The sequence below is a fragment of the Lissotriton vulgaris genome, chromosome 2_1 (assembly GCF_964263255.1).
Source record: "Lissotriton vulgaris chromosome 2_1, aLisVul1.2, whole genome shotgun sequence".
NCBI lineage: Eukaryota > Metazoa > Chordata > Amphibia > Caudata > Salamandridae > Lissotriton > Lissotriton vulgaris.
The window spans coordinates 267,330,708-267,474,886 of record NC_141687.1 but is presented as its reverse complement, the minus strand read 5'-3'; the positions used below and the strand labels follow the sequence as shown (position 1 = coordinate 267,474,886).

The window sequence follows — 144,179 nt, the reverse complement described above, 5'->3', positions numbered from 1 at the left end:
GCTCCATTATTTCTTTTATAGCTCATTTTAGGTGAACTGTAAATGATGACCACAGGTTCACAGGACCACAGGTTCAGAACCAATGCTCTAAATGATGCTCTAGTCTCTAGAAAAGACAGGTTTAACAATACTGAGTTATGCTGTATCTTAGTTGCCAGCCATCTACAGTACCCTGTGTTAACCCCTCTCTGCCTGCTATCACTATCTTTAGCCAGTAAAGTGTGTAAAGGAAGTGTTAGACTTGACATCATTGGCATGAGTCTCCCTTCCATTTTTGACGGATTGCCTCCTCTGTTTTGATATGTTTTTGCTGGATTTATGCTTTGGGTACTGTGCCACTGCTAATCAGTGCCACAGTGCAAGTGCTCCCTATGTTAAATTGATGTACTGATTGGATTCCATGATTGGGTTATTTGATTTATCTGTCAGCCCCTAGTACAGTGCACCATGTGTGCCCAGGGCTTGTAAATCAAATGCTGCTGGTGGGCTTGCAGCACTGGTTGTGCCACCCACAGAAGCAGCTTGTAAAGTGTGTCTCAGGCCTGCCATTGCAAGGCCTGTGAGCAGTCTAGCACTGCCATGTCGACTTGGCCAAGTGCACCCACTTGCCAGTCCCCAAACCATCCCTTTGCTTCATTTTAGACACCCCTAGGTAGGCCCAAGGGCAGGCTGCATTGTAAGTATAAGGTGCGACATGCTCTGATGTGTGTAGCATGCTCTAATAGTGAATTACAGCCATTTTCCTATTTCACTATTGAATGCTACCTGTTCTCATAGGCCAGAATGGGCAGTTAAGGTTATTACATTCTTATAATCCTAACTGACTCAATGAACACTGTAGAAATTCGAGTTTAGTATGCCTGAACTCAGAATAATAAAATACATATTTTAGTAAAGTTTATTTTAATATTCTGTGTTTGCAAATACCACTCTTAGAAAGTAGGTATTTGCTTGCCTAACCATTTGAGACTGCCGCTGCTGGGTTGTGTATTCCTTGTCTGGGTTTGTGGGTGACAGGGCTGGGGGATTCCAGGAGACAGGCTGGGGCAGCCCGGTGGTGAATAGAGAGATCTGCATCTAGATGGGAGGGAGGAGTTGCACCTGGGACCTGAATAGGGATGCGCCTTCCCTCTATACAGCTGGCTCCACCCCCTGTGGCTTGTCTGATGTCTCTGCCCTGCACTGTGAAAGGAGAGGAGGAATCATGTCAACAAAGTGCTCCAGAGCTGTATCTTCCCTCCCCTGTGCTGGCTCCACCTCCTGTGGGGTGGCTGATGTCTCTGCCTTGCATAGTGAAAGGAAGAAGAGAGTCATGTCAACATAGTGCTCAGGAACTGGTTTGAACTAGGCAGAGGCCTCTCTGCCTTCAGAGAACAAAGGATTTTGGAGTATAAATATTGGGACCCTGGTCACAAGAAATTTGATGACTTCTGGAACAAGAAACCTTTCTGACAAGGAGACGAACCAAGGAAGCTGCAGGAGTTTGTCTGCCCCTCTGCCAGTATGCTGTTTGCTGGGTTGGCGTGCAGTGGTTGCTTCATTGCCAAGGGAAAGGAGAAGGAACCTTGTAAGGACTTTCATCTACAGAATATTCTCCAAGGGCTTGAACTGTGCTTGCCTCCTGCTGAAGTCTCAGGGACCTCCTGAATTTCCTTTTCGGGAATTCTGACTCCAGTCACTTGAGTGCCGCTGGAAGCACGATGCATCGAGAGGCAGCGTGTCGCCACTGCAGCTGAAATCATCGCAACGCCGGAGAAGCGAGCCTTCGCCGCATCTCCTTGGAAGCTTGTGTTCATCGAAGCTGCCTGCTGTCGCATCACCGGAGAAGCGTGACGCCATCAAGAGAGTCGCCATGGCATCACCGGAGAAGCGTGTCGCATGGGCTGTCGCGGCTCCAAAGTACAGAGTCGTCGCAAGGTTGCCAAGGCATCATTGCATTGTCATCGCATCGCCGCATCAAGGGCGCCATCATCTCGCATCGCAACCAGATCATCACATCGCATCAAGGTGCCATCTTGCGCAAAGTAGGGGGCCCGCAGGCTGAGAATCTACGCATCACCTCCGCACCGGTAAGGCTCACGACGAGTCCCCTACTCTGCGCAAGCATTGAGGAAGGACGCAACCGTTCCCCCAGGTCACGGAACCGAGGCGCCTCCCCTTCTGCGAGCCTTTTGTTCACTTTGCGTTATGCATCCAGGTACTTTGTTGAGAACTTTGTCGCATTTACCAACAACTTGAATGAAGAGACTTTAATCATCTTTTAAGCAATCTAAAGTGTAGTATTGTGGCTTTTTGTCGTTTGTGGTCTTGTGTTAAGTCTATATAAAGAATACTAATTTTTATAAAACCTTTGTTGTGTCCATCTGTAGTGTTATCACTGTATTACTGTGTATATTCACACATGCTTAACACACTGCCTCTGAGATAAGCCTGTCTGCTCGTGCCAAGCTACCAAGGGGGTGAGCAGGGGTTATCAAGGAGTGGAATCCCCTTATCCTGACTTAGAAGTAAGGGTCCCTATTTGGACAAAGGTGATAACCATTGCCAACTAGAGACCCCCAGATTGGTGGTCAGCGGTGAGGATTTGGACTTTGCATTTGTGTTTCATATTCAGTGATTGGTGTACACCAGCGTTTCCCAAACTGTGGTCCGCAGACCCCCAGGGGGCCGTGAAACATTCCCAGGGGGTCCGCAGGACTTGAGTGCCCACCTTCTTAGTAAAAAACAAAATGCCTATATGCCCTCACAGCAGATAAGAGGTGTGAATGTTGGCGCCGGGCGGCAGGCAAGACTATAACACAGACTGGCCCAGACAGTTGTGTGTCGAGATTGCAGAGCATCGGAGCACCTTGACCGGGCAGCAGGGCTCTTCTCCATCTGGAACTGCATGTTTAATTGTTGCATTTACAGTAAAAGTGCGCGCATGCTTTACAAACGTGTTTCCTTTCATCAGCGCCTCGTGTAACATAGCTGCCATAGCTGCCAAGATTCCAGACTGCTGTGTGACATTTTCATAATTTAAAGTAATTATGAGTGAGTCATTTCAACAACCATGAGTGATACTTTCTCCAGAGTAACATGAAGCAATGGGTAACACAGAGACTGTAATAATTATTTCATAAAGACTTTTAGCTCACACTGATAAAATTCTTTAATAGCTGAGCAGCCTACCGCCCAGGGTCCGTCGTGCTGCCCGCTACTTGCAAGTTTATTTTGCCACATCAGAGGCGCTAAGTCACCCCGGCCAAACAAATTAATGCGCTAATCATAATGCACAAAAAAAGACTGCACAGTTCTCGGTAACACGGCCCCAGGCAGCACTGGATGACCCCAGTGCGCCTTTAAAGGCATAACAAGTTAACTACAACTAGGAGAATCAGCCATAGTCGAGCCAGTGCCAGGGCAACAGGCCAGCCCACAGTCATGGACTCTCACTCCCGCTGCAACCAACGCCAGGCCTCATAATTCTGGCAGGTACACGCATTGAACTGGTGACTGCTCTGGGCTGAGGACAACCACTCCAGCGACCGCCGCGGTCCGTGGTTCTCTTTCAGCCTGGCGGCCGGTGTCAGGTGGGGTCGAGTCAATCGGTCACAGTGGGGTCAATTTAATTAACAATTACCACCGCTGTGCGAGCGACTCTTCCAACATGTTGCCAGTAGGAGGTACTTTTACGAGTCTGCCGCTGGTAGTAAGATCGGGTCCAGTCGCGGATCATAACTGCCCTGGTGCCATGATTGCTCCTCACTGCAGTGCAAATTTCATAACATGCCGCCCATTTGCGCTGCAGCCGATTATTTTTTCTCAAAAACACAGTGGCTGGGAATGAATGTATGCATAGATAGGTATCAATTGAGATGAATATAGACACAATGGAACTATATTAATTGGCGTGATTTGTCCAGCCGGACAGTGATCACAAAAATCTTTTACTATTAAGAAAATTCAACAGAAAAAATATCTTACATTCACAAAGAGTGAGACACAAGCCTGTGCCCTCACGCTTACAAATTGGCAAGATAGAGGGATGGGGAAAGGCAAAGAAAAAGAAAAATATTTAGGCAGAAAGTGAGCGATTTCTGAGAGATGAAGAGATAACAGAAATTCAGTTACACCATTAATTGCATATCTCATTCGGTATACATTTACATATATGGTGTGACAGTAGGTCGACGGCGTTTCGATTCCATAACCAAAATACACGGAATCATCATCAGGACAAAAGTATTGTGCCTAAAAAGTACATTACACAATAGCCTAAAGAGGAAAGAAAAATGGAATATATCAGTAAGAGAATATCAGAACAAAACGTATTGGTGACATCAAGTGAATTTAAGTGAGTGAAAATTCCTTAAGGGAACAGCTAATTACAGCATGCGTGATCTCAGGAGTGGCGGGCCATTTAGAGATACGGCGAGTGTCCAGAGAAGTGATCTTTCATTAATGTGATTTAAAACAGGGAGCCAGTTGTGACCTCAATGATATTAGCGCAGAGGAAAAGGGATTGAATAAAAGTTGGTGGAGCGTCCGCAAACCGGTGATCACGGTGGGTACCCCCGAGAGTGAGGTGGCAGGTGATCCCAGCGAGTGTCTGGGAGAGTGATCATCCGCTGGCGCGTGCATTATAAAGTGAGGTGATAAGGCAAGGAACCAAAGGGTTCACATCATAGGGGCCATGGGGCTACCTGTTAATCAGAGATTGAGTGAGCCTGGCTCGCTATGCTGGAGCGGCACCTGAAGAGGTAATAGTATGGATAGTAGCACTGTGGAGGGAAAGGAGATTCGGTCGGTACTGTCCAACCAGAATTTACCGAGACAAGGAGTCATAATGATGAACTCAGCAGGGGAGTGCCTGGATAGGGCACTAAGAAGAATAATAGACTCGCTCACTAGGATTACGAGTGAGTATTCGCATTTGGAGTAATTTCACAGAGAAGCTCCAGGGCGGAGATGTCCACCAGGCATGTGGGCTCCCTCGTTTAGGAAGTCTGTGTGCCGTGTGGAGAGCCTAAAGAAAAGGGGGGACAGGAATTATAGTTGTGCACAGGGGGGCTAAATTGCGAGACAAGGAAACAGCTAAAATAAAGCTGAACTTACCGAGGAAGGTCAATTATAAACCTCAGTTCGAATACGAGTTGAAAACGAGTAGTGTTACCCACAATGGGGGAAGATACAACATAAACGCCAAAGATAAGGCGCGGGAGAGCAAGCCTGTGAACGAGTAAAAAGCAGTGATCAGGATATTATACCGGGGTCAGGGTGAACGAGACATGTCCACGGGAACCAGTACTTACCCAGGGCTGCGCGTTAACGGCAGTACTCCAATGCAGCAATCCTGCAGTGTCCCGGTACAACGGAGAACTGGATAGTTAAGCCGGGCGGGTGGAAGCTGATTGGCAAGCGATCCGGCCTCCAGGGGCATAAAGGTCAAAAACGGACTGGCGGCGGCGGCCATCTTAGGTGAGGTGAGGGATCAGGAAGTGAGAAATAGAGAAGGGATTAGGCCAGGGAATCGTGGCGGCCATCTTGAGTGAGTGAGTGAGAGCATGCATCAAAACAGTATAATGCAGAGTGATTAAGACCAGATATTGTTATAGACACATTTACATGTACTACAGAAATGTCAACACTTATGACCCAGTTACAGTAAGCTGGTCCAGTCCTCCTGTAGATTCAGACCTGTATTAAGACTGTCAGTTCTCAGTATTCATTTCAATTCTTCTTTGTTTAGCATCCTTGATAAATCACCTCCTCTAGGTGGTATCGTAATCTGGCTGATTACAGTCCATTTCATCTGGTTCTCTGAGTGTCCTTTTTCCAAAAAATGTTCGACGAATGGAGCATTGGTAGTTTTGCACCTGATTCTGCTTCGATGCTGCGATATCCTGAGTTTGATCTTTTGCTTCGTTTGGCCCACATCATGTTGCAAGGGCACAGAATCGCATAAATCAGGTTGCAGCTGTTGCAGTTGGTGAAGGTCTTAAGTACATTTTTAACATCTTTAAACACAAACTCCTTGCTCTCAACACAAAAGTCACACACCACACCACTTTAAACGACCTTTGGTCTCTTCCCCCCTTGAGGGGCCACTCCAAATGCGGTACGTGTGTGGTGTGTGACTTTTGTATTGAGAGCAGGGAGTTTGTGTTTAAAGATGTTAAAAATGTACTTAAGACCTTCACCAACTGCAACAGCTGCAACCTGATTTATGCGATTCTGTGCCCTTGCAACATGATCTATGTGGGCCAAACGAAACAAAAGATCAAACTCAGGATATCGCAGCATCGAAGCAGAATCAGGTACAAAACTACCAATGCTCCACTCGTCGAACATTTTTGGGAAAAAGGACACTCAGAGAACCAGATGAAATGGACTGTAATCAGCCAGATTACGATACCACCTAGAGGAGGTGATTTATCAGGGATGCTAAACAAAGAAGAATTGAAATGGATACTGAGAACTGACAGTCTTTTTTTTTTTTTTTTTTTTTAAACTTTATTTTTGGTGCAGACAATAATAGCATATAACATTTGCGCCAGCAGTCCCAAGTGAGCAACGACATTAGCAAATATCACACGTCTGTATACACGGCCCATCAGCCCACAACCCGAAGGCCGGGCGGCGGTAGCTGGTAGCATGCAAGCCAGGCTATGAGCCTAGCCCTGTGACTGCACGGCAGGATGTTCTGGTCCGCTTTTTTGTTTTTCTTTAATACAGGTTACCCCCCAACTCCCCATAGGAACCCCACCCCCCAAAACACGGCATTCATGACTAAAGCATGTGTACACAGGTCGTTCACCTCATTATGGCACTCCTATCAGCGGGTATAGCAGCGGTCATCACTCAATTTAGGAATGACGCCTTGAGATACAAAACACAGTACCTCCCAGTTGTAACCTACAGGTGCGTGTGCGGTCAGGCACTCCCCCAACTCACCATTCTCCCCCATCCACCCCATCGCCCTCACCGCCCTCCTCCCCAGACTCCGCATCCTCAGGGGTGAACAACTCCGCACTCGTACCATCCGAATCTTCATCTGCCTCACCCACCACTCGCATCAGTCTCCATGCAAGCAGGTCGTCCTGCAATTTGACATCCCTACGCACGGTTTGCATAAAGGTTTCCTCCGCCAGGGACCATTCCCCCACATCTCTAAGCCAAAGTGTCATCTCCGGGGCCCTCTGTCCCATCCACGTGATGGCCACCCTCCTCCTCGCCAGTACTAGTAGTAGCTGTAACATCTTGTAGGGCAGAGTACACTTCCTGGGCTTGGGGACTAAGGCTAACAAGCAGTGAAGGGGGGTCAGTTCCATCCGGAGTCCAGTAACTCTACAAATGTGCGCCACCACCGACTGCCAGAAGGCGTAAACCAGCGGGCAGTCCCAAGCTAGATGAAGAAAGGAGGCCCCCGGCGCGCCGCACCTAGGGCAGTTATCGTGCTTGTCTGGGGCAATACGCTTCAAGGCAACTGGAGTCACATATGTACGGTGTAAGAAATTGAAGTGTGTCAATTTGAACCGTGCGTTGCACGACACCTTCCGGGTGAGGGTACCAATGCGTTTGCGCTGGGCTGGGTCTAAAGCAACCCCCAGGTCAGTCTCCCAGGCCGCCCACGCCGGAGGAACCGGAGGGGTGGAGTCCTGCCGCATGGCTGAGTACAACAGCGTTATCAGCCTCCTGCCCCTACCACAGGAAAGGATAATATTGAGGGTATGGGACACAGGGGGCGCATCAGGGAATTGCGGCCAAGTATCTCGTGCCATTGCGTGGAGGCCCCTATAGTGTAGGAACTGTCCCTCCCCAAGTCCGAACGTCTCCGTTGCCCGTTCGAGAGATAGGAACGTGTCGTCCGGGTAGAGATCTGCCAACAACTCGCACCCTCCCGCTCTCCAGTCATGGAAAGGCATGTGTACCTCCATGTCCACCACTGGGGCCATGATCCATATCGGCAGCTCCCTGTGAAAGGGGGCCTTTCGCAGGATTTTTTCCACAACACGCTGCCAAATGGCTGCGGTGTGGCGCACTATGTACGGCAGCGCCGCATCCGCGCCCCTGCCGCGCATCAGGGCCATCTGAGCCGCCCTTTCATCTGCACTCCCTGCAAGGAGCCGTAGTTCCCAGGTGTCCGCATCTGCGAACCACCTGGCGGCCGGCAACAGCTGAGCTGCGTAGTAGTAGAGGTCGAATCTCGGTGCCTCCAACCCCCCCTCCTCCCAGCTGCGGACCACCGTGTGCAAGGCAACTCTACTACGCCTGCCCGCCCAGAGTAAAGACGTGAGGAGAGTGTTAAGAGTGCGGAACATCCGCGGGGGAAGCGGGCACAGCGAATTCTGTAAGACATACAGTACCCGCGGTAGCATTACCATTTTTGCCACCGCAAGACGTCCCATCAGGGAGAGAGGCAAGGTGTTCCAGAACGCCACTGATTGTTGCAGGGAGTGGACCACCCTATCCGCGTTGCGGGCCAGCAATTGTTCGTCCGACGACGCCACCTGTATCCCCAGATAGCGGAAGGCCTCCAGTTCCCACCGCAGACCCAGGTGTGGCAAGTCCCCGCGCGCGTCCGCATTACATCCCGCAGAACTGACAGTCTTAATACAGGTCTGAATCTACAGGAGGACTGGACCAGCTTACTGTAACTGGGTCATAAGTTTTGACATTTCTGTAGTACATGTAAATGTGTCTATAACAATTTCTGGTCTTAATCACTCTGCATTATACTGTTTTGATGCATGCTCTCACTCACTCACTCAAGATGGCCGCCACGATTCCCTCGCCTAATCCCTTCTCTATTTCTCACTTCCTGATCCCTCACCTCACCTAAGATGGCCGCCGCCGCCAGTCCGTTTTTGACCTTTATGCTCCTGGAGGCCGGATCGCTTGCCAATCAGCTTCCACCCGCCCGGCTTAACTATCCGGTTCTCCGTTGTACCGGGACACTGCAGGATTGCTGCATTGGAGTACTGCCGCTAACGCAAAGCCCTGGGTAAGTACTGGTTCCCGTGGACATGTCTCGTTCACCCTGACCCGGTATAATATCCTGATCACTGCTTTTTACTCGTTCACAGGCTCGCTCTCCCGCGCCTTATCTTGGGCGTTTATGTTGTATCTTCCCCCATTGTGGGTAACACTACTCGTTTTCAACTCGTTTTCGAACTGAGGTTTATAATTGACCTCCCTCGGTAAGTTCAGCTTTATTTTAGCTGTTTCCTTGTCTCGCAATTTATCCCCCCTGTGCACAACTATAATTCCTGTCCCCCCTTTTCTTTAGGCTCTCCACACGGCACACGGACTTCCTAAACGAGGGAGCCCACATGCCTAGCGGACATCTCCGCCCTGGAGCTTCTCTGTGAAATTACTCCAAATGCGAATACTCACTCGTAATCCTAGTGAGCGAGTCTATTATTATTCTTAGTGCCCTATCCAGGCACTCCCCTGGTTAGTTCATCATTATGATTCCTTGTCTCGGTAAATTCCGGTTGGACAGTACTGACCGAATCTCCTTTCCCTCCACAGTGCTACTATCCATACTATTACCTCTTCAGGTGCCGCTCCAGCATAGCGAGCCAGGCTCACTCAATCTCTGATTAACAGGTAGCCCCATGGCCCCTATGATGTGAACCCTTGGGTTCCTTGCCTTACCACCTCACTTTATAATGCACGTGCCAGCGGATGATCACTCTCCCAGACACTCGCTGCGATCACCTGCCACCTCACTCTCGGGGGTACCCACCGTGATCACCGGTTTGCGGACGCTCCACCAACTTTTATTCAATCCCTTTTCCTCTGCGCTAATATCATTGAGGTCACGACTGGCTCCCTGTTTTAAATCCCATTAATGAAAGATCACTTCTCTGGACACTCGCCGTATCTCTAAATGGCCCGCCACTCCTGAGATCACGCATGCTGTAATTAGCTGTTCCCTTAAGGAATTTTCACTCACTTAAATTCACTTGATGTCACCAATACGTTTTGTTCTGATATTCTCTTACTGATATATTCCATTTTCCTTTCCTCTTTAGGCTATTGTGTAATGTACTTTTTAGGCACAATACTTTTGTCCTGATGATGATTCCGTGTATTATGGTTATGGAATCAAAACGCCGTCGACCTACTGTCACACCATGTATGTAAATGTATACCGAATGAGATATGCAATTAATGGTGTAACTGAATTTCTGTTATCTCTTCATCTCTCAGAAATCGCTCACTTTCTGCCTAAATATTTTTCTTTTTCTTTGCCTTTCCCTATCCCTCTATCTTGCCAATTTGTAAGCGTGAGGGCACAGGCTTGTGTCTCACTCTTTGTGAATGTAAGATATTTTTTCTGTTGAATTTTCTTAATAGTAAAAGATTTTTGTGATCACTGTCCGGTTGGACAAATCATGCCAATTAATATAGTTCCATTGTGTCTATATTCATCTCAGTTGATACCTATCTATGCATAGGACCACTGTTGTTAGATATAAACTATGTTACCCGAGGTCCTGTGCTGACTCGTTGGGTGCCCTTGTTGTTCTCTTGCTATGGGAATGAATGTAGCCATTGGGCAGCCCCGGCACCGACTGTTTGCGTCAGTCAGTGAATGTAATGAGCCACGGGCCATACCTTCTGCAGTGCACACACTCAAGTGGACTCTGCCAGTGAGAGCTCAAATGCCTTCTGTGAGCCTGTGCCTTTACAACGTGTCCCTGTGTGCCTTTTGAGCACCAGGCTGCAGCTTAACCCCCTCTTCCTCAGCAGCACAACACAGAACACTTTGAGTCTGGGGTAGAAGCACCTGAGAAAGAGGCATGTTTTGTCTTTGTGTTTAGAGTCTGCAGAACCACAGCAAGATTTCAAAGTAAATGTGACACTTCCTTTCTTTACATTTCAGTTGAGCAGGACACTTTTAAATAAAATGCACTGTAAAAACAGAGCCCATTCCTTCTTTTCATGTATGCGTGCAAACCTGCTTGTCCTTTCTGCTCAATTGAAAGGATTCAAACACGTTGCTGTGCTTGCTATGGATTTGCTACAAGCAAGCGTGAAACTCTTGCTCCTTCCTTCCCCTCTTGGTTACTTTTCAACAAGAGTGGCAGCTGGGCATTGAGTCTGATTCCGGAGGTGGGTGCATGTGACATCATCTGATTAGCACGGCCTCGGGTTAGAATAGAGCCAGTAGCTATTATTTACATGCTACTTATTATTAGTCACCAGGTCATTAGATTAAGCCCACAGAGTCACTGCGCTGCTATTTTCTCCGGCTTTCACTCAGTATCGTCCATCGAGCCTCCCGGCCGGCTCCATCAGGCAGCAAGCTGGTCATGTGGAAGGGGTGCTAATGTGTGTCTATGCATTTTAGTGCAGTGATTACTGTTTTAATTTTTTGAAATTTAAATTGTACAAATTGCTTGGGGGTCCCCAGCTTCCAGTAGTGATTCAGTGGGGGTCCTCAGGAGTCAAACGTTTGGGAACCACTGGTGAACACTACTAGTGAGTGCAGACCAAATGCGACCACATACTTTTTTTAGAATCCTTTTTTCCTTGGACTGTTAGTTTTTCCTGAAAACTCCCAATCTTTACTACCATGAGTAAACCAGCATCTGTTGCATCCATTGTTCTTGATTTTGAAGAAGAGAGGTTGGAAACCTACACTGTGAAACAGCTCAAGTATCTCTGCAGGAAATTGAAAGCCGCTACACCAGGCATTTCTAAAAAGGAAGACTACCAAAAGGCGCTAAGGGCCTGGGTAAAAGCCATAAATGTCCCTGATCTTGTGGGGGAGCCTGTTGGGGATGCAAATGGGCAAATTGATGGGCCAGAATTTCCAGCCAAGGGAGGGGTGCTGTCCCCGCCTGTCAGCAGCATCTCTTCCAAAGACCTGTCCCCCAGAGAGTTGGAAGACAGGGAAAGAAATAGGGCACACAAGCTGGAGATGGCTAAGCTTAAAATGGAGAGTCAGAGGGAAACAGAATAACAGATTGTCTTTGGAAAGAGAGACAATGAGAAGAAGCATGAGAGAATGTTGAGGGAGTTAGAGATCAAGGCCAAGGGCTTAGAAATCAATCCCTCTGGTGACAGCGCACCATCTGTGCCTTCAGAGTTCAGGGTACATATTCCCAAGGATGTCATCAAAGATTTTCACAAAGGTGAAGATATTGGTCAGTGGTTTGCAGCCTATGAGATAGCAATGTTGGCCCACCGGGTCCCTGAGAAGGATTGGGGAGCAGGGTTGTGGGGCCGCTTTCTGACTGAGGGGAGGGATACTTTGTTAGACTTACCCAGTGAGCATAGGATGTCTTATCACCACATGACGGAAGCATTGATGACTAGGTATGTGTTAACTCCAGAGCTCTATAGAGAGAGGTTCAGGAAGTGTAAGAAACTGGAGGGAACCACTTGGGTAGAATATGTGTCTTTCTTTTGCAGAGCTATGGATGGTTGGGTGAGGGGTAGCAATGTTGATAAGTTTCAAGTGCTCTATGATTTGATTGCTAGGGAGCACTTGTCTGCTAATTGTTTTCTAGAGCTACGCCAGCACCTTATTGATTGCAAGTTGACTAATCCTAGAAAGCTTGCTGGAGAGGCGGACCACTGGGTCAGTACCACTGCCCACAAGGGTCTTGTAGGAGACTCTGCCAAAGGTGGGCAGGGTCCCCAGTAGAAGAGTGGGGGGGACAAGGGTAAACAGATGGAGTTCCAAAAAGTCCCCAAAGTAATTCCCAAGGGAACAAAGGTAAGGGTTCCCAGCCTCCCCCTGAAAAGAACTCAGGACCCCTGACAGGTAAAGCTGCTATAGGGGGCCTGTTACCTGCTTTCAGTGTAAGCAGGTGGAACATCGTTGGTTTGATCCCCAGTGTCCTCAGAAAAGACAGTATGTGCCACCCCGTGTACCACCCAGTCAGATGGCCAGTGTAGCCCTGGGTGGGGAGGAGATGGGTGCCCAAGGTAGGTGGGGTCCCGCAGAAATGTCCCTTGTCTCATTAGGAGACTTTGAGTTGGTCCCTAAAACTCAGCTGCCTGAGAACACTAGAAAATACAGGCAGTGGGTGACCATCAATGGCCATAGAGTGGAGGCTCTCAGAGACACAGGAGCAAGTGTGACAGCTGTCAAGCGTATTTTGGTCTCTGAAGAGCAGGTAGTCCCTCATGCATTCTTCCCAGTTGTTGCCACTGACAACACAGGGAGCCATTGCAAAGTGGCTCAAGTTCCCTTTGAGTGGGAGGGTCGCTGGTACTCTTCAAGTAGCTGTGAGGCCATCCATGCCTGTTAGGCAATGATTTAGAAAGCTCCCCTTGGGCTAAGGTGGAGAGGAAAGGCGCATTTAGAGATGTTGGGTCTGCCTGAGTGGGCATGTGTGACCACTCGGTCTATGGCAGCTGAGGGTGTTCAAGAGACCATGGAGCCTGAAAGTATGGTCCAGGCACCTGCCTTAAAGAGAAGTGGTAGGGGGCGCGGGAAAACAGCCGCCATTGTTCCCATGGTCCAGGAGGAGGCAGACCTTGAGGGGGATGCCCTGGAACCTACAGGGGAGTAAGTTTCTAAACTGGGGAACCTACCTGAGCTAACTCATTGGCAGCAAGAAGGGGGTACCTCCAGGGAGGAATTTTGTAAAGAGCAGAAGAAGTGCCCTTTTCTTGTGGGTTTGAGGCAACAGGCCACAAACCAGGCAGCAGGTGATCAGTCTGGATCACATTGGATCTACTGGGAGAATGGTCTCCTGTAAAGCGAGCCTGGGTCAGCCCGTGTGCTGGTGGTACCCCAGTGCTTCAGAGCCTTCCTACTGGGTTTGGCTCATGATGTTTCTTTAGCAGGTCATCTGGGGCAGAACAAGACCTTTGAAAGGCTTGTCACCCACTTTTATTGGCCCCAGATGCGAAAGAGTTCAGATACTCATTGTAGGACCTGTCAAACTTGCCAGGCAAGTGGGAAGAGTGGGAGGAGGCACAAGGCCCCTCTCCAACCTTTCCCTGTAGTCGGTACCCCCTTTGAACGGGTGGGGATTGACATTGTGGGCCATTGGACCCCAAGACATCCATGGGCAACAGGTTTTTCCTGGTCTTGTTGGACCATGCTACCCGGTACCCGCAAGCCATTCCGCTCAGGACAGGGACAGCCCCCGTGGTGGGACGTGCACCGATGGGGATCTTCTCCTGTGTGGGGTTGCCCAGAGAGGTTGTGTCTGACCGAGGTACAAACTTCATTTCCAATTATATGAAGTCTCTGTGGAATTAGTGTGGTGTTAGCTACAAGTTCACCACTCCTTACCACCCACAAGGAAATGGGCTGGTTGAAAGATTCAACCAGACCCTTAAAGGCATGATCATGGGTCTTGAAGAACCAATGAGGCGTAAGTAGGAAGTCTTCTTGCCATGCCTTCTGTTTGCCTACCGTGAGGTGCCACAAAAGTCTCTAGGGTTCAGCCCCTTTGAGCTTTTGTATGGTCACCCAGTAAGAGGACCTTTAAGTTTGGTCAAGGAAGGCTGGGAGCAATTTCCCAGGAAACCTCCCCAGGATGTATATAGCTATATGCTGGCCTTCAGTAACCAGACTCTGCGTTTCAGGGATCTCGCTCAGGCGAATCTGGAAGCCAGCCAGGAGGAAATGAAGTGGTGGTATGATCAGAATGCCACTCTGATTGAGCTTCAACCTGGACAGAAAGATTGGGTCATGGCCCCTGTGGAGCCTTGTGCGCTCCAGGACAGGTGTACCAGTCCATATGAGGTGGTGGAGCGCAAGAGTGATGTCACCTATCTGGTGAACTTGCAGACTCCCAGGAACCCCTTGCGGGTCCTGCATGTGAACCGCCTAAAGCCCAACTTAGAAAGGTCCGGCGTGGGCATGCTCCAATCGATAGATTATGTAATGGAGGAGGAGACCGAGCCCCTTTCTGACCTCCTGTCTGCAACAGAGCAAGATGGGTCAGTGGATGGTGTCAGCCTCTCTGCCACACTGACCCCTGATCAGCAGCAAGATTTTTGCCAACTATTGGGGCAATTCTCGGATCTATTTTCTTTGGTTCCTGGTGTTACAGAGTGGATTTTCCATGATGTAAACACTGGCGACAGTCCTCCTGTGAAGCACAAGGCTTACAGAGGGACTGAAAAGGTTAGGGCTTACATTAAGGAGGAAATCACCAAGATGTTTGCTTTAGGGGTCATTGAGTCCTCAAACAGTCCTTGGGCCAGTCCAGTGGTCTTGGCCCCAAAGGCTGCCTCGCCGGGTGCCACACCCAAACTCTGGTTCTGTGTGGACTACAGAGGGCTCAATTCAGTCACCAGGACTGGTGCACACCACACCCCCAGACTAATGAGGTCATTGATCAGTTGGGGGATGCACGGTACCTCAGTACATTTGATCTGACGTCTGGGTACTGGCAGATTGCCTTGACTGATGGGGCTAAGGAGAGGTCAGCATTCTCCACACCAGATGGGCACTACCAATTCCAGGTTATGCCCTTTGGGATGAAGAATGCACCTGCCACCTTTCAGAGGTTGGTCAACCAGGTGTTGGCTGGGCTGGAGGATTTCAGTGCTGCCTACCTGGATGACATTGCAGTGTTCAGCGCCAGTTGGGAAGAACACTTGCAGCACCTCTGGGAAGTGTTGATGGCACTGCACAAGGCAGGCCTCACAATCAAGGCAAGTAAGTTTCAGATCAGGCAGGGTTCAGTGGTGTACTTGGGTCACCAGGTAGGAAGTGGCCAGGTGGCGCCCCTACAACTCAAGATTGATACCATCCTGGCATGGGAACCCCCAAAGACTCAGACACAGGTGACAGCCTTCTTAGGACTCACGGGGTACTACAGGAGGTTTGTCAAGGGGTATGACAACATTGTTGCACCCTTGACTGAGCTGACTTCCAGGAAGCAGCCCAAGAAAGTGAACTAGACTGACACCTGTCAGAAGGCTTTTGACGCCCTGAAGACTGCCATGTGCACAGCACCCGTGCTTCAGGCACCCAACTTTTCAAAATAATTCATTGTACAGACAGACGCTTCAGAGCATGGTGTGGGGGCTGTTCTATCACAGATTAATGAAGAGGGCCTAGACCAACCTGTAGCCTTCATCAGTAGGAGGTTACTTCCACGGGAACAGAGGTGGAGTGCAATTGAGCGTGAGGCATTTGCTGTGGTCTGGGCACTGAAGAAGTTGAGACCATACTTGTTTTGGACTCACTTCCGAGTTCAGATCGACCACAGGCCCCTCAGATGGCTGATGCAGATGAGGGGTGAGAACCCAAAGTTGTTGAGGTGGTCCATTTCCCTACAGGGTATGGACTTTACGGTGGAACACCGCCCTGGTACAGAACACGTCAACGCTGATGGTCAGTCCAGATTTTTCCGCCTTAGTGAAGAGAACTCCCAAGGGGAAGGGTAGTTCTCCCCACATTTCAGCTGGAGGGGATACGTGTTAGACCTGACATCATTGGCGGGAGTTTGATGGATTGCCTCCTCTGGTTTGATATGTTTTTGCTGGATTTATGCTTTGGGCACTGTGCCACTGCTAATCAGTGCCACAGTGCAAGTGCTCCCTATGTTAAATTGATATACTGATTGGATTCCATGATTGGGTTATTTGATTTATCTGTCAGTCCCTAGTACAGTGCAACATGTGTGCCCAGGGCTTGTAAATCAAATGCTGCTGGTGGGCTTGCAGCACTGGTTGTGCCACCCACAGAAGCAGCTTGCAAAGTGTGTCTCAGGCCTGCCATTGCAAGGCCTGTGAGCAGTCTAGCACTGCCATGTCGACTTGGCCAAGTCCACCCACTTGCCAGTCCTTAAACCTTCCCTTTGCTTCATATTAGGCACCCCTATAGTAGGCCCAAGGGCAGGGTGCATTGTAAGTATAAGGTGGGACATGCTCTGATGTGTGTAGCATGTTCTAATAGTGAATTACAGCCATTTTCGTTTTTCACTATTGAAGGCTACCTGTTCTCATAGGCCAGAATGGGAAGTTAAGGTTATTGCATTCTTATAATCCTAACTGACTCATGGAACACTGTAGAAATTCGAGTTTAGTATGCCTGAACTCAGAATAATAAACTACATATTTTAGTTAAGTTTATTTTAATGTTCTGTGTTTGCAAATACCACTCTTAGAAAGTAGGTATTTGCTTGCCTAACCATTTGAGCCTACCTCTTCTGGGTTGTGTATTGCTTGTCTGTGTTTGTGTGTAACAGGGCTGGGGGATTCCAGGAGACGGCTGGGGCAGCCCGGTGGTGAATGGAGAGATCTGCATCTAGATGGGAGGGAAGAGTTGCACCTGGGACCTGAATAGGGCTGGGCTTTCCCTATACAATGCTGGCCACACCCCCTGTGGCTTGTCTAATGTCTCTGCCCTGCACTGTGAAAGGAGAGGAGGAATCATGTCAAAGGAGTGCTCCAGAGCTGTATCTTCCCTCCCCTGTGCTGGCTCCACCTCCTGTGGGGCGGCTGATGTCTCTGCCCTGCACAGTGAAAGGAAGAATAGAGTCATGTCAACAAAGTGTTCAGGAACTGGTTTGAACTAGGCAGAGGCCTCTCTGCCTTCAGAGAACAAAGGATTTGGGGGTATAAATATTGGAACCCTGATCCCAAGAAATTAGATCGCTTCTGGAACAAGAAACCTTTCTGCCAAGGAGAAGAACCAAGGAAGCTGCAGGAGTTTGGACTGCCCCTCTGCCAGTGTGCTGTTTGCTGGGTTGGCCTGCAGTGGTTGCTTCATTGCAAAGGGAAAGGAGAAGGAACTTTGTAAGGACTTTCATCTACAGAATATTCTCCAAGGGCTTGAACTGTGCTTGCCTCCTGCTGAAGTCTCAGGGACAAAAGACTTCACCTCCAGCTCCCTCCTGAATTTCCTTGCTGGGAATTCTGACTACAGTCACTTGCGTGCTGCTGGGAGCTGGAAGCATAACACATTGAGAGGAAGCGTGTCGCCGCTGCAGCTGAAATCATCGCAATGCCAGAAAAGCGAGCCTTCGCCCCATCTCCCTGGAAGAGTGTGTTCATCAAAGCTTCCTGCTTTCGCATCACCGGAGAAGCCTGATGCCATCGCATCACCGGAGAAGTGTGTCACAGGGCCTGTCACTGCTCCAAAGTACAGAGTCGTTGCAAGGCTGCCAGGCCATCATCGCATCATCATCGCTTCGCCGCATCAAGGGCGCCATCTTCTAGCATCGCAACCATATCGTCGTATCGCATCAAGGTGCCATCTTGTGCACCGCAACGGGCCCGCAGGCCGAGAATCTACGCATCACCTCAGCACCGGTAAGGCTCACGACGAGTTCCCTACTCTGCGCAAGCATTGAGGAAGGACACCTGTTCCCCCGGGTCACAGAACCGATGCACCTCCCCTTCTGCGAGCCTTTTGTTCACTTTGCGTTACGCATCCAGGTACTTTGTTGAGAACTTTGTCGCATTTACCAACAACTTGAATGAAGAGACTTTGATCATCTTTTAAGCAATCTTAAGTGTAGTATTGTGGATTTTTGTCATTTGTGGTCTTGTGTTAAGTCTATATAATGAATACTTATTTTTATAAAACCTGTGTTGTGTCCATCTGTAGTGTTATCACTGTATTACTGTGTATATTCACAAATGCTTAACACACTGCCTCTGAGATACGCCTGCCCGCTCGTGTCAAGCTACCAAGGGGGTGAGCAGGGGTTATTAAGGAGTGTAATCCCCTTATCTTGACTTAGAGGTAAGGGTCCCTATTTGGACAAAGGTGATAACCATTGTCAACTTGAGACCCCCAGATCTAACAGGAAGTGAATTGATTATTGAATTCGAACGAAATAGAATCTTAGGCATGAGAGTTTCCTCATTCCTTTAGTCTCTTATCTGTAAACATTAGGAACATGTTCAGTTAAGCTAGCAAGTGCAATGAAAAATCATTTACTAAGATCCCCCCAGCTTTATAGAAATGCTATGTGCTGTTGGTAAAGTGAGCCTATCAGGTGGTTCTTCTAATTGCTGCTTGTAATGTCTGTGTACATAATTCCTTTATTGCTTTTGATTATATCACTGTATAGTTTAGGTTCTTTTTAAAAGTTCTCAATGACTCCCTGCACTGTTTTCAGTAGACCCTATTATTTTGTTGAGATATGAATTTTAGATGGTAATACAGTCATTTGTATGTATGCTTCATTAATGACGGCTAGTCTTTTTCAGCACTTGGTTGTTAACACTTAATACTAAAGTAAAAGGATATTTAAAATACAGTACTCTGCCTCCTTCAAACCCAGCATAGTAACAGGATCATTGAAAAGAAGTGTACCAACAAGTGCTTGTGCACAAATGACATTTTGTAATTACTGTGCACCAGAGGTGATAGAACAATTTTCAGAGTGGTGTTGTTGGGCCCGATTCACAGAATGAACTTACTACTTTTGGCATTCACAGAATGCACTTACTACTTTTGGTATTCACAGAATGAACTTACTCATTTCGGTATTCACAGAAGTTAGGACTACTAACTTTAGGACTCCTAAATGCCTTCTGTGAATACCAGGAAGTCTCAAAATAAGGATTTTTCTCAATTTAGTAGTAGTAAAGTTAGGACTCCTAACTTTACTACTACTAAATTGAGAAAAATCCTAATTTTAAGACTTTCGGTATTCACAGAAGGCATTTAGGCTTCCTAAAGTTAGTAGTCCTAACTTTACTACTACTAAATTGAGAAAAATCCTAATTTTAAGACTTTCGGTATTCACAGAAGGCATTTAGGCGTCCTAAAGTTAGTAGTCCTAACTTTACTACTACTAAATTGAGAAAAATCCTAATTTTAAGACTTTCGGTATTCACAGAAGGTATTTAGGCTTCCTAAAGTTAGTAGTCCTAACTTTACTACTACTAAATTGAGAAAAATCCTAATTTTAAGACTTTCGGTATTCACAGAAGGCATTTAGGAGTCCTAAAGTTAGTAGTCCTAACTTCTGTGAATACCGAAATGAGTAAGTTCATTCTGTGAATACCAAAAGTAGTAAGTGCATTCTGTGAATGCCAAAAGTAGTAAGTTCATTCTGTGAATCGGGCCCGTTGCCATTAAAGTTCCATCACTGAAGTCATAGGGTTTGTGAAAAAATAGGGGGCATCTTTACAAGGACTTAACACCACCAGAGATTCCCTTTTAGTAACGTTCTGATGGCGTTAACCCTTTTGCCTTATTTACAAGGCTTCGCTAAGCCACTTAACGTGTTTTAATGCACCTTGTAAATGATGCCCCTATTCACGCAGCACTTACAGTGAAAGGGGCAGGCAATGGGTGTTGCTGTGGGCGTTCTGCCCCAACACCCATTGCTTTTTGACTCTGTCCCATATTGACAAGGTATTGGGCAGCACCAAAAATAAGACCAGGAAATACCTAATCTTAAACAGGCGATACGAAGAGAAGTGTTTTATTTCTCCTCGTATATTGTAATTTCCATGTGTGCTGCAATCTGCAGCACACATGGATAGAGCAATTCGCCTGTAAAGATTGTTATGAGCAGGAAGGTTTCTCTTCCTGCACATAAACAATCAGCCCTGCAGCACAGGCACCCTAGCAAAATGGGGCTAGGGTGCCTGCACTGGATCTAAGCAGGTTCTTTAGTGCCAGCGCTAGAGGAAATGCAGGGGTTCGCCGTATTTTTGTAAATACGGTGCATCTCTGTCATTTTGAAACTGATGGAACGTGATGTTACCAAATGTGGCGTAACATCGTGCTCTGCCATTTCCTTGTAAATATGACCCTATGTTTCACACATGCAACAAGTGTAGCAAATGCATTCAGCAGGAGAGTGGCAAAGGTGTAATACATAGATTGTGCTACATTTTGGAGCACTCTCTTACAAATATATTGCTAAAGCATAGAGTCATAGAGCACTGTCATTTTCAGGCAACCCATTTTCCACTGAAATGACCACATCATTTACACAGACATACCGTTTTACTGAGAAAACTATTCTGCACATGAACAATAAAGTGTGGAACTTGTGTTTCTGTGAATGTTTCCTTTGATGATCACCAAGTGTATTTATATGTTTTGTTCCTATTAAAGTCTTTGTTTCCATCGCACTTTAGAATTACAAAATAAGTGTGCTTTGTTTGTGCTTTCTCAACTGCTAATAATTCTGAGATATTTGTACTGTTTATTTAGAGGTATTTCAATTTGGATGTGTGCTACAAAAAATGACACCATACCGCCCTTCCTTTTACACTCCCTGTACATAGCAACATTGTTGCATAGTTTACTTTACAAAATCCTCTCATTTTGCAGTCAGAGAAAGAAAAGTAAACAGCAACCTCCCTTTTAACAGAATAATTTGCCAGAAGAAATAGCCTGACATGTGATCTCTGTCTTTGAATGTACAGCAAATGTGCCAATATGTAAACAAAACTTAAAGAGCATTTTATTGCTCAATCGCCTTGGGAACTCCAGTATAGTCACAGGCCTGTCTGAACTCCTAGTGCCATGGATAAGTAGAATTAGCAGTGCTTAATTTGTAAAACAAAAAGTGCCAGGGCTCTCATCAGGAGGCCACTGCAGCTTGCACAACACATTGCCCCTGTCACACTGCCAATGAGAGTACCAACACATCTACTAACCATTACACTACTACAGCTGTGACAATTTAAGCTATTCCAGGCCCACAAAGCTATAAGAATGGCTTGGGCAGCAGGCAATTGTTATTTTTAATGTCTATTGAATTTATAGTGATCGTCCATAAATTAGCCAGACAGCACCACCTTGTGGCAGACTGTCGCAAGCACCGAGGTTGACAATTACGTGCTGATGCCGAGCACTGGAAACCACCGACTCAAATTAAGCACTGAGAATCAGTCATACAGAAAGCTGTGCTCTGTGGTAGTCTTTGACCTAAAAAGCAAAAGCAACTATTCACTTTTAAGTTGTTGAAAGATAAACTGAGATCGGATTTTTAAAGTTTCAAACTTGTGCTAAGTATGCATGTGAGATATTTATGTCTGAGCATGCTCTGTAAAAATGTCAGATTTATACACACTGTAATAACCTCTCATATAGTGCACAAAGTATTTTGACAACTAGTAATAAGTACTCCGAACTGCCCAGCGTAGCTACCCTTTCCCTCAACTTTACACAAAAAGGATACATTGAGTTAAAAATCTTGAACAATTTCAAACGTGTGTCTTTCAAGTTAGATGAAATTGTTTGAAGTTGGTGCATTACTCATTCAACTATTTTACGATGAAAGTAATATGTGGCTTGCAGGTAGCAAAAGTCTCGCTGCAAAAATATAATTAACCCACTGACGTATTTTACATAAAACACAAATCATGTTACACACTATATATAATTGTGACAAGACATTGCACAGACATCTCTCCAGTAAGTGCATCAACCACCATACCTTGTTCATATACATTGAAACATACTTAATACAAGCAGATTTCTGCAGCAGTTACCTTAATCCCACTGTTTCCACAGATCAGATGTTCCTGCTGTTCTGCACCAGCAAAGTAGACAAGAACTGGCAAAGCCAATAGGTTAGGATTTGCCAACCTGCCATGATGGCTATTTTTATTTGTTTATTGCAAGCAAATGCCACAAAATAAAAAGAAGGAAAGAATACATTCCATTGGCTAAATGTGATGGTGATGTCAATGGTCAGAATGTAAAGAACAGCCTAGGCGGAAATCTTAAAATGCTTACACAATGGAACAGGAACAAGGGACTTACAAAGGACAGTTTCCAAAAGATTACGTTTTCGTATTGAACAAATTTATTATTAAATAACACAAAGTGAAAATACATATATCAATTGGTACATTAAAATTATATTCCAGAAATATAAGTCACAATAAAAAACACTTAATCAATTCCTATTAACAGTGAAACAAAGGGGGAGTGCTATTTCAAGTTGTGTGTCGACGCGTTTCGGCGGCCAGCGCCTTTCTCAAGACCGGGGACAACTTTCTAAAAATAAAAACCATATTTTAGTATAATGTTTAAGCAGATTTTAGACATAATGTACGTATTAACGGTTCACATTCAACTATATATTTAAATACTCTTGGTTAGGAAAACATGGAAACTGTACATAAGGAAGTTCATGTCCTGTTTTTTAGGCAATTTACAGCTCAAAGAATGAGAGCAAAGGTCGAGAGTAGCCTCTACTTCTAGCTCACAGAATTAATGTCGACAAGCATCTCTTATGTTATAGAATTATTAGGTTACATTTATATAACAAACATGGATTTGAGGAAAACTGATCTTATATCTATAAATGATTTGACAATTCATTGAAAAGAACAGAAGATGAAGAACATATTCACATGTATCACTGTTACCCATGGTAGTATATACAAGCTTTTCATTGACCCAAAATACCGCTTGTTAGGATATTACAGTCAGAGTTGTGCCTTATTCACTAAGAACAAAATGTGGATACACAAAATACATTTTGTTCAGTTTGCTCAGTAATAACAAGGAACATTTTGTAATTAATGTTGTTGTAAAGGGGGTGCGAACTTATTTTCTATTACCCACAATACTACTTATTTTGTCGATTCACTGATAGTAACAAGAAACATTTTCTATGTTGTATTACTATAACGTAGCTAGTAAAGATAGACAGCGCAAAAGTTGTAACCAAGGATAAATATAGAGAATATGTTTCAAAGTTTGAGAAAAGGATAAGTTGAGAGAGTATGATTCAACATTTGTGTGAGAAGAAGGACTTTGTTGAGTCAGAAAAAGATATATCATGCATCTTTTTACTTATTGTGGACATATGTCATTTTATGTCTAGATTATGGTATTATCTTAGTTACTTACAGATTGAAACAGCATAAGGAACCGAGTTTTTATCTATTTCATTCAGGTCTTTAGAAGATTATGGGATTCAGTTGGCACAATCTGCAAAATTTATTATTAGATTAAAATGGTTTAAGTAACATTGGAAATTTATAAGCATGTCTAAATTCAACAAAAACATTTTTTTTTGACCCATAAAGGTAACGTACCTAGTTTAACCAATGATTTTTTCTTATGTAAAATTGGTGAAGTATATTCCACTCTTCAAAATAGTGGCAAGTCGAATAGGATAAAACTATAAGGAGGTTTAAAGAAAAAATAATTATATATATGATTTAAAAATACTCCACTGCTTAAATGTTACTCAATACAAACACCTGCCATATTTTGATGTCAATGGTCAGCACACCCATTCTGAAAATTGTTCCACCACCACTGAGTGCAACTCTTGGTATCTATTAGTGTGTGGATGTTGGCACAGCCGTGTGCCTGTGTACCTCGGGGGCTTATTTACCAGACCCTTGCACTGCCGGTGCGTCACTTTTAATAGAGGAAAAAGTGGCGTCCCAGCATCGCAAGGGGTATGTAAATAAGCCCCTCTATGTGTGTAACTGAGTGCCTCTAGAAAGGGTTATTTGACCGGTGTGTCTTTATGGCTGTTTACATAGGTGGGCATAAGCGAATGTATTTGTCTGTGTCCAGGTGTGCACTTAAGTATTTTTTTTTTTGTATGTTCTTATATAGCGCTCGAATCACCGGGGAGGTATCTCGGGGTTTGCCTTGGGAACCCGTCCTGGCTTTTCCCTGTGAGATAGCCCCTACAGGGCATCCCCAAGGTGAAAGCCAGGCATCCCGCCGCGGGGGGGGCCGTTGTGGAGATTAAGCAAGCTTAATGCCCAGAGTTGCAGAGTGTGAACCCATGATTAGGTCAGGCACCGAAGCGAGAATTATCGAGTCCGTGGACATTTGAGCTCAAGACCCTGCCACGTCGGGAATTGAACCCTGGTCCCGGGTCTGACCTCTGCTTCAGGGTCTGCCTGCTCTAACCAGTGAGCCACACTTCTCCACAGTATGGGGAAAGGACCCATGTCCGAGCATGTGCCTCTGCTGTGCATGGGCTTGCCATGGGACATATATTTTGCTAACTGGCTAATATGCTCATGTATGCATATTTTGCTAATACTTCCTAAGGGGACATGTACTACAGCAGAGTGCAGTCTACCATGGAAATAAATCCTTTAATGCAATGTGTGATTTGTGGAGGGCTGTGTGAAAATAACCATTCTAGTGCAAAGTACCTAATGGAAGCAAAGTTAAAAAGGGCATCCTGACAATATGTGCTCTATTTGGCCAATGTAGACACTGGAAACATGCCAATATGCATAACCTAACAGAAATGTCTGCCATCTGAGGCCTAATCCTGTAACTTAGAGGAATATGAAAGCACAGTACACTGCACATGACACATTGAGGTGCCGTTGCATGTCTGGTTGCTTGATGAGATTGGTGGATTTGGACAGCACCCTTAGCAGACCAGTGCACTTAATAATATTACATAGAGCCCCCGAAACACACAAGCAACAACCTTTTATTATTAGTAGCATCAAAATGGCATGTGACCCAGCAGCTCTGACATTCCTCAAACTATGGGATCAGAACTGGGATGCATTATTAAATACCACGAAAAACTGTCAAAAACATGTTATCACCTGGCACATCATGCATAACGTTGTAACTTTTCAATACAAAGAATGTATCGTATTCATGCCGTTATGTTTTGGCCTGTCACAGTTCTGCAGCTTTTCCTGTGACATGAATATGTTGTCTATTATATCCTATGGCACTTGTAATACGGTGGACGGAATGTTTGTGATTGGGTAACCCATCCTCCATACTCTAAATCAGGCCCTTAGTTCTGATATGCACTTACTTGATTTCCTGTGTAAGACATATACTTTTAAAGGGTTTTGTGGGAAACCATTAGGTTTCAATTTATCATAATCCTCCACCTCAGCCTCTCAATGGGAGATCTTCTATGTGCAGGAGTGGTTTACTGAAAGTCCTGTTGTGTCAGAACCCAGCTTACATTCACCACTCAAGGTGAGTGCTACAGGCATTGTGTTAGAACCATCACCCAATATTTGGGACAAAATGTGCTGCATAATAAACGGCCTTATTCCGAGTTTGGCGGTCCCACGAAGACCACCAAGCTTGTGGTGAACCCACCTGCTGGATTACAAGCTGAATCGAGGGCAGGTGGGCGGTGCTGCAGCGGTGTCACAGTGGCAGGTATGTTAGGCTCATAGGAGCGCCTAAACATCATACCACTGCTTAGCGCCTACCGCACGTTTGTGCACGGTGTGGCATGCACCATATGGTGCATGCCACACCGTGCACAAACGTGGGTGCTGTTCTAGGAGAGAACAGCGGTACAAAAGGGGGTGGTGGTGATGGATGGAGCATCTGAACCAATCAAACACTCACACCCAGTCAAGAGATCTGGGTTTAATCCATCACCGTTCTTTAGCCCACTCTGCCACCCCAGTTCAGACATGGCCATATGCAAATCAGTCTGACCCTGTGCCTCATAGGAACAGTCCAGCCCGAACTGCCAAGCCATGCCTTCCCTGGACCTGAAACAAGCTTCCGAGGACCGGTTTCTGGCATTTCAGCCGTCTTCAGCTCGGCTTGCTTGAATCCAGTGCCAAAGTGAGCAAGGGACTCATGTCTGAGCATACCCTGTCAATTTATGGCGAACAAAGCAGTACAAAAGGGGGTGGTGATGGACGGAGCATCTGAACCAATCAAACACTCACACCCAGTCAAGAGATCTGGGTTTAATCCATCACCGTTCTTTAGCCCACTCTGCCACCCCAGTTCAGACATGGCCATATGCAAATCAGTCTGACTCTGTGCCTCATGGGAACAGTCCAGACCGAACTGGAAAGCCATGCCTTCCCTGGACCGGGAACAAACTTCAGAGGACCAGTTTCTGGCATTTTAGCCGTCTTCAGCCCGGCTTGCTTGAATCCAGTGGCAAAGTGAGCAAGGGACTCACGTCTGAGCATACCCTGTCAACTTATGGCAATCAAAGCGGTACCAAAGGGGGTGGTGATGGACGGAGCATCTGAACCAATCAAACACTCACACCCAGTCAAGAGATCTGGGTTTAATCCATCACCGTTCTTTAGCCCACTCTGCCACCCCAGTTCAGACATGGCCATATGCAAATCAGTCTGACCCTGTGCCTCATGGGAACAGTCCAGCCCGAACTGCCAAGCCATGCCTTCCCTGGGCCAGAAACAAGCTTCCAAAGACCGGTTTCTGGCATTTCAGCCGTCTTCAGCTCGCCTTGCTTGAATCCAGTGGCAAAGTGAGCAAGGGACTCACGTCTGAGCATACCCTGACAACTTACGGCGAATAAAGCGGTACAAAAGGGGCTAGTGATGGAAGGAGCATCCGAACCAATCAAACACTCACACCCAGTCAAGAGATCTGGGTTTAATCCATCACTGTTCTCCATCACCGTTCTTTTGCTCACTTTGCCACTGGATGCAAGCAAGCCAGGCTGAAGACAGGAGAGCACAACATGTCCCCCACCCGGCACTCACCAAAATGGGCAGAATCACCAGGGGCCTTATTTATGAAGGCCTTGCGCCATCGGTGCGTCACTTTTTCCCATGTTAAAAGTGACGCACCGGCGGCGCACGGCCTTCATAAATAAGGCCCCAGTTGCCCTGTTAGAGCCCAGTTACCAGCATTTCTATCATCCTTTTCATGGAGGTGTCCGCCATAAAATGGGTGGTGGAAATGCAAGTCGTAATGTGCTTGGTGGTGCCGGCATGGCGCATTGCTAGCATATACAGCCCCTTTCCACATCGCCACCGCTGTGGGATCCTGGATTCCGGAGGCAGCAGTCTTGTGGCAGTCCCAGCGCCGCCATCGTAATATGGTAGTCAGACCCGCCACCCCGAGTACGTCAGTCCCAGGACCGCCATACTCATATTAATGGCCTTAGTATTTTTACACATATATTTATGAGGGATTCTTACTAGAAGAGGGGCTTGCTAGCTTGGCGCAGAGGAGAGTTAAACGTTGCCAGGGCTAATGTTACGTCATTTAGAATAATATTCCTTTTTTAACAGGATACATTTATGGAATAAAATCGCTAGGATACTCAGGTGTTTTTAAATCAATCAATCAAGTGGCTTGTAAAGCTCGACCACTCACCAGAAAGGGTCTCAAGGCGCTTTTAAAGTTTGATATTAGTTTACTGCATGGAAGTGGCGTCTAGCAGCTAAGTTGATGACTAAGGAATGTTAAACTTGGCTTCTGTCGTTTAACAAACAAATTATTTCCCCTTTCTGTGTTTGGCTCTCTTATCTGAGAGTTTAAAAATGCCATTAAAGGCTGATCTTAAACTGGACATTTACATCTCATGTAATGTTATTGAGGCAAAATAATTCTTTGTTTGCTGTAAAGTTGTGCTGATGACTTTTCTATTAATTTTGTGAACGATTATCACTTTCAGTGAGAGCAAGTAACTCAGATGAGAAGTTTCTAGGGGTGTGCTAGGTTAGCCTGGGTGCTTTTCCTGATGCCTCTCACAATGTTTTCGGAAATAACCTTAGGTGTTGCATTCATTCTGGGAACTGAAACCAACATCACTTTCAGGAAATTCTGCTCCCAAATTAGAGGCTATAGGTGCAAGATTATGGTAATTTCCAAAGAAAGAAAATAAAACTCCACACACCCAAATGATTCAGAGATGAGAAAGCAAACGAGGAAGTAGGTTTTTAAAGCCAAAATCTCCTGCGGAAAATTTAGCTCAATATCTGTTTACGTGCGAGTCATCGTTTGGCGTCTGCAGCAAGTTTCACGCATTCTTTAGTTCTGGTTTATCACATGAGTACCATTATATAATTTGTGAAATAATTATGCCTATAAATGATCCAAATAGAGCACTTTAGTGAACCCAATCTATAACTACCAGATTATTTTCATCTTCAATATGGGTCAGGACATTAAATAAGAAAAAATATCCTACAGTGTGTGTAATGACTGTATTGATCTGCGTGCCATTTTATTCCCAGCTCCACTCTTATTGATCTGCGTGTCATCATGTTCCATTCTAGAGTCTTGTTTGTGTTTGAGCATTATTAGAACTTGCACTGGTCAGTTCCTTCTGGTGGTTTGTGGATAGGACGTTCCATCTGTAGATTCCTGTTTTCATATAATAAATCATCTCCTGTTCAGCATATCGAGTGTGCCACCTTTATTACACTGGAGACTAGGATGGGTTGGACTCACTGCCATCTCCTATGCTGACCTTATTCTACAGACGTCCTAAAATGCTACGGTAACCTTCTTAACTTATCTCCATCTGGTCTAACTCATCTACAGGGTACTGTGGGGCATATTACCAAGGGCGGGCGATACAATTATCGCCACTTTAGAGTCCGTTTTTCGGGCGCAAAGCGGCGATAATAAAATTTCATTATTTACAGGAACACACTCCCGTTTTTCACACGCCTCACCTCGCACGATAATGAGATGCAAAGTAGGAGTGGCTGTGAAAACAACATTGGAAAATATCTTGATATTAACAACGAGGCGTAGCCATAATTTAAATTGCGCTAACTCTGCCTTAACTCAGGAATTTACCGTCTGTAAATTCCTGACTAAGGTATACCTAACATGGGAGGTGGATTGTGGGGCTAAGGCCACAGGGCATATCATCAAGCTTATTGCCGTTTTCCATGGAACATCGCTGGAAAACCAGCGATGTTTCATGGAAAACCCCGCTATCACTGGACTATTTATCGCCATAGCGCTAAGCGTTAATAATACAGCGCTAGCTTGGCGACATATTCCAGCGATAGCCGGCGATAATTAAAAGCGCGCTAAGCGCGCTCAGGGATGATTATCGCTGGGGCTTGATAATATGCCCCTGTGAGCCTTCCCTGCTTACCCTGCTGTAGTGTAGTGGTCTAGCCCTCGCGGGCGCGTGATGACGCGGCACGCAAGGACGAGATCGCGAGCGGTGGTGCGCATGCGTGAGGTGCGCATGTGCAAGCAATCAGAGTGCGTATTAGTAAGACGCCCGGCGCTCTTTCTGTGATCTGCAAAGCTTCAATTAATATAAATCTTCCCCAAGGATCTACAGAGTCTGCCTCATCTTTCAGGTGATGTACCAACATCACAGTGGCGACGAGGAGTGGGATTCCCCACAAGAAGCCCAAACTGTTTCATAAGAAGACTAAAAGGCACACGGAGGAGCAACAGACATTGGAAGACCACTGCATTGTACCAGTCAGGGGACACAAGGAAAAGAAGCACAGTGGCAGAGAGTAATGTAATGTAATGATGTCTTGTAAAGCGCATGAATCACCCCACATGGGGTATCTCCGCGCTGTAGACCGCTGGGGAACCCGTCCTGGCTTTCCCTGTGAGATGGTCCCTACTGGGTACCTCCAAGGTGAAACCAGGCATCCCTGGCATATGTGGGGGGCTGTTGTGGAGATAAGGCAAGCTAATGCCCAGAGTTGCCGAGTGTGATCCCTGGTTAGAGTAGGCACCGAGGCGAGAATTATCGAGTCCGCTGACCCTGGTCCATGACCCTGCCGCGTCGGGAATTGAACCCAGGTCCAGGGCCGTCCACTGCTTCCGGGTCTGCCGCCTCTAACCAGTGAGCCACACCACTCCAAGAGTCGCAGGAGGAGCGCGGCAGAGGCACAAGGAAACAAGACGCTCCCACCACGTGCACCAGGGCCAGGAACTGAGGCGAACAAGGAAGGGAAGCACGGTAGGAGGGTAAATACACCCCCACTGAGGCTCTGGTGGAACGGGGAGAGAGAAGAGAAGGGGGAGAAGAAGAACCCTGACTCAACACGGCACAAGGCGGGAACGCAAGCGCGCCAGGTAGCCCTAGAAATCAAAGAGGGGAACCGGAAGAACAGGCCAGGATGAGCACACAAGCATCTTCCCTTACGGCGCCGATTCCGTTTCTGCCCAAACCAGGTAAACCCCAGATGAAATGGGAAGACTAGAGGGAATATTTCAAGAACTATTTAGAAGCGTTAGAAGACGAAAATGGAGAACCCTTCCCCAGTGCAAGGAGAACAAGGATACTTCTACATAATCTATGTCCGGAAGGGATAAGAGTGTTCACGAACCTAGTGCCCACGCCTAGACCAGCGGCTGATGATGATGTCTTCCAGCATGCCTTAGAAGATCTAGATAATCACTACGGACCTGCGGTGTGCGTATCCATTGATCGTTTTAACTTCCAGTAGAGGAAGCAAGAAGCGGGAGAATCCATTGACAACTATGTCGCGGCGTTGAGAAGGTTGGCGATTACATGCAAGTACGGGACACTACAAGACGACGTCATAAAGGACCAAATCGTGATGCATACCACCAATAAGACGGTACAGGACAAGTTGTGGGCGCATGGAGAGGCGACGCTAAAAGAAGTAATAGCAATGGTAAAGAAAGTGGAACTGTCGAAGCGATGCGCTGACGCAGCGAAAAGGGAGAACACCCAGAGAACCATGGTAAACAAGGCGGACGATGCAGAGCACTCAGGATGAAACAGAATGACGCCCGGTGATACTAAAGAAACCAACAGATGGTCGGGAAAGTCAGGTCAAACATGGAAACAGTCTACGGATAGCAAAGTCACGTGTTACAGGTGCGGAAGTGCGAACCACGCGGCCCAAGATAAACGTTGCCCAGCATTTCAGGCGAAATGCATGTTCTGTGGCCTAATAGGTAATTATGAGAAGGTGTGTCGCAGGAAGGGGAAGAAGATGGTTGTGAAGTACGTGGCACAGGACCGGCTAGAAGGAGAAGAAGAGGAACAGGAAGAAGAAGACCTGTTGTTGTGCATCGAGGAGCAAGTGCTGGGAATAGAAAACAAGTGCTCGAGTAAACCACGGGCCGACATGCTGATAGGAGGAGTGAAGATCAGGATTGCGATAGACTCAGGATCTCCATACACCATAGTCCAAAGATTTGTATGGGAGGAGGAGTTCAGACCCATCCTAGGCCCCGACTTGGAACCGCCAGACATTCGGCCGGTATCATATACAGACACCCCGATTCCCATGGTGGGCTACCGGATACTGAAGTTTGAATTCAGGGGAAGAACGGCGGACTGCAAACTGTATGTTGCAGAGAAGGGCCCATCGGTGTCGGGATGGAGAGATTAAGAAGATCTAGGGATCAAACTGGACCCGGGAGGCAGTGAGCAAGTGTTGCTGACGGATTGTGAGTGCTGGCTGAATCCGGAGAAAGTGAAGAGAGAATTCCCAAAGGTATTTGGAGGAAAAGTCGGCAAGCTAGACAAATTCACGCACAAAATCTTGCTCAAAGAGAACTCCCGCCCAGTGTCCCACAAGGTCCGGAACGTGCCCATTGCGGCAAGGGAAGCGGTGCAACAAGAACTACGCAGACTGGAAGAACAAGGGATAATTGAGCCCATAGACAGTTCGGAATGGCTATCTCCCTTAGTTGTGGCACGAAAACCCAACGGCAAGGTGCGTTTGTGTGTGGACCTGTGAGAACTAAATAAATGCCTGATAGTGGAGAAATTCCCGTTGCCCAGGATTGAAGAAATGCTAGCCAGAACAAGGAGTGAAGTGGCTCTCTCCACCATTGACCTCGCGTCCGCCTATCATCAGATAGACTTGCATTCATCTAGCCGAAACTTCATGTCCTTCATAACACCGTTCGGATGTTATCTATTTCGCAGAATGCCCTTCGGGCTGGCATTGGCTGCAGCGGTGTTCCAAAAGCTGATGCACCGTCTGTTCAAGGACGTAGACGGCATCCAATATTTCCAAGACGACATCTTGGTGATAGGAATGGACCGAGAAGACCACGACAAGAAACTGATCAAAGTACTGAGCGTGCTGCAGGAGAAGGGACTGACAGCTGAATGGAACAAATGTCGACTGGGAATGACATCTGTCACCTACCTAGGTCATGAAATTGGAGGAAATGGGATCACCCTTAAGAGAGAGAACGTGAAGGCAATTTCTGATGCCAGAGCCCCCGTCAGCAAGGAGGAAGTGAGATCCTTCCTAGGGATGGCCGAATACTATAGTAAATTCGTTCAGCACTTCGCGACTAAAACTCATCAATTGAGACAGCCCATAGGAAACAAGACGACGTTCCATTGGGATGAAGAAGCACAGAGGCAATTCAAAGTGTTAAAGAAGGACATAAGCCAGGCGGTGCCTTTGCATGGACATGATCATCTTGGACAGACCATACTGACCACAGATGCCAGCGAAAAGGGGCTGGGGCAGTTCTCGCACAAGTGAGAGAAGATAGTACTGTGGGGACCCTCAGCTTCGCATCCAGAGCGTTATCCCCCACAGAACAAAAGTTCAGTGTGATTGAGAAGGAAATGCTGGCGGTGGTATGGGCCATGGGGAAGTTCAGGCAGTTCCTGTGGGGCACGAGATTTCTTCTGCAAACGGACCACAAACCGCTGGTCAAGGTACTCACCTCGAGTGGACATGCAACTGCAACCCCACGCATAGCCAAGATGACGCTGAAGCTGCTGGAGTATAGGTATGATGTGGAGTACATACCGGGGACACGCAACAAAGTGGCTGACTACCTTAGTCGAGCTTCGGCCATGGAGGAGGCGCCAAATTCGTCGTTGGAGAATGACGAGATGATAGCTGTGATGGAGGATTCAGAAAGAGTAATCAGCAAGCAAGAATGGGCGCAAGCGTATGAGGAGGAGGAAGACATGAAGGAGGTCAAAGAATGTGTTCTAGGTGGCTGGCCAGAAAAAAGGAGGTTGAAGGAAGTTCTCCGGAAATTCTATGAAGTAAGGGAAGAACTATCGGTGAGCGACTCTGGAATCTTCTTATATCGAGGTGACAAAGTGGTGCCCCCCACGAGACTAATCCCGCTCCTGCTGCGCCAGCTACATGAAGGACATCTCGGCATAGTGAAAACCAAACTGCGAGTGAAGCAAATGTATTGGTGGCTGGAACTGGACAATCAAGTAGAAAGGCACGTGAGGGACTGTGACCAGTGCCAAGGAGCAGACAAAATATTGAAGCCATTGAGACCTGCGTTGGGAAGGTTCGACCAACCACGCAACCCGTGGGAGGATGTATCGGTTGACATTCTGGGACCCATGCTGGATAACTAAGGTATGCCGAAATACTTATGTGTTTTGGTGGACAAGTATTCTAAGTGGCCAGAAATACATGTGCAGGAAGAGATGGACACTGACACAATCATCAAGTTTCTCACCTCAGTGTTCCTGAGAGAAGGGACCCCGAGGACGATCCTCAGTGAAAATGGTCCACAGTTCACATCTGAGAAGTGGTACAAGTACGCAGAAAGGAATGGAATCAAAGCGAAACACACCTCAGTGTACCACCCTTCGAGCAACGGACAGGTGGAGAGATTTAATCGTGTCCTCATGTGATCCATACAAGGTGCCATCATGAAGGGCAAAGATTGGGAGAAGGAGGTCTAAACCATGTTGTGGGTGTACAGGATTACCCCCACCTCTACAGGTTACAGCCCCTTCCAGATCCTAAGAGGCAGACACCCGTTCACGAAGGACAATGTGGTCTGGAGGGAGAAGACCGTCACCAGCAAATGGTCCCCTGCCGTAGTCCAGCACAATCTCGAAAGGGCCCAGAAAGTATATACTGAGCACTATAACAGGAGAAGAAATGTGAAAGAAGCGGCTTTGGAAAAGGGGGAATGGCTGTGCTGAAAAGGAAAGGAGAAAGCAAGTACAGCCCACCCATGCAAGTGGAGGAAGTATACGACAGAGCTGCGTTGCCTAGTGACGGAAATGTGTGGTCCCAAGACCGCATGGCTAAAATTGACAAGATTCTACAGTGGCCTGAGGAAAAAGAGAAAGGCCAACAAGGACTGAGTGGCAGAGAGGAGAGAATAACGGAAGAAGGTGAAAGCCAAGTGGAAGGACATTTGCACGTAGAGGGAGAAGAACTGGAAGCTCCGAGGGTAGAGGAAGAGAGGGTCGAAAAGGACTTGACACCCCAGAGAAATGAACTGAGTCAGATGAAGAGCGGAATGTTGAGCCCTGTGGGAGATGGGGTCCGAGAAGCTTCTACCGCGGTAAGGCGTACACGTGCAGGGAGAGCAGTGGTCATACCCGCTCGCTTCAGAGACTTTGAATTGGGGGGATGTTGATATAGTGGACTCTTAGCATCTCTGTGTGTGTATACAAAAAGGGGAGATATGTAGTGTACCGGTCTAGTCCTCGCGGGCGCGTGATGACGCGGCACGCAGGGACGAGATTGCGAGCTGTGGTGCGCATGCGCGAGGTGCGCATGTGCGAGCGATCGGAGCGCGTATTAGTAAGACGCCCGGCGCTCTTTCTGTGATCTACAAAGCTTAAATAAATATAAATCTTCCCCAAGGATCTACAGAGTCTGCCTCATCTTTCAGGTGATGTACCAAAATCACATCTGCGTCCTTCGGTTCTTTAAAAACTCATGTTTGTGGGCATTTCACTGTTAAAACTTACGCACTGACATCTCCTTGACAACCACCGGCTTTGCGGGATTTGTTACCGCGGCACATACTCCTGATTGAGACGTCATTTGTCTGCCCTGCCCAGCAACTGATGACATGAGTGCCGTTCTCCACCAAGGCATGTCACATTATGTTTCTACCCAGAACTCGATGACGCAATGCTCCCATACAACTGTTGCTAAGCATGCAATGACGCAGTGGTTTTTGTTTTCGTCGTGACACTTCTAATGCGGATAACATTTAAAACTCTTCTTTCATTGCTTTCAGCCACTGACGGGTACAACTAAACTTCACTGCCACTATGCCTGCCTCCTGTAATTTACTCGTTTGTTAATGCTGTTCACATACCTAATGCGCATACTTTTGTGGCTCACAGCTCACTTATGTTGACGGACACAGCACTTCCGTGTGTTATCAACAACGTTGTCACCACGCCTGCCTCCTGTTATTTACTTGCAGGCAGGCACAGCTTGCTGTTCACATACCTTACAAGGTATTTTATTGCTCTCAGCTTGCTTACGCTGATGGGCACAGCACTTCTGTGTATTATTAATGATGCTAAAAGGATGTTTACCTGTGCACACCCTACTTGATGCTAAGTGAGTATTATTTAACTCTATTCAACATAGTATGCGTGCCGTCTGGTGGAAAGGCAGCCAGCCTAGTTAAATGAACAACAGCTAGTGGAAAAACCACTGGTTTACCAAACGCACAGCCAAAATTTTTAAAGTATAACAATGAAATCACATAAAGTATAACAATGAAATCACATAAAACTTTGCGTTTGCAAAGTTTTATGTGATTTCATTGTTATAATAATAGAGGTGAGAGTGGGCACCCCTGTCTGGTTCCCCTCGCCAGTGGTATTTCGCGGGACATATGCCCGTTCGCCACCACACGTGCTACGGGGCTTGTGTACAGCAGCCGCACCCAGGAGATGAATTTAGGGCCAAATCCCATGTGGGCTAGTACCGCAAAAAGGTACTGCCAGTCCACCATGTTGAATGCCATTTTGGCATCTAGGGACAGTATAACCGCCGGTTCCGTCAGTAGTGGTGCTCACGCCAGTGCTCCATGAACTCTACGGAGGTTGAGCGCCGTGCTTCTATGCGGCATAAAGCCAGACTGGTCTGGATGGATCAATTGCTCCAGGTAGAGCATCAGCCTGGTCGCCGATACTTTCGCTAGTATTTTAGCCTCTGCGTTAAGAAGCGATATCGGTCGATAGGACGTGCAGTCACTAGGTGGTTTACCTGGCTTCGGGCTCACCACAATAGTCGCTATTCGTTGATCGAGGGGCAAGATTCCTCCTTCCCGACTTTCCTCATACATCGCCAGTAAGGGTTCACTCAGTGATTCTGACATTGTTTTGTACCATTCGATTGGTATCCCGTTTGGTCCGAGGGCCTTGCCCGATCGTATCGCGTTGATAGCCAACTGAATCTCCTCAGTTGTCAAGTCAGAGTCGAGTTCTTCTGCTGCGTCCGTCGACAGGGTCGGTGTCTGCACATCGGGGAGAGCTTCCATCGCCATTCCCTCTGTTACCTCGACAGTTGGGGAGTACACCCTTTGTCTACAATTTCTTCAGGACGCGTGTGCATTACCAGGTTCACATCAGCTATCTGCAGTATAGTCCTGTTACCCCCTTTCTTTTTGTCCAGCCAGGCCAGAAGTTTACTTGCCTTATCTCCAATGTCATACACCCTATGTGCGGTCGCCGCGACATTCGCCACCGTCTGGCGTCTCAGGTGGTCATCATGGAGCCGCTGGCGCAACTGAAGGGAATGCAATGTGTCGTTCGTTGGGTCCGCCATGTGGGCCGCGGTTGCTCTGCTAAGTTCTAGATCAAGCTCCACTAATTCCCTCCTCTGAGCGCGTTTGTAGCCTGCTATGGTCGAAATGGCTTGCCCTCTCAGGACTGTCTTGTAGGCTTCCCACAAGATCGAGGGGGACTCAACCGAGGTCAGGTTTTCCGCAAAGTAGTTTCGGGTCACCTTTTTCAATTCTTTACCAACGGACGGTACCTTGAGATACCCTGGATAGATCGGTTACACTCTTCTACGGGTCTTTTCCTGACTGGATAAAGTTAACGTCAATGGTGAGTGGTCTGAGATACCTCCCGGTCTAATCTGTACCTCATCTATCGTGAGGAGGCCAGTGCCCAGGGTGAAAAAATAATCACTTCTGGTCAAGCTATTATGTGTAGCAGAGTAGTGGGTGTACTGCCGCTCATCTGGGTGCATGTGCCGCCAAATATCAATCAATCCCTGTGCTTCCAAGAAGTTACTGAATCGGGAAGGACCAAGTATTTGTGTTCGAGTTGGGGATCTATCCTGTGTATTTTGTACCACTGCATTAAAATCCCCTACTATGATCAGATCGCCCTCCGGGAGCTCTAGTAAGAACTTCCCCAGGTCGGGCAAAGCTACGGCTTGTAACGCCGGTGGAATGTACACCAATGCTATATTCAACGGCTTACCCTCCCACTGTCCATGCACTGCCGCGAAGCGGCCTTGGTCATCCACTTTGGTGGTCTGAGTTATGAACTGTGAGGATTTTCGCGATAATATGCCCGCCCCACGCGATCCAGAGGTGAGCTCAGAGTGTGCTATCATATGGTATCCCCGCCTATCCAAGGCTTGCCTAGCAGTACCCGTTAGGTGTGTTTCTTGGAGAAGAACCAGTGTCGGACCCACTCTCCTGATACCCTACATAACCAGTCCCCGCTTGATCTTGTCACCCAATCCCCTGACATTCCAGGACATGATTTGTAGTGGTGTTACCGGAATTCTATGATGTCCCACTTCTAAAGTGTCAGCCTGCTGTTGAATTGCCATTCAGAACTTTGGGTAGCTTAACCTTTCGGAACGCGGACGGGCCTTCCCGGGGCCAAAGCACCCCTCTACTGTGCGATGTGTTGCATCTAGCCTGGAGTGAGTAGAAGGCGCGTGGTGTAGTCAAACGGTCACGAGGTGTCTTCTTATGTCTGTGTTCCCTAGCAATGGCAACAGTGTGTCGTGTCATGTCGCCTCGAGTCAAAAAACTAAACAAACCCTGAACTTCCCCCCCCTGAACTCCCCCCCGCCCTGCCCCCCTGCTACACGGACTTCGAACCGCCCGCCACCCCAACTTAGCAGACTGTCTGACCCGTCCCACACATACATACAATATACTTGCTCGTTAGGGGCGAAGGACACCCCGGAGTCAGCGACCCCTCTTACCCGCCTCGGAGGCCCTTAGCCCAGTGTCCATGGCAGCCCACGCGGCAGTGTCCATCAGCAATAAATGTTCTGTAACTACCGGACTGTTATTCCTCTGTCTCTATGTCGCCGGTAACGCTGCCTCTCGCTGGTGAGCACCTCGCCTCTTCTTGTTCCGACCTCTGGGAGTTTGTGTGTGCACCTGTATGCTGATCTCCTGGTTTCCTGCTGGAGCGGCGGGGTTGAGAGGCTGGCCTCCAACCCTCCAGCCAGTCCTGGGCCACATCTGGATTGTCAAAAATCCATGTCCTGTTGTCCGCCACTACCCGCAGTTTAGCCGGGAACAACATAGAGTACTGGATCTCTCTCGCCCGTAGTTCTTTTTTTACATCCAAAAACGTCCTTCGACGGCGGGCCACTTCCGCCGTAAAGGCTAGAGTGGAGTTCTGGATCTTAACTGGAGGGGATACCCTCGCTGCCTGTAGGATGGCATCCCAGTCGCGGGAGTTAAATAGTCTCGCCAAAATGTGTCTTGGAGCTGCTCCTGGCTTTGGACGTCCTCCCGGCACTCTATGCGCCCTTTCCACTGAGAAGAAGGTTGACAGACCTTTAGGCTGGAGCTTCGTTTTGATCATATCTTCCACAAAGAGATCAGTTGCTCTAGTACCTTCAGATTCCGGAACCCCAAGGATTCTTATGTTGTTCCTCCTAGAGCGCCCTTCCTGGTCGTCCAGTTTTTCTTTCAGCAATTTATTTTTGGCCGTTATTCTTTCCATCGCCGTCTGTAATTCTGATACATCTTCCACCAACGATTTCGTGACCAGTTCCAACGACCCCACCTTTTCGGACATTTTATGCAGATCTGCTCTGATAAGGGTGATCTCGGTAGAAATTGAGCCCACCGTGGTTTGTGTGGAGAAGTGTGTCTCAATGGTTAGAGCGGCAGACCCTGATGCAGAGGTCTAGCCCGGGACCAGGGTTCAATTCCCTGCCTTGGCGGGTCTTGGGCTCAAAATTCCATGGACCTGATAATTCTCGCCTCGGTGCCTATTCCAATCATGGAGTCCCACTCTGCAACTCTGGGCAATAGCTTACTTAATCTCCACAACGGCCCCCACAACGCTAAGGATGCCTGGCCTCCACCTTGGGGGTGCCCAGGAGTGGACTCCTCACAGGAAAAGCCAGGATGGGTTCCACAGCGGTATTCGTACAAGCGCCTTGAGACCCTTGCTGGTGAGTAGTGCGCTATACAAGTATCAATTTACATTTACATTTACCTGCGTTCGCGCCCGCATCACATCATCCAGCGTTGCTTTTTTCTCTCCTCCTCCATCTGCCGGTCTCATGGCCTGCCCTCTGCCTTCCGCGGGGGGAGAGGCACTCTTGTCGCAGGTGTATTTTTCAATACGAGTCTGTGTCGTGCCACCTTTGGATCCTTTACCAGCCATGATATCCGCTATTATATCCCCACTCACACTGCGTTAGTTGGATTGTCTCGAAGTCTAATGCAGAGAGGGGCTGTTTGGCCTCCTGTACCGTCTCCTTCCAGGTTCACTCGTCACACCCAAGCAATTATAGAGGCTGTGTCGTGGTCGGTGTTAGCGCCACCCGTGTCTCATCCAAATCCTTTACAATGCAACTGGATCTATGCCCTCACTCAGGCGGCTGGTCCTGCGCGGTTAGTATCTGTGGCTCTACGTCAGTGTCTCATCCCTGATCCGTGTTGTATAGGACAAGGGCACTCCCTTCGACGTTCCCCTTCGTCACCACCTCTATCGAGGGTGCGGTTCGCACTGCTGGTTAATGGCGCCCCATCCTTTTTTTCTGGGTATCGGCGTACTTTAGTGCCACTGCGTCCCCCTCCAGTCACCGGTGGCACCCACTGCGGCGCTTAATCAATTTCGTGAGTCGGCCGCGTCCTCACGGCTGTACATCAGGTGAGGTAGTAGGGCCTCCTGCAGGCCATACGGTTCCACCACTGCCCATGGCTCTGCGTCCTGTCTTTGAGCTGCGGCAGTTACGAGATTATGCCTGTTATGTTAATAGCCACAAGAGAGGGGGGGTGAAGGGGGGGTCCTTGCCTGGGTCTTTCCGCCGCTATCGCGGTCACCGGTCCCTCTCCGCCACTCCCATGTGCTGTCGCTTTGCCCAGTGGCAGGAGCCTCTCGCCTCCGCAGCCGCTCAATCGGGTAATGGCGTCTTCATCTCTCTCTGCAGCCTTGTTGCCCACGTCTCTCAGCCCGCAGCTCGGCTCCGGGGCCCCGAGCCAGCGCCGTTGCCTCTTTGTCTTGCCCGGGGGTTCACCAGATGTACGTGCGATAGCTCCAAATGTCGCCGTTATGCAGGTCACCGCGACCGTCACCTCCCGGCCACCAGGCACTTCCGGCTTTCCCTTTTCGACCTGGTGCCACTTTCGGCTGGCTTCCTTGAATACTCGAGTCCCCGGACTCCGGTCCGCCCCCAGGCCGCTGGAACACTCGGCTGCCGCTTCGTCGTCCGGTCTCGGATTCACACCGGAGTTCTTGCCAAGAGGACCGCCCGGTCCTGGGCTTCGGGTCCCTCCTTCAGAGACCTGAACTGGCCACAGATTAATGTTTGGATTGCTCGAGAGGCCGCCTCACTCTCGGAGCTCGCCTTCTAGGCTGCCGCCATGCTCGGCTGCTAGCCACACCCCCACAGCTCATTTTTAACAAATAGGTTTACGAGCGCCTGTTATTTCAAAAACTTGTATACCTCTGTTCACCACGGTAATAGGCACACCCATTTCACTTGTGTCTTCACTTCTTCACTATAGTGATAAACACACTTTTCTTTGAAGTGCTTTCACTGTTTTCTTCGGTGACAAGCACACCTTTTGAAAATGCAGAACGTCACCCCACCACCTTTCTTCTTATCAAATCCTGGAGAGCCCTCCATCTGCTGGTCAAAATGGAAGAAGGTTTTCCTCAATTACGCTAGGGTGTGCAGAGTGTCACTGAGTGCCAAGAGGAAGTCAGCCTTACTCCTATACTCTCTTGGCTCTGAAGGGCAAGAAGTTTTTGAGCATCTACCGGACCTCAATGACACTGAATCTGACAGCCTCAATGAGTTTGAAATATGCTTAAAGAAACTTGACAAACACTGCCTTCCCAAAGTAAGCACTATTTTAGAACGTTACCACTTTGGGATGCGCATACAACAACCTAAAGAGTCTGTTGAGATGTATGTTACCCACTTGCGCAAGCTGACCTCCACTTGCAAATTTGAAAGCGCACTTGAGGAACGTATACTTGACCAATTTATGCTAGGTTGCACCAGAGAAAAGGTCAAGAGCAAACTGTGGCAAAAAAATGACCCCAAGCTCGATGAAGTCATTTTGATTGCCAAATGAATAGAACACACCCTCGCTTGTGTAGAAGTGATTAAAAAAGATAAGGACGTTCCTAATACAAGTAATGACAAGGTTCATGTTGTATCTAAGACTAAAACATTTAAACAAATGGAACCTCGGCTTACAAACTCACAGAAATCCTTCCCCGGAAGATGTTACCGCTGTGACATGGTTGGTCACCTGGCCAATGACAAGTCGTGTCCTGCTCTAAATGCAAAGTGTCTCAATTGTGGGAAAATTGGCCATGTAACTAAGGCTTGCAGAGTATCAAGAGTATCAACATTTTTAAAAAATAAGCGAATAAAAGAAGTTTGGGTTCAAAATGAGTCGGACTCTGATACTGACGAGCAACATTGTGGTGAAGTCTTGACTCAGGTCGGCCAGAACAAGTGCAAAAACCCCATTGACAGTGTCAGAATAAATGGTTATTCAGTCAATATGCTTTTCGACTCTGGGGAAAAAATCACATTAGTTCCAAAGAGTTTTTATGACACATTTTTGTTGAGTAAAGTGAAGGTGTTCATGCCTGATTGATATCAGACCACTCGCTTACGGTGGACAACCTATCAAGTTGTTAAGTTGCTTTGAGGGTGACATAGAGTTCAAGAATAAAATAACGGCTGGGAAGATCTACATCTTGTCGAAGGGTGACAGTATAATAAGTTGGATTCACCAGGCTGATATTGGAGTTATGCTAATTCCTGGTGGAGATCCATGTATCGTCTTAAAGGAAGACTTACCTCCATCACCTTCTGATCTTGCTTGTACACCTGTGCCTGCCAAAGTTGTTCAAGTAGATGATAAACCCACCGAATTTGAGCAAGTCTTCACTGAGACATTGGGTTGTCTTTCTGACTAAACACATAAGATTATCCTGAAGCTGGATGCTATCCCTGTCATGTGCAAGGTGCGTAGTGTACCTTTTGCCCTGAGGGACTCAATGCAAAAAGAACTACAGAAGTTGCTAAATGAAGGAATTATTGTTGAAACTGAGGAGAGTGATTGGCTAGCTCCTGTGGTGCTTGACTGCAAAGCCTCTGGCCAGGTGAGGCTATGTGTGGACTTACGCGCGCTCAATCGCACTGTGATAGCCAACAAGTACCCTCTTCCAAATATTGCAGAGATGCTCACACAATTAGGCGGGCGGAGGTCTTCTCCACATTAGACCTTAGAGCCAGATACCACCAGATTAAGATTGACCCTGACTCTATGAACCTCACTTTGTTTGTTAAACCCTTTGGCACATACGAATTTACGAGACTTCCTTTTGGTTTGAATTCTGCAGCCTCTGTCTTCCAGGGAGCTATGTAAGACATTCTGACAGGGCTACCAGGTGTCAAGATTTACCAGGATGACCCGTTGGTGCATGGGCCTTCGCAGAAGTTACATGATGAGAGATTCAAGGCAGTTTTAAAACTTTTTGAGTCACGTCGTTTGACTCTACGTGAGAACAAGTGTAAATTTAAACTCACTGAAATTGGCTATTTGGGGCATAAATTGTCTAAGGATGGGGTTGAAACTTAAAGATCATTGAGTAAAGACCATAGAAGATCTTCCTATACCACAGTTCAGAGATGAGTTAAGTCACCTTTCTCGGTATGGACGAATATTATAATAAATTTGTCCCACAGTTTGCTTCACGTACTTTCTCCCTTAGGGCTCTTCTCAAGAAGGGTGTGAGATTTGTCTGGTCACCGCTGTGTCAAGCAGAATTCGATGACATAAAAGCAGCTTTGAGTGGTGGACCCTCTCTCCAGAGTTTTGACACTTCTGCACATTCTATACTTATCACCGATGCCAGCTCCAAAGGACTTGGTGCTGTTCTCAAACAGGTGAAGAATGTGTTGGAACCGGGACTACCGGCCCATCTAGGGTAGCATAACACAGAGCGAAGACAATCGGTCCTGAAGGATTTAGATGTACTTGCGTATTACTCATTACAACATCCCAGTGCAAACCCACCAAAAATGACACCACACCATCTGAGTTGAATGGAAAATATTTAGGCTTTATCTCTTTGTGATAGAAATCAAGGATAAATAAAATACATTTCATTTAATAATTTGGGCCTTTAAACATTTCCATTTGTGAAAAATACAGTAATCAAATAAGACATTACACTTCCTCAATAGATTAGACATATGACCTCCACTTCAGATTTCTGTGACAGTCTTTCAGTCAAGTTAAACTGGTAATTACATCAATTATTACTGTATATTATATGGTAATACAGTCGAAGCATTCAAGGTTATATGGATTCCTGTTTTAGTAAGTTCTACGTCACTCTGGCTTAGGTTCAGGAAGGCATTCATGAAATAACAAATTCACACTAGATTCTGAGCCAAGAATGCTGTATCTGAGGTCTGCTTTCCAAAAGGGGGGCTGCTTACTTGGAACCCTCTGCTTAATTTCTAGAGAGTTGAGTCATTTGAGGAAGGATTTTTCACGGGGCCTGGTTCTAATCAACCCCATCTACTGTATTCTCTTCCTCAGTCTGCTCCCCACTCCCCATTTCCCAAATACCTCTGTGCTCGTCCAGTGCTAGTCTCGGGCAGTCCTGGAAGCAGATCCGTGGTTTGCTCTTTCCACCCCCCCCCCTTCTCGCTCAGGTCTGGTGTTTGTCTGAGGCGAGCAGAGGAGGTCTCCACCGAGCAGTGTGGGGCACTTTCCGGAGGCTCCGTAGCACACGGGGCCTCCTCGTTCTACCGCCTGTACACTCCGGAGCACTTACCCGGCCTCACACAGGGCCGCGGCAGCCATCGACCATGCAGGGTTTCTCCAGCTTGTCGGAAGGGGGAGGAGACGTGACGGGCTGGAGTCCGGTTGCCAAGCGACCCCGCCCAGCGTCTCTCCCTTCAAGCTGACAAAGCGCACTGTTACCTCACGCCTGGCGCGGAGGGCCCACAACGATTGCCTCACCAGATGTAACAGCACAGTACCAGGCAGGCCTCTAGCTCAGCCTCTCAGACAGGCCACACAAAGGTCAGAAAAGGAAGGTATGAGTCGCAGCTCTGTCAGGGGCGGCTTGTAGGTCTCACACCACACGTGCAGGAATAATTCTCTCTAGGAAAGCTCCTCAGCAACCCGAACCATTTCTCTAAGCCTCACTTCCATACAGGGTGATGGCAGGAGTCCTTCCTTCTCACTTTGCCTCAACAGCTCAAGATTCCACCCTCCCAGGTTTTGAGGGCCGGGGCCAGATTACTCGCCCCACGGCTGACGTAATGCAGTCCTCCCTTTGGTATGGCTACACTGAAGCTAAGTTCTAGTATTCTCCTCACAGGCAGGGCCAGATCTACAGAAAGGAGGGCAGCTCCCACAACCAACTCGCAGCCCCTAGGAACAGACAGATTAGCCTAAGTCGCAATCCCCCTCCTCTGTGACCTAAACTCCAGCCAGTCTAGTCATGAACAAAATGACCGTACCAGTGCCCTCCCTTATATAGCTTAGGTCCAGGTTACTAGAATGGACTGGAAGGTTCTGGAACCCTCTTATGTTATCCTATGGGCCAGAGCTCTGAGGTAACTCTAGCAGGCGTCCATCTTAGGAACATTCTCTATCCACCATTTTAAGAAGGCGTCCCCCCCAGCTGAAAGTGGGGCGAGCTACCCAATCCCTTTGGAGTTCTCGTCACTAAGGCGGAAAAGCCTTGAGAGACCGTCAGCATTGGCATGGTCCTCTCCAGGCCAGTGTTCCAACCTAAAGTCCATTCCCTGTAGGGAGATGGACCACCTTAGCAACTTGGGATTTTCACCCCTCATCTGCATAAGCCACCGGAGGGGCCGGTGGTCTGTCTGAACAAGGAAGTGCGAACCAAACAGGTATGGCCGCAACTTCTTCAGGGCCCAAACCATCGCAAAGGCTTCCCGCTCTATCACACTCCACCTCTGTTCCCGGGGGAGCAGTCTCCTGGAAAGGAAAACTACAGTTTGGTCCAGACCCTCTTCATTGAGTTGCGATAGCACCGCCGCAATGCCATGTTCGGACACTGAATTATTTTTAAGAATGTGGTGCCCTGAGCACAGGAGCCGTACCCATAGCTTGCTTTAAAGTGTCAAAGTCTCGTTGGCATGCCTCGGTCCAGATTACCTGTCGAGGGTGTTTCTTGGATGTCAGCTCAGTCAAGGTAGCCACGATGGTACCATATCCCTTGACAAAGCGGCGGTAGTAACTGGTGAGGTCCAGAAAAGCTCGGACCTCAGTCTGTGTCTTGGGGGGTTCCCAGGCCATGAAGGTTTCAATCTTGGCCTGGAGGGGCTGCACCTTCCCCCGACCCACCAAGTGACGTAGGTACACCACCGACCCCTGCCCGATCTGGCACTTGCTGACCTTGATCGTCAGGCCTGCCTGTTGCAGGCCTGAAGTACTTCCCGAAGGTGACACAGATGGTCCTCCCAGATGCTGCTGAAGACAGCGATGTCATCAAGGTAGGCAGCGGAAAAGACCTCCATACCGGAGAGGGCCTGGTTCACCAGCCGCTGAAAGGTAGCTCGTCAGCTAAATGGCTAAAGGGAGCCATGAAAAGGGGATTCCGGAGTTGGCTGCGTGCCAGAGGGGCAATGAGGCCCGTGACGGGTGTTTGGCGACCTGTTCTGCAACCCCGAAACTATCTCTACTGATGAGGGAATCAATCCCGAAACACAAGCTAGGCTCGTGTCTAGAGATGATCACAATACAAGTACTTACTTGCACCGATTGAGGTGAAATACTTTGGAAATTTGAACTTTGAACCGTTCTTGAAAATACTTGAACTGCACAGACCATGATTCAGTGGGGCGATACGGCAGAAGAGGTCAGCGGTGTGCTCCCAACTCCGGAATCCCCTTTTCATGGCTCCCGGTAGCCATTTAGCTGACAAGCTGGTTGGAGATGCACCTGCGTGCCAGAGGGGCAACGAGGCCCGCGACGGGTGTTTGGCGACCTGTTATGCAACCCTGAAACTATCTCTACTGATGAGGGAATCAATCCCGAAACACGAGCTAGGCTCGTGTCTAGAGATGATCACGATACAAGTACTTACTTGCACCGATTGAGGTGAAATACTTTGGAAATTTGAACTTTGCACTGTTCTTGAAAATACTTGAACTGCACATACCATGATGCAGTGGGGCGATACGGCAGAAGAGATCAGAGGTGTGCTCCCAACTCCGGAATCCCCTTTTCATGGCTCCCGGTAGCCATTTAGCTGACGAGCTGGTTGGAGATTACCTGCGTGCCAGAGGGGCAACGAGGCCCGTGACGGGTGTTTGGCGACCTGTTCTGCAACGCCGAAACTATCTCTACTGATGAGGGACTCAATCCCGAAACACGAGCTAGGCTCGTGTCTAGAGATGATCACAATACAAGTACTTACTTGCATCGATTTAGGTGAAATACTTTGGAAATTTGAACTTTGAACCGTTATTGAAAATACTTGAACTGCAGAGACCATGATGCAGTGGGGCGATACGGCGGAAGGGGTCAGCGGTGTGCTCTCAACTCTGGAATCCCCTTTTCATGGCTCCCGGTAGCCATTTAGCTGGCGAGCTGGTTGGAGATGCACCTGCGTGCCAGAGGGGCAACGAGGCCCATGACGGGTGTTTGGCGACCTGTTCTGCAACCCCGAAACTATCTCTACTGATGAGGGAATCAATCCCAAAACACAAGCTAGGCTCGTGTCTAGAGATGATCACAATACAAGTACTTACTTGCACCGATTGAGGTGAAATACTTTGAAAATTTGAACTTTGAACCGTTCTTGAAAATACTTGAACTGCACAGACCATGATGCAGTGGGGCGATACGGCGGAAGAGGTCAGCAGTGTGCTCCCAACTCCGGAATCCCCTTTTCATGGCTCCCGGTAGCCATTTAGCTGACGAGCTGGTTGGAGATGCACCTGCGTGCCAGAGGGGCAACGAGGCCCGCGACGGGTGTTTGGCGACCTGTTATGCAACCCCGAAACTATCTCTACTGATGAGGGAATCAATCCCGAAACACGAGCTAGGCTCGTGTCTAGAGATGATCACGATACAAGTACTTACTTGCACCGATTGAGGTGAAATACTTTGGAAATTTGAACTTTGCACTGTTCTTGAAAATACTTGAACTGCACATACCATGATGCAGTGGGGCGATACGGCAGAAGAGATCAGAGGTGTGCTCCCAACTCCGGAATCCCCTTTTCATGGCTCCCGGTAGCCATTTAGCTGACGAGCTGGTTGGAGATTACCTGCGTGCCAGAGGGGCAACGAGGCCCGTGACGGGTGTTTGGCGACCTGTTCTGCAACGCCGAAACTATCTCTACTGATGAGGGACTCAATCCCGAAACACGAGCTAGGCTCGTGTCTAGAGATGATCACAATACAAGTACTTACTTGCACCAATTGAGGTGAAATACTTTGGAAATTTGAACTTTGAACCGTTCTTGAAAATACTTGAACTGCACAGACCATGATGCAGTGGGGCGATATGGAGGAAGAGGTCAGCGGTGTGCTCCCTACTCCGGAATCCCCTTTTCATGGCTCCCGGTAGCCATTTAGCTGACGAGCTGGTTGGAGATTACCTGCGTGCCAGAGGGGCAACGAGGCCCGTGACGGGTGTTTGGCGACCTGTTCTGCAACCCCAAAACTATCTCTACTGATGAGGGAATCAATCCCGAAACACGAGCTAGGCTCGTGTCTAGAGATGATCACAATACAAGTACTTACTTGCACCGATTAAGCTGAAATACTTTGGAAATTTGAACTTTGAACCGTTCTTGAAAATACTTAAACTGCACAGACCATGATGCAGTGGGGCGATACGGCGGAAGAGGTCAGCGGCGTGCTCCCAACACCGGAATCCTCTTTTCATAGGCTCCGGTAACCATTTAGCTGACAAGCTGGTTGGAGATGCACCTGCATGCCAGAGGGGCAACGAGGTCCGTGACGGGTGTTTGGCGACCTGTTCTGCAACCCCAAAACTATCTCTACTGATGAGGGAATCAATCCCGAAACACGAGCTAGGCTCATGTCTAGAGATGATCACAATACAAGTACTTGCTTGCACCGATTGAGGTGAAATACTTTGGAAATTTGAACATTGAACCATTCTTGAAAATACTTGAACTGCACAGACCATGATGCAGTGGGGCGATACGGCGGAAGAGGTCAGCGGTGTGCTCCCAACTCCGGAATCCCCTTTTCATGGCTCCCGGTAGCCATTTAGCTGACGAGCTGGTTAGAGATGCACCTGCGTGCCAGAGGGGCAACGAGGCCCGTGACGGGTGTTTGGCGACCTGTTCTGCAACCCGAAACTATCTCTACTGATGAGGGAATCGATCCCGAAACACGAGCTAGGCTCGTGTCTAGAGATGATCACAATACAAGTACTTACTTGCACCGATTGAGGTGAAATACTTTGGAAATTTGAACTTTGAACCGTTCTTGAAAATACTTGAACTACACAGACCATGATGCAGTGGGGCGATACGGCGGAAGAGGTCAGAGGTGTGCTCCCAACTCTGGAATCCCCTTTTCATGGCTCCCGGTAGCCATTTAGCTGACGAGCTGTTTGGAGATGCACCTGCGTGCCAGAGGGGCAACGAGGCCCGTGACGGGTGTTTGGCGACCTGTTCTGCAACCCCGAAACTATATCTACTGATGAGGGAATCAATCCCGAAACACGAGCTAGGCTCGTGTCTAGAGATGATCACAATACAAGTACTTACTTGCACCGATTGAGGTGAAATACTTTGGAAATTTGAACTTTGAATCGTTCTTGAAAATACTTGAACTGCACAGACCATGATGCAGTGGGGCGATACGGCGGAAGAGGTCAGCGGTGTGCTCTCAACTCCGGAATCCCCTTTTCATGGCTCCCAGTAGCCATTTAGCTGACGAGCTGGTTGGAGATGCACCTGCGTGCCAGAGGGCAACGAGGCCCGTGACGGGTGTTTGGCGACCTGTTCTGCAACCCCAAAACTATCTCTACTGATGAGGGAATCAATCCCGAAACACGAGATAGGATCGTGTCTAGAGATGATCACAATACAAGTACTTACTTGCACCGATTGAGGTGAAATACTTTGGAAATTTGAACTTTGAACCGTCCTTGAAAATACTTGAACTGCACAGACCATGATGCAGTGGGGCGATACGGCGGAAGAGGTCAGCGGTGTGCTCCCAACTCCGGAATCCCCTGAAATATTAATTGCTGCCTGGCTTCAGCCTGTCGCCTCAGACCCTCTAGGGTAGGGCACTCCTTCTGCCCTTGACAAAACTCCTCCCTGGTAGGTCCTCCCTCCACTTGTCACTCCGCAGGGATAGGTAAGTCCTCCAAGGAGACAACATCCCCCACCGTGGACTCCGGGACCACCACCTCAGGTGCCCCATCCATCTCCAGGGGTGTGGACACCGAGGCAGGTTTTCCCAGTCCCTGGATCTTCCCCTTGTTGACAGCTGGCTGTGCCTTTGTTCCAGGCTCCAGCCCTTGCAAAACTCCCCCTCCGGGCAGTCGCGGGCCACGTGCTTGCACAGGTCCAATCAGGTGATCCCAGCATTTCCGTATGTGTCTGGAACTCTACCTCTTTCCAAGCATTGTGATCAAGGTTGTTTCCCAACAGAAAATCGACTGGCACGGCAGGGCTCACCGCAACTCGTAGAAGGCCCGCGACCCCTCCCCACTCAAAGGGAACTTTAGCTACGGGATAGTGACCCATTCTGCCATCAGCCATCACAACTGGGTGGAGTAAGTTAGGAATCACCTGCTATGGGGACACCAGCTGTCTCCTTACCATAGTCATACTGGCACCTGTGTCCCTCAGAGCCTCCCCTCTCTGGCCGTTGTTGGTGACCCATTGCCTATACTTTGCGGTATTTGGAGGCACATAGACCTTAGGAACCATCTCGCTGTCTCCCAGGTACACTAGGGTTAGCCCTGCCCACTCACCCCCCTTGTCTAGGGGCAGCTCCTCCCCAAGCACTACACTCGCCACCCCTGGGGTTTTTCCTCCAGTGAGAGGGTGCGCTTTCTTTGGACACTTGGGGTCTCCTTTATAGTGTCCAACCTGGCCACAATCGTAGCACCGGACAATTCTGGGCTGCTGACATTGGTCAGGATAAGTGGGTTTTTGGTGGCCAGATTTGGCTGGGGAACCTGACTCCTTCCCTTATGAACTATTTTGGGGGCCTTTGTAGAACTCCTTCTTTTTATCTCCCCCCTCTTTTTTCATGGAAGACCCCTGTCCAGCTCTTTGGGAGTCCCCCCCCCAGATCCCTTAGTAGACACTCTGCTACTAGCCTAGGTGTCTGCCTACTCTGCAAGCTTCCTAGGGTTAGTCAGCTTGGTCTCCACCAGGTGTTGTCGCAGCTCCGGAAAACATTTCTCGAGTAGGTGCTCCTTTAGGAACAGATTTTACAACCCCTTGTAATCAGTGACCTCACTGCCCTGCACCCAGCCCTCTAATGCCTTTCTAGCGTAGTCCAAAAAATCCACCCAGTTTTGCGTGGGGAGCTTGTGGCTGTTTTCTGCCGGTATTATTCAGGGGTCAGCCCAAACTTCCTGACTAAGGCAATCTTCATTGTGGGGTAATTAGTCTGTTCCTCCTGTTCTAGAGCTAGAAGGACATCCCTCCCCGCTGGAGGCATATACTTATACAGGCCGCGCTCCCAATGACTTTCAGGAACCCCATGGGCTCTCAACGAGACATCATAGGCAGCCAACCACTTGCCAATGCCATCCCCTACACTAAAACTAGCGACTACATCCTTGGGCAGATAGAGTCTAGGCTCCCTGGTACCTTCCTTAGGTACGCTGCCACCATTGGGATTACTGGGGGTCCCTATCTGTAGGGCTTTAAGAACCCAGTTCCCTTAAAGTAAGCTCATGGATAAACCTCCTTTCTTCCCACTCCTTCTCCAATCGTGCTAGCTCCAATTTTAGTGGTCTCTTCTCCCTCCTGTACGCTAATTCTACTGAGGGCAGGCTCCCCCCAGACACACTACTCCTCGAAGATGTCCCAGGACCTGGTAACAGATTGCCACCTTCAGTTTGGTACAGTAGGTCTAATTCTGCAATGGTGTCAGGCTCCATTCTTTCCTCATCCCTCCCCCCATCCGGGTGAGCTGCTACCCATGCTCTCAAGCTGGTTTGAAGTTCTGCTTTCTTCGCACCACGCTTAAAGAACACCACTTTCTCCTGGCAAAATTCCTTAAGCTGCGCCACTGAGTAAGTTTCCAACTCAGCCAGCTCGAACTCCATCTTGCCAGATGGGCCCTCAGACATTTGTTTGGGATCCTTGATAGAAAGGCATCAAATAGGAGCTGCCTACAACCACCACCTCAAGAAGGATTTTGGAAAAACCAAAAATGCCAAGTGAAGAGACTAGCTCTAGGAAAACTAAATTACCAATCGGAGAAGAACAATAATTAGGTGTAAGGTGCCTGGTGCACACTAAGTTGCTGTAAGGTGTACGTAAGCACAAATTCTAACCCACCACTGAGCACCAATATGTTGGAACCGGGACTACCGGCCCAGCTAGGGTAGCATAACACAGAGCGAAGACAATCAGTCCTGGAGGCTTTAGACGTACTTGCGTATTACTCATTACAACATCCCAGTGCAAACCCACCAAAAATGACACCACACCATCTGCGTTGAATAGAAAATATTGCGGCTTTATCTCTTTGTGGTAGAAATCAAGGATAAATAAAATACATTTCATTTAATATTGTGGACCTTTAAACATTTCCATTTGTGAAAAAATACAGTAATCAAATAAGACATTACACTTCCTCAATAGATTAGACATATGACTTCCACTTCAGATTTGTGTGACAGTCTTTCAGTGAAGTTAAACTGGTAATTACATCAATTATTACTGTATATTATATGGTAATACAGTCGAAGCATTCAAGGTTATATGGATTCCTGTTTTAGTAAGTTCTACTTCACTCTGGCTTAGGTTCAGAAAGGCATTAATGAAATAACAAATTCACACTGGATTCTGAGCCAAGAATGCTGTATCTGAGTCTGCTTTCCAAAAGGGGAGCTGCTTAGTTAGAACCCTCTGCTTAATTTCTAGAGAGTTAAGTCATTTGAGGAGGAATTGTTCACGGGGCCTGGTTCTAATCAACCCCATCTACTGTATTCTCTTCCTCAGTCTGCTCCCCACTCCCCTTTTCCCAAATACTTCTGCGCTCGTCCAGGGCTAGTCTCGGGCAGTCCTGGAAGCAGATCGGTGGTTTGCTCTCCCCCCTCCTTCTCGCTCCGGTCTGGTGTTTGTCTGAGGCGAGCAGAGGGGGTCTCCACCGAGCCGTGTGGGGCACTTTCCGGAGGCTCCGTAGCACACGGGCCTCCTCGTTCTTCTGCCTCTACACTCCGGAGCACTTACCCGACCTCACACAGGGCCGCGGCAGCCTCCGACCATGCAGGGTTCCTCCGGCTTGTCGGAAGGGGGAGGAGACGCGACGGGCGGGAGTATGGTTGCCAACTGACCCCGCCCAGCGTCTCTCCCTTCAAGCCGACGACGCCCACCGTTACCTCACGCCTGGCGCGGAGGGCCCACAACTATTGCCTCACCAGATGGAACAGCACAGTACCAGGCAGGCCTCTCGCGCAGCCTCTCGGACAGGGCACGCAAAGGTCAGAAAAGGAAGGGACGAGTCGCGGCTTTGTCAGGGGCGGCTTGTAGGTCTCACACCACACATGCAGGAATAATTATCTCTAGGAAAGCTCCTCAGCAACCCGAACCATTTCTCTAAGCCTCACTTCCATACAGGGTGATGGCAGGAGTCCTTCCTTCTCACCTTGCTTCAACAGCTCAAGATTCCACCCTCCCAGGTTTTGAGGGCCAGGCCAGATTACTCGCCCCCAGGGCTGATGTAATTCAGTCCTCCCTTTGGTATGGCTACACTGAAGCTTAGTTCTGGTATTCTCCTCTCAGGCAGGGCCAGATCCACAGAAAGGAGGGCAGCTCCCACAACCAACTCGCAGCCCCTAGGAACAGTCAGATTAGCCTAAGTCGCAATCCCCCTCCTCTGTGGCCTGAACTCCAGCCAGTCTAGTCATGAACAAAATGGCTGCCCAGTGTCCTCCCTTATATAGCTTAGGTCCAGGTTACTAGAATGGACTGGAAGGTTCTGGAACCCTCTCATGTTATCCTATGGGCCAGAGCTCTGAGGTAACTCTAGCAGGCGTCCATCTTAGGAACCTTCTCTATCCACCATTTTAAGAAGGTGCACCTGTACCTCAGCACTGGTTAGCAGTGGTGGGGCACCCAGAGACCTAAGACCACACAAAAAGGATTGGTGGAAAAATAATGGGAGGCAGAAAGGGACAAAAATAAGGGGAGACCATCCAAAAAGCAGACAGGTCTAACAGAATGGACATGAGGTCACGATCATGTTCTTGTCACGTGCACTGGTGGGGTCGGAGATGCAATACTCTGTCATAGAGAAAGAAACTCTTTGCATCTTTTGGGCCATTAAGAAATGTAAAAAAGTTCTCTAGGGAAGTTCTTTCACAGTACAGTATGATCACAAACAGCAGACGGTGGACTACCCTTCCGGCACCTCTATACCAGTTTCATATTTTATAATAGTCCTGCGCCACAAACCCAGACACCAGCCGTCCTGTGGTGTCACTGTGTTCCAGATCCTAAAGCAATGCTTGAATGGTGTGCGCAGGAATGCAAGAAATGTCCAGGAATTTGCTTTGAAGTTATCCAAAAATTATTTATGGATCAAATTTCATAAATGGTGCACAGAGAAACTCACTGCTTTTAAGAAATTAACATTGAACAATCGGTTCCTGTTCAGTGTACATGATACAGTTGTACTTACAGCATATGAGAACTTATTTGTTCTCTCCTTCAAGAGGGGTATTACCCTGAGAAGTACTGATGAAGTTCTCTCTGAGAACGAAACGCGTTGGCTGAATTTCTATTCTCTGTGCACCATTTATGAAATTTGATCAATAAAGAATTTTTGGATAACTTCAGAGCAAATTCCTGGACATTTCTTGCATTCCTGCGCACACCATTCAAGCAGTATTCACAAAAAAGAGCCTTGATGCAGTTTCCTCAAGGATCACCAGTTGGATTGTTGCACTCCAGGACTTTTATTGTACACCACATAAAGCTGGGGCTCAGAACAAGGTGTTGGATTGTCTCTCCCGCCTTGTGCTGAACAACCCCGATCACACTTTTGACGCCTAAGGAAATACATGGGAGGATAATATTTACAAGGTTTGCGAGGTCATGCTGGTGTCTTGAGTGAGAGAGAGTGGAAGTCTTCCATGGAAAGTGACCCTACGATTATCAAAGTCTGTAAGCTAGTGACTGAAGGTTGGGGAGGATAAGAACTCTTAATGAGGACACACAAAAGTTTTGGAACGTGCGTCATGAGCTTTCTGTCTCCTCTGGTTTGCTTTGGGAGGGTACCAAGCTTGTTCCACTCCACCCTGTTGGGCAAAAGATTGTTCAAAAAGCACTCCAGGGGCACCAGGGCATCTCAAAAACCAAAGAAAGGATCCGTTTACACTTCTGGGGGCCCGGAATTGATCTCCTGGTAGAGCGCAGGGTGAGAGATTGTTCTGAATGTAATCTCTCTGACATAGTCTATAATACTAGAGTCCAACCAATGGTTGTGCGTGAGACCCAGGTTCGTTGTTGGCAAGAAGTGGCATTAGATCTTCTGGGTCCTACTACTAGCAGTTACCGCCAGTCCTATGTCCTGGTTTTAATAGACCTGTTCTCCAGGTGGCCGGAGATTAAAATTACTGCCAGCATTGAGACTAAAGAAGTCATCAAGTTCTTAGATTAAATATTCTCCCGAGAGGGGCTCCCAGATTGCTTACTTACCAACAACGGGGTTCAACTAGTCTCGAGGGAGATGGAGAACTATTTGGCTGAAAGGGGAATCAGACAAAAGCGGTGCGCCCTCTACTATCCCGAAACCAACGGGATGGTGGAAAGGTTCAACTGTGTTTTAAAAGAATCCATTCAATTGGCCAAAGCCCAAAACAAAGACTGGAAGTATGAGGTTGTGGAGCAAGTGATGATTTACCACCTCACACCTCACTCAACCACGAGTAAAGTTCCCTTTGTCGACTACTATCCCTAGCTCTGATCCTAGTGCTGTGTCCTGGCAAAAAGGTCAGGACTTAAAGATTGTCAAAAGAAAGGAGTACTTTGACGCTAGTGGGAAACAGAGTGCTTGTACGTCTTCCCCAGAGGTCAGTTGGAGTCTCAAAATTCTCACTCTTTATGTGGTAAAGATGAATGAGGTCCACATTTGGAACCTAAACAGGATTGCTCCAATGCGCACTAAAATGCACTCAAGGTTAGCTGTTCCTAATATTCCTTCCAAAGATTTATCTACATTGCAAAGGAGTTCTCGCACTGGAAGAATTCTGGCAAAACTGTGATTTTGTTGTTCGTTGATCGATTTTTGGTTCTTTGTTGGTTTTTTTTCTTTCCTCCTTGTCTTATTCTTCCTTTCCTTCCAGTGTCACTTACTTCTCTCTTTGGGTAAAGGGGGAAGGTGTGTAATGACTGTAATGATCTGTGTGCCATTTTATTTAATGCTCCACTCATAGAGTATTGACCTGCATGTCATCATGTCCATACTAGAGTCTTGTTTGTGTTTGAGCATTATTAGAACTTTGCACTGGTCAGTTCCTACTGGCGATTTGATGATAGGACGTTACATCTGTAGATTGCTGTTTTCATCTAATAAATCATCTCCTGTTCAACATATCCAGTGTACCAGCTTTATTACCGTGTGTTCATAATTTGCTGTATTATCTGAACACGTATTAGACACACTCCTATCACACCTTAAATTCCCTGCATTTGATCCATCTAGTTTTAGAATTGTATTGATAATAATATCATTTGGAAGTCTATTTGCTTTATTTCCCATGATATTTTTATTTTACTTTTGTTTGACTTGCCACTAACAAGCCATTCAGGAGTGAAAGCCATTAAAAGAAACATGTTCCTACCATTCTTTGTTTTATATGAGTTTTTGTCATGCTTTAATACAATACAATTATGCAACTTTGTACGAACACCATCCACTCCTCCCAACCGGCCACCCTCATTGTTGAAAATCCAATATAGTCTCACCCCTTAGCTTCATGGAGGGTCATATCTCCCTGACTTTAGGCCAAGTAACCGTTCGTGGCTACATTTAGCACCACAGTCTCCAACTTTCTTACCATTCTTTACCTTTTTTTTAACCAGACTAACGAAGATTATCACTCAGAAAGCAAACAGGTTCTGCATTCCAAAAAAAGCAAATGTACAAATATTTCATGACCCTTTATTGTTACACAATATGTTATACTTTCTTTAGAAACATCAGTCTTTTATAACTTCATAAAAATACAATTTTATTTTTTACAGTTTATTAACAAGTGTTTGTTTTATTGCAATACATTTTCTAATTTTGGATATTTCACATTTTTTACAGAAATAGTAAAAACTTAAAATGCTTCCTTCACATTATTTCAAGTAAATGAGTAACAGGATTTGATTCCAAGTAAAGGATTAACAACAGATAACATAAAAACCTCAAAATATACAGACTGCTTACGTTTGTGGAGAGAGATAGGTTGATGGGAATCTCATAACAAAATTAATTCAGCTTCCTTTAAACATTAGTCAGCAGATGTCTCCGTTTAGTAAAGAATACTTTATAGTATCCATCATATAGTAAAGAAATTGTTTTATTCGCCATTCAGAGCTATGGATTTTCTGAATTTATGAGCTGATGTTTCCTTGTAAGGTATGCACATGTCTACAAAGAGTCAAATCTCTCTTTGTCAAGATTAAAGATGTGCAAAAGTTCTACAAAGAAAATGGAACTTAAAAGGAGCATTAATGACATAATAATAGACTTCCAGCTCAAAACGCCTCTAACAAATGCCTTTCCTGTCTGTAAAAGAAGTAAAATATGATTGAAAACAAAACAAAAACATACAAAAACTTTGTTTTAAAATACAAAAAAATAAAACAAACCTTTTGGCAGGGAAGTAATAAAACTGGCTAAACCTGTACGTTGGCAAAAGAGAATTATCAGTTTGTTCACACTTCTCATGTCGAAGTGGCACCTCCTGAAGACTTGACTATGGAAAATATCTCTATTCCAAGTCCTCATGCATCAGGACCACTGCTTTACTAACAAGGAGTGCATCCTATAGGCACCACAAATAGATGAGAATACCCTTGAATAAACCTTACAGAGTGGGCATAAATCTAAAATCTGAGACGGAGAAGGAGATATAATTCAGGTGGGAAACGGACAGGGAGTCGTAATGAGTCACAGAGTCCCCAAATGTGAATGTATGACGTTACAACGCAGGCTATTACAATGCCTGCCTTTACAACGCGGTTTTTACATCGCAATCCATTACAACGCATAGCGCTTTGGGGTGCTGGATAGTGAAAAGTTTAATTTACTATTCCAACACCAGTCCCCGTGGACACTAGGGAAGGTGTTGGATAGTAAATTAAACGTATTCCCTACCCTAGAACGCCCCCCAGCGCAATGCGTTGTAATGGTTTGCGTTGTAATGACCGCGTTGTAATGGTAGTGCGTTGTAAAAGTTTTGTTGTAAAGGTTGTTCACCCCCAAATGTATATCTATATCCTAGAATAGATTTTGAACATCTGTCTGAATTGACATCTTCTGGTTAGTTATGAATAGGTAGTTACATACCATTGTCTATGCCTTTGGTCACATTGTTTATATTTTCATTCACTGGGTTAGAGTGAGGTTCGCTTTGAATGGCCCAACACCACAATTAGAATCACCTCAACATACTTCCTTGTTGATGTGGTGATTCTGTGTCATGAGTTTAAAGATACATTCTATCTCTGCAAATAACATTTTAGTTAAATAAAATACATTGAAATGTTGTGAGGACATATAACTTAATTGAAATGTAGATTTAATGGTCAAAGTAGACCAAAATATTAGAAAATGCACAATATGATCTATTATGACACAAAAAAGTCTTTAAGTTGCAAAACTAGTCAAGTATACATTAAAAAATAAATAGATAATTATTTCCAGACCTGAAACTAGGAATAATGTAAATAATGGACCTTCTATTTTTAGAGTTCTTGCTCCAGCTTGAGTTTCCGTAAGCCATCACTAGTAAGTTCCTACTGGAAAGACAGCTTAGGGAAATTCACTGCTTTTTACTTTCTTGGCTTGGTAAGTGGGGCATGTGTGGGTGGTGTGGACGTGTAATCAATACACATCTGTAATGGGAATAATCTGATCTTGTTCGTTTTGTATTTGATGTGTTTTTTAAGAACGTAGGAATGATACAAACTCAACAGAACATTGTCCAAGTGTTTGTGAAGCAGAGTTACTTTAAAGTACATTCTTGGACTGCCAATAGGTGTGCTACATGAAGGCAACTGTACATTCATTGAGGGTGGAGACCAGCACCTGATGTTGCTTCTTGGTGTGGTAATATTGGATGTACATTACTGGGTTTTAATGAGTGATATGATCAGTTTATTGCCCACATCCAGGGATGCCCCTATGTGTGGTATCCTCTACATAGAAACCGCAGTAGTTGGCTGCTTAGTGCATCCCCCACAGGGAGTGTGAGGCTATTTTACAGCACAGGGCTAGAACAACAAGACTCCACAGGGCATCCAAGTCAATCAGTGCTGGAGCCCAATGATGAGACAGGCCAACATAGAAGTGACGAATAATGTCGCCCCTTGAAGGACAGGAACATTTGCGCTTGATCTATACACATCCCGATTATTTAGATCTGCAGCCGGCCGGAAGTTACTGTTCATTTTGGTCTTGCCGTCAGGGAAGAACAGGTGTTCGGAGAAGGCTTCAATCTACAAAGAAAAGATCCATCTCAGTAAAAGTCAAAAACAGCCAATAGCACTTATGTCAAGCCCTTGCAATAGCTTTCCATCCTCAACAAAGTACATTTTCTTTCCTCTTCTGCCAAAGTAGGTGGTTTTTGCTTCTTTTCTTTTCCTGTGCTAGAGAGGTGGAGAGGGATTATGACTCACTTGAGATGAGGTCTTGAGTGAGTCATGTCCCCTCTAAGAAGATGATCAATCTGGCCTTCTAGTAATATTAAATGTTGCCCTATGAAACATATTATTTATTTATTTATAGGTTTGTTGAGCGCGACGTTACCTTTTGATTAGGAACACTATTTGGAACAAGTGAACTAATAATCATACATTAACACATATCACCAGAGTAAGGACATATTAAATGTTATTACCACAGTACAGGGCAGATAGCTTTAGTGTCATTGAATCCTATGCTTGGGTCAGGTTACATAACCGTTTAGAACTTCTATACATGAATAAAGAGCAAGGTATAAACTTTATAAGCAGATCCAGATCATTTGTGGGGAATGTGAGGGGCACTATGACCCTCACAAATCATCGCTTCTTGTGAGTCTTTTTACATATATTATACTGGAAGTGATAGCACCATTGTAGTAATGGGTAGGTTAGAATTTCAAAACCAATTTTTGGTTTCTCAATAACTTTGCTGCTGTTTGACGAATCTGCATAAAACTTTCAAAAAAAGTATATACACGTCGGTTCTCTAGGTTTCATACAGGTCTGTCAAGCATGGGCCAAGAAAATATGCCGGGGAGGGGTGGGGTGCAAAATAGTCTAATTTCCCTCTTTAATTACCATAAGAGTTTTTAATCTTTGATACAGAAAAGACAGTTCAAATGAACTATTTCAAATTTGACATAAGAGCAGCATTTTACTCAAGGATTCTGCTTTTGTTGGTTTGGTGGAAACTGGGTGAGTAGTTGTAGAAAAATTAACATTTAAAAACGTGTACAGTTTCAGAGACATCTGGACATCAATTCATGGATCCTCTGTGTACTCCTGAATCTAATCTACAGAGGGTTAGTGAATCTAATTAAAAGAATTAAAAACACATTGGATTATATATATATATATATATATATATATATATATATATATATATATATATATATATATATATATATATATATATATATATATATATATATATATATATATATATATATATATATATACATTTACTTACCCTGTAAGCATCTGTTCCTAGCGTGTAGTGCTATAGATTCACATGCTTAGCATATTACTGCCATCTCTTGGGCGATGACACTTGCAAGTTGTTTTTTCCCAAAAAGTATTTCAAGTCAAGAGGTATAGTGGCTCCTCCATTACGTAGCAGGGCTTGTGGGCATCAACTACATTTTAGACGGGCGAGAGTATTATATGGGGTGGTGACATATTTTGTTATGATGCACATGTGTATTGCCTAAAGCATGGGAGTAAATTGTGAGAAGGTGGAAGGTGGATCTGTGAATACATTGTTACGCGTCCCAGGATGTGGGCGCATGCTTGTGAATGTACGAATAAGCTACACTACAAACAGATGCTTACAGGGTTAGTAACATTCTCCGCTCATAGTATGTGTCTCTGTAGACACACATGCCTAGCAGGGAATAAAAAGCAGTACATCCCAAGAGCGGTGGATAGTGTGAAGATGTGGCGCAGTGAACACAGCTGAAAACGCGAACGCTGGGGATTTGGGTTTGAGTCTCTGTGTCAGCTCAACAATCTGTGATTCTGGACAAATCATTTAATCTCCCTGTGTCCATGGACAGTCCCGGGATACCCTCATGGGTAATATGATGCGCTACATAAATCTACAAATTTAATTTAAACGTCTGAAAGAGAGTCTTAAGGACTGTTTGGCCAATTGTTGCTTGCTATCAGGCTAGGACATCAACATGATAGTATTTGGTGAACATGTTTGGGGTTGACCATGTAGCTGTTTTACAAACGTTGGCTAGAGGAATGTTACCTAAAAACACCGTAGAGGCTGCCTTCTTATGTGTACAGTGAGTCCTGGGTTATACCGGAAGGGTTCTTTTAGGTTTGTGGTAGCAGGTATGAATGGCCCTTACTATCCACCTGGCGTTACCCACCTTAGCTATTGTTTTTCCCTTATGTGGTTTTGCAAAGATAATGAACAGTTAGCCCATTTTATGGAATGGTTTGGTACTGTCAATATAATTCATGAGCGCACATTTTACATCTAATGTATGTAGCGCTGTTGAGGGAAGAACCCTGGGAGCTCTATGTTTTGGGTGAGGTGGCACCTGCTCGACTACTTTAGGGAAAACCTATGACTTGAACTCTGGATTCCAATATCTCTGTAGACTTTTATGAAGGGTTGCTGCAGCATGAGGGCCTGTATCTTACTGACATATTGGAGGTTATTGCTGCAAGAAAAGCGGCATTCCAAGAGCGGTATTGAAGTTAGCATGAATGCATGGGTTCCTAATGGAGGAGCCATGAGCCTGGTGAGCACAGTCTTAAAGTTCTATATAGTACCTGTTGGTGTTCTTGAGAGATGATTCTTTTAAGGCCCTCCATGAAAGCTTTAATCAAAAGAATGCGGAACAGGGAAAAGTGCTCCCCATCTTGCATACATGTCATGACTGCTGTTAAATGAATATATTTGGAAATATAAGGTAATGCTGATTTCTTTAGATGAAGTAAATATGTGATGATGTCTTGGACAGCTAGTCTGAGTGGCTGTGTATTGTTTGCTTTACAATAGTCTAGAAAGCGTTTCCATTTCTCAGCCTAGAATGCACAGGAAGTCGGTGTACGGGCTTTGCACAGAACGTCCATGCATTCCTGTGGAATTCTTAGGTACCAGAATTTTAAGACTTCAGGTTCCATATCGTGAGATTGAGCTATTTGGGATCAGGGTGTCTTATCTGTACATGGTGCCGAGTGAGAAGGTCCGGCCTGTTGGGGAGTTTCGTGGGGACTGATGGACATCTCCAATAGGGTGGAGTACCGATGGCATGTATCCCTGACCAGTTCATCCACAGAGCATTGTCCTGGGACCGAGGGTGTGAATACATAGAGGCAACATTTGGGCATTTCGCTTTCTCTGGAGCAGAGAACAGATCCACGTTGGTGGTGCCACAGCAATGTAATATGTGCAGGTTGAGATCCCACTCATGGACCTGTTGATGAAACCTGCACTCCTGGAAGGTATTCTGCCATCAGGTGAAGCCTTTGGCAAATGGCCCAATGACAAATCAGCTAGGCTAGGTGACAAAGAGGCAGCAAGTGTGTGTGAAACTGACTTTATGGTAAAGCCCAGATTGCGGAGAAGTGAGATTGTACTTGGGTGCGCTCTAGGCCCTTTTGGAGGTTTGCACTCTTGATCAGCCAGTTGTCGAGGTAGGGATCACGTGGATGCCCCTCCTCCTTAGATGTATGGCAACCACTGCCAGGCACTTAATGAAGAAGACCCTTAGGGTGGTGGTAGTGCTTTGAATTGAAAGCGCTGCCCATTATTCACCAATCTCAGGTACTGTTGATGGGCTGTGTGGATTTAGATGTGAAAGTAGGTGACTTTGAGATTAAGTGCTACTATATTGTCACTTCGCTGGAGGATAGGTATGACATCCTTCAATGTCACCATATAAAAGTGTTCTGAGAGGATGTATCTGTGAGGGGACTCAGATCTAGAATGGGTCTAGGCATGCGGTCTTTCTTGAGGATATGGAAGTTTAGGGAGCAGAATCCTTTACCCCACTGATAGTGAGGCACCGGTTCAATGGTGCCCCTTTGAAGTAGAACTTGAACCTCTTCTTGAAGAAGTGTTCCCCGCTAGGGCCGGACTGGGAACCAAAACCGGCCCTGGCAAAGTGCTCGGTCGCCCCCCCCTCCCCACTCGGGGGGGTTGGAGGTGCCGCCGAGCGCTTTACCAGGGCCAGTTTACTGCCCATTTTGTTACAGGCCCGATTTTGCAGCTATGCTGCAAAAACGGCCCTGTAACAAAATCGGCCCCCTGGGGCTCAAAACCGGCCCCCACCCTTGCGGCGCACCGGGGGATTGCCCGGTGCCCGCTATGGCCAGTCGGGGCCTGTTCCCCACTGAGGAAGCTCTTGTGTGGGGGGATGATTGGTAGTGTTGTGCAGAGTTCTAGCCTGTAACCTTACTGATTTATGTCCAGAACCCAAGCATCTGATGTGATCTGTTGCCATGCGGGGTGGAAGTACCACCCCGCAAGTCTCCACCTTTGACAGACTCCGTCACTCCCCAAGTTCTTGAAGGACCTCAAGACCTGGCTTTTTGATGGAGCTCCGTAATCCTCCGGGATCTGCGTGGCCCTCCAGACCCCATCTGAGCCTTGAGACCACACTCAGGTGAATAGCTGCGCTCTAAAAGAACCATGATTGATTGAAGTACTGAAGCCTTTCCCCGACAGGATTTGAGTGGTCGTGGAGGGGGAGTCACTGTTTGGTGGCAGAATCACCTTTTCTGGTGCCTCCTTAGCCGCTACCTCTTTCATTACTGATGCAGAATCCTCCTCGCGGGTACCCCATGGGTGACTCCTGTTAATACTGTTGCTGTTTTCTCTGCTAGGGTCCGGATGTTTATGGGCAGTTATTACTGCATGCACTTTAGTGCTGCCTCCAAAATGAACTCCTGGTTGTTGATGTTTGAAGGGCACCCATAGCATTTGCTGTGCTTTTCCAGCATTTGACCCACTTGCGGCCCAAGAAGGTATTTCCAGTCGAGCAGTAAGTTAAATAAATGCTGCTGGACCTCTGGCTTGAATCTTTTCTTTCTTTTGTGGTGTCTGCTCCAGAGGAATCTGCTCCTCACAGGTGAGTCTCCTTTTTGTGAGAGGGTCTCCATCGGTTTGGTGCAGATTTTTAGGTCTCGCCTGTCGATGCGCATGCGCATCGAGCAAGGCGAGAGTATTGCGAGTTATCCACTCTTTATCCACACTGCAAGGAATCGTGGCGATTCCTTGCAGTGCCCGTGACTTTTAAGGTCAATGCGCATGCGCATTAAGCTTATGCGCATGCGCATTGACCTTAAAAGTCACGGGCGCGTGCATGTCCGTCTTTGTTTACCCTCTCCGCTACTCTCCTCCCCCCTCCTCCTGCCTGCCGTGTCGCACCTCTCCCCTCTCCGCCCCCTCCCCCGTTCCGCCCCCTCCCCTTCCCGCCGTGTCGCATTTCTCCTCCCCCCTCCCCTCTCTTCCCTCCGGCTTGTTTTACTTTAAGGTAGCTCGAGTTTGCCAATGCTTGTTTAGAACTACACTCTCATCCCACTTCGTGCCTCCCCACTTCTCCACTTATCTCTACTTTGCGTGCAGGTGGGTGTCTGAACACATAATTGCTTTCAGTATTTAAAGGTCAACCTATTGGTTTTATCAATGCATGTTTGATGTTGTGTTGTCTACGAAATTGCACTATTTCTGATGAGCGCGTGTATATTACCAGTCGGTAACTATAGCTGAGAAATATCCCACGCTCTTTTATTTTACCGTGCTTGTCAAAACCTCCTTTTCACTTTTTAACAAAAACATTTTATAGTCAATTTCCGATAAAAGGGTTATTTTGACAAAATAAGCGAAATATAATGAACGGGGCATCTCTGTTGTGCTGCTGTTGTTTTGCTACTTGCACGACTATTAAAAAACAACCTTCAAGCGAGGTCAGGCGCGACTGTGTGCTTCGGTTCTCATAAAGGGAAATTAATAGTGCTGGCATGAGTTGGCATGGGTAAGCGAGACCTCTTCCCTACATAGCCATGTTAGAGCGCTCCTAGCTCCCGTCGGATTCCCCTGTGGCACTGTGTATTGTACAGTTCTGCACGTCTCCTACAAGAGCTGCCAAAGCGTGAGGCCGGGAACTTGGAATGTGTGGAAATCCCCACCGGGTCTGCAATAAGTTACTGCACCATTTACTCCTGTGCTCCATAATGCTATTTTCCAACATGTGCCCAAGGGTACACAATTTGTTTCGCGAGCCGAGCCCAAAAATATCTTTTGCATTCTTTGTTGCAGAGCAGCTCATTAAACCAAATAGTACTTGTGAGACTGAAAAGCATGTCAGCAATTTGTAAATAATATCTATTGGAAGACAATGTTATGGTTGTTCTCTCTGCTCCCTCAGGCTTGCTTTTGGTGATTAAATGTAAAATATGTGGCACAAGGTTGTGCCTCCCCTACTCTCCTCCCCCCTCCTCCTGCCTGCCGTGTCGCACCTCTCCCCTCTCCGCCCCCTCCCCCGTTCCGCCCCCTCCCCTTCCCGCCGTGTCGCATTTCTCCTCCCCCCTCCCCTCTCTTCCCTCCGGCTTGTTTTACTTTAAGGTAGCTCGAGTTTGCTAATGCTTGTTTAGAACTACACTCTCATCCCACTTCGTGCCTCCCCACTTCTCCACTTATCTCTACTTTGCGTGCAGGTGGGTGTCTGAACACATAATTGCTTTCAGTATTTAAAGGTCAACCTATTGGTTTTATCAATGCATGTTTGATGTTGTGTTGTCTACGAAATTGCACTATTTCTGATGAGCGCGTGTATATTACCAGTCGGTAACTATAGCTGAGAAATATCCCACGCTCTTTTATTTTACCGTGCTTGTCAAAACCTCCTTTTCACTTTTTAACAAAAACATTTTATAGTCAATTTCCGATAAAAGGGTTATTTTGACAAAATAAGCGAAATATAATGAACGGGGGCATCTCTGTTGTGCTGCTGTTGTTTTGCTACTTGCACGACTATTAAAAAACAACCTTCAAGCGAGGTCAGGCGCGACTGTGTGCTTCGGTTCTCATAAAGGGAAATTAATAGTGCTGGCATGAGTTGGCATGGGTAAGCGAGACCTCTTCCCTACATAGCCATGTTAGAGCGCTCCTAGCTCCCGTCGGATTCCCCTGTGGCACTGTGTATTGTACAGTTCTGCACGTCTCCTACAAGAGCTGCCAAAGCGTGAGGCCGGGAACTTGGAATGTGTGGAAATCCCCACCGGGTCTGCAATAAGTTACTGCACCATTTACTCCTGTGCTCCATAATGCTATTTTCCAACATGTGCCCAAGGGTACACAATTTGTTTCGCGAGCCGAGCCCAAAAATATCTTTTGCATTCTTTGTTGCAGAGCAGCTCATTAAACCAAATAGTACTTGTGAGACTGAAAAGCATGTCAGCAATTTGTAAATAATATCTATTGGAAGACAATGTTATGGTTGTTCTCTCTGCTCCCTCAGGCTTGCTTTTGGTGATTAAATGTAAAATATGTGGCACAAGGGCAGAGAGCAAATATAGTCAAATAAAAATGTAATATTTCCAAGTGGCAACAAGGGATTTTTTTGGCGTTTCCAAATACATATGGTAGATACTTAACCACAGAACGACGTCTGTAAAAACAAAAAAGAATTGGCAAGTCTTTTGTTTTGCCAATGCTATTGGCCGATGCTGAACAACTTTTTTTTACAGAAGCATCATCGCTCACGCGTAAGTATGCGTCATGGTGCAGCAGCCATTGTTTACTTTCAGTGGATTTAAAACAAAATGCAGTGTTTCAAAATGGCAGTGCAAGTTGCAAATGTCACTGCATTTACTTGAGAATCACAAGGGCTCCCCTTACTTGTGATTTAAAGCCCATGTGTCAATGTTGTGAGGCTGTTTATGCCGTTTGAAAGCAATGAAAGGTTATCAATAGCCTTTGTCAGTCAGTGACCTTTCACACAGCAGAAGCTGTCCATCAGGGGTCAACATCTCCTGTTCAAGTGGCAGTTCCTTGAAGTGCTGTATGGTCCCCATGTCCCTGTCACAATGTGCCACATTATTGGCAGTGTAGCCCCTGCCCCTTTTACGACTCAATATTTGAAATACAGTCTTCAGCCAGTCACCCACCAGGTCGCTCAACCATTGGTATCAGAATGTTGTTGTCAAAATATTTGATTGTCATAAACATGTACTAAAACATATTGGAGTTAGTAATGGAAAACCCACACTCATTGGACAATTTTTTTGTAGTTAATATTTAGTCTTTACACTATATATTGTCAGGCAATATACCTGCATGCGTTATCCACTGTAGAGCATCACATTCCCTGTTTAAAAAAAGCACTGCAATGCGAACTGGCCAATGACTAATTTAGTTGCATATCTGGCCTGGTCATAGGAGCCAAATCTCCTCTGCCAAATATATTTCTACTCTGTGTCTGGATTCTTGCTACATTTCTGTGCCCAAGCAAGGAGCCAGACAGTGTTTGGATTTTTTCATAGGCTAAAATAAAATCCAAACAACGTCTGGCTGCTTGATGTGAAACAGAATTGTGTTTTACAGTTGTGTATATTGTTTGATGTTTGTACAAAAGGCCACAGTACCTGTAGCCATCAACTGAGCTGTGGCTTGCAATACTTTTTTACTGTGTTTGACCAAGCATTACATGATGCTGAGAACTCTGTGTGCCATTGGGGATGAATAAAAATGAGGTATTTTTTAAATGTCCCCAATAATCTGAGTTTAGGAATAGGACGTCATTTGAACCACACTGAATTCTGGATTACAAAAAATGCCAGGTAACCCCTCACCCTCACTCCCTCACCCTCAACCCCTCACCTTCAACCCCTCACTCACCCTCACTCTGACTCACCCTCACTCAGCCTCAACTACTCCCCCTCACTCACCCAAAACCCCTCACTCACCCTCACCCTCACTCACCCTCAACACCTCACTCACCCTCACTCACCCTCAACACCTCACCCTCAACCCCTCACCCTCACTCACCCTCACTCACCCTCAACCCCTCACCCTCAACCCCTCACCCTCACCCTCACTCACCCTCAACCCCTCACCCTCATTTGAGTTAGAGCTTGTAGAATTGTTTATGGCTTTTTTTATTTGTAATTCTTTAGCATTGGCTACAGGAAAGAAAAATGCTAAAGATTTACAAAAAAAACCCATAAACAATTCTAAAAGCACTAACTCTAATGCTGCGAGACCTATTGCATTTCCAATGCTTGTTCTCTCTGTGGGCGGATACATAGATGTTTTTGTCGAGCTTCCAGTTCGTCCTGCAGATGCTGGAGAATGGCTCCTGTTCCTTTGCCATCAAAGAGACGACTCTTTTCGGCTCCGAACATGTCCTCGATGATTGCGTCTGTTTAAGGAGCCGAGCTCGAGTTAGGCGTCGATAGAGCTTCTGACACTGCTGCCGGTTTTGGTGCCTGCCTGCTTTTTGAGGCCGGTGCATCTTTCGACAGCCTGTGTGTGTGGCGCTCTCAAGTTTGAGTCAGTTTGATGCTTGATGCAATGACGGTGTTGGATCTGAAGTGTCTGAATCGCGCCAACCACAACCTGGAGGCAGCGGTGGTCTGGCAGAAAGTCTTTTCGGGGATGAGCTGGACATGTTATGCCTGTGCTGCTCACTCTCTATTCTGGGACTCTGGCTTTAAGTGGGCCGGTTCCCCTCCGGTGCTGAGCATCAACAGTTTTTTAAAGGGGACCTCGAAACACGTCTCCATCAGGCTCTGTTTTGTGCCCTTGCCCAGGCGGTCCGTTTTTTCCGGACTGCAGTGACAGCAGGCACATCATGTGAGCGTGCTCACACAGCTCCTTTAAAGAGAGTCATTTTCTCTCCGGATTTCCCTTCTCTTTTTGAAACTCAGGAGCAGCAACATTGTTGTGGTGTCACCAGGGCTGTAATTGGAAGCTTTTTCAATATTGTATACAAGCTATAGTTGCTGCTAACAACCATTGGCAAAGCCAATAGTCCTGACTTCTTGTAGGTATGATGTTACTTGTATCATATATCTGGATGCTATGACAGAAACAGCAAAATACATGTTGGGCGCACACTATGCTAAGGACAGATTTTTAGCTTATCTGTTTTTAAGTCACGCCCTTAATTACAATGGCCACACCCCATTGAGTGAGAACCCCCTCCACCAGTTGTTTCCAACCACTTAAAGGCCTGCCTACAGTTGCACTCTTCCGTGCCTTGTAAGTGGCCTGAGACTCTTTGTACCTCTTCAGATTCCGAGAGGAAAATTGCCTCAGGAATCTAAGTCAGTACTGCAGCTTCCGCGTTGAATGCCACAGGCCGATGCTGTTCCTCACCCTATACGTCCTGTTCACCGAAGATGCCAGGGGATTCTTTGTCTTGCGACTGCTTCCTCCAAAGGGCCCACCTATGTTCCAGTTGGTAGTGAAGGCTTTTCATGAACCGGAAACCAAGGCAGGCCTCGCATGCTCAGGGGAGAATTAAGCGTTGCACACCCAGTGGTGGTGAGTCCAGGGAATTTTTGGAAACGAGTTCCTTCCATCACCTCTGTTGCATTGCCAATGAGGAATTCATTGAAGAAATCTGGGGCAAACCTCCAAGGAGGCCATAAGGCTCTACTGGTTTGGCACTGAGAGGTGCTGGTGTTGACTGTGCTGTGTGTGAAGAGAACGGGATGGTCATTCAAAGTCTTTTCCGAAGTCTTTGGGATCGGTGAAAGGCCTTGAGGGTTTGAAAAACATGTTTAACTGCCCTAAATACAGTTCCCTGTCAGTATATGACCGAGCCTGATGATGGTAAAAAACTATATAACATGGAGTTAATGACCATGCACCTATACCTTGTGACTCAAAAGACTTTTAAAACATGTTTTAAAAACTTGCAAGCGTCTGAGCCCAACACTAGATGGCAGGAGTATGCTAAGCATGTGTATCTGCAACAACATATTCCACAAACATATAAATGCATGTGGTGTGTTGTGTGTGTGTATATACATTGTTGCATCATCATAAGTCTAGTATAACTTCACCAATTATTTTTTAGAGCTCATATTTACTGAAAGGTGTAACCACATGCATGAGGGATAAAGTAAATTGTAAGGAGCTGCATTGTGTGCCAAGTATACTGGAAACGAGCCAGAAAGACCTTGTATTTCACTGGGCATTTCTCCAGTGGGCTGGAGCCCTTGGCGGCTGGATCTGAAAGCAGAGGCACACTCTTTGTGACTCTGTCACTTTCTCCTGAGATAACAGATTCATTACGGAAGGCAGGAAGGCTTCTAGAAAGCAAGTGAGGGGGAGGCAGAGCGAACGTGATCAGAGAGGGAGAAAAGAGAGAGAATAGATGGATAGATTCAAAACCCCCAACATCTATCAATCAATCAGACTGGTTAATGATAAAAGCTGCAACTGATCAGTCAGAGATGTAGCCGATCATAATTGAAATGTGATACAAAGAGTGTCCCCTGAATCAGCCAATGAAACTGACTAGTTCAAAGTCCATACACTATAAGAAGTTATTAACAATATTGTCATTTATATGAATTAGGGACTGGTTTAGAGTTTGGCGGTTTGTTATTTGTAATACTGCAAATGGGATATCCGTCATGTTTGGTACAGAGTAACCTCTCCACCAAACTTTAATCAGGCCCTATGACTCTTAGAGTGCACAGGTGTATGAAGCAAATATTTTTATTTGCATAGTCCGATAAGTCTAGCATTTCAGGGGGGCCATTACCTGTCTTTGACTTAGTGGAATTGGTTCCTCAAAGACCGTCCAAACCACGGTTTCATCGCATCCAGGTGTGGTTAGGGATCCATTGTATCGAAAATAGCGATCAAGCTTTCCCTCTTCTGGGATCAGATCTTTTAACCTTAGGCGGCCAATCACAGTGGTGTTACCTGAAGACAATTGGAAAAAAAGATGTCAGCAAATGAAACCATGATTTCCATTGAACACAAACGACCAGAGAAGATGCCTCCCAACACTAGGCATGACTAATAAAATACTCCATTAAATGGTTATCTAGGCAGAACATATAGATAAAAGGCCATTTGCACTGAAAAGAAGAATGTTTTTAAAAAGTCTTTCAATAAAGAAACATATTTCCTGAACTTGTCGAATACATACAGACCGCATTAATTTTTCCAATGAAGTGTACCAAATAAAATTGGCGGTTGATAAGAAACTTGAAGACTGCTTTATGTGTCATTTTACACAGAAGCCATCAATCAGTTGATGAGATTGGGCTTTATTTTGTCTATGTTAATACTCTGCTTGGAATATAAATTGTTGCAGCTGAATCAATCAAATGCTATTGTATACAGAGAAGAGTTATGGGTTACTAAATTACTTGTTATGACATGTTGCATCTCTAGAATGTTTTGACACGTAATTTGTTGGTATTACACTTGAATCCTCGCTGAAATCCTTAAATATATCCTTTTAACTGTGGCCAGTGGCATGTTCTAGTCTCTCTCTCTGGTAGAGAATAGCAGGGCCCCATTATCTGACTCAAAATCCCATATCTGTATTGCAAATGTTATGTAAATTCAGTCTAATTCAACAATTTCACTATTCTGTGATTAGTGGGATATTTTAGCAAATCTTAAACTTTACTATTATATTTAATTCCAATAAAAAAAATACAGAAAGGTAAATTTGGATACTCTCCCCTTCCAGCAGCAGACACATCCTGTTTCATTGGAAACACTCAAGGATGAAGGACTAGTGACTCTTTCTAGATTCATTTTTTCAACAGAATCGTAACAGAGCTTATGCTCCTCGGAAATCCATCTCTCTCTGAAATAGTCTCCACCTGGCCTACATGTATGGGCTCTATGCCTGCTGCTAAATCAGAGATAAAGAGCCTTGGTGTCTGGCTTGACTCCGAGCTCGATTTTGAAACTCAAGCCAGAAAGGTTGTCGGCTCTTGCTTTGGCATTCTAAGAGTGCTGCGCAAAGTGCTTCCTCTGTTACCACCTCGGGTCAGAAAGCTTGTAGTCCAAGCACTTATTTTATCTCGCTTGGACTACGGAAATGCCTTATACCTTGGCGCCCCTTGCTTGGTGCTGGCCAAACTTCAAACCATGCAGAACTGTGCTGCCAGGATTCTTATGGGAATTCATAGCCGCCAAACAGGAAGACCAGCATTAAAAGCTCTGCACTGGCTCCCAGTCTTGGAAAGAATCCAGTTCAAAGCCTTGTGTATTACCCACAGGTTGATAGGAGGAAAAGGTCCAACTATTATTTCTACCTTGGTCCAGCCCTACCTAGCTAACAGAGCCCTTCGCTCTTATGATCTCCATCTAGCCTATGTCCCCAGAATTAAGAGGGCTGGAAGCGGTGGCCGTCTTTTTTCGTTCAATGCCGCTAAGCTATGGAACTCACTCCCTCTGTAACCACGAAAGGAACCCAACCATATGGTTTTCCGCAAGTTGCTTAAAATTTGGCTTTTTTAAAAATTATCCCGCCTCAGCTTTAATCAGATCTGCCCATAGCGCTGGGATGCCCTTGGGTAACCACGTGCTTTATAAATGTTGTTTTAATTTCTTTAATTTCATCTGTCCCCATCTGCCACTCAGTGAGCCACAGCTGGGCTCCTATTATCACCCGTGGTGAAGCTCATGGATGTCAATTCACCAAAATGCAAGTGTAGTAGAAGTGATATCAGGCCCATTGATGACATCACAGATTTGGTCCTAGTCTCAGGCCCCTAGATCGTGCTGTGGGTCTAGGTTAAGGCAGAGAATGCAAGCTACACATAGTGAACAATTGTCTTGAAGCCTGTTTACTTTCTGTTTCTGCTACTGCCTCAATGCACCCTGAGGTTGTGGTACTAGAATATTGTTGTTAGAATATTGACTGACGTAAATATATTTAAGTTAGACAATATTTCTGTACAATATATTTAGGGGTGGGCGGAACTTACGGTTTTCACTAAGTGGAATTTGGCAGAGTTACACAAAAACTCAACAAGATCTCGCAGAGTTCCACCAACGGGCGGAAAATATGCATGTCATGCTTCTCGCGCTGCAATCTAGTGCCAGTAGTACGAGTAGCGTTGAAAAATCAGTGCGAAGCGCACAATGTGGTGCACAAGAGCTTGCGCCATTCAAGTTTATTTTGCTTTCGCTTTTGTAGAAAATGTACTTGAGAGGCAGCAAATCTACTGGAGAAGCAGCCCACTGACTGTGACCACCCGTGTTAGAAAATGGCCCAAGGGGATGCCAAATCTCGATCATTTTCGCATTTCTGGAGCCTTGCAGGAAAACATTCAACCATGCGGCAATTGGCAGAATATGCCAGGAACTCTGGTTTAGAGTAATGCATAGTCGCCGAATGCTAACAATTCTGTGGGCGAAACGTTTCACCCTTAATGATATTCTGACATAAAAACATGACACCAGGGGTACCAAAGGCACCAACAGGAGAGCAAAAGGTGAGCCAGATGATGCCAATGGTAGACTGCCCTTGTAGTTGTTCATTGGCACCAAGCCCACTTAAAGAAAAGCTCGAGTTTGCTTTTTCAAAGAGTGAGGATTGTATTATGGCTAAAATGCTTCCTAAACCTATAACCAAGTAATTTGATAAAGGTGCCACAGATATGTGTCGGTATCGTCAGGTGAGGAATTCAAATATTAAACTTGTTGAGTCAGCTGTTGACACCACTTTAAAACCTAGGTGTGTATATGGGCTTGCCTTACTAAAAGCAGCAGAGGAATCTCAAAGCCATTGTTCTCTCCTGTAATGTGACGTTAGTGTTCGCTATAAGTTATTATGCACCATTGACCTCACAGCAGTAAAAACAACATTCCACAGCTGCATCTTTGGCTGGCGCTACCCTCTTAATGCATCTGTCACATATACCACCAGCTTTGTGTAGCTTTCTCCTACTGCCTGATGCCACAAACATTGCTGCATCTTTCACTTAATAGGAGACGCGAGTGGTTGTATGATAAAATATCGGAGGCAGAAATATTGAAATGCAAAAATATTGCCCAAAAATATAGAGGACAAACATATTTTCTTTCAGGGCAAAAAAACAAGTAAAATGCTAATTTAGAATATCATTTAAAACTAAATAATAAAAAACGAAACATTAAAAGAAATTAATAACAAACAATTACCATTAAAAAATGTAGGGTTCAAATGTGCTACTCCCACGCCAAACTAAGCTATATGTGGAAAATTGTTGGTCTTTGGAGGCATCAGATTTACTATTCTCACTCCAACATAAACAACAGCAGGGAAAGTATTGGACGTTGGAGGGGTCAAATTTACTATTCCCACTCCACCCTCAGCAACAGTACAGATCGGGCCTTATTATGACTTTGGTGGTCTGAGAGCGGGGCCACCATGCTGCTTCCCCGCTCAAAGACCATTAAAGCCATTAAAGACCACCTGCTGTAGTACAACTTATTTTTACTCTGGCGGGCAGTTCTTTGGCGGTCCCACTGCAGCGCCTTGGAAAAATGCACTGAAATTGGAGTGTCAAAGGCAGTTCCTGCAGGGCATGGACTGAAAGTCCATGCCCTGCAGGAACTGCGGGTGCATGCACACAGGGGGGCACAACATGTGCCCCCTGCTTGTACCCCATGGCGCAGAGGCATATGGGGGCCCAGCAGGGCCCCCTTTGTTTCCTCACTGAAACCCTTTTCTTGCCTGTGAGGAAACTCGTAATGCATTTGGCAGGGCTGCAGTGGCTACACCAGCATATTGCGGTCTCAAAATTGCAGTGCCACGGCCAGGGATCTCTGATCCCTGGCAGTTGTGTTGGTCCCAGTATGGCCTGACCACCCTGGTCCTAATAGGCCAGTCACAAGATCGTCACCACTGCGCCGCCCCTATGTGTCTGGCGGTCAGTAGACCGCCAGACTCGTAATAAGCTCCAAAGTGTTGGACTTTGGAGGGGTCAGATTTACTCTTCCACTCCGAACAAAGCAACAGTTTGGAAAGTGTTTTACTTTGAAGGGGTCAAAATTGCTATTCCTACTTCAACCTGAGCAAAGTTGGGAAAGTGTGTGACTTTGGATGGGTCATATTTACTACTCCCACTCCAACCTGGCAACAGCAAGGATGTGTTGGACGTTTGAGGGGACTGATGTTCTATTCCCACTCCAACGTAAGCGAAAGTGTTAGAGAAATCGGTTGACTTTGAAGGAATCAAATTTACTATTCCCATTCCAGTGGTAGATTAGAAAAATAATGTTATATTCCACCCCTAAATGTAAACATATATATATATATATATATATATATATCTATCAAAAACAGAATCCCGGTGAAAGCCAGTACCCGCTCACGAGTGGGTCGTTTCTAGGGTTCCAGAAGCCCAATAATTTTCTCCAAACATTCTCCCATCAGGAAAATACGTAAACGACACACCAGGAGTTTGCTGTGCAAGAAAATATAATTGGCAGCAAACTCCTGGTGTGTCGTTTACGTATTTTCCTGATGGGAGAATGTTTGGAGAAAAAAAAAAATATATATATATATATACCGCTCCAACTCTCCTCTACAGCCGGGAAAGAAAAGGCAGCACTCACGGGGTGTTTTGTCAAATAATTCCAAGTTGTATTCCGCTTCCCACAAACGCGTTTCGGGTCAAGCCCTTTATCAATGTGTCAATACGAATGTTGCACGGAAGCTCATTTTAAAGTGCAACGTGCATTCTCATTGTGAAAATCAAGGTAGGACAGCTCGCAAAAAAGTACGAGCGCCATCTTGGAATGTGCAAATTAGGCAAAGTGCGATACATACATTTCATGATCGAAATCGGTGTACATAAACAACGATACCAAAATGTCATCCATATATACATATCGCCGTGGATCGGCTATCCCGGTTCCTATTATTTGGAACCGTAAAGTGCATTGTTAAATAATGCCGTGGATCGGCAACACTCAATAAACTTGATAATAGTATTCAGAATACATTTTCGAATGACATTTCTAAAACCAATAAATCAAACTCTATCATTAAATGTTTTTCACACCTGTGAATACCTCTGAAACAGAGCTTCCAGTGACGATATCATTACATGGCCTAATATATAACACATCTCCAAATTAGAATCTTGCCGTGGATCGGCTATGGCGCTTCCTAGCGATAGGAATCGCAGAGAATACCTTTAAGTATTGTCAAAGTTTACAATACGATTTCCCATGAGAATGATAAGGTGGCCTCAGTAATGTCTTCATGTCTTCTGTGCTGGCGCGCAATTGGCTGCCATGCGCCAGCACAGACACCATTGTGTCATGTTGCAAGGGTGCCTGCATTGTGGGAATGACTGTTTTTGTGGAGGAAGGGGCACCTTCCTGCACAAAAACAATAATTGATGTCATTTTCCTCTTTCTATGCATGCTGCAGAAGGCAGCACGCATAGAAAGAGGAATAAACGAGGAGAAAGGAAAGTATTTCTCCTTGTTGCGCCAGTCTGGGGAGGCATAGGATTCTGACGCATTTCCAAACCTTTGTAAATCTGGGAATGCGTCAGACTCCGTGGATTTTTTGTGGGAGCCTCCACAGCAACACCCAATGGAACGCCCCTTTCACTCAGAGTAATGCGTGAAAGGGGCCCATATTTACAGGGCCATGAAAAGTCACACAGGGTGACTTTATATGGTCTTGTACATATGGGCACACACTGCGCCTGCGCTGTCCCAGTAAAAGAAAGTGAATCGCAATAGCCTTGTAAATGAGGTGCAAAGATTTTCTTATCAGTGCTATAGACTGCTATGGCAATGTGTGTGTTTTAGAAAGCAAACAAAAGTTTTGCTTTTAGCCACAGCCACAGCCACAGTGAGTTTTGTTATATTGATGGAGCCCCACCAGCTCCCCAACATTAAAGTGTTACAAGAACATGACAAAGCAAAGAAGCATGGACAAAATCAAAAGGATAGCAATCTGTGAAGGACCTATTCACTTTGCCACTGCTTATTTAATTTGAGAGCGGGGACCCACTGAAGTATTAGCCTCGGTACTTTTCTTCAAGTTATACAAGGATTTAATTGTCCAAGAAAACCTGTTCATCGACTTTTCTTTAAAAATGAAGGAATATCAAATCTTAATAGGAAGAGGCCATAAAGACCCTTTCCAACCATTACAGTCTAATTCTTTCATGGTTTAATTGAAGCCTGCAGAACATGCTGTTATCATTCCTCAGAGGGCTCTATCTTTTTTTAGAGTTTTATATAGCGCTTTACATAGAACCAGTTTCATTACACAAGGATACATTCATTCTTATTAGGCACGGGGATATTTAGTGATTTGCCCAGAATCACAGGATGTTGAGCGCCGTTGCCGCGACTCGAACCCGGTTCCCCAGTTACGACGTCGACAGCTCTAGCCGTAAGGCTACATCCTCTCTCCACTTACATTCTGTAGCTTTCCTCTTTGCTGGTGAAACAATCCATAACAGGACTGGAGTTTATCAGAAAGAAGTACTTCAATAATTAAATAAACCTGGAACTCAAATGGCTTACCTTCATGTGGAATATCCTTAAGTGCATCAATCAAGGGCTCGTATTTCTCATTATCCTTCTCAGCTTTCTGAAAAGGCAAAACAAACGTGGTTTTATTGATGTCACACCAGCCTGCTGCCAACATTGGGCACTTACTAAGAAATGTGCACAAGAGAATTAACCTTAGGCTCTGATTGGGAATGGACTGGTATTTAGTAGGGTTGATACTGCACTCAGCATTACTGATACCAAAGGTATTGGTGCTACTTGGTCCAGGTACAATCATGGAATCACAGGTAAAACCTCTGTAAGGCCATATGGAATGAGGGATCACACGCAGAAATCTGTGTTACCACACTGATTTCGGCATTCAAAACTCATCATTCCAGCCACATTTACATTGGCGGCTCCTCCGCTAAGGTGGAGAAGCGTCGCCCCACTTTAGTGGCTCTCAGGTGGGGCGGGGCTGACGGAGTAGGGAGAGGAGTGGTTTTCACTCCTGAAGTGCGCACAACTGCTTGGCTAGCGGTCTCGGGCAGCCCAAGCAGTCCTGCGCACTTAGCTTGTCCCCCACCATGTCCGACAGCCTGGTGAGAAACATGCAAAGCCTCCCAGTCCCCGTCTGAGCGCTCAGACCAATCACAACGCTACATTGCAGCGTTGTGATTGGCTATGGGGAGATTGGGTGCTTCCTGCTGCTGGCCGCGAGTGCAGGAAGATGTCGGAGAAACAGCGGACGAAAGAAAGGCGGCAGCCGTTTCAGGTACGTTTTTGGCCACATCAGCTATATCACATAGCTGCCGTGTTTCCCAGGTCCATGCATAATGTGCGAATATAGTCCAGGTTTTTTTTTTTATTTGATCAGTGCCTTGAGACCCTTACAGGTGAGTCGTCACACTATAAAATAATTTGATTGATTGATTTGAATTCTGGGAATTTTTTATAATGTAATAAAGAAGACTGCTAGTTCCAGAATTCAAAGAAAAAAACTGGCCTGCAGCAGCACATTTCCCATGAACATTAGAAACTTGGCAGGGCTGATACCAGGCAACTCACAGTGAGGGGAAAAAGATGTGTCAGGATTTGAATTCCCATTTAAATTGTTAATGAGCATTGTTCAACAATTTTATTTTCGGTGGTAATATCATATTGTGGTAATGTTCGCCTGTAGGTGTCAGAGACATTCTAAGAATCCCATAAAGCTAAGCAGCATCTCAGTTGTGAAACCTATTGGTTTTACCAATTAATTTTCTATTTTGGTCGATGCTGCTGCGCATACACACACATCTGCAGCAGCCACTTTTAGTTGGGTTTAAAAAAATTAAATGCATCCAAAGATGACCACTGTGTGTGAGCATGCATCCATGCTGACAATCTTCAAAATCATTTTATTTAATGTTTACAAATCCTGTTCAAAGATGGGTGCTGTGAACGCATTCACTTCCGTGAGGGCCATCCGCGAATGGGATTTGTAAAAATAAACCAATATATAGTGAAAGGTGCCTATCATAGATGTGTATACATGCACGCATGCAGGCGGACATGTTGAAATGGTCAAAAGCTTATTTTAAGATAGCCATGCGCCAAAAGCATTGCCAGCGGCCAAAAAATGAACATGGCTGGTGAGCGGGAAGCAGGACAGGTGGGGATACAGGGGGTAAAGGCTGAATAAGAGAGGGAGGGAGTGTAAACAGGAGGTGGAAAGAAAAACAGGGAAAGAGGGAACTGCAAAATAGTCTGTCACATGCACTTTAAGGTTAATTCTAACATCAGCAGTGGAAGCATGCTTCAACCAATCGAGAAACTATGAGGGAGAAATAGCGAGGAAAGTCATTGAATCAGAAACAGGGAAGTCAGAAAGACAACAAAGCCATACATTCATGAGCAAGGGGTTCCATGTATATGTCATGTATGGGAAACAATAGGTCATGTCAATCTCTAAAGCTGTCTGTAGCCAAGACCTACAACATAATGTGGATAGTTTGGGGACCATGTATGATGCCTTTAAAGCAGGGCAAAAGTGATACAAAATTAAGTGGCTGCTTTTTCACAAAAGCACCGAAATGTAACCCTTGCAGAGAGCTTGAGTATAAAGCTAGTGCCCCCTCAACTTGAAGCCTACACTCAGGCACCGCAGAACCACCTGAGCAATGTATGCTTCCCACTGACCACTAACGGCCACATGCATCAAAGTCCGGTTTTGCGATTCCTTATTTACGATTTTTAGGGAATCGCAAATAAGGAATCGCAAAACGGGATGCATGATTTAAATCGCATAAAATTTGCCATTCGGTAAAAATCGCAATTTTTACCGAATTGCAAATATTATGCGAATTCCAATTTGCGATTTCGCAATTCCCATTGATCCCTATGGGCCAAAAGGCCCATAGGAATCAATGGGAAGGCATTGACATTTTGCGAATTTCTATTAGCGATTCGCAAAATGTTAATGCATTCCATGGGTGCAGGGGGGGGTCCAAAGAACCTCCCCCTGCACCCCTGAAATGTATTTTGAAGTGTATGTTTCACACACACATGTCCCAAGGACATGTGTGTCTGTAACATGACAGTGTTTTAAAATGCCATTTTGAGCATTTTAATATATTTTCGCAAATTACCACGAGGTTCACCCTCGTGGTAATTTGCACCCCCTAATTGCGAATTCACAATTTTAAAAGTAATCATGCATTGCTTTTAAGGAATCGCAAATTTGCGATTCCTTAAAAGCAATCGCATTTTTGGAATTCGCTAAAAATAGCGATTTTTCCAAAAATGCTTGATGCATCCCAAAAACCTATTTAGGAATCGCAAACGGCCGAATTTACCGATTCGCACCGTTTGCACTTCCTAAATAGGTTGATGCATGTGGCCGTAAGTGTTTTGGCCTGTGAAACCTTTTGTATCTACAGCTGCTTTCTCGTTCATAAATATTAAATAGTGAAGAAAATATTTTATAAGCCACAGATTTCTACGCTGTCAGCTCACCTGCACTGCACCCTACATATATTAATATATCTGGCCATTGATCACATTTAAATATATGCTTCTACCAAAAAAAAGACAGCAAATACCATATTTGTTGCCTATTAGCACATTACCAATTTCTCTTGCACCTGGAAAACGACATTATGACTACAGTTTTGTGTAAAGGTAACTTACATGAAAACAAGTAAAGCTGGTAGACAGATATGGGGCGATTCTTTTCGATTCAGTGTCACTGCATTTTTATTTTTACATCTGCATTTTACAGCATATTTTTTTGTAAGTGCAAAACTCGAGGAAATATTAATCCCTGTCCACCTAGCAATAGTGCTCATGCAATGTGAAGGCTCCGCAGCAAAGCCTGATGTCATTGGAAGTTATGCCAGCAGCTAGTGTCCCTTGACCTGAGGGTTTACCTTGTCCATTGACACAAAAGAAAGACTACACTAACCAACTATTTGAGCAAACGTGTTGCAACAATTATGGAAATCACATTAAGAGAATAAAGTCTATTCAGTGTTCAAACTTAAAGTATAATTCATCACCTGTTATGACAATCAATTTGCAGTCAGAGTTCACATACATGTTTGTGTTGAGAATGATCAACATTTTGGATAATAGTATAACCCAGGGACAAGTGGCTTTTCCTATGCAGCTGAAGTTCTCTACAACATATCTGAAAGACTTACTTCAAAAAGGAATCCTAACACTGCAAGGGCCTTCTCATTTGCAGCAGCAGTGCCATTTATTTCATGGACAATGTGAAGCTATAAGAAAATGCATAAATGGTTAGTGAATTAATAAATCTCTCTTTTTTGCTATGTTTATTCAATTATGTATACACAAACCACCCAACACTCTCTTTTGGAGTGGCAAAAGCACAAAGTTTTACCTAATACAATTGTTCACATAAGTATTTCCCACAAATATGCTTCATAATCACCAACAAACTGATATATATTGTTGTAACATACAACATACAAGTGCTCCAATATTTCTCGGGTTAAGGTTTTTGAGTTTTATCTCTATAAGCCCCTGCACGGGTCAGTGCTAAAAACTGTCCAAGCACTCACTTTAACTTTTAATCTCAAATATAAAGTAGTCTATATTGTCATCATTTTATAAATTATCCTCTGAGTTCTAGATTAGAAAATGAGTAGCCAAAGAGCACAACTGGGTTCCTGGGCTTCATGGGCGAAAGTTGAAGAAACATATACAGGTTGGAAATAAATTGGCCCTCATTACAAGTTGTAAGGAATAGGGTTTGACACTCACCCCACCTGAGCTCTCATTACAAGTTCAAGACTAAATTCCGATTCCTGTTCAAATAGATATTTGTACAGGAATCAGAATTACTGGGTGTGTGCCAATTATTACACCAGATTCCAGGAGGTCACACCTGTTGAAATGTATTAGGAAAAAAACCTGGAAAAAAGCAAAACATGCAGTGTTTGGTAAATGAAATACCAATCCCACATATTATGCCTCATTTACAAATTGAAATCTTGGTAAAAGGTATTTAACACATGTGGCAAATACTTAATCCTGAAGTAATGGTCATTTTTTACCCGATACATTTTGGTAGGTTTGACATGCTGAAATTGATTGGTGGAAAAACTGTAGAAGAGCTGTGTTAGCCACCAAACTCCTAACTGCGATATGTGTGGTACCATGTAGACTTTGCAAAATACTGAATTCTGCTTCTTTTTCTTTTTTTCTTTTGCCTTTTCCACATCATAAATGTCAGCAATTTTGACCAACTGAAATCTGTTGATGGCAAACAGCAAGGATGTAATAACTTAGTGGCGGCTCCTCCACTAAGGTGGAGGAATGTCGCCCCACTGGTGGAATGTTTCCCCACGAACAAAAAGAAAAAGAAAGTGATAATAACTATTGTTATTATCAAATTACATTTTCTGATACCTGTCAGTGGCTCTCAGGCGGTGAGAGGCTGGCGGAGCAGGGATAGAAGTACGAACGACTGCTTGGCCAGCCCTTTTGGGCCCCCCAAACAGTCATGCGCACTTTGCATATTCCCCACCAGGTACATTACACAGCCTGGTGAGGAAAATGCAACTCCTCCCTGTCCCAGTCTGATTGCCGAACCGCGGCACTCAGACCAATCACAACGCTGCATTGAGGCGTTGTGATTGGCTATGGGGAGCCTGGAGCTTCCTGCTTCTGGCTGAGACTCTGCAGGAAGATGACATAGGATGCAGGAGAGGTGGTAGCCGACTGGCTGGTAGACAGGCCATTCCAGGTAAGTGTTTTTTTTTTTCGTCATTCCGTTCTTGGACCACCCCACCCACCACCGGAGCTGGTAGCAGCCGCTACTGTACAAACTGCACTTTGCACAGGGACTGAACACCAAACTAAACATGTATCCTACATTGTGGCACTCTAAACCCTGAACACTAACAGCTATTCTTAATGTAAAATCTATTTAAGGTTAGAATGAGAACAAGACATATTATTTTAGCATCATTCCTCCTTAATGAGAGCAGTGCGATTGCAGGAGCAGCCTGTGCAGGTAAGCGCAGAGGGGTGGGGCAGTGGCGATGGGGCAAGTGCAAGGTAAGTGGTTTTCTTTTTTAGTGTTATTTTAACTTGTCGTTGTCTGTTGACTCCCCGCCACCCCGCCTTACAGCCCTTACCTGCACCGGCCGCCCCTGTGCAATTGTTCAGATTATTTTAAGATTCATTCAGTTTGTCTTTATACAAAAAAACATTGTTCGTTGAAGCAATGTATGTGATTGCTAGTTTCCGAAGGCTAGAAAGACTGGTGCTAATTCTGATAAGCAAATAGATGTCATTCAGTTTATCAGGAATAGATGCCTTTAATGTGTTCATGTTTCTGAGAAAAGTTAAAACTACAGATATGTAAAGCAATTACCAGTGAGTTGATTTTTTTAAGGCAAAATACACGAAATTGGTTAGTCAAGGCTTTTAAGCATGCTGTATGGTGTGGGCCATATGCCATTCACACTGTGTAGCATGGTAAAAACAGAAGTTGTAGATAAGAACCCACCCAGTTTTTAGCATCTCGCCGGGTGAGAATCCGATGATGAAGCATGCCATCAGGGAACCAGAACCGTCCCTGGCAAAGTGCTCGGCCGCCGCCCTCCCCCCAGGGGGGGTTTGGGGGTGCCGCAGAGCTCTTTGCCAGGGCTGGTTTGCTGCAAAAACGGCCCTGTAACAAAAACGGCCCCCAGGGGCCCAAAACCGGCCCCCACCCTTGTGGCTCACCGATGGATTGTCCGGTGCCCGCCACGGCCAGTCTGGCCCTGCATGCCATATGACTAGCATGTGGGTAAGGGTTCATTTAAGAACTGTATCACTTTTTTCATCTCTATTGAATGGATAGGGAATAGGTATGGGATGAATTGTGTTAGTTCAGACCGCCTTGATGCTTTGATTATAAGCTGGGGAAGCTGAGGTTCTTATAGCCCGTACAACATTTCTCCCTCCCTCTTTAGTGAGAAGTATCATAGAGCATACACATGACCAGTACCTCTACTGGGTATCTCCTGCCGTCAATCAAATGTTCTGATCCCTCAATTTCCTTGGTACCCCAGTGCAGATGGAACTGGACAGTTCTGTACAACTTGGGAAGGCCGCCACCTGAAATGTTCATGTTGTTGCTGAGCTGAACCTGAACTAAAGACAAAAAGAGACGAACATATAATTGATCAATGAGTTTATTAAAAATAAAAATAAAAACACGCAAGTCTAGTGGCCTTGTGACTTTAAACTCAGTGCTTTTATTAGTTGCATTTTATGTATGAATTAAAGGTCACAAATCCTTACATTTCCTTAGATTACGGGAGGCAAAACTGTGTTTTTCTTATCATATTGCACAAAACATATATTGTCTTATTTACAAGCCCCTTGTGCTGACAGTAAGTCACTTTTTTCCAAATTAAAAGTAAAGAATCAGTAGCGCAAGGGGCTTGTAAATAAGCTCCTTCCTGCACATAAACAATAATGCTTGGCGTTTTGTTGTTTTTATGTAGACTGCACAATGCAGCACACATAGAAACTGCAAAAACAAGGAGAAATAAAGCATTTCTCCTCCTTGCGCCAGGGTAAGACCAGGGTTTTTTTGGTCTTGATTTTGCTGCTCCACTATATTTACGCCATCTTTGTAAATATAGGGCAGCGTCAAAATCAATGGGTGTTGCGGCGGAATGCCCACCACAACACCAATTGGCCGTCCCTTTCAAGTTAAGTATAGGGTGAATAGGAGCCTTATTTACAAGGTGAAACTCGTATCGCCAACACCTCATCTAAAAAAGTGATGCTCTGGTGGCATTAGGGGCTTGTAAATATGCCCCAAGGCTTCTTCCTGATCACATGACTGACACAGGTTTGATATTACTTAGATATGACCTATTAGTCATTGTCCACTTGGTCAATATACCACTGCTGAACCTTCAGGACTTCAGTGCAGCCCATGACACCATGGACCACGAGCTGCTTCTTCACAAACTCACCCAGAGGCCAAAATCGCAAGTGTCTAAAGTGGGGTCGATAATTTATTACACGTAGGGAATCAACTTTTGAATTCCGATTTCTCCTCTATTGTGCAGGGAATGCAAGGGGCAGTCTTAAAGGACTCCTGTGTTGTTCACACACACACACACACTCATACTCACCCCCTCTCCCATTTTCTATCTCCTTATTTATTTTTCACCCTTAGCTTTTTTTTTAAACTCCTTCCATTCCATTTACTACCACCAGAAATCTCTAAATCATTATGAATTATAACAAAATACGACAGCTCCTATTATCATCCTGATGAAGTGGTATTTTTAAGTTTCACAGGTTCCGGAGAATAATCCACCGGATCTACCATGGACATGCACCCGCCACCCAGCCTACATCAAATCAGCTTTTAGTTAGGCATCCTGAAGAAAGTGGTCAGCCAAGCACAGAAAGCTCGGACATCAGTACAGCTTGTTCAAGAGTGCAAGAGGAGAAACAATATCTACTAAGCTTATAGGCTCTTCCCCTGATTATCGGTGACGCATCATATTTCCTTAGGTCCTTTCCCGCATGTTGTGAGCACCAATGGTCTTTAGAACTTCCAGCTTCCAAAATAATTTTTCCATGTGCCCAGAAAGGGTGCTAGTATCGAATGGCTTAGACTAATGTTGATCCCGGCAAGACAACACCATGCCAGATTTTCAGGCATGTACGTAGATAAATGTACGTATAATAAATCTGAATGGAGCTCATTCACGTTGGAAGCTATTATCCTGAAAAGAGGGCTTTGATCACTCAGTCAGACATGAACCTTTGCCGGCTAACACTGGTTCTAACATACTTTCACCTGGCTACTAAATGGTAGCTTTCAGTTTGCCGTAAGAAGACCACGACCTTCAAATGCATTTGCAATTCAGAATCTTGGCCATCCTGACATCTCTACAGGATGTAGCACATCTAGCTACTTCCAGGTCAGCATATAGAATTATAGATGGGTAAGAGTGGATTACAGGGATGCATTCCACCACGTGGTTCTGAGTGCCATCAAATAGACAGCTAGGGCATACCTTGAGTTGTCTAAGATGTCACTCATAACCCAGAGGTAAAAACATCCTTGTAATTCACTTTTTCCCTATCTATAATTTAGATAGAAAAGGACAAAGTCTTTTGCCATTTCTACAGCAAAGTCTTCAATCATTGGACTAGCACAGTGCTGTTCTTGCCGAGCTGTAAAATGATAAAAGCCATTTATTACTCCAGGCACAGTATTACAGCTTTGAAATCTCGGCGTGTATGGCACTGTGCTAATCCAATGCTTACAGACTTTGATAGAAAAACAGACATTTGAGGTGAGCAGATCTAGAGTGTTGCTGGTGTTGAGAGTGCTCTAACAGGAGCTGCTTTCCACCCAAACTTGAGAACTACCCAGAGGTCTCTCCTTCTTTTTTGCATATATATATATATATATTCTGAATGTGATCAAGGGCTGCATAGCCCGAAACGCGTCGTCGTGAGGGGTGATAAATAAAGTATTTTTTGCCTGATTTTGCCTGAAAATTTTGCTGCAGAGGCCTGAGTTTCCTTCCTCGCCAGGGGCTCTCTGGAAGTGGTTGGGATTTTCTTTGAATATATATATATATGTATATGTATATATATATATATATGTATATGTATATATATATATACATATATATATATATATATATATATATATATATATATATATATATATATATATATATATATATATATATATATATATATATATATATCATTCCGAATGCTCCAGAACAAGGGAAACGCCACTCCAAGAGGAAGAGAAATCATTTCTTTATTATGCCAAATCACGACAGGAGCCCTCGCATTTGTATGTCCCTTGACGCGTTTCGCTGCACCTGCAGCTTATTCATAAGGGGAGGGGCGTGTGCAAGGAGACGGTTTTTTTTCCAGTTCATTACCCTCAATGACTGCTGGGATTTGAAGTCCATAACTCTGCCCTTTTGGTAGGGTCCGTCTTGACCTTGCCTCATTTCTATGCCCCAATGTTAGCCACAAAGTTCTTAGCCCTCCAGTGGGCTCGGGGCTGAAGTCGTGATTTCTATCCTGCCATCCTCGCGCCGACCGGCCATGAGATGTCACAGCCTCGCAGACCCGGATTCAAATTCCGGACGGTGCGTCTCCCGCGGCTCGGAGCCTGCCGCTCAAAATTCATTCCGAATGCTCCAGAGCAAGGGAAACGCCACTCCAAGAGGAAGAGAAATAATTTCTTTATTATGCCAAATCACGACAGGAGCCCTCGCATTTGTATGTCCCTTGACGCGTTTCGCTGCACCTGCAGCTTATTCATAAGGGGAGGGGCGTGTGCAAGGAGACGGTTTTTTTTCCAGTTCATTACCCTCAATGACTGCTGGGATTTGAAGTCCATAACTCTGCCCTTTTGGTAGGGTCCGTCTTGACCTTGCCTCATTTCTATGCCCCAATGTTAGCCACAAAGTTCTTAGCCCTCCAGTGGGCTCGGGGCTGAAGTCGTGATTTCTATCCTGCCATCCTCGCGCCGACCGGCCATGAGATGTCACAGCCTCGCAGACCCGGATTCAAATTCCGGACGGTGCGTCTCCCGCGGCACGGAGCCTGCCGCTCAAAATTCATTCCGAATGCTCCAGAGCAAGGGAAACGCCACTCCAAGAGGAAGAGAAATCATTTCTTTATTATGCCAAATCACGACAGGAGCCCTCGCATTTGTATGTCCCTTGACGCGTTTCGCTGCACCTGCAGCTTATTCATAAGGGGAGGGGCGTGTGCAAGGAGACGGGTTTTTTTCCAGTTCATTACCCTCAATGACTGCTGGGATTTGAAGTCCATAACTCTGTCCTTTTGGTAGGGTCCGTCTTGACCTTGCCTCATTTCTATGCCCCAATGTTAGCCACAAAGTTCTTAGCCCTCCAGTGGGCTCGGGGCTGAAGTCGTGATTTCTATCCTGCCATCCTCGCGCCGACCGGCCATGAGATGTCACAGCCTCGCAGACCCGGATTCAAATTCCGGACGGTGCGTCTCCCGCGGCACGGAGCCTGCCGCTCAAAATTCATTCCGAATGCTCCAGAGCAAGGGAAACGCCACTCCAAGAGGAAGAGAAATAATTTCTTTATTATGCCAAATCACGACAGGAGCCCTCGCATTTGTATGTCCCTTGGCGCGTTTCGCTGCACCTGCAGCTTATTCATAAGGGGAGGGGCGTGTGCAAGGAGACGGTTTTTTTTCCAGTTCATTACCCTCAATGACTGCTGGGATTTGAAGTCCATAACTCTGCCCTTTTGGTAGGGTCCGTGTTGACCTTGCCTCATTTCTATGCCCCAATGTTAGCCACAAAGTTCTTAGCCCTCCAGTGGGCTCGGGGCTGAAGTCGTGATTTCTATCCTGCCATCCTCGCGCCGACCGGCCATGAGATGTCACAGCCTCGCAGACCCGGATTCAAATTCCGGACGGTGCGTCTCCCGCGGCACGGAGCCTGCCGCTCAAAATTCATTCCGAATGCTCCAGAGCAAGGGAAACGCCACTCCAAGAGGAAGAGAAATCATTTCTTTATTATGCCAAATCACGACCGTCTCCTTGCACACTCCCCTCCCCTTATGAATAAGCTGCAGGTGCAGCGAAACGCGTCAAGGGACATACAAATGCGAGGGCTCCTGTCGTGATTTGGCATAATAAAGAAATGATTTCTCTTCCTCTTGGAGTGGCGTTTCCCTTGCTCTGGAGCATTCGGAATGAATATATATATATATATATATATATATATATATATATATATATATATATATATATATATATATTTATAACTTTTCTTATGTTTCTAACATTTTATAATTAAATAAAATAATTATGTATCAATATTACCAAGTTAATATACAAAAAATATATATATTTCTGTTTATTTTTTTATATTACATTTATCATTTATCAGTATTTAACATTTGAAAATAATTCTGTTTTCATTAATTTTTGTTTATTATGTAATCATTTTTATATTATTTTTAAGACATTTTAAAAAAACAATATTTTAAACAGCGATATTTTGGTTTCGATATTTTTGTACTTACCATTCTAGAGATAGGCTGTCGATATTCTGTCCATCGATATTTTAGACTCGATATTCTTGTAGCTCGATATTCTTAACGTCGTTATTCTGTCAGTGATCCGAAAGCGTCATGCACATGTAGGGAGGGATTGCAAACCACTCCTGCTTCCTCTGCGGCAAGCCAGCCCCCCACGGAGTCGCAAAGGAAAATAAAATGATGATAACTTCTTGTTATTATCATTTTATTTTTTATTTTCCATTGCTCAACGAGCAGTGGGGCGATGCTCCTCCACCTTAGCAGAGGAGCCGCCACTGGAGAGAAGGTAGGTGAGACCACCAACTTACATTCCACCACCACACTCAGTGTCTCTGGAGACAATGGGCAAGTGAGCTCTTCCCTTAGTGATGTCACAACCAGTGTGGTTAACCACTGTTGTGCGCCACCGCAGCGAATAATCAGTGTCTGATCCAGTTTTTGTTGATAAAGGTTTCCTATGGAAGCCATATATTACCAATCCATCCTCCATTTTCCTTGATATGATGTCATGTCAATGTCTAGTTTAAGTAGCTACATCCAGAATATCTACTTACTCAAAAATCCGTGAATCGCTTAGGCTTCACAAGGTGTATGGAAGCGCTATACTTCTATAATAATACTGGCATGATAAATCTTTAGTCTGAGTTGGCGTCAATCTTTCCTTTTTCTGACAAAAGGGCCAGATTTACGAGACCTCTTGAAATGACCTCTTCCTCTCGATGTGTAAACAAATGAGACAATCTTTTTTTAAGTTTTTAACCAGTTTTTTTGTACATTTCTGCTTTCAAGCAACTGTTTGAATCTTCCATTGTCTTTGAGTGTATTTATAACTCTTGAGTGTCGAGCAGAGGTCAACACAAAACAAACGTTTTTATCAGAGCTTTCAATTTCTTGTAAGCACATCCTCTGTGGGTCCGCATCGAGGGAGACTTCATTCTGGCCTTATTTATTTTGCTATGCTGGATTTGGGCGAAAAGCAGCATGTCTGCCGTTTCCCTGCTGGTGTCTGTTCTCTGAAGCATATCTTAAGCTAAGTATATTTTTCCTGCTGCACAGCTGGAGTCAAAACCCAGTCAGAACGTTCACACGCACGCTCGGGTGGTGAAACCACTGCTAAAAGAAGAGATGGTTCATTCAATGCGTATAAGCAGTTTACACGGATAGTAATATATATTTTATCCAAGAAAAGCTAATCCTTTGTTAAAAACGGTGCAAAATGGTTTGCCTTATTTTATCTGCTCGCTTGATCGGAAACGGAACTAATTGATGCTGTCCCTCCAATTCTTAGGCAGTAGATACCGCAAAAATAGTTCAAAATCATTAGGCACCAGTTTTTACTCTGATGCAAAACTTTCCTGCGAGGCAAATCCTGTTTGACCAATTTCACATCACATATGTAGCAAAAATGGAGCAAAATAATTTTGTTCCCCCTTTTGCACCTCATAAAACGTTTATTTAAACGATTAAATGAGTAATTGAGTTCTTATCTGCGGAACTGTGTGACACGTATTTTAATCTGGTTAAATCACTTTACACCGTCGTGTGACCCTTAGAGAATCACTTCCACTTTTGAAGCTTCGGGTCCCTTACTCAATTTTCCTAAATAAGGAGTTCTAACAGCCAAGATAAGCTACAACATGGTGCAATAAAATAAAATAATATATTGGTACTGCAGGTCAGAGTCGAAAAGTAGTACAGAAATGCGTCAGGATCATTTAAGGAATTAGTCGCACCACAAATCTGATTAATTAGGCCTCAGTGAAAAAGCACCCAAGAAGTGATCGAAAATGTTGTGAAATGTGGTTCCTTGAACCCCATGGCAAATACACTAAAGCCAACAAACACCTCCTAAAAGCCACACTGTGTTTCATCAGCGGAAAAGGCTCTTTAGAGGGGTCTGCTCTACAAACTTAACAGAGTCATCTACTGCAAAGGCCCATAGTAAGATATTCATAGATGACAACTCGCCGCTCTATTGTCGCCTTGGTTTTGGGACCCTCCATACAAAAAGGAACGCATCGGTGGAACCTCCTTGGTACAGGCAGCAAAGCTCTGGAACTCTTGCTCATCAATGACACATGCAAGAACACTTAGGGCGCCATTAGGATGGCGGGCGGACTTCCGTCCGCCCGCCACCCTAGCGGAGCAGGGACCGCCCCCCTGTGGTGCGGCGGTCCCGCTCCAACGATTAAGATGCCACCGCCACTGTGGCAGTGGCATCCTCTATTCCCAGCATTGTGGCGGGGGGTGCTCACAGCACCGCCTGCCACAATGCTGGGAAAACACTGCGTGCATTGTCATGCATAAGATGACCATGTCCATAAAAATGTTGGGGGGTACCATAGGTAACCCCATGTGCACCCCGCACCCCCCAGAGTCCCTGGGGGCCTGCAACGGGCCCCCGTAAAGAAACTCCGCATGCCTTTCTGTGGCGGCATAAAAGCATGTTTGCGCCCCCCATCCTAATATGGCTGGCGGTGTCTAGCAAACACTGCCACCATATTAAACCCTTTTCCGCCCGGTCGGCTTGTCGACCGGGCGGAAAAGCGGCGGACGGTCTTCCCGTCCTCCGCGATACCCTCACCATACTAATGTGGCGGGGGTAAATGGGTGGCGGGCAGGACGGATGTAGGGCGGATTGCCACCGCCATGCGGGCGGTGGCGATCCGCCCTACATCCTAATGACCGCCTTAGAATTCATGAATTTTTAAAGGAGAAAGGAGTTAGGTCCTTAAAAAATGGGGAAGGCTGGACCTTGTAAATACTTTTGACACAAAAAATTGCCGCCCCACTTGTTCCATTAGCCCTTGGTTATAGGCAACACATCAACTTTGGTCAGATATGTTAGGTATTTTATTTACCTTTGTTTTCAAATCTTTTTATGAAAAAATCATAACTTCTCATGACAGAGAAGGAACACTGCACGTATAACACATAAGTACATCAACTATAATACAACATTTATCAAATGAAAAAAATCACAAAGTGAAACATACAAAACAACTGTACCAATTTCAGACTGTTCAAAAAAGGCAAGTCAAATTTACAAGCCTCAATAATCATCATGATATGAGTCTAAAGCTCTCAATGATCATGAAAAGGCATGAAAGGAGATGAAATTCATGATCATTGAGAGCTTTAGACTCATATCATTTGTGCAATGTGACATCTCCTTGTTAATGTGATTCTGTCTAATACTGTTCTTAAGATTTCATTCATTGATGGTTATTGAGGCTTGTAAATTTGACTTGCCTTTTTTGAACAGTCTGAAATTGGTACAGTTGTTTTGTATGTTTCACTTTGTGATTTTTTTCATTTGATAAATGTTGTATTATAGTTGATGTACTTATGTGTTATACGTGCAGTGTTCCTTCTCTGTCATGAGAAGTTATGATGTTTTCATAAAAAGATTTGAAAACAAAGGTAAATAAAATACCTAACATATCTGACCAAAGTTGATGTGTTGCCTATAACCAAGGGCTAATGGAACAAGTGGGGCGGCAATTTTTTGTGTCATTAGAATTCATGAAGGCAGTGAAGACTTGGCTTGACGTGAAGATGAAGGGCCACACAACCGCCAGAACTGCTTACCATCCCAAGGGAAGGCACAGGAGACACATACACAAGGATCATTCCACGTGAAACTAGAACCAGACCCCAGGATGCTAGGCACAGACAGGTGTGCACCTATCTCTCACTCGCCTCGTTGCCAGCCCACAACTAATGCAAGTTATAATAGTGAGTCCCTTCATCAGGCGTGTGTAATGATAAAAGAGCAATATACTGTTTCGGTAATGGATCACTGTTAGGTGGCCCTATGTGCCTACGTTAGCGCCTAACCAGGGGGATGCTCTTTATTTGCCACTACAGAAAAACAAGGGGCATCAAACTAATAAAATTTAAAAAAGATCTGCAGAGACGTACACTGCATGATTAATAAAGGGAGTTGGAGACATGCTCTAAATTATATGCATGACGTCATTTTAATGAACTATGGGTTATGTATGAAGCTATTTAGACATATGATATATAACAATTCACACTTACATATAACTTGTTTTTGTATGGCAATAAGTCGATCAGCTGCATGCTCCTGCTTTGTTATGTACACATACATGTTGCAGAGATGTTTCTTTTATTATGTTTTTTCAGTCAGTCCCCATGTCCTCTGAAGCAGTTTGATTAGTGTGGATTCGCTTGAGAACACATTTTGTAACTATTTTACACATTTTATCATTCTCCCTCTTCAGTGTACAAGAAAGAAATGTTCTGGATGTCAAGTAGGTAGAGGTGACTTCTAGTGTTCAGCCTCTCTGGAGGTATCCCCTGATCAGGGAAGAGAGGCATGAGGAGGTAAAGTGATTTGCTCAGCATCACACAAAGTTGTCCAGTGAGGAAGCTGGGGTGATAGCTCAGATCATCCAGAACCACCGTCAGCAGGTAGGTCATGAGAACCCACCCACTCCGTGGACGCAGAAGCGTGGATGGTTGTTCATTTCCATGAATAATGTAGGGACCATCAAATGCCGGTAAGGTTTGGTTTGTAGACCACAGTCCGTTAGTCAGTTATGAGGTAAGGAAATTAACTCTATATTCAGTATCATCCTCTCACATGATTCAACATCGCTATAAAAATGGAAATACAGACAGGATGAACATACCTGAATGGCCATTATTTTTTATCGACAATAAATGCAGGTGATTGTACCCCTTAAAGGTAAAGGGGGTCAACGTAGCCATGAACTTTGTGTCTTTGGTGATGATGTCGATAGGAGATTGGCTCTTATTTCCACATTCGGCGAATAAGTCTTTCCATTCGTTGGGTTCTAGGTAAAGACAAAAACAACAGGTTTGCAAATAGTTCTCTGTTCGTTCGGTCTGTGCCCTTGAGTGACCGCCTCACTCCACGTCATCACGGACAGTGTTTCCAGTCCTGAACTTTTCACCACAAATCGCTGCTGCTATCAGCTGCGTTGGTCTGATTTTTCACTGCAAGCACATTAAGACTACAGCATCTGGAATACATGCCACATAACAGCTCACGACTGGTACATAAGAGCTCAGGCCTGTAATGACATGGCAGGAGGTGGTCGCCCTACCGTGCCACGTCCTACATTCACAGAGCCTACCAACACTACTGGTGAACTATTCACGCAGCAGCAAGACACATTTTGCGTGGCAGCAGATTCTGTATGCATTTTGGGCGTAATCGGAGAACAATTTTACTCAGCTTTAGCTTAACATGCTACTATTTATTCCTCTCTTCACTTTTGTTTTTAAGACCGTTCTACCAATTATGTTCATAGTTTCAATAAAACATTGAGCCAGGTTCACAAAAGGTGCTGCCGAGGCGAATGTATTATATATCCCGTACATCTGCGACTGTGAATTGGGCAATTGTGAAAGAACAGTGCCTGGGGTTGTAAAGGGCTGGCTAAGGGTAGCGGCTTCTGCCCCGCCTTATTAGAAGCTAATGCCTCTGATAGGCTGGAGGACCCGGTGACGTGCAATTAAAGCAGCTGCATCCGCCTGACTGGAAACTTTCCATCTTCTCAATAGGTGAGTCTATCTGCTGCGCATTCATGTCACCAACCCCAAATCTGCCAAGAGCAGCCAAAAGGTTGTCAACACCTAGACCCGCATAGACCAAGCCCTTGACGTGATGCACTTCACCCAGGATCTGGAACCACATCCCCAGAGCGTCAGAAATGTTCATCCTTCCTGGAGTTTAGTCAGAACCTCAAGACCCTCCTTCTCAGAGAACATGACCACCATACACAATGGAACTCTACCTCCGCCGGCGCAGCTGTCTCTTGCGCACAATCATGAATAGTACCTGTGGTCTGCACTATAAACATAAACATACATACATGCCCACCACAAAAAAGACACAATAGAAACATCAAGCTGGGTCTGCTTTGATTGCTAGCAGGAAGTCTATAGATGTGCTTGCCGCCGACAGAATTCAGGACAGGATTATATTGTCGACAGTTACCTTTGCAAACGTTGTTCGAGTTTTTTTGGGATCCATAACACCAGTGAGCTGAAATTGGAGAAAAAAGTAATATCTTGTGAGTATGGTACAGACTTCGGAGAAAGACATTTGCTAAACATGTTATGCCAAAAATAGCCATTGCATGGCATATCCACACATTGAGATGTATTTACATGGATTAAATTAGACATGCTCTGGCTGTGCTATTCTGCCGTAATAATCTGATCTTCCAATCATTCAATTGATAATGGCTTTATTGCATAGCTGCCAAGTTCACCAAGGCCGTGCATGGCTAGTTGTGGCAGCCTGTGTTTTTTTCTTTGCATTCTGGGACATGGAGTCCGGGTTGTGTCGTGGAAAAAAAAGAGTACAAGTTCCAGAATGCCATGGAATAAAAAAAAAACTGGCCTCAAGCAGCGAGTAATGCATGGACATGGGGAACTTGGCGACGCTGTTATTGTTAAGTTAAATTTTTGTTTTTGCTAACTCGCATGGTATAGTTGTACCATTTGCATGCCCCTGAAGGGCTTTTGCAAGCTGGGTACCGTGTCCACACTGTTCAAGGAAGGCACGAATAAGGACCTTTACATGATATTTTACAGTAAAAGCTGCCTGATATTATGAAAATAGCACATTACAGTGGTCAGCAGTTATGCAATTACTAAACTCTTCATCAAGATGCCAGATTGCTCACTATGAATAGAATACATTGGAGCCTAGTCAGAAACGTAAATGTGGTCATAAATGTACGTTTATATAACAAAATACTTTCTTTGACACCTAATGAAAGAATTTCTGGCAGGCAAAAATGCATTTACTACTGTGGATTTCTGTGCTCTTAGGTGGATATGCTCAAGAACGTGTGATAACCATTGCAAAATTACCTTAACGCAACTTTCAACATCGCAGTCTATCGCAGGAAAATAACGCAGTGTCAACTAAGTATTCACAACACGGAGGCACCATGCGATAGGCCCCCCACAACACATCAAATGTCCCCGATAAAGTCAATGTGAAGTCCCAAAAATGCGAAACACGAACACCCAAATAGTTGCGATGATGCAATCGCAATACAAAAAGCAGCGAAATGCAGTGGCAGGCCTGCAAATCCCACGCGTCTGGCGGGAAAATGCACTATAAAAGCAACAAAAAAAACATACCAAAAACAATTTAAAGTGCGTAGCAACATGGATGCAACCTGACCGAGTGTTGAGGTGAACGCGAACCCCACAAGCCCCACAGACCACCAAGAAGGAACACCGGGGTCGGGGTAGGCAAAGGAGAAGAGGGAGAGGGAGAGGAAGACGGGGTGCAGTCCGCAGGCAAACCAGATCAGCGTCACGGAGGTGACAGAACACTACAATCAACTGACCCATAATTGGACTACCATGAATGCAGTCAGAGTGTCGAGGAGGTCAATGGAGGAGGCCAAGAGGCACTGGCATGATGTGAAAAGCCAAACCAAGGACAAAATCCCTGCCAACAGGAAGGCAGCAACTGCAACAGGAGGTGGGAGTCCTGCGCCACAGGAGGAGCTGGAGGAAATGGAGACCACAGTCATTAGTGTGGAGACGGTGCACGGAGGTGGGAGTACGGACACAGCTCGATAGGACCTGACACAACATCAACTGGGTGAGTAACGACCAGGGACTGGGGGACGGGGGAGATCAGCACAATGGCACACATGCAAAACGATGTGTAGCACACTGCACACCCACAATGTCCCTGGATCATTTCCCTGACCCCCGTGGCAGACTGCAGCACACACACATAGCAATCACAGCACATCCCACGACAATATGGTACAAAGTGCAACACCAACACTGCAGAAAAGGGGAGATAACTGGGGCCGCTCATGCACAGAAACAGGCCAATCACATCGAACAGAGCAGGAAACTGTGAGATGAATATATATATGTACAACCTCACATCCGTCACGTAGTACAAATGTCCACTGTCCCCCATCAATATTGCCAGCACCACCCAAACAGTCACAATGTACATTGTCATACAATCTGCATGTCAACATAAACAATGCGCCAACATAAATGTCACACAATGTCAACATGCATCTCCCCTTCACCTTGCAGAGGGACAAACAACACCTCCAGCAGAGCTGACCAGACAACCCATCAGTGATGCTGGAGACGACCACCACATCTTCAACACCGATGCCCAACAGCTCATGGACATCTTAGGCAACCCATCCCCAGGAGCGGGACAGCCAAGCTACATAGAGGAGACCCCAGCCCCTGCACAGACCACACAGCAGGAAGCACCCGACACCACGGCTGGCTCCCAACACTTCACCAAGGCACAAATCGCATTCCAATGCCAGGTGTCAGAATGCCAAAAAAAGGTGTCCGAACAGGTGCGGGTGGGGTCAGAGCTCATGGAAGCCAGATTACATCACATACGGGGTGTCTAAGTTCCATCAAGGACCACCTCCACCCCACAAAGGAGACCCACACTGCGACAGAGACACATGCATTTGCACATTTCCTGTACTGAACCACGCAAAGAGCCCCAGAATTACCATTCACACACCCACGCTGCTCCTCCGTACGATGGCCCAGTACACCCCTCTTATGTATTGAATGGCTGACGACAAAGCTACATGTCCAAGCTCTAACCCGCTGCCTGCGATGACATGGTTGTGTCGCTGGCTGCCCCCTTAACGGATTCCCGGTGGAGTGATTGACTCTTGTCAAAAGTGAAGAAATTGTGGTACCAGCGTTTAATATCCCTGAGAGCAGTGCTCCCCACGAGGCTCATTGGTTGTGCTGGAGTGGTTGACATATGAACGTCCTGGTGCGAGGTCGGGCACCCAGGTTCAAATGGCTTAAGTTCTTTATTCACCCTGTCCTGAGGAGGCCAAGATTGGTCGGAAGGCCGAAACGCGACCGCGTCAACACACTATATAAAGAGGAGTCTGATGATACCAATGGAATTAACTTTGAAATTTATTTGCTGACACAATCTTGAAATTTAGGTTCATGCTTTAAAAGAACCGATTGTGCTTGACTACCTCCTAGTGTACTTCCTGTAACGATTAGGAGGGCACTATCTTTTGCTTTAACTTTTTGGGTGAAAAGGAATTTCAGATTACGCATCATTTGTATGAATTTTGTTCACTTTTTTTGTCTGTTTTGTATATATTTGTGTATATATATGTGTAGATTATAAGCCTGAATATAATGTGAATTTATAGGATGATGTATTCCCCTTGATTACTATAATTAAAATATGTAATCAAGTCTTCAATGGTATGTTATTGTTGTTTGTCTCAATATAATATGGAATTATTGGACAATGTCCCTTGCATAGGAGAATTGACAGTCCCCTATTTGAAAAGATTATAGAGATCTTTCCCTCCTTTTCCACTTTTGTATTTTCCTGCGTCTGCTGTACACAGCACAATGTAATGTTGTAGGGCCTGGGGCCCTTGTGCACATATCAAGACCACAAAGACACAAGCAGATAGTTTGTGGAACTGGCTATGGGCATGTGCACCCGGACCATTTTTGGGCAGGGTCACATGTACAGTGACGCCTGTGCTGGATGTGTGTGGGGTGAGTGTAAGCCAGCCCTCAGGAGTTGTTGGTGCTGGCAACAAATACAACAGTGAATGAAGACGGAAACAGAAAACACCAGCATTACAGAGACAACAGCGGAGCATTATGGTGGTAGCCGGAGCAAGTACAGAGGTCACCCAATGAGCAAACAGAAGTGTCCGTGAGTTGAAGTGCACTGAGGTTGGGGCACTAGAGCTGAGCGCACTCATGTGAAGAAAATGTCTAGAATTGAGTCCCTTCGGGATATTCCTGATGCAGCTGCAGTGGGGTGTGTTACACCTGTATCATCTTCCTCATCATCGTCCCAGGTCCACCACACTGCCTGAGTTGACATTGCTGCGTGAGCTCTCCACAGCACATAATGAAAAACAGAAATGGATAATGATTTGTGGTGCACTGAGTTAGTGGCACCTGGAGTGCGGAGTAGGGGATCAGGCAGATGATGGCATCCTCGACAGGGGTGAGCAACTCCGTTGGTCAGACAGTACGACAGTTTCGACACTGGCAGTTGGCAGTTGGAGGTGGTCCTGGTGGAGATGGCGTGAGGCTCCTGCGGTGATGTGACATCCGGGCCTGTCAGGATTAGATTTGATGTGTAAGCCCTGGTGGACCTCAGTTGAGGCCGGAGGCAGCGGACAGCGCTGGGCCACAAACAGATAGCGTTGATGACCCAAGGCCATCATCTCAGATGACATCCAATATCTCAGAAGAGAGGGTCCGTGACTTGAGATGCACAGAGTTAGTGGCCCCGGATGCACAGCGGCAGCACAGGCACCCCGCCACGGGATGATGCCTTGCGGTGCACTGACTGAGCGGGTCCTCATCGATGTCCAAGGGAAATGAGGCAGAGGGCTGCTGGGGACAGTGAAGGGTGTCCTCCAGGGCATGATGCCGAGGGCAAAAGCCGTCTGGAAGCAGCAAATGGAGGAGTGGAATGCCACAGCCTTGTTTTCACCACCATTTTGATATCGGCTACATGAGGATGAAGACTAACCCCCAGTCCATAGACTAAGACACCACCGAAGTTCTACCAGAGAGTGTCCATGAATGTCGGGGAACAGACTTAGTGGCCCCAGGGCTAGGAGGGGATGCAGTCTGCGATTATGCCCGTACAATGACATGAATTCAGCCATTGCTAAGTCAAGACTCAGTCCCAAAAGTGTGACCTACTCTACTGCAGTGTAGGCCCTAGGCAGCGGTCACCAGGGGCCCACTGCCATGTGTCGTTGGCTCGCGATGCACAGGGTTAGTGACACCAGGATTGTTGTCGGTAGTGTTCGATCACCTCCGTAACGATGATCCTTTTTCCCTCCTGACTGAAACGCATCATCCTCTTCCACCTCTCTTTGCGTGCAATGATATGAACTCTGCCATTGAAAAATCAAGACTCAGTTCAACATGTGTGTCCTACCCGAGCACTGTGTGGCCATAGGGCAGTAGTCCGCGTGGGCCCACAGACATGTGTTGTTGGAATGCTAGACACAGACTTGATGGCACCACATCCAAGGAAGTAGAGTGACTTCAACTCAGCCATAAACATCATCCTCTACCATAGTGTAATGAAGACTCAGTTCCAAATGTGCGACCTACTAATCCGCTATGTATGACGGTAGAGTATGTCAACGAGAAAGCAGCACTGCGGGCCACGCTCACGGAGGTCGTGATGGTCATAGCAGGTTGCCAGGGTCGCTGGCCTCGGGCTTGGAGCTTGCATCGGCACGTGGTGGTCCCTCTTTGACACATGCCGGTGTTGGCAGGTGAGCATTGAGGCCAGGGTGCGTAGGGGCGGGCAAGACGGGTTTGGGGACCAGCGGACTGGGGTGCAGCAGGCGCACAGGATCGCAGGCAACACCGCTCACGGCGACAGTGTCGGCCTCGTGGAGGAATGAGAGGCGCTATCCTGGCAGACACATTGGGCATTCCAGAAGAGGACCATGCCCAGTGATACGTGACTTTTATTCACACCCCTACACTGGCCTGGCGTCCACCGGGCCAGCCCACTCGACTCACGCTTGTGGAGGGGGACATAACAAGCTACATTTCCGCGATCTTCCCCACTGGCTGGAGTGACATGGTTGCGTCCACTGTCCACTACACTCCAAAAACCAGCAGTCTGTGTCAACATGGATATGTCTGTGGTCTGCATACTGTAGCCTGGCTATCACATCCACGCCACACTTGGCATTTGGGTACATTCTCATTCATGGGTCACTTGCCTCCTTCGCACATACCTGGTCCCCACCTCTCCCCACAATCTGCTATTGTGTGGCTGAAGTTCCATGCTGTTGATGGATTATGTGCATGGCTGGCCCAGGTTCCCACAGTGTCTTGTGCCGTCGTGTCTGGTGGGTGGGCATGTTGTTTGGCATGTTGTATGTGAGTTTGTAACATGTGCATTCCCAGTGATGTGCTTTGCATGATTGTGGAGTTGAGGTGTGTGGTGGGTTCATTTGGTACTTGCCAATGAGCTGTGCTGTTCCGTAGGTGCCATTCTGGTAGCGCTGGTTGATGATGGACTGTGGGTAGATGTAAGAATCATGCACACTGTCTGGGTGGTTGGCGTCGACGTGGAGATTCCCAGGTGGTCCACTGTTGCATGCACATTGATGGAAAACATGTGCTTTCTGTTGCGGTTATAGTGTGCAGTGTTGCCAGGGGGCACAAGTAGGACATGTGTGCATTCAATTGCCCCTCACACGTGCGGGAAGCCAGCTATGGCGTATATGCCTTGCTGGTCTCCAGCTGTACCTGCGCAGTGTGGCGTTAGAATAGATAGCGGGGTTCCAAGCTGATGTTGTCACCCACGAACGTTATGTGGAACTTGTATTGGGTTGGCTCTGAAACTCCTCTGACTCTGGCAGTTGTTGGTTGGAGGGTACTAATGGCCCACACGTGCAGCACGGCCAGCAGCTTTGTCTAAGGGGGGATGTTGGTTGTCCGCTGTGTTGGTACCGTCAGCCTGTGGGCAATGGTGGGCAGGATGCAGAGGATGCTTGTCCCTTTGAGCCTGTAGTGGGCAATGACATTCTCTGGTGTTGGGTCTGTGAGGTTGGTGCATTTTCTGAGGGTCGATGTCTTTGCCTGCGCTGCCTCAGTATTGGTCTGGGCGAATGTATACTTCTTCTATATGCACTTTCCTTTTGATATTTTGTCCACAATATTCTTGTATCCCAATATTCATGGCCTCGATAGTCATTAGTTTATCTAAATGTCAAGTCCTTCTACAAGGTTCATTAGAAGGTATTATGTGTTTGCATCATTTTCCATTTGAGTAGATGTGGTGCAAGAGGCATAGAGAGATAAGTTGATGAGAAGGTTTCTGGGAGGTGAGGCTGAGGTTTTCCGACAAACATAACTGAGTACAGAACTACAATAAAATTGCTGCATTGAGGTGTAGGCAGGTGAAATGTATAGTGGTGTTTGGGGTGTCAGCGGAAGGTTGAATAATATTGTGTACGGTAAACAACATTCTTTATATCATTGTTGATTAGAAACATACGTCATAACATAAGTAAATACAGGAATCGATCAGATTGTAGCATTTCTGATAGTAAGGACAATAAGTACCGCGTTACCAGGCCTCACTGAAGCAATGGCCGCAACCAGGTTGCATAATGCACACAAGTGATAGTAAGTAACACTATTGATTGGCTCCAAGGTCAGGGTGCCAATAGCTCATGAATGTGTACCATCTTTCACGAGGCTTGTACTCAGCCGAGAGTTCGTTCTGATAGTCGAAGGCCACATTATGGGTAATATAGATTTACATTGCCCAATATTTTATATTGCACGACACACTGATGTGCCACTGCTGGGACATTCTTTCAGCTCCCATGATCGAGTACTGTTCCGACCTGCAAGGCCATGGACAAGACATCCAGGGAGCCTCTTATGTGAATTTTGCTGTGTGCATGTATATCCTAGTACTGAGATATTCTTAGGGTCGCATAGTATGTCTCTGCCATGACCTGCACCGTGTGCTGAGTGGGTATGGAGACAGCCACGGCCCATTCAAAATGCACCTTTAAGCAACAATATTATACCACTGAGAAAGCCATTGAACTCTAATGGTGCACCTCTATCCTGACTGGCAGAATACACGGGGACCCCAGTACTGACACATCTACAGTTTCTTCCCAAAGCAGCTGACTTCTGCCTTGGAGTACATTATGGGATCTCCGTGCTGAGATACTCAGCATTAAAGTTATCAAGATTTTGAGCCATGCCAAGCAGCACAGAGTCTTAATAAAGCATTTACTTTCCAGCGCATAACTTGTTTTGTGCTGGAAAGTTGTCCTGATACTAATGCACCTAGTGCTCTGCTGTCCTTTGCGTCAATGGGACATTCCATGGGTGGTATTTGGGCCTTCTTGACGCTAAGCCCGATCTACAAAGACTTTATGACATGTCTTTGCATCAACACATAATGCCTTCTTGAGGCAGGTGTTAAGTAGGAGAAATGTTAGATTTCTCTTGATATTTCACTCATTGGATGTGCGCTTCACAGCACAAAACCTATGCTAGACAGCATAACGCAAGGTGTGCGCGGCACTATGCAGCCTGTTTGTGCACCGGCGCGGGGCAAGAGAGCAGCAGCCGGTCATATTCCATAGATAGGGCTCTACGCTGCGCTGTCCACCTAGTGCAACGCATTGCTTTGTGCTATTTATTAACAAATCTACTCCTCAAAGTACTCTCAAAAATCCATTTGGCTCAGCTTGATTCTGAAGTCAGATGCAGCTCGCCCTCTTCCTGGTGAGGCGGCTCAGAGATGAATATTTCCACTGCAACTTTAAATGGGGCAAGTAAAATGTGTATTCTTCCTGGGTTGATGTAAATGATTACCATTGACAACAGCATTTGTTATTAACTGCCTTAAACGGATTCACTTTTGAAGTGATGCACAATTGTTGTTTCCCTTGCAGAGCTCTAGCACTATTATAAACCACTGGATAGAAAGGGACGCGAGAGGTAATCCTAAGCTATCCAAACACCGTGGTCTCTGTGGGCTGTATGCGAGGAGCTTAAGGAAACTTGGCAAGTGATGGGTGAGTTGGGCACATGCCACGGAAGCGGTGCCACCTGCAAGTGACAGGCTCCAAGCCCAATGGCATAGATCAGGAGGAGGGATGTATCCAAAGAACCGGTGCCAGGAGGTAAATAGGTGGAAGAAGGAATTTTCAGACCAGGTGTGGGCAGCGGAGAGCTTTACAGAAAACTTCGAAGAGTTGAGCACACAGTGTGGTTAAGTGGAAAAGCAAGGGTTAATGTATAGGTCTCATAGTTCTGGGGTTGACAACTCAGCTTGAGTCTGTCTCTTTCCAGTGCTTATATGAAACAACATTACAAAGAGGGGGGTTGAACCCATGACCTACGCACAGTCCATCACTATTCCACGTCCTGAGCTCTGTCGGGTCACGACTCCATGGTTTGCCCCTCACTCTCCCTTGTCTTTGTCCTGATGAAGACCCCACTCAAGGACTGAACCTAGCCTACATACAGGGGTCACAAGCCCTTTATAGCTTCTAATTGACTGTGTGTCCGTTGAAAGTTTACTTGTTTAGTTAGTCATCATTGGGTGCCCTGATTTCCGGGCATATGTATCTGTACTAATTTGAATTTGCTGGAAATTGTTGTACCTGTCACTTGCCTTCTTAACTGTGCTCATTCCTTCTTTACACTCCCTAAAGCACTCCCCCTCCCTTTCCCCTTTCCACTTTAGGGCTTTTACAAAATCGTTTTGATTATGTTACTACTGAGGTATTGCTAATAAATTACAGTACCTAGATTGAATCTTTCCCCTTTTGAAATCATTTTTTTCTATGAAAGTGTATAAATCATAATTGTTGGTTTTTCAACACAACGCGTTTTCTCTTATATGAAACAACATGCAAACACCTACAACAGTTTCAGCATGGGCTCCTGTGTGTATGGGGAAGATAGCCACATTTCTACATGGATCATTTCTAGGTTGCACCTAGCCATTCCGCAATCGTTGCTAATTTCTGCCTAGAGCTCTGAAGAACCATATGGGCAGAAAAAACGACTAAAAACCTGAACTAGGAATAAACTAAAGAGGAGATGCAGGAAAAAGTAAGAGTTTAGATAGGAAAAAGAGAATGGAAATTTGTAGAAATGTAAAAGAAGCCACGTTTTTAAAGATGGAGAACTGTGACATGTTTGGAGGCCTTCCGACATAAACAGGAATATGGGGAATACTTTACAAGGGCTAACAGAGCAGATAAAAGACAGATGGATGCTAGAATATGTGAGGAGGGAAGAGCAGTGCAAAGTCTTACAATGAGTCTGGCACTTTCAGAAACAAAAGAAGATTAGATTCTGCCTAACGGTGAACAAGGGAGAGCAAAGAAAAGGGCGCCAGGGATTTGACAAGGATGGGCCCAATAGGGCTGACTTTGATTAGGTCACACATGCAAAAACAGATGCAAAGGAGCAGAATAGAGTATACAGAAAGGTATGGTATACAGAAAGCATGGGGCTTCGAGGGAAGAGGATGAGAGCTAAAGAAGTCATTATTGATTAATAAATAGAAAAGGCCTTTAGCTTGCTGTTAGTCACCAGTGAGACATTTTTGTAAAGAGAGAAAACATCAAAATAAGGCTAGAGAAAAAATATCCCTGAAATCGTTTATTGTGTACTAAAAATATTTCTATTTTATTATCTTGGCAAACAGTGTTGCTAAAGTTACATAAGTTGTAGTAGCAGGTTACCAAAGGGACTGACTGCACATGCATGTTGGATATGTATAACTAGTGCCACTGCAAACTTTATAAATAAATTATATGATTCTGCTGCATTTCCCACAGAATTAAAAACTTACCGAACTTGCAACATTATCCATCACCTGCTGCATGATTGGCAAATTGTAACAAAAAAATGTTTGTTGCTCAAATGGATCAAAAGTTATTAAACAAGCTCCATGCAGTGGAAGGCCCAGTGGAAGACTCTATGCAAAGGTTAAATAGTCACGTTCCAGTCGCTGATTGCTGTATTTGGATGTGAGGTGATACGTTTGCCCGTGTTAACGTGTAAAAATGAAAAAATAATGAATACTGACACAAAATGTGCCACATTGTGCTGAATATTGTGTCATTTCTTGATGTTTCATTTAGTAAACCCTGCTCCATATTTCCCATAAAGGTTCCCTTTTTCCCCATCTTCCATCTCCACACTGCTTACCACCATTTGCACTCCTCCCCCCTACAGGGGCCTACTTAATGGCAGCTGCAGCACTGACATGCAGCAGACGCACACACTGGGCATGCTGCTGGCAGGCCAAAAGCATGCCAAAGTCTAGCACGTCTTCACTCATCTGCGCCTTGACTGCGTCCAGCATCCGAACACTGGTCCACTCTCTAGCCACCACTCCGCTGCGCTCTCAACCCTGGCCGGCACTCGCCACACTGCGACCACACTGCACCACACAACATGGGCCTCCTGAATGTTCTCATGCACTCTCCCACACGCTACTCCCACCATTCCTGCACCAACAGCACCCACCACCCCGACATGCTCACATAAACCATCCCCCTGATCACAATCACACAAACCAACCACCATCCATGCCAACACACCACACTCGTTTGCATGCTCCTCAACACCTGCTCACTCACCAAACATGCCATGAGGTATGGGACCTACTGCAAGACACCAATGTCCTGCTCTTATCACCGAAATGTATGCCTTGTTTTTACTGGTTAAATAGTGACCCACAACTCTGGAGAAGTACTACAGTACACAACTTCACTAAAATAGACTGTTATCCTTTATCCACCCTGGTCATCTGAGGGAAAGGGGAGGAGCATCTCTTGAACAAATACTTAAAATACAACATTCCTCTTTTTGTGGTTTGTACCATCAGAATTCATGGGGAAAGGAATCATATTTATTTAACTATATTTACCCTGGGCAATGGTGGTGTGGTGCACACTTGACATACAGTAGAATTGAATACATGCAAATGATGTTACTTCCTTCTCAGCTTTGCATGCTGTCAGAAAACCTCCACGATATTCCTAAAAACTCAGCCTAAAAACTGACCATGACTTCAAACTTCTGATTGTTCACTCACCTTTTTCTTTCAAATGACTCTCTCGTTCCTTTACATCCTCTGCATGTCCCTGTTCTCTGAGCTCAGCCTACTCTAAGTCACATGTGTGTTTGCCTTAATCCCCATTATTGTATCTCTAAACTAAAATTGCCCTTACCTTATTTCGAAGGTCACAACCTCTTCATTAAAAGTCATACCCCTGCAAGGCCTGATTGCGATCTTGCCGGAAAGGTTACTCCATCACAACAGTGATAGATATCCCGTCAGCCGAAATATAAATCCCATTATGTCCGATGGGATTAATATTGTGGTGGATGGGATCTCCGCGGTGACAGAGTAACCCGTCCGCCAGGACCTAGGTCAGGCCCTTCATGTCCTATAACTCACCTGCTAATACCGCCAACTAATGTATGAATTCAAATACCCCCTTCCCCACTAGTGATCACAGCTAACTACTTCTAATATAATCTACCACATAGAACCTGGAGTTACAGGCATGGAATTGTTTCAAGTGGAGTTCAAGATTATTCCTAATAACCCAAAAAAAACACTAACAATGGGAACCTGAGCAACGTGCTACCCAGTGTAAAGCACAACAATCCCTTGTCATGGGAAGTAAGTGTTATATAATATATTTACAATACACTATAGAACCCGCAATAAAACTAAAATGATAACACTCAGCAGTCAGATAGTCGATTATAGTTCAAACAGGCTGCTTAACCCGTTTACCGCGGCAGCAATTCCGCTGCAGTGCGGGGCGTTTCATTATGTGGGTGGCGGCGCGTCGGCCAACAGACGTGCGCAGCACTACCGAGGTAGTGCTTGCGACGGCCGTTGACCGTCAGGCGCACTTAACGGGTTAATAATTCCCTTTTACTGCTTGAAACTACATTCTTATAATCAGATAAAAACAAACATGATATGGGTTATGACCATCACCGAGTTCTGTATTAGTCCACAGCAATAAACCACCCATTACCACATGACGAGGTGTAGAATAAATTTAGAGATCTGCCAAATGTTGCTGGCCAATAGACAATTCTAATTTATTTCAGCACTGCAGGTACAGACTAGTACATCCTAAGGCCACTTCATGAATAAAATATGTGATGATATAAACAATTTCCATCACAGCAGATCTTGCCACTATTTCTCCCTTTAACATATGCCTGCTGAGGACCATAAACTTTTTTTTAAAAACTCAGATTGGACAACCCAGTGCAGTAAACCAGCTAAATGGATTAGGAACATAAGAAATACCAAAAAAAGGTCCTGTGGAGCTAATCAATGCTGCCAAATTACTGAAAAACAAACTGTGAGACTGTCTCTCACACTTCTTGATCACACACTTTGCTAAGCCACATGTGGTGTCTTCACAAGAAACCAGTGGCGGCTGGCATGGTTCGCGGGTGGCAGGGTGGGGGCAAGCGTCGGGGAGTCGGGATGGAGTTTGCACAGGGGTGGAGGAGCACAATATAAAAATAAACATACCACCGAGTCCCGCGTCTCTTCTCCTGCGAAGAGATCGTTGAACTCGAGGAACAGGAAGCACAGCCCGGTCCAACTGACCAATCACAATGCTGCAATGCAGCGTTGTGATTAGTAAGCACCCAGGCTTCCCATACCAATCACAATACTGCAATGCAGCGTTGTGATTGGTCTGAGCATCCTGGTTCGACGCTCAGCAAGGGAATGGAGGCCCGGGTATGTTCTCCACGCAGCCTGCATGGAGAACAGGGAAAGTGCGCATGACTGGTTTGGGCAGCCAGAGAGGGCCGACCAAACAGTTATTGCGCACTTAGGAGTGTGCACACCACTTCTCAACTGCCCTGCTCTTAGAGCAGAGCAGCCCCACCCACCTGCCTGCGCCCAAATCGATTGCTTGATATTGATCAACTGTTACCCATGAGAAAAATCATGAAAATCCTGTATGATACTGCACAGGAATCACGGAGTACTCAATACTGGACGGTCCCTCTGAGGGCAGTCATTATGGTTATATACAGAGATCGTGTACGCTTCACTCACGGTTGGCACTCACTCACTAAAGGTAGTTTTTCTATTGCCCTTGATAACATAATCTAATACTGTGCTGGAACCAGGTCCTAATACTTACCTCACACATCCTTTCACTCTTCTCCCAGATGTCCCTATTATCATAGGTCCTGATGAGGCCCCACATTCTAAAGAGGGTCGAAACGTCGTCGACATTATTGAACTAAGCGAACCATGACACAGCACTTATTACTGTATATAGTTGCTGCATATTGTATGAAAACTTCAGATATGGTCTTTTTCGGTAGAAAAATTCGTGAAATCTTGTAAATATTGTCACACTATGTCACTCAACTGTTAGGTTCGGGTTATACTTGGGACACTTTGCACAAATTGCTTTCTTTTTTGTATACTTTGTGAATAATACATACATATATGTTCAAGAAAACCATTGGTGTTTTCAGTCCCTTTCACTATGACACCATCATAACCCTCCTATCGGGATTGCGCACTAGCATCGTATATGAATAGACACTATTCCACAGGAACCATTGTTTTCTTGTTATAATCAGTTACCCTGGTTCCGTAGTGAGTAGGGTTCCCGTGTTCTTCCCTTTCGAATTGCTGTAAACCTGGCACAAGATGCCGCCGCCTCTAATTGGAGCCGGCCCGCCGAGAGTGACTCTTGGCTTTAGCTGTACTGGGGCAGAGGCGCGTGGCCGGGCAGGGGGGTTCCATATTGAGTTACCTTGATATTTACTACAAAACACCACTGAACTTTTACGGTGGTGTCTCTTTCACGGTATCTGACGTCACATAGACATTCCAATAGAGCGTTTGGGAAAACTGACGGAATCCACATGGGCCTCTGAGAGAGCAGCAGGCAGAAGGATAGGAGTATAAGGTGGCCGGGTGTCCCAGGAAAGGCCAAACACCGCAGAGAAACTTATAAGGGAGGCTTTATTCTCCCAGTGGCCAGTGTGTGTTCTTCTGCATGAAAGGCGTTTATTTTTAGATATCTGGCGCGCTGTAAAGGCCATACTGGGAAACTAGGAGCCTGTATAGTTAATGCACAGGTCACTAGATATAGCAAGCAACTCACCTGCTCTGGGTCACGAGACGGAAAGTCTAATGTCTGTTTCCATATGATATTGTGCAACACTTTATCTGCCGTGTTCTACGTATCAGAGGTGAGAAAGCTCACTAGGTTACTGTGTCTGCTGCAGAGGGTCACGGGGCTGAATCCCGGCGCGGCCGCATCACTGCGGTACTCCAAATGCACGAGTGCTGTGAAAGCAGAGGCTTTTGCTGCCCTGCGATGCTCAATAAATTGACCTTGGAGAAATATGGCCCGGGGGCGTGTTGAGAGGAAATGGGCGGGGCCGCGGCAGACATGTTCTCCTCGTGGCGGGCTTCCCAACTCATTGGGGCCGGGCCACAAAAGCATGTATGTGTGTGTGCATGTGCCCGGACACGTCCAACTCCATCCTATATATCAGTAAAAGTGAAAAGCGGGCCCAGTGACAGTCCTTTATGCTTGGGCTCGTTGCATATGTATAATCCTTGAATATTCCGTTTCATTCCCATTCAGGCGTTTTGCAGGCTATTCACAAAGTCATCCAAGTGCACAGCTAATACTCCAACACGGTGTTGCGAATAAGTCGTCATGTATCTGTGCGTTTGTTTTCGCGCAATGCCCTGTCTACAGCACGTACATTAACTCAGAACATGTCCAAGTCCCTGCATGAGCTGAAGACAGAACAACGCAGGAACACTGAGTGGTGATCACCGCGCTGAGATTTCCCAGCTGTGCAGTCTGCAGCTCACGCACTAACTGAGACTCACTCAAACCATGTATGTGTTGTAGAAAGGGCACCCTCTTGAACAAATGCAGATGCCTCCCGCGTCTGTGCTCTGCACTGAACGGCTTGTGTAGCTAAGCTCTGTGGAGTGAGTGTCCCCCCCCCCCTTGCCCCCTTCCTCCTCCGGCCCAGCCTGCTTCCCTGAAGAGGAAAGGGAGGTGCAGCTGAAGCCACACAGCCCCCTTCAGAGGTAGGGGCGCCGCTCTGTCCAAGGAGGCAGACCCACATAAGCACAGAGCTGCATCACTGTGCACGAAGCTGCACTGACATCAGAGGTGGCCGAAGGGGAATGGCTGAAGAAGTCCATTTAGAAGTAAAGACAATTCAAAGGAGATGCCCATCAAATCAGGCATTGCAAAGGGAACGTAAGAGGAGCTCAAAATGGGCAGTTGTATAATCATCACCAGAGTCTTTCTGGAGTGAGTGAGATACCTGTCCATGATAATGCTGGGTTTGACCAACATCCAATGTCACAGATTATTTGCATTCCCCCCAGTGTCCTTACGCCTCACCAAAAGAACAAGAGGTGATGATGGAATATTTGCCGCCTCGGAGCATCTTCTGGTGGCTGCTTCATATGCAAGCGTGCCGGCCAGCATTGTTGCTTTAATGTAATGCTCTGTGTGTATCTGGAGTTCCCAGATGTGGGCTGCCTGTTGACTGTGCTATAGGATCCAAGCTGCACTTCACTGATGACACACAACTAAGCTGAAGCCGGTCTATGGTGGCTTGTGTTCCCATTCATAGGGGTGTTTTCTGGCAGTTCGGACTGGTGTGTTGCCACTGGACAGGAGCAAGCCTGATTTGCATGTGGTACTCCCTTTTTGGAGTTGTGCGGTGGGCAAACAAGATGGACTGGAAGCCATCCATCCTCCTACACTTGCCAATGGCTGAAACTATTGCAAGCTTTCTAACCCACATCTTTTGTTATTTTAATGTGCTGACAAATCTGCTGTAAACAGCAAAACAAGACATTGCTGGTGAAATAAATCTTCTAACTTATAGGTGCCAGTGTCAGATGCAAAGGGAATCACATGGAGTGTTATCCAAAGTAGTGAAAACCCAAACCCCGGCCCTGGATCCAGCAGAGGCCGCTTATAAATGTCCATCTGGGGAAGGCAATGAGCACATCATTCTGTGTGGGCACATGAGGAGCCAAACCAGACCAAACCCATTCTAAAGATGCAGAGTGGAAGGAATAACTGGGTAAAATGTTAAAGCTTAAAAATCGCTGCCTTCCCTGTGCCCAGGATTTGTCATTTTCCAAAACAGATACTATCATGAGTCAGTGGCAGGTGTTTTAAGGCGAGCCCGCTGGTTGGCCACATCAGTAAAAGTTTACAACTTACTTGTGTTATCATTGTGTGGAAATCACTGTTGGATGTTTACATCTAAACACTGATCACATCCTGTGTCAGGGTTCAAGGAAAGTGCCGCTTAGGTACTTCTCAGCACAAGGCCCAACTCCCTCCTCATATAGGGTTTGTTTTTTTGTTGGCGCTCTTACCGAGGATTTTCGTACCCGTAAAGATCACAGGACTTATATTGAGGGGCAATTACAGAGCACCTTGGGATGGATGAGAGTGCTGTAAGGAGTTTTACTGTCGAGCCGAAGCGCTCCACCTGTTGCTTGGAGTGGGTTGCCTACTATATAGCTTTAGAGCCTTCTGTGTGCATGTGGCATGTGTCCAAGAAGCCGCTCTGTTGGTTCTGTGGGGGCGATTGTGCTTGAACTGGGTGAGAGGTTTGGATGGTAATTTCTGTTCAGCCATATTTCCTTAGTGCACCTGACAGCTTCAATAAAGGGTTGTGTTGGGGTTGATGGATGGATGTATCTGGACAAGTCTAAAATAATCTGTTGGTTGGCAAATGGTGACATAGTATTGCACTGCTTTGTGATACGAGTCGTTGGGTCTTCGTGGCATGCCCTGTTTGTTGCGTTATCTATCTATCTTAGTGGTACCTGCTGTTTAAGGCACAGCTGTGCTATGTTGGCTATGTTTTTATTTTAGATAATTTATTGTCTGTGCAGCACTGGGACATCCCAGAGCCTGTTTCAAAGCACTTTCATAGGAAGGAGTGCAGGGGGGCAAGTAATGGATATGAGCAATAAACCGACTTATCAGAAATATTCTGTGTCGTCTGCAGAGATGGCAATGGCAAGCGTGTCTGAAGCGAGGTGTGTGCGATATTCCCTGTTTAATGTGGTGTGTTGGGGGATTACCTCTGGTATTTGGTGGTAAGTGCTGCTGGAAGCTGCGAAGACGTCTATACTTCAGGGGAGGTGCGAGAAAATGGTGATTACAGTAGAGAAACTGTAACTTACCTTTATCATCACGAATTGGGTTGTGAAAAAAGAATAGTTTGACTGATTATTTGGCAAAAGTCTCCACCATATTATTTACTTAGGAGTCGTGACACTTATGAGCAGGTCAACGCCAACGACGGAACGGAAGCACACAGTGGGCTAGTCCAACAGGCCTGACGGACACGGGGGGGGGTCACTTCAAGGCTATCTTTGTATCTCAGTTGTTGGCCCAACAAAATGTACAACAACATCAAGTCTCCTTTCTTAGCCCAGCTCAGCGATAAACACCCTTTAAAAAACAACAACACGTCATGTGCTTTCACAGTAATAGGTAGTAGTGGTCTGTTTGCTGTTCTCATCGCCCGGCTGCTCCGCGCTTCAACGAGTCCGTTAATTTGTTTGAACCTTCAGCAGCTCGCTTCTGATTGGCTGATCGCCTCACCCCTGGGTTGTAATTTCCAGTAATGATAGGGAGCGTTATTGCCAAAGTAGAATTAAGGTGCGCGCCATTGCTGTGACTTCCGCTGTTCCACCTGGGCACGGCCGGTATCACGCGCTGGTCCAGACTGCTGCCAAGTGGGCACAGACTTGGCCACTCGTGTCACATATAATGCACAAAAGTACTGTCATAGGGATGATAGGTACAATAATCACAAGGCCTTATGTTTTTTTTTGGAGCCGCGTATGGTTACGCAAATCATATATAAACACACACAAAGGGGCAGATTTACAAGCCCCTTGCGCCACTTTTGCGTAACTTTTAACATTGGAAAAGTGACGCAAAAGTGGCGCAAGGGGCTTGTAAATCTGCCCCTTTGTGTTGGGCTATGTCAAATAAGTGGCGCAACTCTGGCGCAAAATGTCAGTAAATCAGTGTCTAAAAGTATTGTCCATACTCCGAACTGCTTTTTCACTTCTACATTTTCAACTGTGATATGAGCCAGATGTCGACTGTGTTCCTCGCTCTGTGAAATCCTAAATTAGATCTGGATAACTGAAACACCATTTATATAGTGTGATCCTTTTCATAGCACACAGCCCAAGATGAAATGTGAATTGGCTCATTCACCAAAAATTATTCATGTCAATACATCACAACAGGAATTATTTAATAACCTCTCCTGCTCGGCATCCACAAAGACACTTAGGGGTATATTTGTTAGCTACTCTTAGCTTAAGGCCGCACTCTGCACTTTGGAAACACAGGGTTGCACTGTATTTACAGCAAATATGGTTCAGCTCTGCGTTTCCCCCTGTGCTGGTGCTAATGACTGTTGTCTAGCGCCAACTGAGGTACCCTTGAACCATAGTGCAAGGGTGCCTGTGTTGTGGGAATGATTGTTTATCTGCAGGAAGGTGTCCCTTCCTGCGCATAAACAATCTTAACACCTTCAGTGCGGCGCAAATTTTCGCGCTGTGCTGAAGGTTCTAAGGTTCTAATGGACTCATGACGGAACGGTTCCGTCATAAGCACAGGCCAACCGACGCTCATGACGGAACCGTTCTGTCATGAGCACCGAAGGGGTTAAATGTAGATTTGTAACTTCTATGTGGGCTGCTTTGTGCAACACATATAGAAGTTGCAACTCGTCATTTTGAAAATGATTGTTTATGTGCAGGAAGCGACACCTTCCTGCACATAAACAATGATACATGGCGTTTTGCTGTTTCTATGTGTGCTGCATAATGCAGCACACATAGAAACAGCAAAAATGAGGAGAAATAAATAATTTCTATTCGTTGTGCCATGCTAAGATCAGGGTTTTTTTTTGTATTGATTTTGGTGCTGTCCCATTTACGCCACCCTTGTAAATATGGGGCAGCGTCAACCTCAATCGGTGTTGCAGTGGGACGCCCACCGTAACACCCCATTACCCTCCCTTTTCACTCAGTACAGTGTGAAAGGGCGCCTTATTTACATGGCTTTATAAATAAGGCAAAGCCAGTATTGCAAGAGGAACGTCTTTTAAAGTGACGTTCCTGTGGCGATAGGGTCTTGTAAATATGCCCCCTAGATCTCTAGAGCAGATACTCAACTCACATAGCTATCTTAAACTGAAAAATAGAGGGAGCATTTTAAAATAAGGATAATTTGAAGGAAAAATCCCAAATTATAATAAATGTAGGTGGAGTTTAGTGGTATTGAGGGTTTTTTGTTGAGGGATGGGTGATGTTTAGGAGTGATGAGGGCTTACAGGGGTCAGGGATGGATGGCGTTCAGGTATAGGAAAGGGTTTTTATGTTGAGGGATGGGTGGAGTAAATGGGTTGAGAGCAGGGGCGGCTCCTTCATTAGGACAGAGTAGAGTTGCGCAACTCGTCAGTAACAGAAAAATAAAATTATAATAAAACATAATTTCTTGTTCCCATGATTAAGAGGGCCAGAAATGGTGGCCGCCCATTCGCCTACAATGCTGCTAAGCTGTGGAATACCCTTACCCTCTGCCTACGAAGGGAAACTCGCTATTTAGCCTTCTGGAAATCATTGAAGACTTGGCTCTTCCCTTAAGTGTGCTGCGCTGTCGTTTTCTGCTACTGTCTTAGTGTTGGGATCCCCCTAGGTAGCCATGCGCTCAATAAATGCTGCTTCATTCATTTTTCTGTGACTGTCTTAGGCATGCGTGTAGGGCGTGACAGGCTGGGAGGAGTAGTGGGTACTTAAAAGTGCACATGTAAGTTTGGCCGGCCGTCTTAGTTCGGCTAACCGGACATGCGCATTTCCGTTTTTTCGCTGTTTGTGGGGCTGTTTCATGGTCTGGTGAGCCGATTTGTTTATGGCATTACCACAAACATTGCTGGCAGCAAGCGCAAATGTATGCAGATACATATCTTGCAAAATACATACACAGCTTGTCTTTACAAGTTCAAACATTCCCTGATTTGCAAATGTGGCACGCTATTTTACCTGCCTGATTCGCTAATGGGGGGCCACTTTTATTTTAGTGCTTCGGCTTAGTTGCTATCCCAGTCCAGCCCTGTATATGTATCACACTAACTACGTCCTAGACTTGTGCACACTTACTAGCTTTCCAAAAAATGACCTGTGGGTTGTGATAGCACAAAATAATGATTAACTATGACTGAGGCCTTATTTTGTGCATTATCGATTTCCCAGAGCGACTTCAAACATTTGACCCAGCTCCCACCACATTGTGTGTATTTAGAAATAAAGTCCTCAACAGTAGCGGCCCGTCCCCTGCCAAAGTCGAGGCGCGTTTCGGAGGACGGCGATGGGGAGGGGTTGGGCACAAAAAATAAAAATAAAAGAAATAAATAAACTTACCATAATGCTACTGCCACCACCATCTCCAACGCATCAGATCTTCCTGCTTCTGGCTCTGGGGCTGGGCACAGGCTCCCAGCCTGACCTGCAACCAATCCCGAAGCTGCTCTCGCCTGAGAGCAGCTTCAGGATTGACCTGAGTGTCGGCATCTTCGGGTCCCAGGCAGACTGGGAGCCTCTGCCTGCTCTTTCCAGCCCTAGCAATGCAGCTGAGGCTGGAGAGAGCTCACTGCGCATGACGGGTTTGGGAAGCCTGTGACGGCTGGCCAAACACCTCATGCACAGTGAAGGGAGTTCCCACCACTCCCCCACCAGCAGTGTCATCCCCTGGACCTGTGGGTCCAGTGGATTAAAATAAAACGATAATAAAACAAGTTCATTTATTATTGTTTTATGTGCTGGTGGTGGCGGGGGGAGGCGGCGCTCCTCCGCCCGAATGGAGCTGCAGAAGCTGAAGCTGGTCCTCACATGGTGAGGGATCCAGTATCCAGGTCACAAATACTTTATTGTGAATAGTTAAGTCTGATTTAGTTGTAATTTACTCCTGTATAGCCAGGAGAAATGTACACTTAGGCGATGAAAAAGCTTATGGGCTTATTTACACGTCCCTTGTGCCGCAGGTGCGTCACATTTAATATGGGAAAAAGTGATGTACGGGCAGCACAAGGGGCTTGTAAATAAACCCCTTAGTGTGTTGGGTGCACTGTGAGCTGTTCTTGCGTCCCTTGTGTCGGAATACTCCACGTTTTATGGCACCGTGACAATGGAACATGAAGATTAAGGGATCTAGCGTACCCCTTACGGGTTAAAATAGTTCAGTGGTTTAACTTATTTCTAGGAGAAATCTGTGTGCAACTGGACGCTGACAAGAGGTTGTGTCCCTTCTCCACACTATAATGATCAATAAAATGAGTATGTTTGTATTAATGAGTCCCTTTCCAATGGCGATTCCTCAAATCAAGTTTGTGGTAGGACTAGGGGAGTCACATGTTGTACTCCTACGGGCCCTTATTGAATGGGGCATAACACACAGAAACTGGTGTCACATGCACGTGAATCTGTGATTTCAGGCCTTTTTCAGATCACAAAGCCCTCCAGGTTTGACTTGAAGAGCCTGGTCCTGAAAAACAATGAAGTATTCCCAAATGAAGAAACTTTTCCGACACTCACCCCCAGTCACAGATCTGGGTTTAATCCATCACCGTTCTTTAGCCCACTCTGCCACCCCAGTCCAGACCTGGCTATATGCAAATCAGTCTTGACCCTGTGCGTCATGGGGACAGTCCAGAAATTCCATGTGGAAGCGACAGACATTCTCACCCCCTTTGTGTGCCCTCAAAGCTCTTTGGTATTACAGAACGGGCAGTAAATGCTTGTGCGTCCCCTTCTGTAATAGCCAGTGATATCAGTAAAGGGCGTTCCATCTTTTGCCATGGGGGGGGGGGGGGGGGGGGTCCCCAAACATATGAGGGAATTTCTTTACCTCTCCCGACTAGGGTGTAGAGGCAAGCATACCTTTAGGAGGCGCACTGAAAGTGCGCCACAAAAACATAGAACCCTTTCAGTGCACCTCCTAAAGGCAGCCCTCCGTAGGGATAAAAGGGGGTCCCATAGACCCCCAAGACACCCTCCTGCAAGGGGATCTATAATCCCTCTTAAAAGTGCAGGCGGGATGCCACCTGCGCAGAGAAACACTGAGCAGTTTTTAAACCACTGCTCCCTGTTTCTCTTGAATGCGCTGCCCTGGGGTAGTGCGAGATTGCGGCTGCCCTCAGGGCAATGCATTCTTCATCATAGGGCCCACTTTCACTGTTAAAAGGTGATTAAAGGTGGGCCATGGCGCAGAGAGGAACAGTGCGTCCTATTTGTAATAGGGCCCGTGGTTGGGTTTTGGCTAAAGTTCTGGATAAAATAGTCAGGGGTTCATATTTTCAAAATAGAAGATTTGAAGTCTGTGAAGCTCCCCTGTCCTCTTAACGCAATGTAAGGAACACCAAACCGACCCCTACAACTCTCCAACAGTTTGGACACTCGCTGGGTCTTTGTTTTCTAGCTGCTCCCCAGCTGACCAAGTCCCAGGGCCACCCTGTATCTCTTCCTGGCAAGTCCGTTTATCCTCCAGACCACTGCCCACCGGACCCGGACGCCCCCGTCCCAGGCCGCAGCATAGGTGTCCTCCTTTGCCAGCTTCAAGCCAGTTTCTCTTAAGTCCAGTCAAGCGAACATCCCCTCAGTTTCAGGTGTGTGGGGCTCCAGGCCACAGCCCTGGTACCCGTGGGAGGAGGCGAGCAGCCAGGGCCTGGGGCTCTGGATGGCGAGCACCGCATGCTGTGTAGACACTGGAGCTAGTGCTAAAAGGAGGCTTTGCTCAAAAAGGCAGGTTGATTTCTGACATGAACACAGCGCTCTTCACACGAAATCTGCGTGACAGGGGTTTTGTCGACACCTGATCAATATATTGTCAGGCATTGTTGCCAATGTTGCTGCACACACCAAGGCAATGAAGCTTTACACACTGCGGCTTTTTTGTTTCTAACATTACAATGTTGATGTAGATTGTTGTTTATTGTTATCCATCTCACTGCTGCTCTTATCGACTTCTGCAGGATGAAAGGTTGAGCAAACCTGATAGAGTATGAACCTTTGGCAATGAGGTCAAACATAAGTCAATAGAGAAAATGCACAAGCCCACTGAGCCACCGGACCCAGCCAGTAAAACACAACAAACACCCGTTGTTCAGCGCCAAGATGCACTAAAGAGGTGAATGTGCGCTTTGCAAATACATGTGTTGAGTTATGTACATACCTGGCACGGTGGATTCTGACATACCAAGTCATTGTAGTTTCTTGCATTATAGGTGCCCATGATATGACTTCAGGCAGGGCAGTGGCACTTTCCATAATGGTGCAATGATACAACTGCCCTGGCTATGAGTGCCTTTCATTTTGGGGGTCTAGACACCAATCCCACGGCAGTACCAGTGACATAAACAAGAAGTCTAATCTCTGAGCCAATACCAAAGAGCCTGCACCAGTCCCAGCACCCTGAACACCAACCCTGGCACAGCGAGTGTTCTCCTCTCACAGGGAGCAGCGGTGGCCTCTGAAAGCACCTGTGATCAGCCCTGCCTGGCTCCCATTCTGAGAAACTCCTTGGGATACTTGAGCAAACTGCTGTTGTTGGGGTCAGCTTGTGATGTTGTGTCTGCCTTCGCCCAGTGAAATGCAGTGTGTCAAGCAGGCATTGCATTTTGTGGCACTGTGCTTGCAGCATGTCTAGAATTATTTATCCCTGGCACACATTGGCTCTATGTGCACATACATAATGTTGTACTTTAGAGAAATATTGCAGATCTGGACTCATTTGAATATTTCATCAGTCCCTGTCTTAACAATCTCTAAATACAGAGATCTTTTAACCAGCATAGTAGATACTTTTGAAGTTTCACTCGTTAAAGGGCCAGTGTCGACACTGGCCCTTTAACGAGTGAAACTTCGAAAGTCCACCACCGCCAAGTGATGAGGAAAAGCATGCGGCGGTCCGAGTGCAGAGGAGTACAGTAAATATTCAGCGCTTCTTAAAGCAAACAGTTTCTATCTTGTGGAGCAGCGCCCAAAACAACAGTGATTTGGCAATTTAGCTGTTCATTGACGGAAGAGAAAGTCTTATCTGCGGAGTCCAGTCCCTGCGAGTCCAGAGCATGGGCATGCTTGGGATGTACTTGCATAGACAGACAGTGGAACAGCACGGTGGGTTGAGCGCTTGCTGTAGCGACATGCATGTCATTTGCAGATCACGGACTGGAATGGCGCCAGGGGTGTCTCAGCCATTCATTCTGCTTCGACTAATACAAACCAAAACTAAAGTTGATATACTACCATTTATTTCAAATATAATTTAATTTAAGATGTGAAGGGCATAGACGACTCTTTCAAGCAACATTCAACTCCCCCAGTAAAATAATTAAGACAGTAGAGGCTCAGAAATGTACATTTAATACCATCGGCCTCAGCAGAGCCTTACAGTAAGTGCGTCATCACGTTACACAATACTAAAACACAATACGACACTGAAAGCACTCAAAGGAATGCAAGAAGGTACAAGTGCATCCTTCACCAGCCGATATTAACAATCGCAGTCTTGCATCTTTACGGAGCTGTAAAACTCAGGTGTCAATGAACTCAAGGAAACTCATTTTATCACATCAGAAAGTTGAAAGGCTATGTCGGCCTCACCAATCAAACAGGTGACGTGCACGGCGGCGAGCACAGAGCTCAGCCGCAGCAGGCACATTAACCCGCCAAACTACTTTCCCGACAGAATCGAGGGCGAGCTCTGGGTGGGAGCCCTCCAGAGGCCGGGGCCGCCGCCCCGCGGTGGGGGATGAGCAGGGCCGTGGGGAGCGGGCCGCCCCGGAGCGCGCGGGGCCTTGTCGGATCCTTCACTGGCAGGCTCCAGAGCAGGCTCAAGGACACATTTTTCCCTGCAGATATCCTAACGGGATGCTGCTAATCATTAGCTCGCGCTCAGTCCTGCGGTGCAGGTGTCCCCGCGTGCCGCTCCGATGTCCACCGAGCGCCTGCGGTAGGGACGCCAGGACAGAGGCCCAATGTTAAACAAGGCAGCTTCCAAACATGAAACACGTGTCCAGGCCACTGGTACCGTCTGTCTAACATGAAATGGAGAACACGAACCACGTTTCATAACGTGTTTCACTGAGTCATAGTGGAGCAAAATCCTTTTGCCCTTTCTTTGCAGCTTGGAATGGATCTTACTATATATTTTTTTTAACTTTTCCGTCCGGGAATCTTAAACCTTGACTTCCAAGATGAAGCAAAGCCTTTTTGGTTCCTTTCTTAGCTGCTGACATACTGAGGAACAGAGCACACTCGTTAGGTGCGGCTCGACTGCGCAGATGCTGGAGCCCTTATGTGGTCACCCGAATAAAGGGGTTTAGGAAGCACTGCTAAGGGAGGGGCGTTGACTCTGCCCAAACGTTAAATAGAAAGAATGGGCTGGTTAGGGAGAGCACATGGGTGAATGGATAAACGGATGGATGGGTGGGTCGGTGGTTGGTTGGATGGATGGTTGAATGAGTAGACGGATGGAAATGTGAAAGAATACATAGATGGGTAGATAAATGAATGAGGGTTGAAGGGTGAAAGAACATTTGGAAGGGCGATTGTAGGGAGGGCTGCAAGGATGAATGAGTGAACGGATGGATTTAAAACATGGAAGGATTACTGGAGGAGAGAATAGGTGTGTGGGTAGAATCCTGGATGGATGAGTGTATGAATGGCTTGGTGAATGGAAGTGTGAAAGGAAGGGTATATGGTTGGACAGGATGGCGGAAGGGACTCTTATAGGGAGGTTTGGGCTTCGCTGACGTGGTGACATTTGTGGTATGCTTCGAATTCGGAGGTGTCGCAGATATCTGGCGAATCCCTTGCTTGTATTGCAGCTCCGGTGTGTTGGGAAGCTTACGCTCAGCACAGAAGGGCTGAGCTGAATATGGTGATAAGCTAATTATCACAACTATAGGTTTGATCTGTTTTTTTATGGAAAGTTAGGACAGAGGCAGTAGGCCTGACGTACTTATCGTGAAAATAATGTTAAAACTAATAGGCATTTATGGGTGGGTTGTCACTGTACATTGGTAAAGCTTGTAGGCATGTATTTTAGTACATGGAGTCACACAAATACCACGTGACTCAAGGGTTTTGGTGTTGGTTAACCTTGTGATAAACCCTCGGGGTAAAGATTTACAGTTTTATAATCTTTTTTATGCTGTTTTGGGAAGTTACGTATATCGTGTTATATGAACATATACCCGTTGTCGAAGTGACTGGGATCTGAGGGGTACGTCGTATCCATACTTTTTAAATTTTAGAAAAATAGTTCCCCTACTTTTTGTTAAAAGACAATCGTCCTGGGATGGTTAATTCTGACACTTAAAATGCTTCAGCTGAGGTGTAAGGCCAAGAGTCTCTTGTGCTGTGAAACTGAAAGAGGAGCAGGCAGATAAAAAAGCCTTCTTATCCCGGGAGCTACTGCCTGAAAGAATTGTAAATGTGCTTAACTGCCCAATCTGCAAATGTAAAGGGTACTTGGAAGCCGGTATTGGCTTTGATTGATGGAATCACTTGAAGCTTCCTGATAACACAGATTTATTCTTTTTTGTTGGTATTTCAAGGAAGTTACCAACTGAGCTGTAAAGTGTGTGCTTTTAAAAGACAGTTATAAAAAAGTGCACTCCATACAGTCCTGGTATTCCTAAAATCTATATTTTCAAAGCACATTTTTTAGCTTAATCTTTTATATGCATTTTGTAGCAGGCTATCTTATTATGCGTGTAATGAAAGTTTAAAATAATGACTTACATAGTCAGTGTTTTCTGTCACAGGCTGGGGCCTCATAATGCTAAAGATACATAAGCCACTAGTCTTCAATGTACCAACGAGGGTTCAGTACTGTGGCTCTCTGGTATAGACACAGACCTCTGCAGTGCATGAACATTGTCTGTATATTTATAAAAAAACATTTACTGTATGTCTGTGAGTTGATTTGTGGAAAGGCTTATGCAGAATTCAGTAGGCCTGCATTGGGTATGGTTACTAGCTATCGATAAAGGCTGCTGGCCTGCATGGGGCAATGGTTAGCTAATTTCTGCCATTGGCTTTATTGGTTAATGAGCGACGGCCTTTTGTCTGATCATATGTGCACATCCATTGGAAAATGTTTGTGATTTGGTGCCTGGGATAGTCATTTACGGGTATGTTTGCTATGAACGTGTGTTGTCCTTGTGTGAAGCACGTCATTACAAGGCAAGGCTTGTACTTAACCCCTTCTATGCTCATGACGGAGCCGCTCCGTCATGAGCCTCGGTTGAGCTGTGCTCATGACGGAGCGGTTCCGTCATGGCCCGCTCGGTGCGCCTGCGCGGCGCGAATTCCGCGCTTGCGCTGGACGTTCCATTGAGCGGGCGGGGCCATGACGGAATCGCTCCGTCATGAGCACAGCTCAACCGCGGCTCGTGACGGAGCGGCTCCGTCACAAGTATGCGAGCGCCGCTCGGCCCCCCGACCCCTTAGCGCTGCGGCAGAATTCACGCCACAGCGAAGGGGTTAAATGGGATTTACAAAGCCATGCAAGGGGCCTGGCAATACTTTGTGAGGAAATGTAATGGAACGCAGAGGCTTGCTTTACGCTGTGTTACATTTTGTTATGTGTGAAGAATGTGTGTTACTGTGCAACCACCTGTGGGATTGACACAATTCCAGAATTAAAAAAGGCAGTTAAACTTGAATTGCGTCAAAATGGCGTGCCTACCACAGACAAGCATAACAAGGGAAAATATTTTTTATGTATCTTCATTATTCCACTTTCTGTGTGTGCCGCATTCTGTCAGTAACCACTGTGTAGTTATAGTTTGATCTGAGTTCCGAAAGAAAGAGTGTTTTTGTTTTGCTAATAACTGCAACCATTTGACAAAACTTTCCAAATACCAACCACCTTAACCCCTTCCTAGAAAGTTTTGGGGTGATTCATCAAGAGGGGGGCAAGAAAAAATAAGGGTAGGTCCAAAAATAATGATTACACATGTTAGTTTCTGTAGGAAAATTCTGTCGGAGCTACAGAAACAAGCATTGGCAAAGCCAATAGGTTTTGCCTAACCGAGACTTCAACAATGTTTTTCAAACACGTTGGATATCAGATCAGGCTGCTATGTAACATGATTGATAGTAAAAGTAAAACATGCCCTATGACACCGCTAGCGTTGACTGCATGACAGGGCTTTTCTTTACTTTACTTTAAGCCATGCTGCACAGTAGCGTGGGCTGTTGTTCAACATGGCTATAAATAAAGAAAATAAAGTGGCATGATGAAGCCAGCATTGACCAGTCATAGCACTTTTTTTTATCTAAGCAATGTGCTGCTGTGCAACATGTCTAAAAAAGCTCCAAGGAAGGAACCCAAGAGAGGTGCAGGTAAGAGGAAGGGAGCAGCAATGTGCAGCGGGAGACAAGCAACATGAAGCAGAGAGATGGACTGTAGAGTGCCTGCACTTCAATATAGTGCATGGCAAACAGTAAACAAAAAGTGCCTTCAGAAGTACGCAGCCAGTGAAAGGTCACTGGCCTCAAACACCAAAAAGGACTAGGTCCATTCTCCACAGCGGAGAACAGCACTCAAGCCCGAGGAAGAAGCAAGAGGTGAACAGGAGGTGCCAACTAATAAGAAGCAAGGAAACAAAAGTGACTGGGAAGTCAACCAATGACAAGTAATGGGCGGGCTCTAAGCTTGTTTTCAGCTTTTTTTTGTTATCCAAATATTTTACTGACGACAAATGCATGCTGTGAAACCAAAAAAACTATTAAAAAGAACTATACCAAATTTTGAAAAAAGTTTCAACTTTACTCAGAAAGTTTGCTTTCATTATTTGGTGTGAATCTGCATTTAAAAAAGTGCTCAAGGTGCCAACAAAAGGGTTGGAAAAAGAGGTACAGCTAGATGGTTGGTCTGTGGAAGTCCAGCGGTACCGAGATTTAAGAAAATAAAACTCTCTGATTTGCAGAGGGAGCTTTTTCTCGCATTGCCTTTCTGGTACCGCAGTACCTCACAATCTGATTGGGCGACCTCAACGTGGAAGAAAATGTTGCATCCACCATTACAGGACTCTGTCCTCGTCTCTTGAAAAAAAATCTAAATAGTAAACAGGTCAGGGTAGAAATACCAAGATGCCCAAGAACTGATGACGTGGACCCAGAGGAATCCCTAAGAGACCAAAAGTTAAAAATAAAATATTCAAACCACCGCGAGACCCCGTGCTGCACTCCTGTGAGGGCAACCGCTCAAGATTCATCCTTATGGTATTGTGAAGCTTCTACTACCGCTAAAAAGTTAGAAAAATAATAAAACCAAATGTGAGTTGGGCGCCCATTAGGGTTGGCTGTCTGTGGAGTGTTGGGCACATTGCTTGGCCGGAGGCCAGGACTTGCAGCCATTTTCCTGCTGCACACAGTCAAAAAGGCCAGCTGTGAGCAGCTGAGTATGGGCCGTTTGCGGCCTAGGCGGAGGCCCAGCAGCCATCCATGCCGCAGACACACACCTCTCATGAAGGTGGTCATTCTCATGAAGAGTGGTCATGCACAGTGAGGAGTTGGCCGCCAGAGGGGGGCTGGGTGTAGCGGGGTTGGTGTACTTCTCATAAGAATCGCCATACATTTAATGGAAGTGACCTAATCCTTTCTTGCATAGTTGGTCTATTTTAATGAGACAATATTATCAGTTCTCAATATGTCTGATATATTTTTTACTAACATAGTTTTAAAACATCTTGACAAGAATACTATTGTTTTCGCAAAAAGCAGGGCCTAGTTTATAAAATTATAACTGCTAGGACCCAAAGTTTTGTTCAGAAGCCCCCAACTCGTGCTATCAAATGTGCTATTGAACTTCAGTGGGTGAGTGGGATCAGAAGTGAGTACCAAGGCTGTGCAGTCTTAATTCCGCCTCATTCCTCTTTATTTCACTACCACTGTCTCACTTTTTCAGGTTCTTTGGCATCTCTACATTCTCTGCCACAGTTTTTCGTCTTTTTCTTCATCCTTTTCCCCCTTTTGAGTTTTACTAGCTCTTGCTCCACATCAAAGTCAGCTTAGAAAAAAATAAGTGCCATTCCCCAAAAAGGAGTGCCGGCGAGCCCCCCAATAGCCACCAGTTCAAATTAAGCACTGCCAAAAACAGTATTCACATTTTTAACAGGGCAGCTTTCATAGCAATGTCTCATTAGTAACGCTTCTAAGCAGAACTACAACGATTTTACAATTCCAATACCAGCCCTTGTGAAAGAACTGCACATTTTAAAAGGCTTCTCTCACAGTCTCAGCAGTACTATAGTACACTCTGCCGGAAAGTGTCAGCACTTCTCAGTAGGACTCCACTGCTTTTAATGACAAACTACCAGCAATTCTAGGCACTGCTGCAAATATTTGAATAGGAGATTCCCAACATTTCTAAGCATGGCTGCTATGCTTTAATGACAAAGTACCATCATTTCTCAGAGGAACTACAATATTTGTAACATGACAGTACCAGAACTTATCAGCAGGATTCCAGTGCTTTTAATGGACGGTACTAGCACTTCTGTGCTTGGCTGCTATGCTTTTATGGGAAGTAGCGACCCTTTTCAGCATGACTGCCAATACTTTTAACGGGAAAGTACCATTATTGGTCAGAAGGTCTACAATCCTTTCAAAATGACAGTAGCAGAATCTATCCGCAGGATTCAACTACTTCTAATGGAAAATATCAGCACTTCTCGGTGTATCTGCTGTGATTTTAATGGAAGAGTACCAGCACTTCTCAGCATGAGTGGAATATTTTGAATGGGAAAGTGTTGTAACGTCTTGGGAGAACTACAGTATTTTTAAGATGACAGTTCTATGACTGATCAGCTGGAGTCCAGTGCTTTGGACTGAAAGGACCAGCACTTTCGTGTGTGGCCGCTATACTCTTAATGGGAGAGGACCAGCACTTCTCAGCAGCCGGAGTCATCTCTTGAGGGAGTAGCGGCACACCTCGACATGGCTGCAACTTTTTTGATGGTAGAAGCTTGGGCGCCTCAGCAGGGCAGCTGCGCTGTTAATGTGATATTCCCAGCACATCTTAGCGAGAATTAACCATTGTAATATGACAGTACCAGTACTCCTGAAAAGTATACTCTGCAATATTTAATGGGACGGTACCGCTACATGTGAGCGGCACTGACATGCTTTGAAGCAGGGAAATGCTTAGTGGCATACTAGCCCTGCTGAAAAGTGCCTTACATGGGAGAGCACAAGCACTTCACAGCAGGACTGACACACTTGCTTTGAGTAACAGAGGAGAGGGGCTGCACATGTCATGGGATAGGCCATCTCACACCAGTGAGACTCAGATACTAAAACGAACTGGAGCAGCTTTGCTAAAAGAGTATCACCGCTGATTGATTAATAGGAGAGTACTAGCACAATTCAGCAGGACTACTATCAAATACAAGAGTAGGAGCACTTATCAGCAGGGCTGGATACCTTTACGAAGAGAGTACCAACACTACTCACAGAACTGCTATCACTTTGCTAGGAGAGTACCAGCACTACTCTGCGGGCTAGTACAACTTTAAAAGGAAAGTACCAGCACTACTCAGCAGAGCTACTACAACTTTAAAAGGAGAGTGCCAGCACTACTCAGCAGGGCTACTACAACTTCAAAAGGAGAGTACCAGCACTACTCAGCAGGGCTACTGTAACTTTAAAAGGAGAGTACCAGCACTACTCAGCAGTACTTCTGTCACTTTGCTAGGAGAGTACTATTACTACTCGGCAGGGCTACTATCACTTTAAAAAGAGAGTACTAGCACTTCTCAGCAGGGATACTATCACTTTAAAAGGAGAGTACCAGCACTACTCAGCAAGGCTACTGTAACTTTAAAAGGAGAGTACCAGCACTACTCAGCAGTACTTCTGTCACTTTGCTAGGAGAGTACTATTACTACTCGGCAGGGCTACTATCACTTTAAAAAGAGAGTACTAGCACTTCTCAGCAGGGATACTATCACTTTAAAAGGAGAGTATCAGCAGTTCTCAGCAGAACTTCTGTCACTTTGCTAGGACAGTCCGAGCACTACTCAGCGGGGTTACTATCACTCTGCTAGAAGAGTACTATCACTACTCAGCAGGGCTACTATCACTTTAAAAGGAGAGTACCAGCACTTCACAGCAGAGCTGCTATACTTGTATTGAGTAATAGAGCTGTTATACGTGTAAAGGGGCCGTAGCATCACAAGTCAGTGTGACTACAATACTTTTACATGTACGCCTCTGCATGTCCCGGCAATGCTGCTATATCTTCACCAGACAAGTACCAGCATTTTTCAGCAGGAGTTCTATTCAATACCAGAGTACCAGCATTTCTCAGCTGGGATGCTATAACTTTCCTAGAGTGTCCGCACTTCACAGCATGGCTGTTATACTTGGAATAAGAAACAGGCAGTGCATATTTAATGGCACAGCATCATCGCGAGCCAGTGGCACTGAAATACGTTTAAGGAGTGAGTACCTGCACTTCTAACTAGTCAGCAGCGCTGCTATACCTTAAATTGTACAGGACTGGTTAGGGTGACCAACCGTCCGTAAATTTCACGGACAGTCCGTAATTGGGACCTCCCGTCCGTTGTCCGTGAGGATCCCTTTTACGGACGCCTTTTGTCCGTAATTTTGGCCTTGGGGGAGCAGCGCTGCTCCCCTGTGAGAGGCCTCACCTGCTGATGGGGGCGCCTCGCGCTCCTCCTGGAGCACAAGAGCAGCCCCACCCGCCCATTGAAATTCTGAATGCGGCTAATTGCCACACACAGAATGACAATGTGGCAGTCTGCAGGTGTTAAAGCATGTGGAGGCCCCCTCCTACCTTAATGTACAGCAGGGCAATCTGTTAACAAAAAAGGTGAAACGCACATACTGCAACGTGAAAAAAACTGTTCATTTAAAGAAGCCTGAAAAACAAGTTAAAAAGAAGGGGTTATCGTTCTGTTACTGTCCCATCATTTTGGAACTGAAGTATTTTCAATATCATACTCAACAAAGCCCTGGTTACTGCTTTTTTTCATTTTAAGCAACTAACACCCATTGACAAAGCCAATAGTCCTGGCTTCCTGTTGGTGTAATGATACTTGCTGTATTATACATCTGACTGCAATGACAGAAAAAACATAATACGAGTAGGGCGGAAGACTATGCTGAGCGCAGATTTTTTGCCTGGGTGTTTTAAACCACGCCCTTTGAAGAGACCCCCACGTTTTTTTACACCACTTAAAGCCCTGGAAAAAACACCATGTCACAGTTACCTCACATCCTGGCACTGTGCATCATGTGTGACTCATGACTTCTACGTTTTTCAGATTGCCTATGTGCAGGGGCATATTGAACTCTCCCCCACCCCTTGCTTTAGGAACTACAGCGAGGTGAAGTTCTTGATAGGCCTCTTCTGTCTGCGACTCTGCAGACAACGGCTCAGCTCATAATGTGAAACGGTGGGAAAGTAAATAAGTAAAGGAATGTGTGAATGGCTGGTTGGATTACTGAAAGAAAAGGATGAATGGATGAACGAAAGGGTGAATGGATAGATAATGAAAGAAAGGATGGATGGATGAGTGAATGAGTGGAAGTATGGATGAGCAAAAAGGGAAATGGATTTATATGTGGAAGGGTAGATGATGGGTAGGTGAATGGGTGTATGGATGAGTAAGTGAATGGATGGGTGAAAGGGTGAATGGCTGGATGGGTGAGTGAATAGATGGATGGGTTGAAGAGTGGATGGATGACTGTACGGATGGATGGGGTGAAATGGTGGGTAGATGAATGATGGATGAGTAAAAGGGTGGATGAAGGGATGGATGAGTGAAATGATGGATGGAAGGATATATGGTGGATAGGTTTGCAAATGATTGAAAATGTTTGGCTATAGATGGGCACACAGATGGAAGGACAGAATGAATGGTGAAAGACTGGATGATGGATGAAAGAATGATTACACCTTGTAGCACCCATTATCTTAAGTAACATTTCCTATACAATGACTTTCACGTTACTATGAGTCATTGTCTCTATATAATGTGTGCGTGATGTAACGTACTCCGACACCCTGCCCTACATACTTGGGATGAGTAACACTATAAAAGAAATTAAATACACATGAGAGACGGTCTAAGTGAAGATGAGGAGCACCAATGGAGGGTGGTAGCAAGGCCGGACTGGCCGGACCAGGCATTGGGTGTTTCACTGCGAGGCGGAAAGGGGGGAGGGAGCGGTTTTGTTACTGGGGGCTGGCACTGTAAAGCTCCTTGTATATCCAGTAGTTTTCAATCAACAATAAAAGCGGCCTCACTTCTATTCATGTGTGGTTCACCATTGTCTGGTGACTAATGTACCTGCTGGAGCGAGATGCAAATTTTGAATCGTCTAAGGTAGCAAGCTGCGGGCATACTGAAAACCGTGACACGCACGATTGTCTCAACCTAATAAAAACTTACTTTGACTTCTACTTAGGTGGTTGTCTATTTACTTACTTATATACTATTGCGCGACCACCTCTGACGTGTCTGTAAAAGATAACTTTTGTCCCGAAGTTTTGTCCTGAATTTTGACCCTTTGTCCTGAATTTTTGTCCTGAATTTTGTCCCTTTGTCCTGAATTTTTACATTCACCGTCCTGAATTTTCACCAATGCCAGTTGGTCACCCTAGGACTGGTATTTCTCAGCAGTACTACAATACCTGTAATGGAAGAGTGTCAGCACTTCACAGCAGTACTGCTGTATTTGAAATGAGAAACTGAGGTGCTGTACTTGTAATGGGGCACAACCATCACACGCCAGTGGGGCTGAAATACTTTTAAACTATGGGTTCCAGCATCTCCCGGAAGTGCTGGCATATAATGAATGGGAAAGTGCCTTCACTTCTTAATAGGGATTGCATACATTTAATACCAAATAAACAGCACTTCTCAGCAGACCGACTGCACCAGTAATACAAGAGCGCCAGTACCTCTCAGCAGGGTTGCTCTCCCTTTCAGTACTAGCACTATGCATTAGGGCAGCAATTTAATATAAGGGTACCAGTGCTTCTCGGCAGGGCTGGCATGCCTTTAATGCAGGGGTATCTGCACTCTCCAGCTTTACTGCTATCCCTTCAGCAGCAGAGTACCAGCTAGCTCCACGTTCAATGATAGAGCGATAGATAGTACTTCACAACAGTGACGCAACAACAGGCGTAGCTTTCAATAGTGCAACAGGTGCAGTGACACAGGGCCCACTTTATAAACTGGTGGTTTATCATAATCAAACCAGACTGTGGGGTCCCAATGTCATTTTTTCGCCTCAGGTTCCATGGTACCTTCTCTACACCACTGTGTAATTATGTTAACAGAAGGAAGCGTGCGCCTTGACACGGGTAATGACCACTCCTACGCTACCCCTATTCCTGTTTGTAACATAATTAAAATGTATGAGCACAAAATGAACCCGCTGGTAAGTCTATTAGCGAGTTATTGAACCTGTGTCTACGAACTTTGTGCAATGCCCTCGATGCACCCTGAGAGGAGCTGGATAAATTCTCAGCCCTTAGCCCCGCCCTTATTTCTAAAGTCGATAAAGTGAGTACCATTAAGTGTGTAATAGCGGCACGCGTTCTTCACAGAGCCGCGGAGCTGCTAGAATGGTGCAAGAAACTCAAAATAAAAAGTACACAATTCAAAGTTCTGTCTAAAAAGTACACAATTAAAAGATGAGAAATGTGGTGTACTTTCTAACACTGTAAATATAAGGGTTAAAGAAACTGCTACAAGTACAGAACCCTGCCAACCATCAGCTGGGAGCAGCCAGCTGTAACACAGCTCATAGGGCCAGCGCGCCTGCTGCGGACACCTGTCTGTGCCCTGGAATACGCCTTTCACAATTAACGTGTTGGACGTCTTTCTTCTTCCCCAGATCGATAACTGACCTCATCAATGAATTCCATTATCATATGACTTCTTCCGAAAATAGCAAACTGGACTCGGTAGCATCACCCGCCAACTTCTGTCAAAAATGATGTCCTATAAACTTCTGAAAGTCGACTATTCGAGCCATGGCCAGATGGCGCGGGATAAGAGGAAAGACGAGCTAAAATGATAGCGCCTAGATTCTGTCACTTCATTTCTAAGAGTTACAGTCGCAGAGCCCAGAGCGGCGCGCGCGCCTTACCTTCCGCGCTGGCTGCCTCAGAGCACAGGCTGCAGACCAGCGCCAGGAGCAGCGCCGGGACTTTCATCATCAGTACCTGAGGCCGGCCCGTGCAGGAAGCAGGTTCAATGACGCCTGAGTGCAGTGCGCGAGCCCTCTTGGCTGCCTTTTTATAAGGGCTCGGACGGCCCTGCTAGATGTCAAGGTGAGCTCCTCCTCCAGCCGCGGCTCTGTCCTCCCCCCGCGGCGAGGCCTCCGGCCCCCCCACGGCCGGTGTCCGGTGGGAACATCTCTCAGGGGGGCCGCACATCGAGTGTCGCTCGCATTCCTGCCACTTCCGATAAGCAGGTATAAATAAATCTATCAGGACGCTGGCACCTCGTGCCCTGTCAGCCTTGTACTGCCCTCCCAGCACCGGGAGAGATCTCTGCACCTTCACGGTTCAAAGACCGAAGGACGACATCCCGGCGTCTCACCTGAGACAGCGCCAGCGACTTATCTGGGCGCCCGCGAGCCTGGGTGACTTTTGAAATACTACCAATAAAAGATGACATTTTTTGGTGTGACGATTTAATCAAGGCATTATGGGATTTTATAAGGAAGATTCAATGGGTGATAACACTTTTAAATTATTTATTTGAACTCCAAGTGTTTTTCTTCATGATGGTGTTATGTGATTTATATGGTCTCCTCATCTACAACATATGTTAAGTTGGAATGTGTTTTTACACTTTATAGCTGTATGTAATGTACCTTTTATTCTATGATATTTTGCATTGCGCTTTGATGGTTTTAAAATTTTAACCGAATAAAGCTAATATTGACTTCACTTTTGAAATACTACTAATAAAAGCTGCCTCCCTCATTGGAGTTGCCTAACTGTTCGTTTCTACGGCTTTCACGACCCGTCTCCACGTGGCTGCCTCACAGCTTCAAGCGCTTTGTAGCGCTGTGAATTAAAGATACTACCACCAGACTACTTGGTGTATTCCCTACAAGGGATATGTGTAGTGCTTTCAATGGGCTGGTACTCAGTACCAGCACTTTTTTATTTTGAGACGCAGAGTACCGGCACGTCTTCACAAGATAAATATAATCATTTTAATTGGAGAGTACCGGCACTCAAACATAATGGCTGGCTGGAATCTAAATCCTCAGAATGGCTCAGCGAGTTAAACTCTAGCTGCTGTAGGAGATGAGTTCGAATATTTTGAAAACCAACTCAGCCTTCCATCCTTCTCAGGTCGATAATTTGGATGTCATGAAGTAAGATCTGTCACTTCAAAGAGGCAGCACTGTTGCACGACGCGGTATATAAAAATACGTCATTATTTAGAAATTCATATTAATATGAACGGATTTTGCAAGTAAGCAGGTGTGATTGGGGAACTCCCTGCCAAAATAAAATATCACTTGTAAGTGTTAGAAACCGTGCTTCGAAATGGAGGCAACTCAGTGAGTCGATGGTCAGAGTGGAACAAAGGCTCGCGGTGTCAGTCTGAGTTCCTTTGGACCTGGGAGGAGGGGGGGCGGTGCCGTAACAATAGCCCCCGCGGTGCGGGAGGGGTCGAGCTCCAGGGCGCTCCCATCATCACTGTGCACGTTTTGTTACGACACTGGGGGCAGAGGGACCTGCAGGGGGTACCCCCGCGGTCCAAGTGATAGACGTCCTTCCTTATAAAGATTCCCGCCTGCCGGAATGTTCGCACTCACGCTCCCCTATGGAGGGTGTATTTTATTTAGTTGAGTTATTACACATACCAGGAACTGGATACAAAGCGCATAAAACATGTAACTGTAGCATTTACACCTATGGGGCATTCACAGAACGGAGTCCCATGCACCTCAAAACCAAGCAGACAACATCCAACAAAGAAACGCCACTGTCGGTGATTGTTAGTGACGGGTAAAGAGAACAGTTTACTCGTCAATGGATGGCCCCTTTAATAGGAGAACAGTATTGGGTGAATATTCGGGCTGACCCCAGAGCTCAGAGCACAGGATGCGATGCAGGGGGTAGCCGGGAGCGCCCACAGAACTCTTTAGAACTACAACTTATGCGACACACACATTTACAGACGGTTTATAGTGTATATTCGCACGCTTTTTCTTGTTATGGCTCAGATTTACAATTGTATGAACAGGGAGACGAAACGATTTGTCCAGAATCACACGATGTTTTTTGTCAATTACTCTGGGCGAGAGTGAGCCATTAATTCAGCAGAACACATCGCCTCCCTCTGCCATGTATCTGACAGATATTTGTAATGTAATTTCTTATCCCCGCGAGCTCCGGAGCTGTTTCTGGGCGGCCCGATTGCATTCTTTCTGTAGCGCTTCAAACCCCTGGCGAGGTTCCGAAGCGCTCTGATTGGTGTTAGGTTCCTGAGCCCCATACGTTTTTATCATAGCGAGACCTGCCTGCTCCCCGTAAAATAACTCACTGTAACTTCAGATTTACCAGGTGCCATCCTGACTACATTTATTTGTCACAATCTCAGACCAACACATTCATATTACGGTTGAGGTTTTTACGAATGGATCGTATTATGGCGAGGTTTTTATGAATGGATCCTATTATGGCGAGGTTTTTGTGAATGGATGGATAATATTATGACGAGTTTTTTATGAGTGGATCCCTAATCTTTAGTCTCCGTACAGTCTGATTTCTTGTAGCCTCAGCAGATACATCTTCTATTGTCATACCGGTTAAATAGGAACAGAAACTGTTTTTTTTTCAGTTGGTGTGCTGCACGTTAATCGAGACCTTACGTTTTTCGAAAAGGGGGGCAGCCAGGGCAGGAAAAGCCTTTCTCTTTACCGGACCCCAGCTCATCAACAAGCGTCAACCAATGGAACGTTCTTTGGTTTGATGACGTCAGCTGAGACTTACTGAGGCATCATTCACTGGAAGGTCCCTCCATGAGCTCAGGTAGAAGAGAGAGCGGCTCGAGGCACGTTCGGCAAAATTAAAAACTATCAATTAAAAACACGTACAAATCTTACATGCACCAAAAAACTGGGGCGTAGGAGCGGAACAATTCGACGTCAAACTATAAGAAATGTCGTGACATCGGTGACGGATGGCTCTGCGCCGAGAGTGAGAAACATTGGGCAAGACACTCGTCAGCAGCAAGGACGAAACCATTCTGAGGAGTTGCATCCTTCTGGAAACACGCCTCATTGCCCAATTCCACAAACGTTTAATTGACTAAATAAATCGGATCATGTGAGCGAGGGTTGTCAGCACGTGATCCACTGTCTACCAGCCTGTCTGGGGTTTACACATTCGTTTTGTGCCGTCCCAAAACGAGGAAAACATAACAATGACAATGTTTTCCAGGCTCCTTTGACTAGTCTCAGCTGCGTCCCAATCTTTGCCCGACATAAAATACATCTAAGATGTTTTCCATACAGTGCTAAATACCGAACTTCTGCCATTGCCACGCGCTGTAAAGAACTCATTTCACAAGTAACCTATTGATCCAACTCGTAAGGATGGAATTCTTAGTTTGCCTTGCAGGGCTCAGGGCAGGGACAGGCCTTATAGTTACCATAAGTTTATTGGGGCATTCAAGGGGGAATATGGGGGTATTGTGTGTGTGGGGGGGAGTGCCAGATCGTGTGTAGGAATGTGCCAGGTGTGCTGCATTGTCTCAGGCAGAGCGGTGTGTCTGTCGTGCCTAATTTATGCAGAAGTGGTCGTGTGTAGGAAGTGCGGTGCAACATTTTCAGTTGTATCAGTTTTCATTTTGAAGAAATCGCTACCTCTTTTGGACACACTGCCAATCTGCTTCATCTGGTGTTCCCACCTCTGTCTCCCATCGTTCCTTAAGGGCAGTCATGGGATCCAGCTGATTGTTTATTATTTTCCGGTATGTCAGAAAAATGGCTTTTTTATTCAGGTGATCTGTCAGAAGCCTGTCCTCTAACGGCTATGCCGCCTCTGGTAGTTGTGTACCTGGTGGAAGTACTCGCTTTAGTGCATATCTGATCTGCATGTATCGAATATGTGCCAGCCCGTAAGTAGTCTGTAATTGAGCAAACGGGACAACCTCGCCTTTTTTCCATGTTTCCCACCTTTGAAATACCTATTAAGTCCCACTGTCTGAACCCTTTAGTATTTCACAGTTTACCGAGCCGTCGGGTTTCCCATAATGGCGTGGCCTGCGTTATGACCCCTTCTCGTCCCAACATTGGTTGTGCCTCAAACCAGATTCGGATGGTGTGGGCCGTTGGACTGTGAGGGCCGCCTCCTGGATGTGTTGTATAGTGTCCCCATAATCCCATCGGCTTCTAGGAAGTGTCTATCCATACGAAACGCAGGGTCATCTTGCGATGCGTGAAGCCATTGATTTATTACCATGAGTTGTGATGCCCAGTAATATATTTTTATATGGGGGAGGGCAATGCCACCATCATACCACCCCCTCACTAGTTTATGCATGGCTATCCGGGCAGGTCTTCCGTCCCACAGCAGAGTGGCAACCTCAGCGTTTATCACTGCAAAGTATGTGGAGATACTGGAAACGGTGTAATTTGTAGGGCATATAAAAATCTGGGGAGCCTAGTAGCGTGAGTCGCAGTGAGCATCAGTGTTTGACATTGCGTCGAAAATGCGCCAGTGGCTGTGTGAGGTTTTCTGCAATAAACGGTGCGTTATGTATATACGAGGTATTTGAATCCTTCAGTCGTGATCTGTATTTCACAGTTACGCGGGAGCCGTGGCGGGGGACCATGAAGTACATAGAGGAGTGACTTAGTCCAATTTATGGTGTAACCTGAGACCCACCCATATGCTGCACATATATCCAGTAGACTGTTAATAGAGCGTGCCAGTGATGCTAGATATAATAATATGTCATCCGCATATAACGAGATGCGGTCTTCCCATCCAACCGCCCATTTCAAAGCGCAGAGGGCGGGTCCTGTCGTATCCATGCCGCCAATGGTTCCAGCACTAGCGCAAAGAGGAGTAGTGACAGGGGACAGCCTTGTCTTGTCCCTCCACCCCGAGGGAAGTCTGCTGAAATGCGGCCATTCACAATTACCTGCACCAGGGCCTTTGTGTAAAATAGCTGTACCCATGCGCAGAACTGTGGGCCAAATCCCATGTGGCGGAGGACCGCGATGAGAAAATGCCATTCTACGAGGTTGAATGCCATAAGGGCATCTAAAGACAGAATAATCACGTCCTCTTCAATAGTAGTACTGTGCGCCATGACACTATGCAACCTCCTCAAGTTAAGTCCCCTGTTTCGATTTGGCATAAATCCGGATTGATCCGGATGGATCAGTGATGTGAGATGTGGCTGCAGTCTCATGGCCAGCGCTTAAGCAATTATTTTGGCTTCCGCATTTATCAAGGAGATCGACCTGTATGACATGCATTCCTGCGGTGGTTTGCCCGGTTTATGTATTGCAACGATTGTCGCCGTGCGCTGATCTCTTGGTACTCCCCTTTTTCCTAACTATCTACATACATATTGAGCAGATGTGGGAGTAGCTTGTTGTGTGTGATACCCCCTCCTGAGGCGGAAGCCGGGAGGTTGCTGTACTTTGTGCTTGTATACTTTGCCTTAATTCGTTACTTTGCACGCTTTTATTAGCTGTATTATTTCAGCTTTTTAACTTCACTCGTTTTTGCGCTTGATCACAAAGCGTTATAAATTGTATCTGTACCCTAATGCGATCTCCCCCGCTTGACTAATAAGCGGCAGCTATATCTTCCCTTTGCTCCACGCTTGATTTATAAGCGTTTCCTCCGTCCCCAAGACTCTTACCAACATCATCCGATTTTGACGCTGAGTTTGAGGTGTCTTGGCGGGCGGAATTACTCTTGCGGCCATCTTTGATTGGGGAAGCCTTTGCAGGCACTCGATTGGCCGGTATATAAGAACACCCCGTGATAGGCTCTCTAACTTGATGTGTGTGATACCTCCTCCTGAGGCGGAAGCCGGGAGGTTGCTGTACTTTGTGCTTTTATACTTTGCCTTAATTCGTTACTTTGCACGCTTTTATTAGCTGTATTATTTCAGCTTTTTAACTTCACTCGTTTTTGCACTTGATCACGAAGCGTTATAAATTGTATCTGTACCCTAATGCGATCTCCCCCGCTTGACTAATAAGCGGCAGCTATATCTCCCTTTGCTCCACGCGTGATTTATAAGCGTTTCCTCCGTCCCCAGAACTCTTACCAACTTCAACCGATTTTGACGCTGAGTTTGCGGTGTCCTGGGTGGGCGGAATTACTCTCGCGGCCATCTTTGATTGGGGAAGCCTTCGCAGGCACTCGATTGGCCGGTATATAAGACCACCCCGTGATAGGCTCTCTAACTTGTTGTGTGTGATACTCCCTCCTGAGGCGGAAGCCGGGAGGTTGCTGTACTTTGTGCTTTTACACTTTGCCTTAATTCGTTACTTTGCACGCTTTTATTAGCTGTATTATTCCAGCTTTTTAACTTCACTCGTTTTTGCGCTTGATCACGAAGCGTTATAAATTGTATCTGTACCCTAATGCGATCTCCCCCGCTTGACTAATAAGCGGCAGCTATATCTTCCCTTTGCTCCACGCTTGATTTATAAGCGTTTCCTCCGTCCCCAAGACTCTTACCAACTTCAGCCGATTTTGACGCTGAGTTTGCGGTGTCCTGGGCGGGCGGAATTACTCTCGCGGCCATCTTTGATTGGGGAAGCCTTCGCAGGCACTCGAGTGGCCGGTATATAAAGGGTAGGGCATGCCTCCGCGCAGCGGACGCGTTCAGCGGACGCGCCGGACCTGCGCCGGAGTCGCGCCAGAGTCCTGTCCGTCTGCGCCCGTCCGCGACCATCGAGCGGCCTCGACGGTCGACTTTCCTCTTGGGTCCAATAACAACCCCATCTCCTACAGTAGGGAACTTCTATTGAATCTTAACCCTACTCGCTGCAATGTTACACGCATAACTTCTCCCGATTCCAACCTCTACGCCCATCCCTATACCCATTGTGGCTACGATAAGAGAGCATGTAACCTCATGAAACAATGTTCCCTTCAACATATACCTACCCAATATCCACCTACCTGTAACACCCTTAACATCAAAGCGGGCTTAATCAACTGCCGATCACTAGTCAAACACTCCCTAGACATAGCGCAAACCCTGGAAGATAATAAATGGGATCTCCTTTTTCAAACTGAGACTTGGCTAGGGGACGAATCCAACCCTGCCCTGAATTTAGTTATTCCTTCAGATTACAGCATACTGTGCGCCAATAGACAGAGCTCTAATCCTGGTGGAGGTGTTGCCATAATCTATCGATCACAATGGTCTATCTCATCGTTTCCCTTTGCCCAAATAGACTCTATCGAGGCACTACCATTCTGTATCCAATTCGCCGCTAACATGACCTGTTCAGGTCTTCTGGTCTATCGCCCTCCCAAATGCAAATTTATTCATCTCTCACCACTCTTAGACTATGTTCTTCAGGCTTGTTACCGCTACTCGAACTTCACTCTGCTTGGTGATTTTAACCTCCATGTAGATAACGTCCACGATCAAACCAGCCTAAACTTTCTGTCCACCCTCTCTGATGGTCTCAATCAATTGGTCTTCAACCCGACCCATAAGGCCGGACACATCCTTGACCTGATTTGCTCGAATCTGACAGATATCTGTATGTATGTATAGGCATTTATATAGCGTACTACTTACCCGGAGGGTCCCAAGGCGCTTCGACCGCTGCAAATCAGTGAACCCTATCCGGTGATCTGGTCAGAGCATTTTTTTGTCCCTTTTTCCATTCACCTACAACATCAGGACAGACCTAGACTCCTGGCCAAAACAGCAGGCCGTAACTGGAGCAAGATTACCCTCGATAGCGTAGCCCATCTCCCCCCGACCGTCCAATAGAAACCTCAGACCTAGACTCTAGGTTAACTGATTTCAACAACAGAATCTCTTCTGCCATAAACATAATTGCTCCTATCAAACCCATTAAAACTTTTCGAGCTGCCCCGTCGGCACCCTGGTATTCTGATGATCTGCGTAAATGTAAATCAGCTTGTAAGGCTCTGGAGAGATGTTGGAGACAAACATACTCCCCCGACAGTAAACATCTTTACAAATCAGCCCTTAAAGATTATAGGAAGAGGATAATTGATCATAAGAGAGCATATCTGGAGGAGAAAATCAACCGAGCCCAGGGCTCTTCTAGAGAAATTTTTAACACTGTTAGAGCCTTTACCGATCCTATGGCTCTTAAACTACAATCTCCAGTGTCCCAATCTCTAAACAACCGTCTCTCGGATTATTTCGAAGATAAGATTGCTACCATATATGACTCCTTCCCAGACAAAAAATCCCCAGAACCCACTGAAAACAGCCCAGTCAACTCAGTCTCTACCCCCGTCTTTACCAATTTAGTGGAAATCTTCCTTGAATGCTCTCTGACAGAATTATCAAAATGTAAATTTGGCCGGCCAAACATTACAAGTCTCTGGCCCCTCTTCTTAACCCATTTCTTAATGAGATTTGGAACGACTCTTTCCAGACAGGTATCTTCCCTGACTCCTGGAAGCATGCCCGACTGGTCCCTATCCTCAAAAAACCCAATGCCGACCCCAACGAACCATCTAACTACAGGCCAATTTCGTTACTACCTGCACCTGCAAAAGTGCTTGAAAAACTAGCCCATCAACAACTTGCTGACTTCCTTGAATCCAACGGCGCTTTTCTAGACTCCCAACATGGGTTCAGAACCGGTTACAGTACCGAGTCAGCATTAATAGAAATGGCCGACTCTGTAAGATGGAGACTGGATGAAGGATCTAGTGCGGTGTTGGTGCTGCTCGACTTGTCGGCAGCATTCGACACCGTCTCCCACCCAGTCCTTCTCGATCGACTTCGATCTAACTAAGGGCATTCAAGGTAAGGCACTGGAATGGCTTACCTCCTTTTTTTAAAACCGGACTCAAGCGGTATTCACCCCCCCTTACACCTCGGCTAACCGCCCTTTGAAGTGGGGCATCCCACAGGGCTCCTCACTTAGTCCCCTCCTATTTAATGTCTACTTCTCCCCTTTGGCTGAGATCATCGCCCAATCAGGTATAAAAATTCACTTCTTATGCTGACGATATTCAGCTATTGTTTGCTTACAATAACCCTAACCAGTCCACCTTCGACCCCTTAAAGAACTGCCTCAACAACATAGCCCGTTGGATGGGTGACAACTTCCTACGGCTTAATGCCGGTAAAACTGAGGTCCTTTTCTTCCACCAATCCTCCCCCCTTGACTCCAATCTCCGGTGGCCCCATGAATTAAATGCACCCCCCTTGCCCAAAGAATCTGTGAAAAACCTTGGGTTTCAATGGGACACCAGTCTTTCATTTGATAAACAAATACAAATGGTATCTGCTGCATGCTTTTCTAAAATTAGAATGATCAAAAAATTCATCAATTTTCTACCCAATAACACCAGAAGAACAATTATTCAAGCACTGATTAGGTGCAGGCTTAATGTGTTACTCAGGTTCTATATCAAGAATTAGCATTTATCGTGTGCTCCCCGATATTAACGTATGTACAGATGTGTGTTGATGTACTAAAAAGATTGACAATAACATTAATGATAATCTATGTACTAACTTATTTTCAACGTCAGTGTTGTGCTGTCATACAAAGTGTACCATGTGTAATTCACCGGATAAAATGTACAGTTAGAAATCACAAAATCCATCTATTCTTACTATCTTAATGGTGATTTTCATATTCGTAATACTATTCTAAAGGTGGTAGTATGAGTTGTTGAACTATGCTAGACACTAGGTCACTAAACAATCTACCTCATTTGTTCTAAAGGTAACACGATAGATCATATCTGTCATTTAACCCCGTTGGGTGCATTGTCTGCAATTGCTTATCCAATATAGTTCTCGTTGTAGGAGTCTCTGTCTGTTGTCAATGCCAGGTTTAATCTTCACGAGAACGCTGAGATTAAGACACAGTAAGCCTGCACCTATCTAATTATTCACATAGAACCCTGAGCTTTATGTCTCTCTGACTAATATGAAGCATGAACACTACATACGTTTTCAAACACCGTTCCGTTCTACATATAAAAGTAAGACTGAGCAGGCGGAGCCGTATAATGTACAGATCATTCCAGGAGTATGATCAGAGGATAACGTTATATTACGTAGAAATTTACATAATATTATAAGAACGTTGTACATTACAAAATGGCGCCTTGCAATATCGTCCGGTTTAGATGCATTTTCCCGTATAATGTATAAATCATTCTAGGAGTATTCTTATTCATCAATTTAAAGATAATGTGATTTTCCGTAGAGAGAAGTACAATTCTATATGAATATTGTACACTACAAAATGGCGTTGTGTAACACCACCCGTTTCAGTTACATTTTGAGGCTCGAGTACGTCGTTTGTGTCTAGCACGTGGCACGAACCATAGAATGGTAAATATGAGCGAGACGTCGTGAGATCGCTAACTTTTGATTTAGAACAGCGACGGCAGTAACTACAGGTATTTTTACTATTTTTACTTCATTTAACTTCTCCCGTTTGTAGATAGAATCAGCAATAACAGCAGTCCGATACTGAAAGCAATTTGTTTACTCTTTTTGTAGGAAGTGAATATTGACTCAACAGGTATGTCTTTCTTACCCGACGGTCATGATATATATATCCCATCGTGATTTCATACAAATATCTAAACGCCCTATTATGCATTTACAGGTCGTTATAACCAGTCAAGATAAGGGAGGACCAGTCATTTATTTTTCACAATTATTTATCCATTGACATTAAGGAATTATCACAATTAACCGCCGGGCTTTAATATAACTTCTTCCCATAGAACATCAAGTCCCAGAAATCATTGGGTAAGCATGAAGTTATGGCTCTTATGACTTAGACCTTACATTGCATTTTTCAAAATATAACATTAGGTGTTGTGGTTTTTATTTTCAGCTGACTGATCACGCAAATAACATAGAGAGGTATGAAATGGAACTATTTATAAATAATCACTCCCATAATACATTTACAGATTATGTTGTTTATTTTTTTTTTCAGATCAGCCCCTGATGAAGGCACTATTCAGTGCCGAAATGCATTGGGCAGGAAATGATAAAATGTGAAATGTTAAAAGTCATAATTGGTCATAAAGTGTTATTACAGTGAATATTGTATAATGTATTGAAAAATATTGTGGAAATTTATTTATCACAATTGTACAAAGATTATGGAATGTAATATAAGTTGATTGATTGAAGAGAATCAGATTATGATATTAAATAACTGATTGACAATTGCATACAAAGTTGAAAGTGTATAATTAATTAAGGTGTAGGACAACACCATGTGCACAGTGCGCAACTAGATGAGAGTTGATCCCATCATAACCAGTGACTATGCCATTTGAGCCATAAACTACTTGTCATAATGTGCCCAGGCATACACTTCATACGTAATGTGTGCCCTGAAAATTACATCTATGTGTTTAAATAATAAGACGCATCGCTCTGGATATATTTAACCATGTACACTTGCGAAAATCATAAGGGCTGCCGTCCAGTTTTCTATAGTCCTAGGCATTCTTGGCCTTCTTGACAACACTACTTTTTCTTCCTTTGACCCCTCTTTGGCCCGCAACTCTCTGTGGAGGAGCTTTAATAACTCCACATATTTCCCTTTCCAGACTTTTTCTTTAGTCACCAGCATCAAATGTGCTCTCAGTTTCTTGGATATTCCCATATACAGTAGTCTCTTAATCATTATCTCTTTACTCTCTTTAGCCTATGTGTCCTCCACCTCCGTCGCCTTAGAATCCTTCATTTCTGCCGTCCCTTGC

General features: G+C 45.8%; 1 protein-coding gene across 1 annotated transcript; it reads right to left on the bottom strand.

The window, feature by feature from the left end:
* Positions 1-57,123: 57,123 nt before the first annotated feature.
* Positions 57,124-132,734, bottom strand: CA4 (carbonic anhydrase 4). The gene is made up of 8 exons (XM_086954914.1): positions 132,350-132,734; positions 95,477-95,524; positions 94,143-94,307; positions 84,399-84,544; positions 81,577-81,654; positions 77,927-77,993; positions 71,178-71,341; positions 57,124-59,688 (listed from the first exon to the last, which is right to left on the bottom strand). The coding sequence occupies exons 1-8, from the start codon at positions 132,417-132,419 to the stop codon at positions 59,500-59,502; spliced, it is 927 nt and encodes a 308-aa protein (XP_086811040.1). The 5' UTR covers positions 132,420-132,734; the 3' UTR covers positions 57,124-59,499.
* Positions 132,735-144,179: the final 11,445 nt, after the last annotated feature.

What these genes read in the sequence shown, in the direction of transcription:
- CA4 (XM_086954914.1), bottom strand. Translation starts at nt 132,419, where the DNA reads ATGATGAAAGTCCCGGCGCTGCTCCTGGCGCTGGTCTGCAGCCTGTGC. An exon ending in AAAAAATAATGGCCATTCAG is followed by an intron (nt 84,545 to 94,142) that starts GTATGTTCATCC and finishes TTTTGTCTTTAG; the next exon opens with TTCAGGTTCAGCTCAGCAAC. An exon ending in GCAGGAGATACCCAGTAGAG is followed by an intron (nt 81,655 to 84,398) that starts GTACTGGTCATG and finishes ATTTTCTTATAG; the next exon opens with CTTCACATTGTCCATGAAAT.